General features: G+C 40.7%; 4 protein-coding genes across 7 annotated transcripts in view; all 4 read left to right on the top strand.

The window, feature by feature from the left end:
- Positions 1 to 14,234, top strand: part of LOC134564578 (transmembrane protease serine 11E-like) — a 23,919-nt gene extending 9,685 nt beyond the window's left edge. The window contains exons 3-11 of the mRNA XM_063423468.1: positions 3,239 to 3,362; positions 4,616 to 4,731; positions 5,154 to 5,221; positions 6,724 to 6,887; positions 7,838 to 7,876; positions 8,946 to 9,126; positions 9,347 to 9,612; positions 10,487 to 10,629; positions 11,040 to 14,234. Of these exons, the coding sequence (XP_063279538.1) occupies positions 3,239 to 3,362; positions 4,616 to 4,731; positions 5,154 to 5,221; positions 6,724 to 6,887; positions 7,838 to 7,876; positions 8,946 to 9,126; positions 9,347 to 9,612; positions 10,487 to 10,629; positions 11,040 to 11,201 (1,263 nt within the window). The 3' untranslated portion in view covers positions 11,202 to 14,234. The remainder of the gene's footprint in view (positions 1 to 3,238; positions 3,363 to 4,615; positions 4,732 to 5,153; positions 5,222 to 6,723; positions 6,888 to 7,837; positions 7,877 to 8,945; positions 9,127 to 9,346; positions 9,613 to 10,486; positions 10,630 to 11,039) is intronic.
- Positions 14,235 to 21,252: 7,018 nt separating this feature from the next.
- Positions 21,253 to 61,183, top strand: LOC134564261 (transmembrane protease serine 11E-like). The gene is made up of 10 exons (XM_063423013.1): positions 21,253 to 21,416; positions 29,994 to 30,115; positions 30,825 to 30,943; positions 43,395 to 43,462; positions 46,654 to 46,817; positions 55,423 to 55,461; positions 57,468 to 57,663; positions 58,431 to 58,690; positions 59,471 to 59,613; positions 60,955 to 61,183. Exons 1-10 carry the CDS (start codon positions 21,253 to 21,255, stop codon positions 61,114 to 61,116), a joined length of 1,437 nt encoding a protein of 478 aa, XP_063279083.1. The 3' UTR covers positions 61,117 to 61,183.
- Positions 61,184 to 67,443: 6,260 nt separating this feature from the next.
- Positions 67,444 to 94,794, top strand: UBA6 (ubiquitin like modifier activating enzyme 6). Of its 3 annotated transcripts, XM_063422604.1 has the most exons (34): positions 67,444 to 67,587; positions 67,918 to 67,957; positions 70,270 to 70,332; positions 71,213 to 71,307; positions 72,158 to 72,186; positions 73,001 to 73,095; positions 73,587 to 73,698; positions 74,755 to 74,835; positions 75,390 to 75,512; positions 77,327 to 77,450; positions 78,237 to 78,340; positions 78,757 to 78,819; positions 79,271 to 79,347; positions 80,006 to 80,072; positions 80,476 to 80,619; positions 81,298 to 81,365; positions 81,629 to 81,707; positions 81,900 to 81,980; positions 82,340 to 82,417; positions 83,665 to 83,846; positions 84,203 to 84,308; positions 85,044 to 85,133; positions 85,242 to 85,322; positions 85,884 to 86,012; positions 86,820 to 86,871; positions 86,980 to 87,043; positions 87,891 to 87,960; positions 88,602 to 88,673; positions 89,379 to 89,496; positions 90,457 to 90,650; positions 91,733 to 91,860; positions 92,649 to 92,736; positions 93,127 to 93,221; positions 94,517 to 94,794. In XM_063422604.1, exons 3-34 carry the CDS (start codon positions 70,292 to 70,294, stop codon positions 94,650 to 94,652), a joined length of 3,066 nt encoding a protein of 1,021 aa, XP_063278674.1. In that variant the 5' UTR covers positions 67,444 to 67,587; positions 67,918 to 67,957; positions 70,270 to 70,291; the 3' UTR covers positions 94,653 to 94,794. The 3 variants fall into 3 exon arrangements, with proteins under 3 accessions (XP_063278674.1, XP_063278675.1, XP_063278676.1); XM_063422605.1 differs by lacking the exon at positions 67,918 to 67,957; XM_063422606.1 differs by lacking the exon at positions 67,444 to 67,587 and having other exon boundaries at positions 67,945 to 68,083.
- Positions 94,795 to 98,620: 3,826 nt separating this feature from the next.
- CENPC (centromere protein C) lies at positions 98,621 to 128,446 on the top strand. Of its 2 annotated transcripts, XM_063423332.1 has the most exons (19): positions 98,621 to 98,724; positions 100,136 to 100,182; positions 101,331 to 101,392; positions 101,722 to 101,807; positions 102,847 to 102,937; positions 103,041 to 103,260; positions 104,119 to 104,322; positions 104,486 to 104,865; positions 105,590 to 106,436; positions 106,984 to 107,022; positions 108,225 to 108,298; positions 109,403 to 109,471; positions 112,501 to 112,605; positions 113,392 to 113,490; positions 116,051 to 116,149; positions 116,430 to 116,584; positions 116,989 to 117,079; positions 118,523 to 118,592; positions 128,138 to 128,446. In XM_063423332.1, the coding sequence occupies exons 1-19, from the start codon at positions 98,710 to 98,712 to the stop codon at positions 128,175 to 128,177; spliced, it is 2,793 nt and encodes a 930-aa protein (XP_063279402.1). In that variant the 5' UTR covers positions 98,621 to 98,709; the 3' UTR covers positions 128,178 to 128,446. The 2 variants fall into 2 exon arrangements, with proteins under 2 accessions (XP_063279402.1, XP_063279403.1); XM_063423333.1 differs by lacking the exon at positions 112,501 to 112,605.
- Positions 128,447 to 142,866: the final 14,420 nt, after the last annotated feature.

The raw sequence follows: 142,866 nt of genomic DNA, 5'->3' as shown, positions 1-142,866 counted from the left end.
ACAGGTTGCTCAGAAAAGTTGTGGATGCCCCATTCCTGGCTGGAAGTGTTCATGGCCATGTCGGGTGGGGCTCTAAACAATCTTGTCAAGTGCATGGTGTCCCTGCCTATGGCAAGAGTGTTGGAACTAGATGATTTTAAGAGTTCATCCCAACCCAAACCATTCTAATGCTGCTAATGAATAATGAATAATGCTAATGAATAATGAATAATAATGAATGCTTTAAACTTTTTTCTTAAAAAAAATCCATATGAGAAGTGGCATAGGATTTTATTCCTTATCTCCCATGTTTCCATTTCCCTCAGCACTACAGCACTTCCTAAGGTTTCTGTTTCCCTTTGCAAGTCTGTCTGACCTGTGGAGAATGAGCTGTTCTGAAATTCTGGGGGAGAAGGGAATCTGTGCTGCCAGTGTTTGTGGCTGTAGCTGGTATTTGCACAAAAAGGAAATAGAGACACATGGCTGGAAGGACAGTGCTGCCTGTGAGAGCATGAGTCTCACAGGCAAGGAGATGCTCAGTTTTTTTAATCTTAAGTTTTGTAGCTTTGGCATAAGGCTGTGTTTTGAGGAAATCTATCTGGATACAGTTCACAAAATGCAGCAGTTGTGACCCAAGAGTACAGTTGCCTCAATATCTGCAGAGTCAGCCATACGCTGCTAGGGCTGTGCTGTGCTCTCTGTGCTGAGAGACATGGAGGGGTGGTGCTCCAATTGCCATTCAGGTGGAAGTCCACTGGAGTGGGGACAGCTGCAGGACAGGGAACTAGTCTGATTGAGATGGATGGGAGGGGCTCAGGCTGGAAGCAAAAGCTCTCCAGTGAGGAGAGCAAAGTGAGAGGCAAAAGCCTCTTTCAAGCATGAGATGTGGCTACTAAGGAGGGGCAGAGGCATGTTGCCATAGTGGGCTGTTCTGATTAGCCAAGAGGCTTGCCCTCAAGGGTAATAATTGACTGTCCATGGGGTATGTTGCAATTCCCTGGGCCTGGGAAAGGTTATGAGATGAGTATGGGAGAGTTCCATGAAAGGCTGCAGCATATTGAAGAAACTGAGGCAGAACAGTTCCACTGGTTTTTATCTGAATCTCTTCCTCTGCTAAACCCTCAGAGAGGACAGATAGTGTATACAGTGAAGGTCTAGATGGTGAAAAGTCAAGGCCTCAGTGGAGCCAGTTGAGTTCTAGTGGGTGTTATGAATGTGTGTATTGCAACTTGCAGTTTGCAAAGAAACTTGGCCAGCTTGGATTTTCAGACTCCTGTCAACTGCCCTACAGCCTTGACATCAGGAAACTGAGCCAGTCTGGTGGGGGAAAACTTGGGCTGTGCATTGCAAGAGCAGAACTTGCCCCAGGAAAGTAGGAACAACAGAAAGAAAGGTACGGGGTTTCTCCATACCACGTGATTCTGAAACAGAAGACTTGATCTTGGTCACCTGTCCTGTATATTTTGGTAACACTATGCTGCTGCTTGTGACTTCCTGCAATTGTGATGCTGGCTGAAGCTCCTCTATTTTAACATTTTCTTTCCAGTATGCCACCTGTTTGAATAGGTAAAAAAATTGCCCATTTGGCTAGAACTCTCATTAGCCAAAACCAAGATTTTATAGGAGGAGATAAATCTTTAAATTCCTTCCAGCTTCCCTGTCTCTTGCTGAATACACCCTTGCCTGTCTGCAGATCTCTCATCACCTTCCTCTGTAGTGCTGTCTGGTCAGTTGGTTCTTTTTTTTGGTTTTGTTTTTGTTTTGGGGCTTTTTCCCCCATTTGTTTTTCTTGCCATTTCTTGCTTGTGGCTTTCCTTGGTTTTCTTCCTGTCAGAGCAGAGGGTATAACACCCTCTCTCACCACTTCATTGCCTTTTGCTGTCTTGGATTTGTGCACCAGACCCTTACCTTTACTGCTCATCTGCCCACTCAGCTCGTTTCCTGATTTGGAGTCTCTGCTGGTAACCTTCACTGCTTTCACTGTGATTTTTTCTTTTCCGCCATGTAGTCTGAAAACTTGCAAACACTTATTCCCTCTGTGTGCCTTTTGTCCTTTTAGATATTGCTCAGAGATGGCTGTGCCATAGGTCTGAAAAGGGCAAAACAGCATTCATTATGCCTGATTCACTGCAATAAAAGCATGGATCGGGGGCTGTAAAGCAGCATGGTGAGTAGCCAACCCTCCTCTTGAGGGCTGGCTGCTGCCATTTGTCACTCCAGGATGTATGAGAGATTATCTCAGGTGTTTTTGTGATACCTGGTACTAATGCAGACCCTGTTGCGGAGATTCACTATGTGGCATGACAATGATCACAGGATGTGCTGTGGAATTACTGGGGTCTTTAATAATTGTGCTTAAGGTTGTGCATCGTTCTACAATAAAGCTATTAAGGGCATATGCAAAAATGCAGTTTTCCCAATGCTTTGTTGCTTTATGGATGACACTGGAGGACATAAGTGTAGGAAAAAGTCTTCTGTGCCTTTGTCCAATTGTGAGTCATGTTCTTAACCATTTTGCACATCTGCTCTTGGCTTTCAGAGAATTACTACTATATCTTGTTGCCATGTCACATTTACACACAAGTACCTCTTTCTCTATAGATCGTCTGGCAGGAGACAGGATGTGGTCTCTTTCAATATATGTGTGGCTTTGGAGAAGTAAGCCCCAAAACCTCTAGGGACTCAATAAATGTTCCTACTCATACTAATTAACTATAACCAAAGCTATGTATTATATCTGACTCTAGGTATCTCTGGATGCCTAGAGTCTCCTTGGGGCAGAGGTTATTTCATCAGTCATGAATTATTACGTTTATGTTCCATTTTAAGTGCCTGTGTGGGCAGTCGGCTGCTTCTCAAGTCTGTGTAGTATTTCTTGAAGTGAAATTGTCTCTACCAGCATTACCTGCACAACTTTTTCCAGGGTGTATGTGAGGCAACAGAGGCAAGTTAGAATATAGGAAATTCTAAATAAATATAAAGGAAAAGCTTTTGCCATGAGGAGGAGCAGTGACTGGACCACAGATCTTGAGAGACTGAGTTATCTTTCTCCCTGGAGATACTAAAATCTTGACTGGACAACCTGGAGCAACCTACTTTAATGGGGCTTAGTCACACCCTCAGAGTCCAGAGGTCCTTCCCAACCTACCTCATTGTGTGGGGTTTTTCAGCTAAGCTGTGCCCATATGATTAGACTCTGGATGAACTATTGTCTTTTGTACTAGAGTTGAATTTCTCCATGTTGTTTTCTTCAATACAGGCAGTGATCCAGATGGACAGAGGAATAAGGCGTCTAGAGCCATGGAAGATTGCAGTCATTGTTGTGTCGGTGATAGTAGGCTTAGCCCTCATCATTGGCTTGATTACATTTCTTCTGTGCCATGGTAAGTGCCCCGCTATTTTATTGTTACAAGTTTTCAGGAATCTGTTGTGTTACACTTGCTACTGTGGCCCTATCAGAAGATTAAGGCATGAAATTCAGCCCTGGTATAAAACTCACATGAGAACTTTCTAAATGCTATTTGAGAACTGGATTGATCTGAAAACCTCTAAGAATACTTGAAATGTGCTTTACTTGAAGCAGGGATTTCAATTTTAACCCTTTTTATGTTTCTTGCCCTGGTGTTTCCATTGGTATCCAGTGTCTCCACTGACTGACCAAAGGATATCAGTCTTCTGTATAAGCTTCTGTATAAGCCATATCTTATAATATGCTCAGCCTATGCATAGTAAGCTTAGTCTTGAAGGGGGTTTTTACAGCTCAACCTGGCCCCTCTAGCTGAGAATATTCCAGATAGAGAGAGGGCAGAGCTTTGGGCTTTTCAGGACTCAGTTCTGGTCACCGAGAGCCCAGTTTCAGTAGCAGATCATAGAATCATTAAAGTTGGAAAAGATCTTTGAGATCACCAAGTCCAAATATCTTGGCTCATGACTTGAAGACAATTAATTCCATTCCCAGTCACTTGCCTCATGAATGAAGTTGAGTCATTCCATTCCCAGTCTCTGAGATACCAGTGTGAGTTTTTTGAAATGCTCTCTTGCTGGAATGGAATTAGTCATGTGGCCATCTCAGCTCACCAACAGTTGATGAGGCTGTGGCTTGCACTAGGACACCAGAGGGAGAAGTGGCAGAGCTACAGCTCAGCTTTGCTTTTCGCCAGCTCTGTGTTACAGGAGCCCTCTCTGCCATACACCCGAGAATCAGATTTTAAAATTAACCCAATCACTGAATGGATGCAAACAGTTCTGCCCCACATGCCTTTCAGAGGGGCAGGGATGTGCCAGGGTGCAGCTGGGTAGGAGTGGATGTGTCTGAGTCAGAAGGGCTCCTTTGTCTCGTGCTGTGCTCACCTCAGGCCAACAAGAAGATGGATCCCAGGGAAATGTTGTAGTGGGTATATTTGGAGCTCCTTGAGATGGACCTCAAAGAAGAAATGAGCCTCTAGATGGTCCATGGAGCAACAGGATGGTCAAGAACCCCTTTTCCTAAAGTGCTGCTAAAGCTGTAATTTCACAGTTGACAGGATCACTGCCAGGGCCAGGGACCCTTGCTTGTGCCATGTTCTGTGAGATACTGTGCATCTTGGAATTGTACTAAAGATGATCAGCTACCTTTCCTTCTTTTTCTCCTCTGTAGATCAAGATAGATACTACAATGCATCTTTCCTAATCACCAATGTTGACTACAATCCTCAGTATGAAAGGCAAACTACAGATGAGTTCAGGAACCTAAGTGAAGATATTGAAACTATGGTAAATTAAAAGCTTCTCTGTTTACATTTGGCCTGTGGTGAAGAGTTCTGCAAATGTGTGATTGCAAATTGAGTCAGAAGTGATTGTGCCTCATCCCTACATGGCTGGCCTTACCTTTCACACCTTGCTGTTGTGGGTTAAAGATGCATAGCTGACTTTGCACATGCAGATGGTAAGCTCAGCTGCTGTCTGTTCCAGAAGCCCTGTGGTGGAACTGGCAACCACAGAGCAGAATGGACAGTGAAATCAGCCAACTCATCTGCTTATTTTGGATCTGCATCCTCTGATGGAAATTTAAGGGTAGCTTTGGTGTAGAGATGGAGATCTGAAGGCATTTTCATGTGTTTCAGAGGCTTATGAGACTGTTATACTGTAAAAGCATTTTTGCAGATGTATTTTAACAAATTCTTTTCTTTTAACAGATATCTGAAGTATTCAGGGGATCCTTTCTGAGCAAAAGATACATCAGGTCCCACGTAGTCAGTCTAAGGTAAGTAATGTGAAGGCCAGGAATAATCAGGGATATGTTAAATACCTTTTCTTCCTACCTATTGATGATATGGAGCATTCCTGGTTGCTTATGCTTTGGTTACACCAGCAGGGTGGCTAAGCCTTGTCTGGTTGTTGCTGTCCTCCAGTGCTCACCACACAGAGGACTCAGTTACCCTTAGAGGTCAGCAAGGAGGAGAAGTTTGGCCTTACACTTCTGCAGATTGATTACACTGGTTGTTTGTGCCCATATATATAACTGGATTATTGGATGATCCTCATCTTCACTACTAGTTAGCAGCCTGAGAGATGCAGAATAAGCTCTTTTTCTGTTTCAAAACACCAGCTTGAGCTGGTGTTTACCCCTCTGCATGAGGTACCGTAGGAGGTGATTATTCTCCTCCCTCTGTGAAAAGGCCTGAAGCAATAAATTATTCCACTGTGTGATAGAGGGATATAGATGAGAGAACATAGACATGGATACAGTAGAGGGTCCTGTGTCAGAGATTTTACTGTTTCCAGTACAGTAATTATATATCACTCTCACTGGTAAGAGCTATTGCTTCCCTCTCTTTCATGTTACTTTGTTCTGGAATTGTACTTCTATAAGGCTCAATTCTGCTGTGGAATTTTTTTTCCCTAGGTAGCAAAAAATGCCAGACTTCCCACAAATGTCCTCTACAGCACTTGTGGGATTTTTTTTGCTTTACCTGTCTCTAGATGGAATGAGTAATTTCTTAAACTGTTCTACATCATTTTCTGATGCTGGTTTCTTCCACAAGCCTCCCACAGTGTATGTCAGGAGAAATTGCAGACCTTGGGAGCTACAGTCCAAGTCACTTCTTTACAGCTTTTAGGTTGATCTCTTCCAAACTTGTTTTTGCTACAGATACCTTGTACTACTAGGCACTGGGGCAACTTAGCTGCCTCTCTGCTCTCTTTCCCTCAAAACTTCAGTTGGTTTTCCTTTAGCTGGTTAGTTTAAGATATTGGGCCCAATATTTTTTAGTGTCAGTAAGTAACCTCAAACTACCGAGAGTGTTGAATCTAAACACAAGGGATCTAAATGGCTAATAAATGGAAAGAAATGCCAAAAGACCTTTTTAACTTCTGTTGTAACTGGATCTTTTGAGTGGCTGTTAGGAACGGCCTGTTGGATATCTGTTGAAGAGTTTTAATTTGCTGTAGTGTTCTCTCTGTCATTTGTGTCCTACTAATAAGGACCTGTGTGGAGGCCAAAGAGACTGATCCCTTCTTTGCTTCTCAGCTCCACTGCTTATAACTGTTCCCAGAAAATTCCTTCTGATCACTGTCATAGCAAGAAGTATTGCTGCCTGCTGACATGTCATCATCTTCCTTTACTTGAGCACAGCCATGCTAATTGTTCTGGACATCTGTGCAGGCCAGATCTGTTCTCATACAAAGAAGGCAGGCAGTACAAAGCAGAACCAGAAGCACTAGTAGGCAAAGAGAACGACACCATTTGTTTTTGTTGGTTTGTAGCCCAGATCCTGTTGGAGTGCTTGCATCTGTTGTTCTGGTATTTAAATTTCCCTCTGCTGACAGTGAAGCAGCGACCTGGGGTCAAGTCAACCGTGTGTTACTCAGAAGGCTGAAAGCAACCTCGACATACCTGAAAGTTGACCAGTCTACCATTAGACTCACAGGCAAGTGCCTTAGATTTGTGTTTTCAGCTTGGAATTTGTTCCTACACTTTGCTGTTCTTAGTGTAATACGTTTCATCTTAGTATTCAAATATGGGCTATTCTTGTTTTCTTTTTTTGCCTTCTCAAAATTGTCTGTTAGGCTGACAGCCTGGGAAGTTGGGAGACAGAGCATGGAAAGAACTAAAACATATCGGCACTGATTTGTGAGTGTGAGCTCTTCTCCATGCATCAGAGGCTTTCTCTGTGTGATCTAGTTGTGTTGAATGGTATAGTCCCCCTCAATTCATCAAAAAAGGCTCAACTTGGTGACCATGGATTTACGAACAACTTTAAACCAGTAAATTGAACAAGAATCTTTATAACCAGGCACTAAAATGCAGAGTTCTCAAGCTATTAAACAATTCAAGGCTGAGGTGGTTCCCTTCTCTAACCCTCTGCCATTTCCTTTGTTATTGGACAGATTTCTGTAGCAAGTGTCCATAACAAGATCCTGAGGATCCCTGGGCAGTAATCCTCTCCCATGAATCTGTCATGGATTGCCATCTGACTCTGACAAAGCGGTTTTTGCAGGAAAGAAATTAGAAATGTGGCAGTTTACCTTCAAACAATCCTAGCACTGAGGATTTGTGAAGATTCGACTACCTTGCTACACTAAACCTAAGCAAACACCTGTAGACATTTGGTGGTGGCTATGCACTTAGACCCACTTGCGGTCATTTGCTGCTTTTGTTAGCTCTGAGCTAAGGCAAGAAAGGTGCATCCTGTGGCCTTTCAGTGAGGAACAGAGTTTTAACTGAACTTCAACAAAGTGAAATACTGCTTCTTGTACTGTCACTCCAGGCAGCAATGCAAGCCATTTAATTTTTGTTTCCTGGGTACAGGGAGAGAGTCTGGGCTAGATCATGTAGCATATGAGATAAACTTACTGTTGTCTTTGCTTTTCATTCCAGAGTTGAACAAGGAAAAGGGAGATAATCTTTTAAACAACTGTAAGTACAAATGCTTTGTAGTAAAGTTCTAGGGACATAGTGCTGGAGGTTCTGTGTACAAAATCCTTATACTTTTATGATATAAGCTGAAAATAGAATTTGTTGCAGATATTAGAGCAGTAGACAGTGCATGAGCCAGGGAAGGCTTCAGCTCATTTCCTTGCAGTCTTGCTGGCTCTATACATTTAGAGAATCAAGCAAGCTTGGTGGTGGGAAGCACTTGCTTTAAAGTTGGTTGTTGGACATAGGGGCATGTAGTGAGCTGCTGTTAGCAAGTTTATAGAAGGATTACAGTTTTGTTGTGGGCCATGATTCTTGCTGGAATGCTTCAAAAAACATTTTCCCTCCTTTGTCCTCCTCCCTGAATAAAGGTTTGGCAACCAATGTCTGTGAGATTTGAACTAAACTTTAAGGAAAGGCCAGAGGGTGGGAGAGGGCGAAGAGCTGTCTGCACTCAGAGCAAGGCAGTGGCACCACCCCAGAGAGTGGAATGGCAGGTTCTCAGTCCTCCTGCTGTGCTCCCCCTTGAGGTCTTAGAGCTCCCCTGGAAGCTGGAAGACAGCATAAGTACTCCCCCAGGGCAGTCCATCAGTCCACTGCGTGCCCTTGAAGATTTTGCACGTTAGCTTTCCATCTTCAAATGGCCTCTGAGAGTTAACTGGTTTGAATATAACTTTTTTCAGCTGGGTAATACCTGATTGTTGGCACAATGCCTGTAAGTAAATTGTTGGGAAGAGGACACTATTTTTTTGTTGCTACGGCCAAGGCTAATCTGGAGGTGATCTGACAAAAATCGCTTTTTTTCAGTGTCTCAGATACACAGGCTTCAGGTCCCATGGGAGTTCATATGGGCTTGTGTGTCTGAAAACTGGCTTAGAAAAAAGCACTGACTACTCTACAAACTTCTTTGTTTACCCTGCAGCTATCCTGAGACACTTGTGACCATGGCACTTGGTTTCCGTGCTTTAGGTGAAGTCTGTCTCTTGACAGACTCCTGCCTTGTTACACCTGTGCCTGCAGCTATGAAGGCTTTCAATCAGCTAATGCAGAGCTCTCTTTTCTTTGGCAGGCTGTGGAATACGAAGACAGGCGTTCTCCTTCACAGGAGTGGAAAGAATAACTGGTGGGCAGCGTGCACGGGAGGGAGAATGGCCATGGCAGGCGAGTATCCAGCTGGATGGGACCCATCGCTGTGGTGCGTCAATCATCAGTAACACCTGGCTGGTGACTGCAGCCCACTGCTTTAGAGGGTAAGTCATCAGCACCTCTCTGATCCTACAGGCCTTAGGACTCCTGAGTGCTCTGACCTTTTGTGACCCTCTAATACCTGTATCTGCTGAAAGATAATGAAGTTTTACTCTTCCTCATTGGAAACCTGGTCACATTGCTTTTTGATGCTTAAATGGAGACTTAAGCTCCCTTAGGGATGTTGTTTTTTGTGGCTCTGGCATAACCTCAAACTTCTTACAGAGTAAGAGATCCTCGGAGATGGACTGCCAGCTTTGGAATTCTGCTGAGACCTCCAAAACAGAAAAAATTTGTCCGGAGAATTATTGTTCATGAGAGATATGGTGACCATCTCCTTGATCATGAATATGACGTGGCTGTTGTGGAACTTGCCTCTGCTATTGAGTTCACAAGTGACGTGCACAGTGTCTGCCTTCCTGAAGCATCTCACATTTTCCCAGACAATGCTTCCTGTTTTGTCACTGGCTGGGGAGCTTTGGAGAATGATGGTGAGTGTGTTGCCTCCCTGTGCCCTGTCACGCATGTGCCCGAGAAGACTGATATTAGCTTTTTGGGGTTTTTGTGTTGATTTTGAGTTCCTTAGACTTGTTGTTTAATAGGCGCATGTCCCAATGAGACCTTTGGACATAGTTTGCTGCTTTTTTTTCTGGCTTGGTCAGTGGATTGGAAATGGGGGGAGGACCCTGAAGGTTAGTCTTACAGGATTTAAGAGCAGCTTTTCTTAGTTCCTACACACACAGCACTAGTTGAATACATTCTTTTCTACAGTCCCTCTGGATTGAGTTCTGACATGAGTTATTTTGCTGTTCAGATTTTTTGTAGATGCACCATGACAATTTTCATCAGTTATTCTCTCTTTGGTCATATATGAGGCCTCATCCAGTGATTTGAATGAGCTTCTTTCAAATTAGTCTGTGTCATTGAGGTTGGAGAAGATGGGACAATAAATCAGTGAGAGCCACTGAACTATACAGGTTGTGTTTCCTGGGAGACCCTCGTGGTGTGTAGTGATTGCCCAAAGCTATGCTGCAGTTAACCAAATGGGTCTTTACAATGACAGCAGGAACATGCCATGTAGCCTACAGTTGAATGCAGCACTGAAATATGTACAAAAATCCTTTTGTCCATTATGCTAAAGAGCATCTGGTGATGATGAAAGATGGATAGGAGTTATGCTTGGGAACAAGTGAAGGAACTTCGGTACTGGGGGGGAACTTTCTTAATCCTGAGACATTTTCTGAGTAGCTCCTTTAATTGCCTGTGATGGCATAAAAGTGGCAGGAAAATTTGGCTATTCCTAATCTTTGAGTTTTTTATGTTGCTTACCCTGTCTGCAAATTCTAATGCCACTTCTCCTTGTAGGCTATAGTGTTAATCAGCTCCGACAAGCAGAAGTGAGAATTATAAGTACAGAGGTTTGTAATAGGAGACAAGTGTACGGTGGAGCGATAACACCTGGAATGTTGTGTGCTGGATACTTGGAGGGGCAGGTGGATGCTTGCCAGGTAAGTGTCTTTATTGGTAGTAGTTAAAAGGAAATAGGTGGGATGGAAGGTGATGTTTTCTAGAAATAAATTATACTTTGGACAATCTTAAGTTTATGAGTTTCAATATCTCGATAGATACAAAGGAAGAGCTTCGAGGCTCATGCACTGAAGTCTGCACTTCAGTTTGCATGAGGTTTAAATACCAGGCAGAGAGAATGCGGATGTGAGGGTGTGGACTGGAAGAGACTGAATTAGACATAGGCTGTGAGCCTCCCTCTTGTCAGTAAACTGTGTGAAACTTGAATTATAACTGAGGTCTACAGAAAAATATCTGTCAGTTGTAACAGAAGAATTTGAGAATTTGAGTCTGTGAGTGAGGTGAACACTGTTCACTTTTTTTTTCTATCTGTTGACATTTTTCTCCTTAGGGTGACTCTGGTGGGCCACTGGTGCATGCAAATTCCAGAGGAATCTGGTATCTTGTGGGAATAGTGAGCTGGGGAGATGAATGTGGCAAGCCAAATAAACCAGGAGTATACACACGAGTGACTTACTATCGAAACTGGATCCACTCCAAAACGGGCATCTGAAACCTGGAGCAAGTTAAGTTTTGTGGGCTGTGTACAGCTATTCTTCTGACACATCCTGCTCTGTGGTCACCCTCTAAGCAGCCACTGGCTTAGCTTGTGGTCATGTATAAAGTACCTGTAAGCTTGGAGCAGTCTTGGACTTGAAATTGGTTTGGCCTACAGCCAGACAGGAATGGACTGGATCCATGTGACATTTGTTTGTTCGGGAAGCAGTCTGTCAGAGGCACAACTGCCTTCATCTATATGCAATACATTGCCCCTTTTTTTTCTCCATGGCCACATGTCTTGGCCCCAGCTTTTATACCCAAGCAAAGTGTTTGAGCCCAAACAATCATCTACCAGTATCCAAGAGAAGCTATAACAGAAAACCTGGCCCGTCCATTTGCTGTGTGCTCACAAAGCCCTATTTATCCATAGACAAGCTACAATCCAGGCCCTGACTCCAAAGGCTGCTGTACTTCTGAATTCTTGAGCTTTCTCCTGCATCATTCCAGGGAGTGCACTATAATGAAGAATGGAAGATGGCTTAGAGAAGTCCTGGTTCCTAATATCACATTGAACTGTTACTTAACTGAATAGAGAACTTTTCCTTGCCTGAGAACAACAGGAAAACAACAGCTGGTGTCCACCTTCTTTGAACAAGTGAACGTATGCCTGCTTATCACTTCATATAAGCAGTCTCTACCCCAGCAGTTGCCAGGGGAGCAATTGCTTAACTTTAGACCAAAAACCACTTTATGCTCATACCAGTCTGCCATCATAACACAATATTTGGCTGAATTAATTTCCATTTTTATCTTTCCAGAATGTATTTTTCTGAATAAAAATCCTTTGTCTTTTGTGCAGGACGGACAATTGTAACAATCTTAATATGCCAAAAAAAGTCTCAAACTTCCTATTCTTGTGAATCCTCACATCTTCACAGTTTTATATGTGAATCTTTAGCTGTATCCTGTAAAAAAAAAAAAAGAAAGAAAAAAAAAAAGAAAAAAGAAAAAAAAAAAAAAGCTTTTGCATTACAGTGGAAATGCCCCTCTCTTTCAGAGCAGGACAGAACTTCTGACAGCCCCAGAAATCCTATCTGCATATCTCTCTCATCTCGTAGAAAGTAAGAATTGCCTGTGTTGCATTGCCAGACTGTAGCTGACTCATTTGATCTCAGCCACACAAACCTCATATTCTCTTTGGCTTCAGGAGCCCATGTTTCTGTCAGCCAGATAGACATCCAATGCTTTCTACAACCCAGCAGCAGAACAGACTTATTCTTGGTGGGGATACTCTGTTTGGTGTGTCTGCAAGCTTTCCAACACTTTATGTGGATCCTGATCCTAACAACAGCAAGAGCTCTGGACTTAATTGCTGGTTAATGAGCCACTCAACTGCTCTCTTCTCCCTCTGTGGTCAGAAGAGAAAGAACTCAGGAGAGGAGATATTGGCCACATTGCCAAGACTCAGAGTTGGCCCAGCATGGCAAGCAAGCAAGACCCTTCTGCCAGGCTAGAAAAGGCAAACAGGAGGCTTTCAGCATGCCCTCAGTTAGAAGGGCTAAGGGAAACAGGCTCTCAGTGGTTATAGTCTTAGGATCAGAGTGTTCAAGTTGAGCACCAGTCAGCTGGCAAAGTCAATGGCAGTTCAGGGATCCCCTCTGGACTGTGCAGCTCACTGCCAGTGCTGTCAAACAGAGCAGCGATCCCTCCAGAGCAGTGATAACAGAAGTATTTTGATTACATGTCCTGTGAACATGTCAGTCATGTCAGTCAGTCATTTGTCAGTCCAGAGAACAGTACTTTTCTAGAGCCTTATTGGGGATACTGGAATAGTTGGAAGCCCACAGAGGGTCTGCAGCTATTGTATGCTCTATACTTGCATACCTGGCACTTGATTTTTTTTTTTTTCCCTCCAGGAACTTTTTTGTAGAATGTTGTGAGCTTCAGAAACAAACTTGGTGGTTTAATTTCTATATAGAAAATAAACACTGTCAGACTGGTTCCATAGGTCTGAGCCCAACAATTTCATTTCAGCCTCTTCATCCAAACATGTCTTTGACATATATTGCTTGTTAGAGGAAGCTTAAAACTGATATATGACAAATATATATGAAATCTTTTTCTTGTAACAATGGTCTTGCCAGGATGGTGAATAAAATTTTATACTTTTCTTCATGAATATCATTACAAAATATTATGGAATTTCAGTTCTCAAAGCACTTTATGTTTGGGTTTTCAAAGGGCATAATGGTTTCCCCATCTGCTGGATTTCATTGTAACTTGCACACTTCGCATTTTTAGGGTTGCAAATACCAACTTTCTCACTGATTCCCCAAAACAGATAAGTCAAAAAAATTAATCTTGAATCTGTGAACTTTTTAATTCGCTTCTTTTGGGTACTATATCAGAAAGCCTTAAGCATTTAGCTCAGTCTCAAGGGCTGGAGTAAATCTCATTCTCGAAAGTAGTGCAAACAAAACTTAAAATCTCAACTAGTCATTTGTTTAAGGAACTGCCATTTCTGGGGGTTTACTTGTAGAGATACAGTACTTGATCTCCCTTATTGCTGAGTGCCAGCACAGTACAGCCAGGAGTGGGGATGAAGAGGACCTGGCATCTACTTGGTGGATGTTTTGGAAGCGTTTATTTTGGACTACCTTGTGGAGATTCTCCTTATAGCACCTGGAAATTTCTGTTCCAGTTCCTTCTGGAAGCAACAAGGCCCCTTTCTGATGCAAAGCAGTACAAATTGTGACTATGAAGAAGAGCATTTGAAAGAACAGACTTCATCCAAAGGAGTATTGGTATGGTTGGACATGATGGGCCTGAATGACTTAACTTGTGGCAAAACTACACTGATGTCAACCTTGTCTGGCTTTTCATGAGGGAAATTGAGGAAACCTGAAGCCAAAACTTTTTGTTTGGTTTAGATGGTCTAGCAGACCTGTATTTATTTTAAGCTGCATTTTCACCTATTTGTGAGGCTACAAGCTGCAGTCTCTCTCATATGTGTTTTTAGAGGAGTTAACATCTTCACTCAAGGTGGTAGGGGATATATCTAAATATACAATTATGCATAACACACAAGAATGTACTTTATATGTAAATTTAATAAAATCTGTTAAATTTACCTTCTGTTTCATGTACTTTCTAATTTCCTGCATCACAGTAAGCAACTTACAGTTGGAGACTCCTCTGTTTTAGAACATTACACTGATCCTATACCATGGATTTTTGTGCTGGCTTTTATGTACGCTTAATCATCTGGCTTTGTTGATGGTTAAAAGCTGTTAGAAGAGCAAAATGACATCCAGGCTAGGACAGAATTTACCCACCTGGTCAGCAGTTACCCAAATTTATGTTCAGATAAACAGGTCCTGTGTCAACCACTAGAGGGTGAATCGTATTGTACAAGAGCCTTACGCCCGTGATAGTTGGTGGTGCTCTGCTTCAACTCACTAGAGAAGAGGACAAGATGTTCCTGTTGCCTTGAAGATGCAGAGATGCTACACAGTTTGCTTGGAAAATCTGGGGAGGCTGCAGCTGCTTAAAGCTGGAGGCTTTAAACACAGGCATCTGCAGCACTGTGTGAGTTTCAGGCTTCTCCCATCCGAAAGCTTGGCATCTTTCTCTCCCCTCTGTGTATGTTAAATACAGTAGTGGGAGCAAGGTATGGCTGTGAGCACATACAGCAAGAGCACAGTATGGCTGTGAGAGCAAGGGCTGAGTAGGTTTTGTCTGTTCATCTGCAACAACAAAGCCAGAGCTTTGTTCTCTGGAGAAGTAGACTGGAAAGACATGTGGTCAGGTATTTTTGGCATCATGGGTCAGTTTTCTGAGCTTGTCAGCCTTTTTGCAAACAAGATAGCAGAGCAGCAGTGATTTTGAGAACTTGATAGGATAAAGATAGCGAGGTTTGCAGTGGCATGCTTTGGTCTCCCATATTGAAAATTCCTGATGATTCTTCCTGATTGAAAACACTGATCAGAATTCTTCTTATCTATTTCCTGTCATAATGGGAAACTTGGTACAAATTGTACTGTATTCTGAGTGGTAACAGAACAACCAACAGGATGAATTTGGAATTTGAAGTTATTTAAGAGGATAAAAGGGAGTGCAACAGCTTTATTGCAGGATTACAGGACATGCCATGTTGGCTATAGATGGGGAGGTGGCCCTTTTGTTTCAAAGAATAGTAGCCCTCTTGTCACGTTTTACTGGGCCTAGTGCAAGAAAGGGAGTGTTAGAGACAGGCCTCTTAAAGAACATAATTTTAACAAATATTTTTTATGGCTTAGAAAACAGCTTTGTGCCGAGTTTCTGACAGAGCCTGTGTTGCGTATGTAACACTTAAAGCATTTATGAGCATTCAGTTATGTTGGTAACTGTGCCATGACCCAAAGGTATGCTCTGCTGGTGTGGCTGTATTTGTCTGTGTGGGTGGAGTTTCTGTCAAAGGGTTTGAAGGGAAGAACTGAAGAGAGGAATAATTCTTGTGATCTTTTATATGTGTGGCTAGACAGCATCCTTCTATAAAACAAAGCCATCAGTATTTCAGTTTGCTGGGTGTCTGATCTATTACTGCTGCAAAGAAAACTTTTCAAAACTCATCTGGTTAGAGGAGTTCAGAATCAAATAGAGCAAATGACAGTTAATCTGCGTTATCTTTAATATTATTTCTAACCGAACCCTTTCTTAAATCACACTTCCTTTGAAGAATATTTTATTTGCCATTCATTGTGGCTTTTTCTCAGGTGCCGAAAATTGTTTCAATTCAGAAAGAGAAAAAGCTTTGAGGAACTTGTCACTTAAAAAATACAACTCTTTCTTTTATATAAGCATGCATAGGTCTGAGAAATACATAGCATATCTCCAATTCACTCAATTAGCTACTGAATTCTTTTCTCCCTGCAGAAACCAGAGTTGTGCTTGCTATGTGATATTTGTCCCTTCTGTGCCTGTGCTTTCCACCTTCCAGTTGTGCCATGGGGCTGTCCCTCACTTGAGGAAGGATATGCCATCAGGCTGGCATGCAGAGCCTGTTTTAACCACAGACTGTTCTTTGCAGATCAGTACAAACAAACAGCAATTGTTACACATCTCTGACCTTCAGCAGGCTCTTGGGATCACCTGCAGCCTTTGGAGCTGTGACTCAGACAGTCTGGCACTGTTCTCCAGGCCAGCAAGTGACCCGCATACCAAAGGGGGCTGTTGATGGCAACATTTCTCCTCCAGTGGACAGATGAGATGGAGGGACTGAGCTAGGAAGTAATGTCTTCTATGCTAGAGCATGATGAAAACGGAAGAAAAAACTTAACTACGGTGAGAATACTTGAACTTTGGACTGGGTTGTCAGGAGAAGTTATGGAGTCTCCATCCTCACAGATACTCAAAACACAATTGGATATGATCCTGAGCACTCTCATCCACCTATTGAGCAGAGATTTTGGGCTAGATGATCTCCAGAGTTCCCTTTCTGCTTCAGCTGCTCTGTATTCTGTTCCCTCCAAGTGCCTTAGCAGTTTCAGGGAAAGGCACATGACCATGGCTGAGGGGTGGGTACAGCCTCAGTGAGTTGACTGCCCCCCTCAGCTGTGTCTGACAGCTGAGTGCTCTGGTAGCCAGCCTAAAGAAGCCTGACACCAAGTCCTTTTCATGCTTGACCCTTACATACTATAAGAGTGCTTTTGTCCCAAACTTTCCTGCCACTGTTGCCTTTGAATAATCAATGGAAACAGCAGGACACAGAAGGGAAAACTATCCATTCTGTGCAACCCAAGCAGAAAGAAGTCACCTGAGAGAGAGCTCAGACAGAAGGTCTCACAGGAGGCAGCTAACCAAGTGAGACCTTCAGTTGGTACTCTGCATGTTTCTATCAGAGTGACTGATCTCTTGAACTGTGGCTGAAAATACAGGCAGAGTCAAAACAGCGGCAGGATGGAGGCCTTGGACATGATTTTCATTATGTCAAATTTAGTCTATGAAGCCTTGATGGCTAATGCAGTTTATGATAAATCAGGTGACCACTGACAAGAATGCTATGTAGGATCTTGCATGCTGCTGCAGAGTAAACTGGAGCAGGTAATATCTGTGGCAGAAAGCATCTCAGACTCTGTTTGGCTTCTATCAAACAGCAACTTAGCTGCTAATAAATAATATGAGATCAAATCCAAACTACTTATTTTCTGGGGATGTAGAGATGTAGGAAAAGCCTTGTTTTGCGTGTGCTGCAATCCACAGAGCTTGGTCTAAGTACTCCCAGTAAGTCCCTCTAGCACTTCAGATGTGTGAAACAATGCTGCACTTCCTTTGTTCAATTGGAGTTGTGTCTGTAAAAGATTTATTTGTATTTTAAAGTGCTCTGTTTCTTTTTAGGCCTAGTCTAAGTAATGTGAAGATCCCCTATCTCTTTGGAGATGCTCTGTCCCTTAACAGGGAGAGGAGGATTCATGCACTGGATGTAGAGAGAGGCTTGTTAGCCTGACAAAAGAACAGGTAGGCTGGCCTGTTTCACTGCACCAAGCAGCAGCTCTGTGTGAGCAGCTGCAGAGGACAGGCACACGTGTGCCACCTTTTTGTCTCAAAGAGGGTGATGGGCTAGGAATTCTATTTTAATGACTCTGGCACAGGGGGACTTCTGTTGTTGAAGGGCGTTCCTGGTATTCTGGGCTGGCCTCCCTGGCTGCAACTCAGGCGGGTGTAGCAGTTTCTGTTATGAGGGCCTGGAAAGAGGGACTGTTTGGAAACCAGCCAGGGCAGGATCTAGCATACTTCAGAGCTTGAGGCCATTGCTGTAGCATCTGAAAGTCTCCACGCATTCAGTATCTCAAAGCCACATGGGCATGTAATAAAATCTTGCCCCAAGTGACTTTTCAAGGCTCAAGATAAAGGCCTTGGCTTCTCTCCTAGCCCTCACATTGGCTCTGGAGAATAAGTCTATTTTTAATGGATTTTCTACTTTTGTTTTTTACTTGTCAGTTCTTAACTGCCATCAGTTATTAAAAGCCATGGCTGGCATTTAATGCAGCATAGGAAAGCATGGCATAATAAACCGGTGACCTTTTTTGGTCAAAAGAGTAAAGTTGTGTAGCATGTCCACAGCTGAAATTAAAAACTATAATGAAATGTAGCTCCTTTAGATCTTCTGCTGATTTTAGAAGACCAAATGCAAGATGTTTCTGTGTTTTTCAGGAGGGGGAGGCCTGAAGCCATAACTGAGCTGTCCAGGTGTACTGACGGAAAAAAGAGTGGACTTGTCCAAGGGAAGGATTTCCTTTCAGTGTACCAGTTTGGTCTTGTCAGATGGTCATGAAGAATCATAGAGTAATTTAGATTGGGAGGGATGTACAGAGGTCATCTTGTCAAACCCCCTGCTCAGAGCAGCTCTAATTAATTCAGCTTGTTTAACATTCAGGCTGTTTAACAGAGTTTCTGTCAGTTCTGTTAAACATCACTGATGGGAACACTCACTTCTCAGTTTACAAGTAATGGTTGATTGCTGTCTTAGGTCTGAAATTCACGGCCTGGCTTGAGCAACTGGTAGACAGTTATGCAAAACATCTTTGCTTGTAAATTCCGAAGATGTTATTGCTACAGGACTGGCCAGTGGTCTTCTCTAAAGGTGTTCTTTGTCTCTAGAGCCCGTGAGCCTGTGTGAGTATGCAAACACAAAACCAGGTAGTCTGTTATTACCACTCTTAGGCAAGCAGTCTGTCCGACCGGCTGGGCTGACTTTGCAGGGTTAAACGGAGAGAATGGTCATTACATCTTTTTACACTTTCATTCACAAAATCCTGTGCACCCACATTCTTGGATTTCCACCCCATGCTTTGACAGCTAGCTTCCGTACTGCTTCCCTAGTATTAACCAAAAAAGGTTCCTAATTGCCTAGCTTACTAAATGACACCCTAATACCAAGCACTTTGCAACTTGATAATTTATTGTGAGGAAAATGATTTGTTAATTATTGTCTTTTCTTGGTCTGTCTGTACCATTGTTTCTGGGGCACAGGTATGTGTAAATTGATTTTGCATCATCTGAAAGAAGGAAGTGTATTTCCTTATTTCACACTGTTTTGCAGGACAGTTCATTTTAATGTTTAATTAATTTGCAAACAAAGGCAACCTCCCTAAGGTTTTATTAGGCAGGTTGCAAAGTATACTTGATTGTAAGAAAATAGAATAATTTTTAAGAATATCTTTGTTATTCGTACTCTGGAGTAACAACAGGAATAGTTGTCGTAGTGTGATCTGAAAGTTACCAGAAGTTCATTCATCTGTTATCCAATTCCTTTCCTCTGGCACTTCTTCCTGAGAACCTTTGCAGTTCTAAGGAATGTTTTTCATTCTTGTTTTGGGACTCAAGATTTCAGGTAAATGATGTCTCGAAATCTAGCTGTTTGCTAAAACCTACTTCTCCTGTGATACGTTTTTCATCTGATCCAGGTGGTCAGAGTTTGCCACTGAACTTCTGCACACATCAGGGAGAATTCTCCACATCTCACAGGGTAAGCACTTCAATGGCCACTTTTTCCCAGCATAAAAAAGAAAAAAGCCCACAAAAACCCACCACCACCACCACCACCAAAAACCCCAAACAAAAATGGGAAAAGAAGAGGAAAAAAGCCCCAACAAGGAACTCTAAGGTATTTTCTTGACTCCTGCATTGAATTGGTTTGTAGTCAATCTCCACCACTGCATCAAGTGCTTGAGTTCCTGTGGGGATATGTGTGTTTCTGGGTGGAGCAGGGAATCCTTTGTGCACAATCTTTTTTGAGTTTTACTAATTTTGAAAAAGGAAAACAACAGGGTGAGTGGTGAGGAATGGAAGGTACAGCCCAGGGAGGATATTAGTACTGGACAGGTACCTATGTACTCAGTCAGTAAAGCCTCAGGTAAGGCAGGCAACTGTGGCAATGACCTTTCCATAGGGAGCTCAGAGAAGCCAAAAAACCCAATTGATTTGATCAAAGCACATGAAGAAATCAATGTTATGGAAACAGCAGATGCTATTCAGCAGTGATCGGAATCCTGTTCCTACTGTCCTCAAAATGGTCTGGCCAGTCACTCCTACAATTGCATTGAAATTCCAGCAAATGGAATTTGGGGAAACTTTGGGGAAAGATGGAAAATTACTTGGTATGTTTAGGTAAAATTTTCCTCAGATTTTCCTCTTGTCTTTTTTTTTCTCCCCTCCCTCTGTGCTGAGGCTGTTTCTAGAAGATAATGAAAGTTCCAACAAAAATGACTGAAATCTTGGGACTTCATGTGAAAACCAAACGCTTCAAGCTTTTTGGCACAAATGCAAGTGCATCAAACAGCAGAAAACAGATTTGCTTTCTCGTAATTTTACTTTTTGGTTTGTGATTTTCTATGTAAATGCATATTTTCTCACTAGTGAATCTTCATTTTTCCCCTTCCCAGCTGGCTCTGAAGAATCACGTTTGTGCTGGAGAAGGGAATTCCTAGGAGATTGGTGGCCCTTTTCACAGAGTAAGCATTTTCCACAGGCGGGGTTATGCCAACCATTAAATGACTAACATATAATTAGGAGGCTGGATACTTATAGTTGTCTTGTCCCTGATGCCAAGGGAGTCCAGGACAGCTGTGGATGAGTGAGCACCGAGGTAGATCAGGCTTGGCTGACCAAGCCATTTATGTCCATATTTGTTTTTGTTCAGAAAGACTCAGAAGACAAGTGACCTAGCGTTGTGGACAGTGTGGTGCCTCTCCGCTGTGGGTTTTACAGCGAGCGTGTGGTAAAAGGTGCAGCCACTCAGGACAAGGCCTGCTGTCGGGATAAAAGCTGGACAGAAAGGGAGTGCTGGAAAAGGCAAACCTCACACACTTCCTGTTTCGCTGTAGTGAAGAACAAGTCTTCTTGCTTGGGCCGGTTTATCTGCTCACTCCATCTCTGCCTGGGGAGCTCTTTGATGCGGAGCTGATCGGAAGGTTGCAGTCTCCTTATCAACTCCATGCTTACCTCTGTTTGTTTTTATTCTGAAGTTCGTTCCCTCATTTTGCAATAACCCACAGGGTGCTGGGTGTTGCGCCAGCTGTGCCTCAATGAAGGATCTTCATTCAACACCTTTCCCTTCCCATCACACCAGTCAATGCGACTCCTGCATTTTCCAGCACCATTCTCTGCGCAGTCCAGACTTTAGTCAAGCCTTTGTTGGTGGGCAGAAAGGCTACCAGGCCTACCGGGACCTACCATGGGATCTTCAAAAGTAGGTGGCATGTTTTAGTCTGGCAAGCTTGATTTGGAAGCATAATGGTGGTAAAGGGTGCTGTCTATGGGAAAGACCTAGGGCTTCAAGGCCATAAATCCAGAGGAGAAATCTGGTTTTTCTCTTACCTTTGGTGCTCAATGCTCTATCTATGCCACTTTCATGCTTTTGGACCTGGGGTACATCGTGGATCTGTTTGAAATGTGCAGCCTAAAAAGGCATGACAAGCAGAGAGAAAGCTGAACAGGAAATTGCAGGATGAAAGGGTGGTTTTGGAGGTTGTGGTCTGGATAAGAAGAGTAACATGGCTGGAGTGAGAAATGCAGAAAGAAATCCTTCTCTAGCACAGCCAGCAGCACAATGATTTGCTGTATGTTTAGAAAGATGATGTCAGGTTGACACTCATATTTTCTTCTTTCTGATCTCTTATTCTGCCTGCAGCAGGCTTTTATTGCAGCAGTGCAGAAACCAAGAAACTCTTTTGTGTCACAATCAAGAGCTTGTGATGCGATTTTTGAAAAATATGGGATTCGGTCAGGTGGAGTTGCAATATTATTTCCCCCAAATCCTGCAAAAAATCCTGGTTAAACAAGCGATGTCAGCATGACTACATAAGGGGAACACTATAGGTGTTCATCATTCTGTTTTTAACCCTTGTATTTTAATGAAGAAGCCATGATTTCTAGGGAGTAATGAGTAGGTGGTTACCATCAGAAAGTATTTCATGCAGTCAGAGATCCTGGATATTCTTAGTTTTATTTTACCATAACAATGTTTCAGACAGCACTGGAAAATTCAGAGTATTTTTACAAAAATAAGTCTTCCAGGTGCATTCAACTTGGGTCAGAACAGAGATTGGGTTCTAGATGTACAGGAAACCTCTTGGAATTTGTAATTTCTGTTTAACTCATTGGATTCTGGATTAATGTGGCAAGAGGAGGATGCTCAGTCCCCTATGAGTTTGTTGTTTTGTTGTTGTCTCAGTAGCTGATGAAGCTTAAAAGTATGACCTCAGGAATAATATTCTGAAGAAATTGAATTATCTTTTAACATCCTAATGATTTGGCTGGATGGTTGAATTTTCATGTGTGATTGTTAAAGATTACAACATTAAACTTCTCTCCTTGTTGCTTCGGGCAAATGGCTGTGGATGATTGCAAGATACTACTTATTTTTTCCATACTCAGTATTTTTAAAAATTGGGGTTTTGAAATAATTTCAGAGTATGTTGAAATAGAAACATTGTTTCTGGATGGACAAAACTTATTCTTAGTACTCACTGAGGCATTGTTCTCATTTTGTGGAAACAATATAATTTTGGTCAATAGTCCTGACTTTGCCAGGAGAGAATGAAGTTCATCTTTGTGTTCTGTGCTGCTAAGTAGTACTCTGCTCTATACCAAAACATTTTCTGCCCTGTTTAATATCCATAACTTAAAAGATATGCTACTCTAACTGTCAGGTAAAGAAGAAATCCCCATCAGTTGTAATTACCAATTTGTGTTTGTTATACAGAGGAAACTAAAAGAGATTTCTCTACCTAACAAAATTGAAAAGCCTTTTTTTTTTCTAGTTAGATGTTAGTTTTGTCTAGTTAGCCATGTCCTTGTGATATCAACAGTGGCGTAAATAATTTTAATGACAGTGTGCTAGAGGGTAGTTAACCTCTGAGTACAGTTTGGTTGCTTCCTACTTAGGAAAGTATTTAATTGTTTAAATGGTTGTTTAAATTATTATAAAGTCCAAAGTACATAAGGGGAAATCTTTGTTGGATAGTTCAATATTTATGTGTTTGGGAAGGGATGGTAACTGCCTAGTCCTAATCAAAGCCCTTGTGCAGCCTGTTAGATGTCCAGAGTTCTTTGCTGGGCAGGGATGTGGAGCTGAGTGTGGAGCTGTAAGCTTTGCTGGTTTTGCTCATCCTTCTCCACCTTAGTCCCTTATGGAGTTTCACTGTTATCTTTGTCCAGTTCTAAGATGCCTCTTTTCAAAGCATTTCATGATAAGTTGGAACGTGTGCTCTGTAAAATCCTTCAGGAAGCAAACTTGCTGAGGAAAACTGGGTGGAGTAGACAGCCTTGCTGGTCTTGTCCCGCTGTTTGCTGTGTCCTGCACTCTGGGAAGCAGGTGCAGTGTCCTATCTGCAGCTTCCTTGTGAAGATCTCATGCCCTGGCAGGGTGAGCTACAAAGTACCTGGTGTTGACTATGGCAGTCTAAAAGTGAATATGCAGGTGGAAATGCAGTGCCACTTGCACCAATTTGTCATGCAGTAGGTGGGCAAAATGAATGCAAATTATAGACTGCTGAGGTGTAGCCGGAAATAGATACCAGCCCTGGTGCAAGGACACTCATGTGCCACTGGCATTAGTGGGAGTTTACCTTGATTATTGCAGCAGGCAGATGTGGTTCCTGCATGGTGCTGAAGGGAAACCTATTCTGCTCAGTGTGCCCCAGAGCAGATCCTGAATTCAGGAAACCCTAGTGAAATACTTTTGCTTCTGGTACACACCACACCTGATCTGACTCATATGCAATTGGAATCTTTGATGTTTCCTTGCTGATTTCCCTCAGTTTCTGGCCATTTTAGACAGGAAATCTAGAATAAGACAAGACCTCCTCCTGGAGCCTTAAAATCTTGTCATCGTCATTGCCTGAGCAAGCCCCAGTGTAATCTCAGCAGCTTTTCTGGCCTCTGCTGTTCTTTTTAGAGGGTGTTTCAGAAGTGTTTCCCTTTCTTGTTTTTTTCCCACGCAGTTTTATGATTTGGCATTTAGGGTCAGCAGAAGCTTTGCAAATCGAGGCATTCTGCTTCCACCACATACTCCTTCCATGTTTGTGTTTTTTATTACATACTCCTTTTGAACAAAGCCAAACTTGGGATGGCTTGATTTGACATGTTCTGATATGAGAGAATCTGAAAGCTTTGTGTAGTCATGTATTGGACAGATTTGGTGATAACAAGGGGACAGATTTTATTCAGAATGGAACATGGGAATTATCAGATTTCTCTGCCACTGGAGAGTTGCCTGGGCTTTCAGTATCAGCTGAACCACCTGTCTAGGGAGCTTTCTCTAATTTCAGCAGCATTTTTCCCATGAAGAAATTTGTCCATCTCTATTCAGTGAAAATACATTGCTAGATTACAGCATTTCACTGTTTATCTACCCAGCCTAGCAACTGTTTATTATATATTGTGGTTTAACCTCAAACAGCAGCTAAATGCCATGCAGCCACTCACACCCCACACACACCATCCCCATCAGTGGGATGGGGAGGATATTTAGGGAAAAAAAAGGTAAAACCCAATAGGTTGAGATAAGAGAAGTCTAATAATTGTAATTTTTATTGTTATCATTATTAATATTATTAATAATATTAATGATGATAATAATAATAATAATAGAAAGGCAGCAAAAAAAAATCCCAAGAAAGACAATTGATGTACAATATAATTGCTCACCCACTGACCAATGCCCAGCCCATGCTGCAGCGAGGAATGGCCCCTTCCAGCCAAGTTTCCCCCCATTTACATACTGAGCATGAGGCTCTGTAGTACGGAATAGCCCCGTGGCCAGTTCAGGTCACCTGACCTGGCCATGCTCCATCTCAGCTCCTTTCACATCTACTCACTGCCAGTGTGAGAAACTGAAAAGTCCTTGACTGACAGTGAGCACTACTGAGCAACAACTAAATCATCGCTGTGTTACCCACATTATTCTCATTATTATTGACATTAAGCCTAAATTATTCACATTAAGCCTAAAACACAGCTCTGTACCAGCTACTAAGAAGAAAATTACCTGTATCCCAGTCAAAACCAGGACATAAAGCATAAAGTACAGAAATGTATTATTATCCAGAAATAGAAGTTTTTAAATTGCAGAAGAAGATGGATACTGTGGGTCAGATTCTGAGTTGACATAAGCTGTCACAGATGCACACCAGCAGAAGAGCTATATCAGACTTGCAGAACTCCTTGGGAGTGATGATAAGTGTGGTTTCCATGTGCTAGTAAAGAGATTTATTTATTTATTAGTAAACAAATTGAAGCCCATCACTGTCCTACCATTTGTGTATTTTTTATATTACATTACATCATAATGTAATATTAGAACCATTGCTATAGTGATTGTTATAATTTTTTTTCTCAAAGCACTTTAAGAGATAGGTACTATACGTATCCTAAAACAGTGGAGAAATTTTGTCAATCTAAGCATGCCTCTCTTATAGGAAGGACTAAAAGCAAAGGACGTGTAATAGCCCACAAGAGATCATCTCCAGGTGACTGTTTTGGGTTTGGCTTTTCAGCAGTCTGTCCTGTCAGCACCTTTCTTGAGCAGCCACTGCCAGTGGGTGCGTGCCAAAGCAAAGCCTGTGCTCTCTTTCCTGGTGCACGCTGACTTAGCTGGATACTGCCTCTGATACAAAGCTCACTGCAGGTAAAGGAAGTCTTCCACTGGTGTCCGAGCGTGCTTCCAGCCCTGGTGAGGAAAACCTTTCAGGCTTTTCCTCTGAAACACACAGTTTGACTCATAGATGGCAGTTTTAATTCTGCTTCTTTGCAAAAAGTGAATCTAAATGTCCGTAGGCAAAAGACACTAATTTTTTCTATAAACCAAGAGTTCCAGGTTGCATTGAAGCAAGTGCATTTATGATTTATTTAATGCAATGGTTTTAATTTGTTTATTAAACACTCTTAAAAACCCAAGTTAGGATATTAGGCAATATTTTTAATTTTCCTTTGAGAATAACATTTTTCTCCTGATGTTCTCCTCTTACTAAAAGTCAGACATAATTAACCGTGTCCTTCTCCTGCCTTCTAAAATGCATAACAAGAGGGATCCCTCTGGCTCTGTATTCACTGGTGTGAGCTCCTTGTTGAGTAAAAGGTTCATGGAAGGTTTCTTTGTGTATGATGTGAAGGAGCCCAAGTATGGAAAGTAAGGCTCCAAATCACATACCACCGTTCAGGAAAGGTCTCAGTGGGTATTTCTGGGAAAATGTCAGCTAAATGTTAGTTGAAAAAGCTGAGACAATGTTGGAAATTGCTAGGAAACCAAGAGAGAACAAAGAAGTAAAATCGTTATGTCAGTGCAAACAATTCTATGTCAGTTTTTGTTGTTTCTCTTTGCCAGCAAGTATTTCACTCCTCTTCCTCAGTGGAAAAGTGATAGTCTGAGACTTGGCAGTCTTCTGTCAAGAGATGAAATCCAGTTCTTGTTTGCAGTGTGCTTAAGATTACTGCACAGGCATGTTTTCCTGGGGAAGAGGGAAGGAAAGGCCACTTAAGCTGCAAGCAGAAGAGACCTTGTCAGAAAGCCCTCTGAGTTTGATGGGGAGATTTCATCTTCAGGTATTTTGTTCAGGCATAAAATTTTCACTTCTACTCTGGAGGACTTCAGTGACTTTCCTAGCTGGAGTGTTTTTAACCTTAGCATGATTTTCTAGGCTTCAGTCCCTGTTCCCTCACTTTGAGCACATAGCTCCTGTGGAGTAAGAAAAGACTGCTTGATTCTTGGTCCGAAAAAAATAAATTCAAAGAGCTGAACTTTTATCAGCTCTCCCCAGAGTGTTCAAGCCCTGACAAGTCATCACATGGATCACAGTTGTTTCAGTTCTGGCATAGTTCTTTCTCTTGTGTGTACTGAATCCTTGTAAGTACTGGTCAAGTTTACAAAGTGGGACATGTCAGGTAAAATAATTCATTTTTGAGGAATGAACCTTAGAAGGTACAGCAAAGCAGTAATAAAGTTCAAAGTAAATGGGAATAAAAAAATATCAGTTCAGTAATCTTTGTGGGTTTGTCTCACAGATATCTTTGAAAACCTGGATTAAAAATCCTCTTAGTCTGCAGCTTATCTATTCAAGATGTTTATCCAGATGGTACAGCCTAACCAAGGATATTTTGCTCAAAAATACCTTTTGTTTTTAAAACAAATTTTCATTTTAAAAAGAAATTGGGAGTGGAGGATAAAATTTAACAGCTGTTCTTGTTTATGTATAAAAGGAAGGGGGAAAGATTAAGATAAATCAAGAAAAAAGACATCCAAGTCCCAAGCAGCACCTCCTCCCCTCCTCAGAAAGTTAAGTGACTTTCTAAGATGAATTTATCAAACAGCTTCTTGTTTGAGGAAATTCAGTTTAGAAACTGGTGCTGAGACCCCTGTGCACCTCTTTGAAATGATGTTCTCAAACGGGTTTCATGAATTAGGTGAAAGTCATATATTTGAGTAGAATTACATGTGTGAGTAACTGTTGTGGACTGGGGCTTCTGTTTATTAATGATGGAACATGGAACTTGAAATAGAAGAAATAAAGAATAAGTGTTACAAAAAAATTTTTACACTATATACAAGAGAATGCTGAAAAGGTTCCAAATTTATAGTACTCTATTTAACTGTGTTCCAGCCATGATACTTCTGGTCTGAAACTGCTGTTTCACTGATATGATAGGCAGTAACTTCTTCAGGCTCACCTACTGCGGTGCAGAGGTGGCATTCAGCCTTTCAAATGGGCTTCTCCAACCCAGCATTTTGGTTTGAGGTTATGCCAGGATCATTACAGCTGAAAGACCTTCCGAATGTTTTCCTTCTGTGCAGCCTAATCAAGATAACTGCTTTTTAAATGAGAGTATCTACAAGAATACAAGAATAGGTTGTCTTGTGTTTGTTTTGTTGGCTTTTCTTGTAACTCAGTCTCATTTTGATCATAATAGACATATTTGCAAAGCATGTAAGCCATAGAAAACATTATTACTTGGAGTGAGGGAAATAACCCCCAACAAACTATAAACCAACAAATACACGTTGAACTCACCACTGACTTTATGGTTTCACCTAAAAGCTACAACTTTGAAATATTCTTGTTAGTGGAGTCCTGACTGTTTATACTTCCATATTTTTCATTTCTCCAGCTGAAGTTTAAAGGCAATGTTCATGCAATAGTCTCAGAAACAATTTTGGAGGTGCTCATCTCGGAACTGTAAACAGAACTATTTGATTTCAGTCTTTGTTTTTTGGGGGTCTGGTTGGTTGGTTGATTGGTTGTTGGTTTTCGTTTGTTTGGGTTTTTTGTTGTTTTTTTTTTGCTATGGAGTCACACATGGGTTTTGACGCAAACTTGATGAGAGGTTAATGGCTGTTGTACAGGATAGCAAGAGGGAAGGAAACACTGAATAGGACATACAGAACAAGTCAGAACAGATCCAAGTGACAAATTATTACTCCCATTTTCATTCAATCATATATCATGATATTTGGCCCGAGTCAGTTGTTTTCCAAGCCAAAGTAATAAGATTGTAATTGTAAGGCATCACAATAGAATTAGAACAAAATATCAGGATCTGCTTTGGTATTTACGAGCCATGGACAATTGCTTGCTGTCCCTTTCCCGCACACAGCTGCAGGGATCACTTGCAATTATTTCAACTTATTTGAATGTACTTAAACTTCTGGCTCATGAGATGTGTAGTTGGGGAGTGAGCTGTGTGTACTTTGTACGTTGGAACTCACGAGGTGCCTCACACCCTCAGGAGAGGATCCCTGCAGCCTGCTTTTCTGAGGCAGGCTGTACCTTAACCTGCAGGTGTGCATGTCTGGATGAGTAAGGTATCTGAAATAGAGCGAAGGACTCTTTATCAAAAATAGTGGCTTCTTGTTCTGTGTTGTGTTATGGTTGATAATGTATAGAAAAATGGCTTTAATGTTCTTAAGGAGTCTTTGAGTTTATAGACAAAGACAGAATTTGCTGTAACCAACTTGTTTTTCAGGGAGGGTTTTTTTAAAATAATACTGACTGTCCATTGTCTTTCCATGAGTTAATTTAGATTAGTACCCATGTAATTAAGAGCACAGCAGAGAGAAGCATCTGGTGATGTTCCTACTCACATGTCCTTACCCTTCCCTGTCATTCTATCTCATTCTATCACTTAAGCAAATACTGCTTAAAGCAGTACTTGCCTTTGTGTTTGGATCTAATCTGAGAAAGACAGGAAACACAGGCTGGCCCTCTGAAATCTCTTTCTCTTTTTTGTTCATCTCTGTTTTCAAGGCTGAAATGGACTGAGCAGCTGGAATAATGTATAGATTATTAATGTATTAATGTATTAGACAAAGCATGTGGTGCTTTTTATCAATTTTACCGCACAAAGCAGTTTTGGGAGCAAAGGTGCCAGAGTGTCTGATAACTGATTTGCTTAAGCAATAGAAAGCTGTATACATTGCTGTGTGAAAGTTCACCTAGATGAAAAATAAATTTTATTCTTGCAAATTTCTAGTCAGGAGTCACATAACAATCTTAGTCGGACTCCTATTTGTTTTGGCCCTAATAATACCTAAACCCCTCAAACCAGTCTGTGTTCTTTGACTTCTAGCACATCTCAACACCTATTTCAAAATTGTCTTGTGTCATGGTTTCATTTTCAAGGCTGTTGGGTGAGAAGTCAATTAATATTGCTGGGAAGAATCAACTAATGTTGAGGGAGAAAACTTGAGCTTAATTTTTTTGGGAGGTGAGATGGGGGCCTTAAATAGAAAATGATCTCCTAATAATCTCCCTTTGTTCTTATTTTTGCCCAGAATTCATCAGTCAACCATCAAAATAAGACATCTTGAGCCCTGGAAAATTGCTGTAATCGTTATTGGAACAGCAGTGGCAGCAGCTATTGCCATTGGTCTCCTGGTTTATTTTCTGGCATATGGTAAGTTTTGCGTAATGTATCACTATTCCTGTGCTTAGTGAATTTCCTCTGTGCCTGTTGTGCCAGATGATGCTGGGAGTTTTCACCAGTCTGTCTCAAGCTCATCTGGGGAAAAAACACTGGCCTCTCTAGAGCTCTCTTTCCTTCCTCATTTAGCATCTTTGCAGATCTCCTAGGAATATTTCTGGCCGTGCTGGGTGATTTAGGGCTGTGGTTTCTGTTGGTTTTCATTTACTTTCACTTGTTTCACATTTTTCTCATGATCTACTTCTGGGATGAAGTCAACATGCAAGTGTCTGGTCTCCCTTACATGAGTGGCAAAGAGAGCCTTCTGCATGTCTCTCTGGGGTGTTTCTCTGTTCCCTTTCTCTGACCACTAGCAGATTCCTGCCAGGGCTTGGTGTTGAGTGGACAGGCCAGGAAGGAAGGTAATTAAGCAGCAAGGTGCAGTTTGTGATTCTGTGTGAGCCTCAAGTGCTGTTGGTTGGCCAGAAATGTAACTGCTGGGAAAACTTGGATTAGATCACCTAACTAAATCGGGTGCTTGCTGCTAGCTTTTGGAAGCTGTATTTGAATGGGTTGGATACAGGTGAAGGCTCATCCACTCCCTAGATGTCAGGATAGGATATCAGTCAGCACCAGGTGTTTCTCTAAAGCTCATCCATCTTGGTACTTTGAGTATTGCCTGTTCCTCTTCTTTCCCTTACAGATCAGAAGCTGTTCTATTACAGTGCCAATGTAAAAATCACCAACATCCGGTACAATAATGAATTTTCCAGACAGTCCTCAGGAAGGTTTAGAGACCTGAGCGAGAGGGTTGAGAGACTGGTAAGTTTGGATCATTGTGCCTTTCCATTAAGGACTGTGTGATAATACAAGAGTCATTAATGTGAACAGCACACTCGGAGACCACAGGGTCTGGTGTACCTCTGTTCCCCAGTGGGCAGGCCTGGGAAATGGATAGCAGGAAAGGCATGATCATACCTGCCAGACTAGGTGCTTGCCACTTGGCATCTTCTAGCTTGTCACTTCTCTCTATCTCTGCTGTGGTGAAGTAGATATTTAAAATAATCTCGTCTTCCTCCTGTATCACTGATCATAGAATCACAGAGTACTCTCAGCTGAAAGGGTCTCACAAGGACCATAAACTCTCTTAAGTGAAATGCCCATACAGTGATTGAACCCACAACCCTGGTGTTTTTAGCAGCAGGCTCTAATCAGCTGATCTAATCTCATCCTTTGTATGTGTTCTCTTTCCATGCCCTGAGCCTGGCTTTGTGATTTCTGTCCCATTGTCTCTAAGGAAAGCATTCTCTTACACCCTCTCCTTTCAGGCTGGGCAGCTCTACCTGTTGGGTTGTTACTGTGTGTTGAGAAAACAATACACAAGCCCTTTTCCTGAGTCTTTGGTATGTTTTGTTGGGAAACCCTCCTACAAATAGCAGAGGTTGCTGAATGGCTCTCAGTCATACAGTAGCTATGGAAATAAATAGACACATTGCAATTGCCTTTCTTGTTTTCTCTTTGAGACACTGCCCCAGAGATGCTAATTACAGAGTTCATCTCTATACAACAATACGCATATGATTGTGCTTGTATCTTTTTGTGTTTCATTCATCAGAATCCGATGCATATCTCTTACCTCCTGTTTGGCAATCATGCACAGATACCCAGTTAATAGGACAATGCTTTGCTCCCCACTGTCATTTAATTTAGGGCAATGTCATTTGCCCACAACAAAATGTGAGCTGTGCTGGACATTGCTCTAGAGAAGTAGGGTGCTGTTTAAGGGCTTGGCAGTGCTACCATCTCTTTACAGCTCCACTGCTGAGGGCTTCAGTGACCTTAGTCAAGTTGTCCTCTTCTCTTAATGTGTCTCTTCTCTTTCTGCCCTCTGTCCACTGGGACCCATAGCAGATTTCCCAGATATGCTTCTGGTGCATATCTGTATGTACGGAGTCTTACACAAGCTGCATTTGCTTAGGTGCTACCACTTTACACCTATTACCTAATAATTGCAGGCTTTTCACCTTGTAATATAGGACCTTGGAGAGGGAATGTTCTCCCTGGCCAAGAAGACATTGTGTATTGCTGAGGGGGAAGGAAGACAAGGACTTAGAAGGAGTCTGAGGAATAACACATCATTGAGTACAGTTGTATCTCTTCCTCCCATTCCATTCCTTTTTCTTTTTTTTTTTAAAAAAGTATGCCTCCTTTGGCAAAGAAACACTTTTTAGCTCAGGAGTCCTTTCAGATAGTGTCCAATGCAGTCAGATTTCCTCTGAACGTGGCTATCAATTTAGATGCTTGAATGGAAGCCAATGCTTTAGAAACCTCATCTCCTCTCTGGGTGTTGAGCAGTTCTGACAGTAGTGACAGTAAATACCAGTGCAGCTTGAGCAGTGAGAACCATTATACAAGGGCATGTTAATTGTACCTGATAAGTAACACCATAACAAACATACACAGAACTGTGTTGTTTCCTTCATGTAACTTTTCTTAAGAGCTATCCTTAATTCAGCCATTAAATTCTATTTCCCTCTCTCAAATTTTGTGAATTCTTTGCTTATATAAATGATTCCCACCATAAGTTTGACTTTTTGTGGTTTTAGTTCCAGGTGTTCCATTTAACAAGGATGTATAAGATTGAGAATTGTTCGTAACCTTATTGAAAGCAACTCCACACAGTAATGAAACTGTGTGTTCCTTGTAAGTCTGATTTTATAACCGCAAAATCATCTTGCGGTGATAAAAATCAGAGCAATCTTCCCAGACACATGTATCCTCTTGATACCATGACAGACAGCTGTCTCAGAAAATTTGCATTTTTATTCTCAGCATCTTCACAGCAACTCTATGATGGAGAAGGAGGGAGTTGAGTTCTTTTTCCAATTTGTCTGGATTTACTAAAACCCTTTGCAGTCTTTTCATGGCCGGTGTCAGGGTTTGGATGTCCAAGCCTCCCCATTGTCATAGCAGGATACTTAAAGCTCATGTTGTGAAACAGTGAGTCAATGCAGATAAATGCAATGTCTTTCTCAACACTTAGTGTAAAGTGAACAGAAGTGAATCATCTCTGATAATCAGAAGCATTCAAATTACCTGAGTTAGAGCAACTCCCTGCCAAGTGTTCCCTTCTCTGACTCCTTCCTGATGAAGCCCTCCTTCATTTGTCTCCAGAAAGACCCAGAAAAGAGGTCTTTTCAGAGCTGGTGTTTCACTAGGAAAAATGGCTGTGCTTCCATATATAAGTCATATGTGACTTGGGACCTGCAGCAAATGCCTGATGTTTGCTTTGGTTTCCAGATTTGAATAGTAACACCCATTGTGTGCGCAACATTCCTGACTCTTATCTCATTGAAGGTGGGAGGGAATGCAGCCAGATCATGCCAGAGAGCTGATGAAGCTGGTGCATCAGTCAACATCTCAGGGCTGACTGGAAAGTCTGGAAAATGTCTTCTGGGGTGGAGCTGGGGGGACTGAGGAACAGATGATGAAAGGTCTTTGCTCCTTGACTGGCTTCCTGTGAGTGTCTGTGAGTGTTCCCTTTGTGCTGTCTTGAAAAATCAGACTTGACTGAATGCCACTAGGGAAAGAGAGATCCCAGCTCACCAGAGCCTCCTCGTTTTGCTAGTTGGACTAGTACCTCTTCCCTTGCCATGCTAAAATGTTCTGTGCCAGACTGTCCTCTTATACTGGATAAAAAAGGCTCAGTCACAGCCTCCTTCTCCAAGGATCCTCTGTTTTACAGTGGGTTCACTTATTGTGTGGCTCATCTGCACAACTTTTACCCTCTGTTTTTTTCCAGCTCCTTCACCAGACTTGGATTTCTTTTTCTTCTCCCACAAAATGTATTAATTCTTTTGGATTTCCCAAGAATGCCTTGGAGATGCTAACTACCCTCTTACTAACAGTATCCTGGGGGAGACTTCCAAGGTTCTTCTTTAAGCTTTACTTCTCCAGCCTCTCTGGCATGCCAAAGAGTGGAGGGAGCTGTGACAATCAGACAGACCTGGGTGACTGGGATGATCCCAGTTGCCTACTGTGAGCAGCTGCAGTAACTGTCCTGTGCTGGAAGAAAGTTGGAGGGATGTTGTGTCTTGTGTAGAAAGTCATCTTTGACCCCAAGGGAAGTGCAGTCAGGAGAGCTTGAAATGAGTATATCAGTCTCAGTGGAATTTGTCTCAGCTGAAGGCTGGCAAGTTTCTAGCTGTGAGAGAGAGGTGGATATCAAGCAGCTACAGCAGGTGACCCCTTCAGTATATGGCTTGTTGTTCAATAGAAACATCAGACATCAGCCTTTACCCTGGATTTTACCACCACGGATTTGTAAATGTACCTGTTGGCCCTTTTTTGCCACTATGATAGATTTCTGATACTTCCTCCTAGAAGTGGTGGGCTTTCCCATCTTTGAGGAGAGCCTATGCAACCCTTCTCCTTTCTCAGGCACCTTGTTATCTCCCTGTCTCCTTCTCAGGCCAGAGCAGGCCTGTTCCCAGCCCTGCTGTGTGGCTACTTCTCCCTGTCAGAGTCCATGTGTCTCTGTGGAACCTTGTGCTGGACACTGTACCCTTCCCAGCTTCTGGGGCTTTGTCCTGTCATTCCCTACTCACTCCTGCTCCCACAGGCTGTGAGCTGGGTGGATGTTCCTCAGTTATGAGTGTAGCATGGCTCCCTCCTTGGCTGGTTGGGTGGCTGGGGGAGAGTTGAGGTGTTTGTTTTCCCTCCTGGAGTGCCTTGAGCCACAGAATGAACTGACTTGGGTCTCCTCTTTTGTCTCATAATCCAGAAAGCACCTGGGCTACTCCATTGTCCTTTCACCATTTGAAACCAGCACAGAACAAACTGGTTGGGTCTGGTAAGAGGGGTTGGGATTATATTAAAACAATACCTGGACACTTCCCCTGGGAAACTACTGCTTATCCAAATATTTCTATTGAATTAATGGAATTTCAGCAAGTAATTTTCACCTCAGAACTCAGCATTGTGTGTCAGGACATCTCTTTTAGAAACAGACATCTTGCATCAGCTACTTCAAGTGACAAGAGAACCATCTATGTCCTTAAGTACATGTGTTGGGAAAAAGTTTTTAATTAAAACAGCTCTTGAAGTTTGTTCTGTCTGATAGAGCTGAATTAGTGTGGGTTTAATTTAATACCTCTGCTAGGTATTGCAGAGGCACTTGAGATTCCACAGGAAAACACTGCACAACAGTTCTAAAAATGGTACCTGTTCTTGGTAGGTTGAAGGGTTCACTGCTGAGTCCTTGTACTGGAACTGGTTAGGAAAGAGGCAGTTTCCTCCCTTGGCAGATGATGATTTTAGAGATTATTAAGACACATATCTCACTATGAACTGGGTGGAGAAGAAACAGAGGAACAACCAGGCATCATGCACCTCTTTCCCTGCGCCCTAGCTCTGACACGTGATAACCCTGTTTGGTGCAAGGGTTAGCCTTCAACAGGATGCTTGTAACTGAAATACTCTCTGCTTTATACCCAGGGATAAGCTTGCATCATCCCAATATCAGGAAGTATTTTGTATCCTATAAGTTGTGAGCAGATTACTGTCACATCTGCGGGGCCAAAGGGCCAATCAAAGTTCTCATTAGGGTTTGCATCTGAGCTGAACTCCAAGGAAGCCTATCTGAAAACACCAGGAACACCAGAGAGTGAGCAGATGAGGCTGCTGTTTTATGGCACTTGGCCTTTTAGGGTCACGTGTGACTCAAGTCTTCCTGGGGAGCAGAAGTGTGTGGATTTGGGAGAGAGACGATGGTGAAATACAAATCTCTTCAGAGCACAAAGCTGCAAAGCCAGGTGAAACTGTGCATGAGGTGTGTTTGTCACACCTTCCATGTGGGTGTTTAGATAAAGCTCAAATGTCTGTGGCTTGCTCCATCAGTGCCTTATGATCCTTGGGTCGGGAGGTTAATTCAGTAGGAGCAGATCCCCAAGGCAGCAGGTTTTTGAAACACTCCTAAAGAATATTTGTTCTGGGAGACCAGACTGTGAGGATCATTTTAGAGATGATAAGTAAACATGCCCTGAGAAAAGGGAGTATGCTGAAGATCAAGGAAGTCTAACATGACTCTCATTTTTACAGCAAATGGAAGAATGCAGGTATCTACAAGTATCATGTAGCTTCATTTGCTGAGTAAAACCCCCCACTTATTTTTCCCTCTTAGCCCCTAAAACAAAAGAAAATTTAATGTAAGATAGCCAAATCAGAAATTATGGTATCTGCAGCAGCCAGATCTTTCCAAGAACTTTAGAGTCTTGCAGCCCCCAGACCAAACTGAGTAAGAATGTTCTGACTGTAATAAATTTCAAAAGAGATTTGGTAGTGTTTACAGATAAAGATCCCAAAATCTAAAGCCTAAGTCTCAATTCAAACTCAAGCATTCCTAGGCTTTATATGTGCTCCCTCAAGTAATTCTACACTATCAATATGAGGTGAAAAAAGCAGAACTTTTATTGAAAGATTTTCTTGTTCATCACTTAAGGCAATTTTATTTATAAATGAATCTGTAGTACAAAAGCCAGAATAATTAAGATTTTTAAATTTAGCTTTTTAGAGACTTTTAAAATAACAGTCTCCATTTTTTTTTCTTCTGAAAAACAATATCGTAACATCGGGAAAAAATCATTTATCTATGTAAAAAAAGTTGTTTAAGGAACATGTTGAGAAGAAAAAAAACCCAAATAGATTTAGGGGATTTGATAACTTCTACTTTATAAGCTTAATTTTAAGGGAATGATTCTCACAAATAGGAAGCATTCCCCTTGGAATAGCGAGGTACAATCGGGGTGCCCTCTATGGGTGGCTATGGCTAGAAACAAAGCAGAAAGGATTTTCCACTGTAATTCAGCCAAGAGAGAAACAGCAGTGGATCAGTGGCCAAGATGACAGCCTGGCAGCTTGTTTATTTAGCTCTGGAATTAGAGGTTGATAGCACACTTGACTCTCAGTATGTATATGTACAGGTGTGGCCCTAAAGAGATAGAAATGCTCTACTCTGACAGAGGAAATAATTCAGAGAAAACACCCGAATCTCATTTGTGATACTGTTCTCAGAAGTTCCTATTGAAATTAAAAGAAGAAAAAGACCATTGGCATAGGCATATACTGCATAGATTTAAAAACTGGCATGCTTTCTTGATTTTAATTTTGTTTCCACAAAATATGGAAATAGGAAAAACAGGTCACATGGAAATAGGAAAAACTAGCACAGGAAACTACATATTGAAGAAAATATGAAGCACTTTTAAATGCTGGTGTGAGCTGATGCAGTGTAGCATATGAAGTGGTGGCTTAGTGCTTTTTATCACCTCGGAGAGCTCAAACTTTCAGTGAGCTTTACCTAAATTTCATGAATTTTCAGAATGAAATTGTTAATTATCAAAAATGTGCCTAATATCCAACTTTTTTTCTCATGTAAAGTCAGTGATCCTTCAGCTTGTTTGATTTTTGACTTACTAATGCAATACTATTTTCTCAAGAAATAGACATGCATGTTGATTTTTCTTCTTCATTTTTCTCTTAGTTTGTCAAAGCAGAAGTTGTAATATGCATGTACAAATCCAGAAAATCATAAGACACCTCACCCCTAATAAACAAGTAACTCTAATACTGATCCAGTGTGCATCATGAAAAGGCCTAAAGTATGCATAAGGAGAACGGATGTGAACCTCAGGTGGAAAAAGGAATTCAAAATGAAGTAAAGCACAGCTATTGATAGTGTGTGTGATTAAGGGTAGAACCTTATCTTAATTATAGACTCACAATCCAGAATTACTGCATTGTTTGCAAGTAATTATATCAATAAAGTGATTCAAGATGCAAACCAGTGATCAAAATCTGGCTGGTCAAGAGAATGGCTACTTAGATCCTGGTGTTGTCCAAAGGGAATCCAAATTCAATACTGAAGTTGTGTGGTTGGTGGTATTTAGGCACTTGCAAGCTGAATACATAACTAACAATCTTCCTTAGATTTCACAAAACTTTTATATTCCTAAGAGGTATTGGTTCTTGTATTTCAGCTCTTTACTGCTAAATATTGTTTAAAAAAACCCCATAATACACACAGTAACTTTCCTGGGGAAAGTTTGTTATTTTGGGAAGAAGAACAACCCCAACAACAAAGCCTTTCTCTGGATATTGGCACAGATGCTTTTCTCACCAAATCTGATTTTCTCTCCAAAAGTTGGACCTCCCCTCCCGGCCCCCTCCTCTGTCCCATGACCAAGAGAACAAAATTTTAATAGCAGTGTGAAAGTTTTAGGAGGCTAATTATGGATAATTGAAAGCAGGGAGTAGGAATGAGAATACTTAGGTGACCTTAATTCCAGCTGTCACTAATACACATAACTATAATGAAACACTCATGTCATTACATGCCTTTGAAATTGGTTGCACCAAGCATAAGCATGGTACTTTAAATCCTGACGTTATCCCATATATTAGTCGTCTTAATTTCTTTTATCCGAAAGACCAATCTTTTTAGGAACTACTGTACAAGGACAATTATTCCTCTTTTGCAGATGTGGCCTCCGGGAACCATCTAGCTGAGCTCCTTATTTCAGTGCAGTTCAGGCAGTGCTTACTCAACCCTCAGCTTCAGCAGCCCTGTTAGCTTAAACTCTGTGAGAACTTTGTGATGCCATTTGCTGGTGTTTGGGATCACACAGCTCTTCCCCACTGTGAGACCTGCTGTCTTTGTGTGTGTCGTTTCTGACGGGAAGGTTTTTGATCCTGTGATTTTCTGGAGGCACAGGGACCTTTGCACTTGCTCTCCTTCAGGTACATTTTCTTCACCTCAGGCAAGGACTGTGGCTGTAGGGCTGTGGTAGTAATTGGAATGTCTGTTTCCAAGGAGAGGGTGATGTCCACATCCTGCTTTGGAACAGTGCCACCTTTTTCTTTTTTGCTGTCCCTGTCAATCTTTCTCCTTGTGTCCTCTCTCAACCCCTTAGTTGAAATCAGAGCAGGAAAAATGTCAGGTTCTCAAAGAAGCAGCTACTGGATTTGTATTATGGTCAGCTCTAGGGGTCTCAGCATTTTGAGCTGTAAATTGGGGAGAGTCACTGAATAAAGTGGTATGTTGCAATTAATATTTATGGTCAAAAAGCTTTAAAAATCAATAATAATAGGCTTTACATGCTAACTAGCTACTGAGGTAAGGGGAAGAATGTAATATGAGAATAGTTGTTGAAGGACTAAACTGGCAGCAGGCAAAAAAGCAATACTATTGAGCAGCAAGAGGCTTTGTGTTCCCAAGCCTGAACGCTTTTGAACATCCCATGCAAGTAACTCAGTGCATTCAGCAAATATTCCTGAGAAGAGAGTTCTGTCAAACTAGATTTAAGATAACGTTTTGATAAACCTTGTGACCCAGTGTGTGGTGGCAGAGTAGTGTGTGGTGGGAGAGGGCAAGGGCTTGACACAGCCAGCCTTGCCAGTCACTTCCAGACACAGCCACACATCTGGGCAAGCCCAGTTCATTTCAGTTCTGTACTACCCTGGAGTGATGAGATCCCTGTATGACCTATTTCCAGAGCTTCAGTATTTTTTGGGTCCCAGGGAGGAAGGACATTTTGTGACTCTGAAATCACAAAGATTTTTACAAAAAGAATCACAAAGATTTCAGTAGGTTGCTCATGGGCCTCAGAAGGTTGAGCATGGTGCAACACAAAAAAAAGAGTATGATGGTGAGATCTGGAGTTTTTTGAGACAGAATAGGAATAGAAGTTTTGTTCATCAAAGTATAAAAATTTCTGGCTACAAGGAACAAGGAAGAATTTCCTTTTTGTCTGGGTTCGTAGAGGTGGGAATGTTTTGCCTTCTTACTGCATCTTTGGGGCTAGCCATTATTAGTTACTCTATTGAATGGACCAGCACTCAGGAACAAAGTCCAGTTTGTCTAAGAAAATTGCTCTGCATAGAGAGAAGTGTAATAAAAAGTATAAAGAATATGAAATCAAATTGAGGAAATTAGAAATGTCATTAAGCCTAGCTAGCCAGCAAACATCAGCTAAAAGAAAATCTTGTTTGGACAAATGCAAAAACAAAGGCTGTCAGGAAATTTCTTCTCACTTGAAAGAAGAAGGACTTTGCATTTGGTTCAGAATGCTCATAGACTTTGTCTGCAGCAACAGCTGTCACAGTTGAGCTGTTGCTAGAAAAGGGCCAGGAAAAACAGTGAGATGCGCTTAAACAGTGGCAAATTTAAGGGATGTGGTCATGACAGTGTCACTATTGAGGGGCTGTAATCAAAGCAAAACATTTAAAATTAGTGTAAATACTTCTCCCAAGCAGGACCAGGTCACACCTAGTCATTGGAGAAAGTCTTAGTTGCTTTTGCTCCCACCGTTGTAACTCAAGAGGAAAGACACATGTAACTGAAAAGAAAGCTATAAGCAGGCTGGAGAGAAATGTTTGGTGTGTGGAAGGCTTCATCAAAAAAAAAAACAAACCCACAAAAAGCTGTAAAAATATAAGGCAGAACATTAATCTATGAAAGTTTTTATCTGAAGGCATCTTCCTACATACTCTTCTCTTACATAAATTCTGTATGAATGTAAAGATTACTCTTAATAATTCAAGTTATCAAAATCTTGGTTGGAGGAAAGAACAGATTTGGGTCATATTTGCCAAATTAATTCATCAGCAAGTGAGCGGTAGGCCACAGTGCAGAGGTTTGGCTAGTCTTTCTTTCATGATAAGACACAGTAGATTGCAAAACTAAAAAAATGTTATCTCACATTTGAAGGTGTTAAAGGACCTGCTATTCACTGAAAAAACCCCACCCTTCAGTTACTTTTTTGTCTGTGGGTGATGTAGTGCTAAGGCAACTCTTGAGGATGGGAAAGCTAGTGACAGTGTGTAATGGGAAAAGTTCAGATATGAAAGTGTGAAAGAGAATGGAAGTAACAAAAACTTGGTATAATTTTAAATCATATGCTTCCTGTTCTCCTCATGAGAATAACTAACATGCCTTCTGGATTGAATGTTCTGAAAACAGTGTCTGTTGCTGATAGTTTAGTTGCATTTGGACTCCATAGATTCTTTTTGTTAAAAGCATTGTGTGTAGCTGTGTTTTGTGAGACACCACTGGAAGTCTTTGTCTCTGCTGCAGTACACAGTGTTCCTAATCAGACTGTATGGAACATCTGATTAGTGGTCCAGACTGAGGAGAAAAGGAGAAAGCTGAATATGTTTGGAGTACAAAAACCACCATCACAGCTACTTAGGCTGTAACAAAGATATACACAAGAGAGTAGGTGCTAGAAGTAAGGACCCCTGTATCTGCTGCAGAAGTACAGGTGGAAAGAGTAGCCAAAACACTTGACCTCTGAGACACTAAGGTGTCTTGTAAACACAACTGTCAGAAGGAGATAAAGGATTTGGGAATGTGAAATAGACACAACCCTCTCTTGCAAGGGATTGCGAATTCCTGCCCTCTTCACTCCCAAGCTGAAAGTCACTCTGCTTTCACTGTACTTCTTAGCAATGCAGCAGCTTGAGGTGTAGCTCATCCCAGCTCAAGGCTGTCTTTTGATTGCAAAGCACTCTGCAAGGAAGTCCATGTCCCAAAGATCTCAAAAGGTCTCAAAGACAATGCAGCCGAAGACAGCACATGCCACTGCATGCCACAAAGCTGGCAGTGCTGCTTCGCCATATGCTTCTGCTTACACAATCACTGGTGAAGCAGTTAACACTGCGACAGGAACAATAAGCAAATGTCATAATTAAAAAAGGCAAAGCAAAATCCCTCCTTTTTGTCTAAGGGCAACTGCTTTAAATAACCAAGGGAGGTTCTGGTGGAACAGGATGCAAAGTTATGGGAAATAAAACTCTTTTTAACTGGATGCATCATAAAATGCCGTGGTAGTAGCTGGCAATCTGCAAAGTGAGAGGATAAAATGTGTTCTGCATATCTACAGTAGTTTGTTGCAGTTGGGATATTTTGTTCCATAGAATTTTGTCTGTTCCAAATGCCAAACTAATTGCACATAACTGCCAGTAAGAGCAAGGTAAAACATCAGCTAAATGCATGACCATTAAAAATGTTTCTTTTTTTTCTTACTAATGCATGCTTAAAATCACCTTAAAATAATCATTGTGCAGTTTTCATCTTGAAATTATTCTGCTTGAATATCCCTGTGTAATGCCACGAAGCTTCATCTTGTGACAGTCAAGGCTGGAAAGGGGGGGGTTTGTGTTCCTTGGGAGGAATCACCCCCAGATTTCATGCTTACATGCTTGTTTCTGTATCTGACGTATTTCAACATAATAGTAGTTTGAGAACCATTATTTTTTCCTTTCCTTTGGAAAATAGAACATCTTGGGACTTGGCTAAAATAGACTGCCTTTAAGGGCTAAAACTAAAAAAAGAAAAAAAAAAGACAGCTTACATGATGTTGTAAAGCATTTCTGTGCAGTTTTTCCTGTAATGCATTTGATGTTTACAGGATATGTTCAATTTACTGGGTCTTGTTGGTAGGAGGAGTTGCTGTATAACTCACCAGTGACTCTGCTATTTCTCAATCCTTCAGTGATCCCAAGCCATTCCTGTCAGAATTTCATGCCATGTTATATCACACTGAGCTGTCTCAGACTGATCATGCAATCTTGAGATGACATCTTGACAGGATGTGGTTAAGCAGGAACCAGTAAAGATGTTATTTGGGGATCGATTCCTTAGGAGTCCTAGATTTCCAGTTTCTGATGAGAATTGCTTGACGATTGTCCAAGCACGTGGAAAATCACAAGGATGATAGGGGAACATGATAACTGAACAACAATTTGAAATTATCGGTGGCTTTGCTACAGATTTCTATAAGACCAAGGTTAAACGCTGTGTCAGAAAGGACCCCTACCAGAGAGGCTGAGTGCACCACAGAGCACAGTGTGCTGTATCCATTCTGTGGGCAGTCTTTAGGAAGCTGTGCTTTGGCAGACTGCAGCAGCGTGTTCCAAGGATGCTTATGTATATCTCATTATGCCTGGGGGTGGACAGCATTGCAGTGGCACACTGATGTAGCCATAGGACATTTAGAAAAATGAGCTTGATTTTTATGACGTGCCTTTTAGGTCAAACGGGAAATGCTTAGAAAGGTCTGTGACAAATGTTACCTAGAGGCTGGGCTGCATTAAGTTTCTTGGCTCTTTCAACTGTGAGTTTGTAACTGAATGCTGTTTTCTGAATGCTCCTTCCAGCAATATGTCCACTTCCATCCTTTTGTGTTGTTATCTTGTATTTTTCTTTTTTCAACAGATCGACAAGACATTTTACAATTCCATTTTAAGGAAAAAATACATCCGTTCACGCTTAATCAGAGTGAGGTATGTGAGATTATAATAAATGCACAGAGCTGAGATAAAATTAAATGTACACCAAGCCCAGCTTGATCTGATTCAGTAAAATGTATTGTGTGTAAAACCAGAGCATAATCCCTAACTGAGCACAATCTGGTTCTGAAGCTTGCTCTCCTTTGGATCTTAATGCAGAAAATACCCTTCAGTCAGTCCAAATTCCAACAAGTTTATGTTCAGATCTTGAGCAAGCTTTAGGTATTAAAGCAGAGATAACTAAAGCTATCTAAAAGCAGAAAGGGTTTTCAAAACTATTTCTTACACTGTAATACAGATGCCATTTCTAGCACTGCTATTGTGCTGGGCTTGTCAAGTAAAACCAGGCTGTGCTGGCTCAGAAAGTCCCACTTATCATTGTGGCTCTAAGAATGGGCATAAATAGGTGCCCAGGGAACAATAGCAGCACAACAGACATGTGAAAACTGCTTCTTGGTATGCTCCCTGCCTCCAGGTATTTACTACTTGGGAGTTCTAGAAGTGGCTGAGGTTTGTTTAGCAGCCCTCAGTGGCGTTATTTCCCAAGGACTTGTCTATTGTCTCCTGGACTCTTGAAATCCTTGCACCTCGGGCCTTTAGGAAGGAGATACTTGTGAAGAACCAGATTCTTTGGATTCAATAACCCATAGGTCTTATGCTGAAAAAGATGGTGAAAAGTTGATCACTACCCCTCCTCTCTGTGAAATTACTGATAACGGACACTCCCGTCATATCCCTTTTCTCTCTTGTATTCAGTAAGATCCACTCTTTTTTTTTTTTTTTCTTTCTTTTTTCTTTTCAGTTGGAAATCCTAGTCTACTCAGTATTCTTTGCATTCAAACTGTTTCCTATCATCTTGTTCCATACATATCTCAGATCTGTTCCTGCTTTTTTGAGCTGAAGGGGTCTGACCCATAGTTGAGATTATCACTGAGCAATGTGGAGCTTTTTTTCATCTTTACTCTCTATTCAACTGCCAATAATACAGAATGCTTGATTTGAATTTTTTAACCACTGTTAAGTGCTGAAAATGATCTTTTTATATAACTGTCTATTGTAGTAGTAAGATCTTGTTCCTGAGTGACATGCCCATTACTCTGCAAATAAACCTTGAATGTCTTCATAATCGTAGACTAAAGCTGCAAGACTAAGATCTAAAGATCTAATCCTTGTGAATGTGTTCCTCCTTGTTCTTACATGGTTTGTGCCATCCTGCCTCTTCCTCTACCTTAGCTTAATCCCTAGTTACACACAAGTCAGTATCAGAATGTAGCTTTAAAGATGTTTTTGGTTCTGACTAGAGTGCTGCAAGCATAGGCAGGGTGATTTAGGGATCTGAGAGGCCAATATGTAGGGATAGGTGGTATTCTTCACTACTTCTTGTTCCCAAGGACAGACTGAAATACTTGTGATGTTTGCTGTGTTGGATGCAAGATTTGTATGTGCCAAAGCTTCTTTGTTTTTTCAGATATACATTCTTTATGCCTCTTCGAGGGCTCAGACTGCAAGTTCTTTTGAGTAGGGTCGTGGCTGTGAATTTACTTGGAAAGGACAATGTGTATCTTTTGGCTCAGTATAAGCAATGCATTAATAATAATGCCCACAGCTCACTGAGAAAGACAGTACTAATCTTGACTAGGTGTCTTTGGCTCTGGATCTCTGCTATATAATAAGTGAATCAAGGTGGGCAGTACTTACCCGAGGGTTTCGAGAGGTGTGGTGTACTTGCAAGAGTTGATACGGTAATTCCAGTGTGGCATAGCACAGGAAGAGGAGTGGGGGGAGAGGTGAGGGAACACCTCAGAAATGCAGAGCAACACCCACAGTTGGATCAGATAATATCTGGAAAATAAACAAACTGGCAATCACACTGAAGTTGGAACAAATAGAAAAAACAAACTGTTGAAAAGTTCACAAATGACTTCTCAGTCTCAATTATGAGATCCTTGAGGCAAGGAGTGCATCTTTCCGCTCACCTAGTAACCACTTGGCATGCCTTGATGGGCTTAAAACACATGGCCTTTTCTTTCCCTTCACTGACTATATCAAGAATGTCTGTTTCAATTTGGTATGTGTTCATTTCAAAGATCAAAGCCTAATTGCATGAGTTCTGTATGAGCTGCCTGTCTTCTATTTTTCCTTTATGTAATTACAGATTTCCAAGACAGTGAGATATAACTAGGAGATCTTCTCTTTTCCTTTCCTATCTAAAGACAGAGCAACCTGCTTTTAGCTCCCCTTTTATGAAGTAACTGTGATTTCATCTGTAATGGCTGGTGTCTCATCGCTTCTTGCTTCAGGTGGGAGGAGGCACAGGAGAGAAGGTTCCTGGTGCAAGTTCTTACCTTTGTGATGACTAGGGATAAGCAATCTGCAAGTACAGAGCAAGATTTACTATGCCAGATTAGTTAGTTTGATGTTTGTAGTCTATCATTCCATCTATTGCAGTATCTGATGCTTTAAGGGAAAAGAAATACTACTACCAGGTGAATTCAACCGGTTACAAGAGTTTTTCTCCCTTTTCTTTCCTCTTATCTTACATTGAAACTGTGGAATTGTGTGTCTCAATGTGTGCGCTGCTTGCACTTTTCAATGAGGTGTTAAAGGCCCCTTTTGTGATCCATCCCTTTGACTTTAATAAATAGACTGGGTATGCTGCCAAGTTTCATTTATTGTTTCACAACATGAGGTTATTAGGAACATTCTCCAAGAGGTTGCCGTGGTAGAATTAGGTTGTGTGGTTTCTCCCCATCTTCCAAAAAGGTCCAAGTACCTTTTTGTTGGTGATTGTAAATTTTTATTCTGTGTATGTACAGTATGGAAAGGTCTGTGGAGATACCATTAATCATCTACCTCATGTTTCTGAAGTGTTGTTTATCCAGCTTTTAATTGCAATCAAATCAGTTCATTCCTTCCTCTCTTCTGTCTCAGGCATGTAGTCAGTGACTGCTTTTCAGACTCTGTTATTGGTCTGGCCATTTGTTCACAGAAAGCATCATGCCACCTTCTAGCCTATGATTTGACTATTCAGTGTTCTTGGATTTCTTTAGGAAATTCCTTCTCACAAATGTTTGAAAATGTATCTAATCTTTCATGTTACATTGCCGCTGCTAGAAAAGCTAAGATGAAAGCTAAGAAATGCAGAAATGGGCCGAAGGTAATGAGATTCTTTCATTGGTTTGTAGCCCAGATACTGATGGTGTGATGGCAGAGGCTTTGCTCACATTCTGGTTCTCCTCTACGGATTCTAGAGAAGCATTGCGGGAAAGAGTGGGAAAGATCTTACGGAGGGGCCTGAAAAGATACACAGGACCTCTGCGAATAAATGTCCGATCTTCTTCCATCTCGAGTAAGTATATTACGTTTCTTTTAAAAGTAATTCTTTCCATTTTCTGATTGATGGGACTTGGGTTTTCCCTTCTGATTATAGCTTTTGGTGTTACTGTGTCTGAATGACAGTCTTTCATGTTCCTTAAGTTAGACCAAAATCAGTGGCAACCCCCCCTAAATCTTTAAAAATTATCTTAAATATGGATAAATGGGACCAGTTACTTTGTGGTTTTGCAGTACAGCCTCAGCCTTCCTCCAAACTGCAGTACCTTTATGTTACTGTCATGGAGCTTGAAAGTGCAGGAAGTAGACTTGGACGACAGTGGGAAAGAACCAATGCACAGAAAAAATAACATTTGTTGGGAGGATCAAAATCCTTGCAAATTCTCCAGAGGAAAGGGAAAGAAAGGCATAATGTTCTTATCTACATGACTTCTCAGCTAGGGAGTCTAACCCCTTCTTCACAAAGCAGACATGAATCTGCAGGACATGAACATTAACTTCACTATCTTCTACACTTCAGTTCTGCTACAGAATTTTTGTGCAGGCTTAGAATCTTTTCTCTGTCTTGGCTCCAGTTATATATAGTCAGCAATTTTTCTGGGTGTCAGACTTTTCAAGAATGAGTTGCTGGTTGACAGGTAGGGACAGATATTTACTCCATTTGTTTTTGCAGAACTGCTTAAACCTAAGTGCAAGGGTGACAATACAGTAATAGGATGGGTGCTTGCTGCTTGCTATTCCACACTAGACTACTTGAACCAGCAGAAATCTGCAGAGGTTAGACAGCTGTATTTAGAGAACAAGAAACCTGGGCCAGATTCCATGCTGGATGGATCCAGATTTCCTCCCACTCAGAAATGAGCAGATGCAACTTCTTGTTCCTCCTCTTAGTACTCGAACTGGGCACATATTTGCATTGTGATAATGCAATGAAACTCAAATATGAGCTGTCACACCCCCATTGTTTCTTGATGGGCCAACCAGCCTTCCCCTTTGGAATGGCTCAGGATGATAGGTGGCATCCCTCTGGGCAAATAATCACCATTTCCCTGCAGTGTTATTTATGTGCCAGTAGTTCCTGTTCAACAAAGTGCACATGTAAATTCTCCCAGATAAAAATAGTGTGTGGGCATCAGAGAGATTCAAAGGGTTTTGTTTTGTGTTTACACAGTTGGGTGATGGGTTAGTGAATTTTGAATCTTTGGTTTAATTTGATGCTTTAAATAAAGGATAAAATTGGAAAGAGTACAAAAATTATTGTTGAAAAAGGACTGTGATCTTATCAAGTCAAGCTGCTTTTATTTAGTCTGGTAAATGTGGGAAGCGACTCAAAACTGTTTTATTTGACCTTGAACTGCACCAGGATTATTACAGTAATACACTAATAGCTAATTAAAAAATTGGCTAATACAATTGAATTGCAATGTTTTCATTATATAGTCTCACTAAGAGATGGCATCTGTATTACTTATCAAAGTTGTGTGACAAACTTTGTGTTGCTTTTCTTGGCTCTCCCAGCCTAACCATAAAACACTGACTACACAGGTCAGCTACTCATTACAGGACTAGCATTGTGCAAGTGCTACGAGTGACACAAAGGAACATAAATGATACCTTGGCATTTCTAAGAGACAACAATAAAAAGCTGTTCAAAAAATTTTTTTTTTAAAAATCTTTCTTTGCTAATAGGATTTCAGCAGTATGAAACTTAGGCCAGCTCCTGAATGCTGTTGCCATTTCAGGTCAACTCAGGAGAAGAGTACAGAATGTAGAGCTCCTGTGCTTTTAGAGGAGGTGCTAGCCTCAGTTTATAAAACTTATTACTCACACCAGGGAGAAGTGACAATTTTCAACAGGTCGTAGATATCCAAAGAAGAATTTAGGTTTTGCATTTTCTATTTTTCTTTCCCCGCCTGAAATATCTTGTCCGCCATTAGTATTTAAACCATGGAAACTAAGAAGCCCTAGATTTTTTCCATGCTCTACAGGCACCTTTCTAAATCTTGCTTCATTGTACCTTTCTGCCAACTCAAATCCTTATTCATCCTAAGGCATTTTCAGAATGACACTTTCATAATGGCTTGTAAAAAGTAATTAACCTGTTCTTTGTAACCACCTTATCAAAAGATTCTAATTTAGGGGCCACAATATAGCTCAGTTGAGCTGAGCATAGCTCATTAGTTGAACAAATCCAGGTCAGGCACTTACTTATATCGCATGCTAGGGGGAGTCTGATAAAGGGAACCTCCTAAAGTCTTCCTCCCCTGAAATAATCACCTTGTTGTTCAACACCATGTCTCAACTTGTGCTTCACTCACAAGTATTTGCCTTGAGAATCAGCTCCAACAAACTGCTCCAAACTGGGTGCTACACTTTGGACCTTCAAGCTGCAGTTCAGGGCAGCACTACAACACTAAGGAGTCTGCCAGACCAGGGGTAGAACTTGCTTTGCCTCTGCATTCCTGAGGATTGGGAATAAAGAGGGGATGAAGTCTAAACTGACAGTATTTTCTTACTTAAGTTTTTTTTCTAAAACAGAGAGAAGCTTGATCATACATATGTGAGAAAAAATAAAATGTACAAAACTTCAAGGAAAACAACATAATACTGTCTCTGGTTTGTCTGTCACTAAACTGTAGATGTTCTTTACATAGGACTGCAAAAATACATTTTTGTCAGGGTACCTTCTAATGTATTATTACTGAAGCTCCCTCTTTCCTATTTAGCTAGATATCAGAGTCCCCTGGTCAAGGACAGTTTACAGCCGGGCATTCCCTCTGATTTTGATAGAAAATAAGAACTGATAGAATTCTCTGCACTTGTGTGCAAACCCCACTAGAAGCCCAAATATTTTTCAGTGAACAATTAAGCAATATAATTCCTACCTTCCCTGAAGAGCAGTGCAAGGGCAATCAAAGTGAGATATCAAAGTGTCAGATGGCTTGGAAACACCCATGTTAGGACTTGCTCTTCCACTGGCACTGAAAGAAGGTGTTGCAGTTTGCCTTCTGTGTAGTTCTGGCAACAAAGAGCTCTCCTACAAGACTGATTTATTTTCCTGAGGGTTTCTTCATTAGAAGTAGAGTGATCTGGCAGTCTGGATCCGTATTAAGTAAAGCATAGATCAGCTTGCCAGACTATTTCCCTTTGTCAGGTACGTTGGAGGTATCCCAAAATGTATTTTTGGGAATGTACTTCTGACGTCAGAAAGCAGCTGGTTGCAAGATCACTGGCACTGTTCAAAACGAGTAGGAAGTATTCCCACCTGTTGCACAGCCAAAGGTTTTGACCATGCATGAGTCATGAATTGGTTTTGATCAACAGGCCACCTGTTTTTGTTTCTGTTTATCTGGAATCTGGGGCTTGCTAAAGCTCGTAACAACTACAAAGTACAGAACCTGGCAGACAGATTCTTATTTCTTTATTGAGCTTTGTGTGGGAGTCATACAGATGAGTGTCTGAAAGGGTTGATGAGGAATGTTCCATGTCAAATAATGTATGTAGCAGTCTGTATATTTGCTCTTTATCAGCCACAATAGTATCTCTGGGGAACGGAACTGAACGTGCATCTGTACACTGGGAAGTAGAGATCTGATATTCCTCCACTTTGAGGTCACTAGTTTGGCAAGAGGTGGTACATTTCAGTAAGAGTCTGGAGAGAATGATTAAAACGGGAGGGACTGAAATGTATTTTAAAATTAGTATTTTGCAAAGATATGCTTTGTGATAAAGGAACTAAGCAGAAAGTCATCTTGACGTCACTTCTTGTGACCCAGATACATTAATTTAATTGATTTTCTCAAACCTTGGTTTTTCCATGCTTTACCTGCAGAGGCTGAGAGTAGTTTGGGCTGCCTTTACTGTAGTAAGACACTGACTGCAGCTGGGGCATGACTGTAGGTCAGGAAGAAAAGTAATGCTAGAAATTGTATCTGTTTTGATACTTGCTACAGAAAGGGTATGAAGCAGATCCCTCCTCTGGCTGCAGGACAACCAGATGGAGTTGAAAGCAGGCTGTGAGGTATGGATCTGTGTCTGCCTCGTGGACAGCATTAAGATGTTGATGGGGGACACTGGAGGGAGTCATAGATGTGAGAACAGGAGAAGTGAGCAGCAGCAGGGAGAGAACAGCTGGGTGACAGGGACAAGAGAGGCACAAAGCAGTTGTCATGTGTCTGTCAGGCTACTCTACTCTGTTGAAGGAATGAGAAATGCATCACCTATATCTAAGCCATGTTTTGCTGCTTCTGCAAGGGTGTATAAATCTGGAGAGGTAATTCCTGTTGAGAGAGTAGTGAGAATACTGGGATGTTAGTGGAGAGACATTTTAGGACATATGAAGTATGCAACCGCACAAGAACATGCCTTTCCTGCTGAACTCATGTTTTGCCACCTTTCAGGAAATTCCTTTGGTTCCTTTTGGGTGCAGTTTTTGGAATACGACTGACTCTGCTACTCACTGCTCTCATTCCCATTTCCCCCAGTACTTCAGACCTTTGTGGTCTTTACTGTAATTAAAGAGCATTAGGGTAGAGCTATTATCCCCACATCTGTCTGCACCGCAGGACATGCACTCTGTGACATTCCTCTCAGCTGCCCAGTTTGGTGACCTACTGAATCTCACCAGTGATCCTCTTTTTGTCTGCATGCGCAGTTGTTGCCCTGCATAACGCTGGGTGAAGTCCCTGTTTCAGATGTAGCTGAGAATTTTGTAATTATCTCTCCTTTCAAGAAAGTTGTTGCTAAAATGTGGCAAAGGACGTGGGAAAAAAATTTTCTCTGCTCCCTGGTGTATTTCCCAAAGCTGTGCTTTGAATGCATTTTCAATAATGTGTTATGAGTAGCATTGAAGCACATACTCTTTCTTATTTTTGTTTACAATCCTTTCCTCCATTTATATCTCTTTTAAGACAATCTCTATCTTACCTTCTCTGTGTAGGTAACATCTTAGACAAGCAAGACGTGGGAACTTGATATAATACAGGATGGAACATGCAGTTGATTTTGAGACTAGGAGTTATGTTTTCACATCTAGAAAATCTATAGGTGTAGAAACCTATAAAGAAATTCAAGATTCTTTTACGAATCAACACCTCTGAAAAATTATGTAATTGGGTAAAACTGCATCTGATTTTTAAAGCATTTATCATCTTCAATTTTGCAGCCATCTCTGGCCCTTTCTATGATGAAAATGCATAGTATCCTCTAATAATTCATTTGCTTGCCTTGTTTGCACTATGTCAATATAATGTCTGATACACTTACGTCACAGAGTTCTGTCTGATCTTTTCCTTTTAACATAAACAATGAACTCTGTGGATAAAATGAAATGAGGCATTGGACACACGGCTGATTCCCCTGATGCAGTGACACTGATACTATTTAGAGATGTAGCAAACTGAGCACATTTTTCCACAGGAACCTCTGAACCCCTCACAGATAAGATGTCCCATTCACACTGCAGTTAACTATGAGCATTTCCTTCCATGTTTGCTCAAACACATATGTTGATGAGTAAAAAAGTTCTTTACTGAAAATTTATTATCCTTAAATATAAATGCAAGTTAATCAGAAATTGAGTCTAAGTGTGTTTTAGAGTTATTTTGTTTAATAACTCTAAAAATAACTGTATTAACAAAATTGCTTGGCCAGTTGGAGAACAGAGCCTTCTTCTGTGAGATGGAATCCCTAAGCTGCATTTCAACAGATTGCTGAGACTTTAATTTAAACATTCGATTTCTCATTAAAGTTAAGCAAGATTGAATTAATTAGCAAGCTCTATTTTACAGGTATTCAATGCAGGTTCAAGTCAAACTTGTTTACAGTAGCAGCTTGAACACTGCTTCCCTAAATGTGGCACAAACAACTACTTTTGAAGCCATATGTGGTTGGGACAAGATATGACACTTTAATTGTTACTAATTGATGCTTTTTCTTGGTAGTGCAAACAACTAGGGCAAACAGTAAATGAGCAGGGCAGAAAAATTGTCTCTCGTGCCTTACAAGTGATTGCTTCAAGACAGGGCTTGCAACACGTTGGCTGGCACAATATGAACATCTGTGCTCTTGAACAGGCCAAAATGTGAAGCTGGTAACAAATGAAGGCAAGCCCCTAGCAAGGTAAACCAGTAAGCAACCTGATTTTCAGTGGTATCATGTAACCCAAAGTGCTCCCTGCTTTTGATGGGATCTACTGTGGGCTCAGATATCTGAAAATAGAGTCAGTTTCTTCAGTTTTCCAAACACAATGTGTGTGCTCTGCATTTGGGACCCTACCCTAGTGAATACAGCACTGAATTTGCTGACAGGGTATCACTCAAAAAGGCCACTTTTTCCTTCAACAGTGGATGAGTAGCAGAGTGCAGCAGTTGCATAGTAGTGATCCAAGAGATGCTGACATTCAAAGCTGTACAGACTGGCAGTGTGCGTGTGGAAGGCTTGTTTCTCCAATTACACAGAAGTTGATCCAACTGGAAGCAATGGGTACAATTTTGCCCCTGTGAGGTTTGTACTTTTTTCTAGGTGCCTCATAAAAAGGCAAACAGAGAAATAGACAAGGGCCTTGCAGAGCAGCTGTGACGCACAGCAAAATGCAATGCAATGAGAACATGCCAATTGAATTGCTTCCGGCACTGCACTTGAACAAGCTGGTTGCTCCTTTTGTCTTCTTGATGAGCTTTGCAACATAATGTAAGTGATAATAATTGGCTGCAGGCTTTATAATTATGAATTATGAGGCAAATATCTCTCCACCCAGAGAAAAAGCTAAAAAACATTGTTGTCAATATTGCATTTAAAGGCAAAAGGTCCTATTTCATTGAGAACATTTGTTGGTTTCTTACCAGTTTCCAGATATAAAGTGTTGGTGTGATTCAAATGATGAATTAGTTCTGAAGGCTGTATGAATTTCCAGGAAAACACTGGCTGCTCATCATAGTTGAAAAAAATGAATAGGGCTAGATTTTTCAAAACACTTCTGGCCAATATAAATATACAGGGGAAGGGTCCAAATCCTTAGTACGTGTTTACACCACTGCTGAATCCCTCTGCTGACCTAGCTGTTGCTCTGTGGTATTATTCCATTTTGCTGTAAGGGTTCTAGGAGACAACCAACCATATTATCCATGGAAATTCACAGAATACAACTAGTGTTACTGAAATGCAAAAGTATGTGTCCTTTGGTGTTCTCCTCCTTTTTTTCATATGAATTAAGAAAGTACAAGTGAGCATTTTTATTTGGAAGAGGACCTTGGACGTTGTGTCTTGCCCACCAGTGAAACATAATTATCTTCATCATGTGAACAGTTCCTGTTTATAGTGAATAAGACTTCAGTTCCCTTTATAGTGAATAGACTGTGTTGCCATATAAATGTCCAAATTTAACTCCTATCCTTATAAAATAAAGTGGTGGTTGCATGCACACATGGCAGCCCTAGCACTGCCTTTGGTCTGTAACATTCCCTGCAGACAAGCTGTACATGTGCTGGAGTTCTGCTTGTTTCCTTTCTTCTGTCATAATCTGCTTACTGTCACATTAAGAAATGAGTGAGCACACGTCTGGTACTGGTGGATTGCAAACAGACAATTCGCCCTGCATACCTGAGGAAGTGTCAAGCCTGCAAGCAAAACACGTGATACAAACCCAACAGGTGAGGAGTGTGAGCCAGAGCCCTTTGCATTCAAAAGAGACTCCTCCTGATGTGGGTTTGGTTCAAAACCAGGATATTATTCTGTACAGCAGCAAAGAGAAATGAAGAAAGTGGATAAGGATAGGGATCTGCTGAGAAAGCCTATCCAAACACAAAATATGAAGTTGTTGACACTAATATAGAATCACTATACAATTAAAAAACTGTGAAATCGTGATTTAAAAGAAAAAAATATTATTTTAAAAATTGTTTTGAATGCTGGAAGCTACAGTGGTAGCTCAAGTGAAAAACAGCATTCTGGAAGAAAAGGGTTTCGACCTTGAGCCAATGCTTGTTATTGTCAGCATGAGCATGTCATATTTTCAGTAAACATACAGCATGCATGTTAAAGGAGGGAATGTATTGCTAGAACCTGCTGTGCCATGCAATAAATTGCTATGAAATATCTATTTTAGTATTAATAGTGTATCAATAAGACAGGATAAAGGAGAGTGAGCCACTGCTATTGGAAGCTTCCATTGCTGCAGTGAAGTGAGTGCCTTCTGATCTTGAAGAGAGCACAGAGTACCAGAGCTCCTCTGGCCCTCTCTTGGATGCAATATGTGAACGGTTGATTTTTTTTTCAAAAAAGAGGAGCTTCAAAAATTTCTACCATAAAAATGTCTCCCCAACAAAATTGTAGGTCTCGAGTAATACAAGACTTGTTTTGTCCATACTCTCTCCTCCAGAAACACCCAGAGCCAACAGGATGGGCAGGATGAGTGCCTGGTCCTCACACAATACTGACTGCAGAGGAGGGCAACAGCCAGCACATGAACCTGATCATGTATGAGCTACCCTGGTTTTTCTAGCAGCCTCCTCAGCCATGCCTCCTGTGTGTCCTGTACTCAAATAGCTGTCAGGGAGTGACCATGAGGATGGGGAACCTTGTCTGTGCTGGGCTGGCCTTAACCTGACTGTTTTGTGTTTCAGGTGTGGAGCCAGTAAGAGCAGAAGCTATCTTCAATGACAGTAAGTGAGGCTTTTTTTAAACATCAGAAATCTCATCTCCATTCTTTAAAATTAGCATTAAGAGTCCCTGAGCACTTTTCCTGGCCCTTAAGAGCCTTTTCTCATCCTTCTGTGTAATAAATGTGACCTTGTACTCTCAGAAATTGGGACTGTGTAATTTTCTTTAGCATGCATTGAAAGGACAGAGGTACCATGAGGAAATGTATAGAAGTTACATCAGCCTGTGATTAAAATCAAAATGTTCTGGAATTTGGAGTGGCTGACAGCACAAAATTGTTCCTCATGGAAATATATGGAAATATGACTGGTCTTCTCAAAGCATGCTGTAAGGGTTAGATAGAGACACCTTGTTTTGTAGAGATGTTTTTAAATTTTCAGAGAAAGAAGTCAGCTTGCTTGGAGATAAAATAGTCATAAAAGCTATCTTTGCTTACAAGTTACGTTTCTTTTAACTCTGAGAAGGTTTGATGAGTTCCTTAGCAATAAGTTGTTAAACAATGATAGACCAAATTACATCACTTTTTGGGTGTGATGTAGGCGCTGGTGTTCTGGGACACTGATGGAACTGGTTTTTTTTCCCTGTGGTTTGAACATTGACTGCTTGGGTGGTTGATATGATTGTACAGTTTTAGAACCATTTACTGAAGATTACAAAGAGCTTTCAGGAGCGAAAAATGTTCGTTCATACAGTCTTATGAGCTATGGTATATTGTGAAGTTTGTCTTTGACACAAAACTTCTGTACAGGTAGATTTAGATTTCACTGTTTTCCTTCATTGTGGTTTTAAATCTCAGAAGAGGGCAGACTCTGCATTGAGCCCATGAACTTTTTAATGTGATGTAACTTTTCTTTCTTTTTCTAAATTTATTAATAGCCTTCTGTCTGCTGTGGTATTCCTGCCACTTTTGACCCTGAAGTACTGTTAACATAATATTGTGCAGATCCCAGCAGGAAAGGGATGAGTTAACACTCTCTGTGGCTCCAGTTTTTCACTTATGAGGACTTCAAGGGCTCTGGGGCTGCCAGCTCGTCAGTGACGAATTAACAATTTCTGCTTTGGCCCTCTCCGGGATCAATGTCTGGGAGACGAGCTGTGCAGTAATGGTTTGGATTGTGTGGTCACTCTGCAAATAATTTTAATCTCTGTCTCTTTTTCAATGAATTGGGATAGTCCTGTGTATCAACTTTCCTAATGTCTAGCTGAAATTGGGACCTGGATGAAAACTAGTGGGTCTTGGTCCAGGTAGGATGGATTTGATGCTGTTTGGATGGAAGAAGATGGCTGAAGTAGGTCTATTCATTGAGGAATTTTCTAAAGCTATGCAGAAGCTTCAGCTGCTCCTGAATATCCTGAGTTTAATAGCTGAAACTATGGATATTTTGATTTCTCTCTGGGTTTGGATAAAATTGCTTATATTGTGTCATGGATGCATACTAAGCATAGTATGCAGTATGAATTATCCATGCCTTTTGTCATCTCTGGTTGAAGCAGTGTGATGTTCTTTGCTTGAAGTGCCTCTCCAGGTCCACTTGCAGACTGCAGTGATCAGTTGCTTATCTCCAGGTGACACCTTCCTGATGTAATCTGCATGTGTGCATGGTAAAACCTATGACTTGGATTATTCCCATATTAGGTTTTGCCTTTTTCATATTTTATCTTAATGAGAAATTACCTGGGACATTAAAGTTGGCAATGCCTCTGGGAATTGTCTTGGGTGCGTGGTGGAGATTTTGATTCGTGAGTCGGGCTGCTTACAGAGCCAAGCCTGAATGTTTGACCATCATGACCTTCCATGATAGTCAGTTGTTCATTCAGGCTCTAACACATGGGTTGTGCATGAGGAGCTCTGCTCTGGGGGAGCTGGTGAAAGGTATATTTTCTTGTTGATGCCAATACATTTTCACAGAACATAGGTGGTGTGTAATGTTACATATGCTTCCCACAGCCATTTGCAGGATTTACTAAACAGAAGACTAGCTTGTACTCTCTTTTTCCTTTCTGACAGTCTGTGGGTTACGGCAGAATAGATCAGTCAAGTCGATGGCAAAATCCTCATCGCTGCGGATCGTTGGCGGACTGTCTTCGGCAGAGACCGGGGATTGGCCGTGGCAGGCCAGTTTGCAGTACAATAACATCCATCGCTGTGGTGCAACACTCATCAGCAACACATGGCTGGTATCTGCAGCTCACTGCTTCAGAGAGTAAGTTGTCACCTTAGACTCTGCAGCAGAATATGCCCCTCCTGTATCAAGTTATGTGGCTTTCCAGATTTGCACCACACCCCTGACTCTTTCCCAGAGAAACGATTTTGGAAAAGTCAGGGTTAAGTAGGCCCATCAACTGGATGTTTCAATGAGAAAGACTGGCCCTCGGGAGCAGAACTGGCAATTTTATGAGTGAAAGTCAATAGTCACTTGGCATGCTGACCAAAGAAGTGCAGAAAAGGTAAGGTGAGTGAAATGGTGGAGTATTTGTTTCCTGTTATATACATTTCTTAAACGTATGCCTTCGTGTTACAATGGGCCACTGCAGACTGCTACCAGCAGTTACCATCTCTTTCTCCCATCCCTTTGTTCAGCCATGCACTCCCAGCATTTTTTGTTTAAAGTGTGGCAATTGTGAAGCTGCAAGGTATTTTAAGATGGAACAGTTGATTGGACAGATTATTAATGTGCAAAAAGAGTAAGGGAAATGAAGAGTTTACAGCAGAAGAGCTTTTGGATTTGATGACAATGGTTAGATCAGGGACAAGGAGCAGGGGAGGAGTACAAGACCATGGCAGAGGAGGGAACGCAGGAGTGTCCTCTTCTAGAAGCAGCCCACAGTTCTGTTATAGGAAGTGATGGATGCTCCAACTGTCTAGTAGGGAGCTGGTTTGAAGGAGTTTTACAGTACAGGTACTCTGCAAATTTAAAATCCCCAACTCATATTTACAACAAAATACTTACAGCACTCTTACCCTTTTCAGCATGACTCACCCTCAGAAGTGGACTGCTACTTTTGGAGCTCTTTTGAAGCCACCAAGCCTGAAGCGATCAGTCAAGACAATTATTATCCATGAGAAGTACCTCTACCCAGAACATGACTATGACATTGCGCTTGTGCAGCTCTCTACACGAGTTGAGTTCACAAGCAGCATACACCGTGTCTGTCTGCCAGAGCCATCTCAGACTTTTCCCTACAATATTTACGCTGTCATCACAGGCTGGGGAGCTCTCACCAATGATGGTGAGTCCTGAGTCTGCCAGGTGACCTGCAAGGTCCATAAGCAGCAGCTCTGAGTGAACTGATATAACTTCTGTAGCCATATGTGATACAACAGCAAGCCTAATGTTTGCAATAGGTTTGCTTCGTTGTAGGCATCAGTTTCTTGTTCTAAAACTGGAGTGGATAAAGACAAAACTACAGTCCACTGAAGCAAAAAAAATAGAAGACTCTTCTGTTTTTCCAGCTTTTCCATTTCATATTGTAAAGTCTTATGACAGGTAGTCGAGCCATGCACATGTTTATATAGCTAAAAATTATTTTGCCAGCACTAGTCAGAAGCTACAGATAACTCTGTGCGCTTTCAGGTAAAGGTGCAGAGTGAGCTGTGAATTACTCAAGCTCACTTTCTTACCAGACCACATAAGAGTAGATTTAGCAATGGAATCAAGATGTCTTCAAGATGTCTTTTGTGTCATCTGCTCAAATTGCTAGGTAATTTGTGTTCCATGGAACATGGAGTTTGTGTTATATGGAATATGTGAAAAATATATAGCTTTACACTTACAGCACTATGTACCATGCCATCATTACTTCAGTCTTAATGGTACAGTTCCTAAGAGAGTCTGTGATTCTCTGTATGCTCCCCTTAAGGGTCTGATCTAGGCAGACCAACAAGCAAAGCCTCCACAATAAACCAAGTCAAGCTGGTCCTCCATAAGAGGACATTAAACACTCTTACTAGTATATTAACTACTCCAAAGTTATTTTGTTGACAAATGCCCAAATTGTATTTTCTCTCAGGTCCGGCCCCAAATGCTCTTCAGGAGGCAACAGTGAAACTTATTGACTCAGACACTTGCAACAGAGAGGAAGTGTATGATGGGGACATAACACCCAGGATGCTGTGTGCGGGATACTTGGAAGGAGGAGTAGATGCTTGTCAGGTAATTGTAGCTGAAAATGAGAAAGGAAAAGTATTTTAATGCTGACTGCAGTATCTGGTTGACCAAATCTTAATGAACAGTGTACTAATCCTTTAAATAGGCTCCATTCAAACAGCAATTTAGTTGTAAAGTGAAATAGCATTCAGTACACATTATTTAGCACTACACTTAATATGAGCTAAAAATTAAATGTCTCAAGTAGCTAACATCAGATATCTGTAGAGCTAAGAAGGAAGAAGGTTAAGAACGATAATTTAACAGCAAAAATCCACTGTCACTCACTGAGATTAAATTCTGGACTGGATCATATCAAAACAGATCTGTTACAATGTGATCTTTGGTTACAGACCTGCCTTAGTGAAAGGAAAACTGTCTGAAACCAAAATGACTATAAGGAAGATAGGTGTAAAAGAATGAGAAGGAAACATCCATGCTGCAGGTTTGCAAATGTTGCAAGGAAATGCTTATGTTCAAAGAAAAATATTTCCATAGTGATAACTCTTTAAAACATAATTTCTATTTATGTTATTTTTAAAGATTGTACTCTTAAAGTGCTGGTTCAATACAGACTCCTCCTTTAATCCCAGTCCTGCAGATTTTTGCACAAAGACAAACTCCTTGCAGAATAAACCCAGGAAGTTCATTCCTCTGTTCCTGGCTTGGCACTGAAAAGACCTAAGCAGAAGAGTGCAACTGCTGTTTAGTTCAGTAAATAATTTTGTTGAAAATTGGGGAATTTGGTCCATTGTGCGAAGATTGCCTCTCAGTCTGTAAGGTTCCCAATTTAACTATTGTTACCACATCATGCTATTAACAGTGTCAGAATTGAGCCTGAGAAAGTGAATAATATCTTATGGAGACATCATCTAACTAGATGACCAAGTTCTTGATGAAAGCTCCAAGCAAAAAGGATCTCTAAGCTCCTTTTTGAAACATTATTGCTGAAAGTGACTAAAATTATTTATTTTAAGAATAGCAATTATTATTAAAACCTGTTAGAAAAAAGGTTCCTCTGTCTTAGATTGCAGCCTATACTGGTGTTCCTGTACTCTGTACAGGAGGAAGAAGACAAGGCAGGTGGGAATCAGTGTATCACAAAACAGAACAGAAGCTTTTTGTTAGATATTTTACTGAAGCAGTAGTCAGAAGGTGCCCTGGCAAACAGGAAAATGACACAGACTTCTGACTCAAGTTTCAAAACCAGCCTGGATTCTGCACAAGTGGCTGCTCTTGAAATACTACATATTAACTTCTCTGATAGGATAGACCTTCTTGTCTATGGAGAAAATTTTATTTTCTCTTCTGATCAATCAAATATTTTTTCCCCTCCTCTTTTTCTAGGGGGACTCTGGGGGACCACTGGTTACTCCAGACTCTAGACTGATGTGGTACCTCGTGGGAATAGTGAGCTGGGGAGATGAATGTGCCAAGCCAAATAAACCTGGAGTTTACACACGAGTGACTTATTTCCGTGACTGGATTACCACAAAAACAGGCATCTAATTCCAAAGTTAAAAGTGGATTTAACTACATAGACTACATGTAACTCATATTTGTCTGTAATTCTGAAAGGTTATTTTTTTAAGTATATATATTCCTATGTAATTTTGGTTGAAGCAACCTTAGTCCACAGCAAGTGCTATCTTTGCTGTCAGAGATCCTCACCCCTTCTGAATCCATGCTAAATGTATGAAATTGTCTGCTTCATCTTTGAGCTGTGAAACTTTCTCCCTTACCAGAAATTATGAACTGACATAATTAAAATTACATTTTAAAGCTACCAATTTACCTGCTTTATAAATGCACACATTTTCCAGGGGATAAAAAAAGAAAAAAGAATTTTTTCTTCAGCCACGGGCAAGGTCCTCCTCCAGTGAAGCAAACACTGTTTCAGCTGTGTTTCTAGCAAAGTGGACCCTTGACAATCATTCTTGTTAGAGACTATCATCTGCGCTGACTCCAGCTGAGAATCTGGATGCTCACCTTGCTCCTTGGCCTTGGTAACTAAAAGTGGATCAGCAGGACTGAGGTTAGGTCCTAGCTTAGGAAAAGTGGGATTTCTGTGCTTGCAGTAGGCTGGAAGGAGAAAGAGAAAAGCTTGATGTTCTTATTGCAAAGTACATTCTAAACAGGAAGGTTTTTGTGGATTCTGTGAAGTTCAAGTTGCTTGAAGTTGCTATTGTGGAAGTGTTTCATCACAACACTGGGCTGCTACATCTGTACTTGTTGTCTTCTAGATCTACTCTGTTCAACACACAGTATGCTTAAGATGCAGAAACACAAGCTCTACCCAACTGTTTTCTTTAAAAAAAATTGCCCCCATGAACAATCTCCCTAGAAAGGAATATGGCATTTAAACTTGTTCTAAAGGAAAAATAAATATTCGCCACAAATGAACTGGGAACTACATTTTTTTTGGTCAAGAAACAGCATGCTTTTCCAAGGGCATGCCAGCCAGTGGAAACCATCTCACTGCAAAAAAAAGTGATTACTGATGTTTCACTGATGGATTCATCTCTTCCATGAATGAATATGATCCTGAATATGAATATGTCTTAGGAGGATGAAGAGTAATTTCATACTAAAGAACAGTCCCAATAAGAACTTCAGAGTAAATGTAATCCTTACACATTGATTAAGTACTTTTCCTACCTCTGTGCACAACCTCTCATGGATTGTTGGTGGAAGGTGGTCCTCTGTTGCCAAGGCCTTCACTATGGGGATCCAAACTATCACTCTAGTACTGTTACCTGTAGTCTTCAAATGACCACTGGACTGCTTAGGCTCTCAATACAGGACTCACAGGAGTCTGTACAAGACATGAATGAAACTGCAAGTCCCACAGCTGCACCTACTACAGCTGGAAGTTCTGCTGAAGCATCCTGCCTCCCCCATGCTCAGGACTGGATCTCTCTTCAGCCTTCCTACTGTGTAAGCTCTCCAATAACCAGCATCCCTGGGAATAAGATATTTGGCATTTCTTGAAAACTCACACCTTGAATTACAAGTCTACATATGAATGGAAAAACCTGTGTTTAAGACTTGGTGGTGTAGGAGGGGTTGTCTTGTTATTGGGCTACTTCCAGTCATTCTGTATATCTTTTGAATTTTGGTGAAATGCAAGTTGCCTTATCTCAGAAAGAAATCTACTGAGGATTTTAGATTAGTTTTAGTTTCAAAATAGTAGTACCTTTATTCTGATTTTCCATGGCATTGTCATTGTAAAAATAAAAGGATCTTGGGACAGTTTGGAGGACAGTTAGATGCAGCAAATTCATTTCCTTAATTTATTGATGAAGTTCATAATTTATGCACTTTTGAGTTGCTGCTATTTTTCAATTAAGAATTTACTCCAGGCTGGGTTCAGTTACAAAACAGAAACTTCGTGGAGCTTTGAATTAGATAACCTGAGCACAATGTTTTCTTCTAGTGCTCAAGTCCCCTTTTTTCAAAGGTATCCTTTGGGGAAAAAAATCCAGTTTTTGTGCCTCTTATTGCTTTGAAGATGGAAATAATGAGAAGTGTCCTTTACAATCAGCTGATGAATTGTGACTGAAAATAAACACTAGTTCACTTTCATAGACAGGTAAAGCTTTGTTTTGCACTTAAATCTCTTTTTGCATAGCAAATGGAGGGGCAACAATAAGGAGGTGAGGCCCAGATACAGCCCCTAGAAACTGGTTCCTACCTCACACAGCAAGTGACATGTAAATGCAATACCTTTAAAACGAGAAAGGCAGATATTCAGATTTTCTCATGAGTGGCTAAGTAGCCAAGAGGTGTGTGGGCTAATGTATACCTTACTCAGGGAGTCCTGAGCCAGCCAGATGCACTTTTCATACACTTTTAAGCAAACTGTCTGGCCTGGGTTGGTCTTATATTCCATGTCAGTGTTTTATTTATGATGACTCTGTTTGTTTTCTGCCTTAGAGTAAAACAATGAGGCTACTGTGTGAATAAAGAAAAGGTTTTTAAAAGCCTTTTATTATTGTTGATGTTAAGATTTGGCAAGGATTTAAACAAAATAAAGGCAATATGTTTCATAACATTAAATGTATTTAAAAACAACTGATCTTTTTCTGTCTGTAATTTTTCTTTGCATAATAATAATCAAGCTAAAATTTAAATATGCTACAAAATGGACTAATCTTCCTTATTTTATACAAAACTATTCTAAAACTACAGCTTTCTGTCCATTCCCTGTCCTAGGAGTTGTTTTGTTATTAACAGTGGTTGAACTTTACAGGTGTTTGAGCAAAGACAAGATAAGACATATAGTTTTCTAAAATAGTCAAAGGTGAATTTCAGTTAATATAGTTCTGTGCAAATTGGAGAACGGATCTGAAGCTTCATTCAAGAATTCACCCCCTTGCTTCTGCCTCTGTGAAAAAGCCTGTGTGTGATGTTGCATCCCTGCAAACTGGCTATAAGGAGCTCTTTGCAGCTGGTACCTGTTCTTCTGAGATTTCCCAGGCAGATTTAAGCATCAAGAGATGTGTTCCAAACCTATGGTTATTCAAACTGAGTTGTCTGGGGCTTTCCCAATGCTAATTTTCAGCTTGGAGCTGAAGTAGAAAAGAAAGAAGAGGCTGATTGCACAAGGCCTAATCATGTGAAGGAGGTCTGCTTGAATGACATCAATCTGTCATCAGGATTCCTTATGTAAGTAAAGCTTCTAGAAAATCCCATTCTGTATCTGCTATTCCTGTTAACAAATTAGATGAGCTGAGAGCCAAAAGTCATTATTTAACCCAATGAATGTTTATCTGGCAACTTGCAGCTTGTGATGCAGATTCACAGGCATGGAAAAGCTGGCTCTTCCTTTTGGAAATGCATTCATACACATCTCAGTGTGAAATCTGCTTAGGTAATTGGTGCCCTTGTTTATCTGGATTTATCAACATTATTAACATGGTTTCTAGGAAGGTGTCACTTCCTAGAGCAGCTTTAAGTGACAAGATCCTTTGGCCCACCCTTCTGGGAAGCTGGAATCCTTTTAAATATGCCATCAAAACATTCCTACACTGCATGGGTCGCCAAAAAGAGAAAACAAAGCCTCGCCAGTCATCACCTTGTACTTGCAAGAGCTGAGGGCAAGCCATAGCCTAAGGCAGAATATTTGAAAACCCATGAAAGATGTTGATGTAGATTTATGGTAACTTCTGGACTGGCCTGTGCACTAAACGGAACTGCATTTGGCTTAGTATTTTCAAATAACACATTTTTAGGGAAAAAACTACAAGACTTTTGTCTGCTAATTTGCTTATTAACTAAATCAATCAGGGAAACAAACGTACATCCCCAAATCTCTACTATGAAGTCCTCAGTTAGAATGTGAAATTGCATCTGTAAACCAGGAAATTCAAGACTAAAAATACCCAAGTGGCTTGGATATTGCCAGCAGATGGAAAGGAGATCTACAGCTATTCCAACTTCAGCTCTATTTGGAAATTCTGTCTCTAAAGAGGTATTTAATACCTGGATGCAGAATGAATCTACAGTGGTGCACATAAACTGAAATTGCAGAGATTTGGGACATGAATAGGTTCAAGTCTGGAGGTGGTGATGTTCTCCTGGCCACAGCCTCATCCCACGCAATTGCTTCAGCGAGTCTGTAAACTGACAGCTCTGCTTCCTACCTCAAAAGCTATAGCTCACTTTAACATGATGCAAATATGGAGCTGGGTTTTCCTTTAAAATTATTTTATTTAACCAATTTTACTAAGATTTGAATGTCATATGTAGTTTTTAAGAAGAAGGCTATGGGGGAAAACTCAAATGACTCCAGATATTTCAAATTTTGCAGTCCTAGAAAGGCAGGGGAAACCCTCTATGTTTTTTGATTTGGTACCATCAGCCTAGAGAGTTCCTAAGTGAGTACACCTGCTAACTGATGCATTTGGGAACTTGTTTCTTTGGTTTCTGGGGTAAACAGAATTTGTCCATTTCTTCGTGGCATTTAATCTTAGAAGGCCCATATTCATGGTTTCACCGATGGTTAGTGTTTGCCTCGTTACTGTTAAAGGGTTAGGTGAGAATTAACTGGATGTTGCTGCTTCTCCACTTGGGCAGTATTTGCTGTGACTATGCAAAATCTGTTTCATGTGAGAGGACTGTATCAAAATGGACTGGGTCTTGAAAAATGTAAAGACCTGGACACAAAGATGGTAGGTAGCAGATTTTAAAAAATTATTATTATTTTTCATAACACATTTGATGGGTACATGCTTGAAAATAAGAATGGTTAGGTTAACCTTGAAAAAAAAGGTTAATTTTTAAGGAAAGGAACCACAAAAATAACGGCAAAAATCACCGACAAGACTAAAAGTTATGCAAGTGACAAAACTGAAGCTGACTTTTTTGGGCATATTTTAACTCTTCTTCATCACCCCACTCCCCGTTTGTCACTGGAAGTCTGATTAATTCTGTTCATTAGATACACGCACGGCTCTTTGAAATTATTGTGTTGAAATAATGAAGGCAATTCTTCCATGTTCTGATTGTTATGCATTATGTGAAAAAGCTACGAAGCAAATACCGCCTTTGCATCAATTCCTTTTCTGGTAAGGGTTGCAGTCGACTTCCCGAACGGTTTTCTCCGATTATCCCATCCCTGAGCTCGGCATTCCAGACTTCGAGTGGCCTCTAGTGGTTGTCCGAAATTTGCCCACATCTTCTCCAATTATTTCTGCGAGTGTAAACAGCAGTGTGGCAGACAAGAACCTTCACCCTGATCCTGTCAAAGCACAGCCCAAGTGTGAACGAACACGAGTTGTCCAGCTGCTCTTAGTCCTTGTTACTAATTGAGTACAAAGGCTGTGTGCGCTCTTGGACTGAGGCGTAAATCTTGAGGGTTACTAGAACTCTGTTAAAGGAAATGCCAAAATAACGTTCTGGATGCTCACAAAGAGAACAAAACTTAGGTCATTTTGCCCTTACAAATTCCCCAAACCTCAACCAAGACAGACCAAAAGCTTGCCTCCCCAACTCCCCCCGCCCCCCTCCGTGTACCGTAGGATGCAGCTTGTTGGTTGGTCTGTTTAAAGTTATAAATATTTTTAAATACAAAGTGACTATTCTAGATTCACTGTATGCAGGGACACTTTTGAATGCTTGAATCCCTCCCATTCTAGACTAGACATGTGCTAATGGTATCATGAACGATTTCAGCTCGTCTCACCTACTCCAGTGATCGGCATGACTAAGGAAAGGCAGGGTTCAAGGTGAAGGGAGGTTAACCTGGATGATGGGAAGGTGGGCTGTGCTGGGATCTTAATCAAGAGTTTGGGAAATGGGATAGAAAATATTGATAGGAGGACATGTTGGGTTTACGGGGCTGGTGTGGAGCTGGTGGTGGAGGCAGTGCAGTGGCTGCCACGGCTTGCTCTCTCCTGCTTAATCACCACCAAAACAAGAAGAGAAAAGGTTTCCTATATACCACCTGGCATGGGCTGTACTTCGGTTTTGATAACTCTTTGCCAAATCTCCTCTACGGCCTTGGCTATCTAATATTTCGCAGTTGGCTCTCTAGACCCTTTGAATGAAATCCCTCCTGTTTGTGTGGTCGGTGACATCCTGCTGGTGCTCTCCTGCGAGATACAGAGGCAGGTATCGCAGGAGCAGGGCCCAGAAGCGCTCTTCATCGTCTAAACTGGTCATGCTTGAACCTAAGGAGGATTTATGAATTTCATTATTTTTAACAGCACGGTGTGTCACTTTTCGGGCAGAAAATGGCGGGGATTTCCGTGCTTTAAGCGGCTCCGGCCCGGCAGTGTCTGCGCATCCCCTTCCGTTGCCGAGTCGCGCCGGACGCGCCTCCTCAGGGCGGCACCGGCCGGGCCCGGCCCCTCTTGTCGGCGCAGGCGGAGAAGCGCGGCGGCACCGGCGCTGCCGCTTCCCACCCCTTTCCTGCTGCTTCCCCCGCCGCCGCCGGCTGTGCTCGGGCCTGGATCGCCACGCCAAGGCCGCCGCGGGGTGAGGAGAGCGGGCGGCGGCGGGGCCGGGGCCGCGGAGGCGGGCGGGGCGCGGCCAGCCCGGGTAGCCCGGGTGGCCCGGCCGGGCGGGCGGGCGGCAGCGCCCAGCGCTCCGAGAGCGGCGAGTGCGGGCTGCAGCGCCAGGCTCGGCTGGGGTCGGCGTGTTCCGAGGCAGCCGTGAGCTCTGTCGGGGTTCCCCGCTGCAGATCCGAGGTGCCGGTGTTCCTGCATTAGCCCGGCTGGGCAGGAACTGGGTTTGAGCTCCTCTCTCCCTCTCTCTCTCTCTCTCTCTCTCTCGCTCGCTCGCTCTCTCTCTCCGCCGACTGAACAGGGAGCCTGCATCGACTGGGATCAGCCGCTGGAAGCTCCGGGTAGGTGGGATGAGTCCAGGCCTCGGTGCCATCCCAGCGTGCTAAACAGCGAGTAGTTAACGCTGCTTTAGCCTGCGCTGACCGGAGGCAAGAACACCGTGAAAACAGCACACCGCTACAGCTCCTGTGCGTTTACTGCTCTTCAGAGCATCTTAGTCCTTCTTGGTAACACGTAGCTTCTCGGTTTGTCCCTGGGTTATGTCGTGCAAGCAGCTGAGGCTTTAAAAAATGAAGAACATCACTTAAACAGTGAAATACAAGGCTGACATTAAACTGAAAGTGTTGGCTTTTAAAAGGAAACAGACAAGCATATAAATGTTGAGCCTCTGGTAAGAACTAGGGCATAGTGTTAGAATGACTTTTTTTACATGCATTTCTTTGAAGCAGATTCAATTCTGGTGGAATAAGAATGCCAAATAACTTGGATGCAGAAATACATTGACCAAGTTTGTCCTACAGTCGCTTGACCATAGTGTCATTAAATCCTCCTTGTAAAAGGGGGTATTTTGCTCTACCTGATGGGTGCACTGGCAGCATCTCAGTGCTGTAACTATGACTGCAGAATGGGGAATATATTCAAGAATATTGAAAGAGCCGCTGTCAAATGAGTCTGTGTGAAACAGGTGGCTGACTTTCTCTTGCCAGTGGATCACACGTCCTAGTTGTTTACAAAACTTGTTTGGAGGGCACAGAGATTGAGATGGTTGTCAGCAACCACAGCAGTGGAAGCTGAGCATTTTTATCCAGGGCTGGATCACTATTCCCATCTTAGTACCACAATCCTTTTATGTTTTGTAGTCCCAGAGTGCCAGTGCTGTTTGTGGAGGGTGATTGTGGAGGAACAGAACAGCTCCAGTTTGTTAAGAGATGATGCTGGCTTGCTTTGAGGGGAACTTCCAGTCTTGTGTCTCAGGCAGTGGCTGAAATGAAAGCCCTCATTTGAGCAGGGACTGAAGCCTGTGACTGCAAGATGTGTTGTGTTGCACTCTGGCTTGAGATCTGGCTCTAGTAGAATGGTCATTGCTTGTCCTCAGCCCATGTGGTGTCAAGGGCATGGGAGCTGCATGGAAGTGGCTGGTGGCATGGTCTGTGGTGGAGCTGCATTGTGCTGACTGCCTTGAGTGCTAGCTGAAGTGTAGGAGTTAATGTGCACACTGTGGAAGAGCTTTGTGGATGAGATTTATGGCCTGTGTCCAGTGTAAATCTGTCCCTTGCTGTGCTATTTCAGTGCTTCGTAAAAAACCAAAAGGATGAATTTTGGGTCAGAATGTTGCAGTCTCCATGTTGTGACAGACTGCAGGTGCCATACCGCAGAAATGTTAAAATGTTTGCCAAAGTCATCTGAACAGTGAATAGAAATTAGATTTTGGGCAGGTTTGAAAGCTGTGTTAGGGTATATCTGTGCTCTCCAAAGAAAAAGTCCTTAGTATGTCTGGGCCCTTATTTTTCAGTCTCAGGAGAGAGAGTTGTCAGCTATGTGTAATTTCCAAGGCAGTTTGTAGAAAGCTGAAATAAGATATGTGACCCAGAACATCAGTTCCTATCAGTACTACAAAAATACACACAGGGTCTGTTTTGGTCATCCTGTCACCTGCCAGTTTCAGGAAGCACCAGTTCCCAGTGTGCATAAGTAAGAAACAAGGTGCCCAGGGGCTTGTTCCTAATCCTGGTGCTTAGTTATCACAGACTTAAAAATGAAAACATCCTTGTTAATGGCTGAAGGGCTTAATAGCATAAATTACATTTTTTCTTACAATCTTATCAAACTGTCTAACTGTATGTCTTAGTTAAATGTTGCAATAATGCAGATCTTTGGGTGTTGGTTTCTTGAGTTAGCTGAAACACTTGTTTCTTAAGGGTTTTCAATTACCATAGAAATAATGCAGTATAAATGCTTGTTTCTAGCCATTCGGTGATTTTTTATCTTCCCAAAAAAACCCACTGATTGGATAAAAGCAAGTTGATCAGCTTGGAGCTCTTTATATAAAAGGAAGTTGCTTTTTCTGTAAATCTAACTGTGGCAAATATAAGAAGTGAATCTTGAAGTTCCTCAGTAGGGAAATTAATGTCTGTTTGTATTTTGAAAGCATTTATTGAAGATTTGGGGGTTCTTGTCTTCCGGTCGGTATGTGTTTTCCTTACCCAGGTGCTGTGGTGTTACACAGGTTGCTTAATGTTCAAAGTGATTCCTGCATAACATAATTTTTTTATTTTTCAGTTCCTTTAATGAAGACTGAATGGGGCAGGGAGGGGGTGCCAGCTGTGAAATTGCATCTGAATAACCAGCTCATTTCTTTTTGTAACCCTTCTAGTGTAAACAAATCACATTGAATCATGGCAGCAGACTCTATGGAAATTGATGATTCTTTGTATAGGTAAGATTGTCTGATTTTTAAGTGTTGCTCCTAACTTTTCAGGAACAATTACATTTACATTCAGTAATGATATAATTTCATTCATCCCTCAGCTTTTCCTGTGCTTCTCAGTCTTCAACACCAGTATCTCTGTTACCCTCCAGACTTCAGAGTGTTGTATTTCAAGGGGTTTTTGTAGATTTCAAAAGAAAATATTTATTTCTTTTGGTTTAGTTTTGGTTTGTTAGCTGGGAGTGTCTTGAGATCACTCGGGATGGTAATTGTTCAGAAGGTCTCTACTGGGACAAATGGTATCCCTGTAAAAGCATGGTGGGATGAAAAGCTTCTTTGTATATCACAAAATAAAAATAATTTTAAAAATACTGGTATGCAGAACAAATAAGGTTTCTTTTTAATTCAGTGCAATACTTCTGGTGTTGTGTCACTTTTTGTCAGTAGCCTCATTAAAGTTGTTCTTTTCCTTGGTGAAAAAGGTGATGTTTAGAATGGTATAAGTTTAATTGTACAGTTGGAAGTTAGGACTCTTCCAGATTTCAGGATCTGACTACAAAAGCTGTGTCACCTTCTGTTTTGAAGACTTCTGATAACAAATTTTTATGCATGCTTGTGTCTTCAGTAGTTAATTCCAAAAACTTTGTTTATCCTGAAGAAGTTGTGTACTGATTTAAAATTATAACTTGATTTATCTTCTCTAAAACCCGGCACTGGCAAGGTCTGTACAAAGTGCATTTCGCTGTATGCATTGTGAGTGCAAATCTTACGTTTGATTGATAAACATTTGAATTTTTATGAAGTTTTTTAATGATTGGGAATTCTTGACTTGCTTTAATATGCTCTTGACTTTGTATCTTGTTTTGATCTGAATTTGCCTTTGCTGTAGTCGCCAGAGGTATGTTCTTGGAGACACAGCAATGCAGAAGATGGCTCAGTCCCATGTGTTCCTGAGTGGTATAGGTGGCCTTGGTGTGGAGATTGGTAAGTTAGGTAACATTTATTTAAGAAGAGACGAGTGTGTATAAACATACTGTCCCAGGATACCTGTAAACCTTAAATTTAAATATGTTAAGTATGTCTGAACTATCTGAATGGATTTATGATGCATAATGCATGATGCATATTACTAACATTGCAGATGCAGGAAAGATCCTGGACTTAAATTCTCATTTGACTGGAACAACATTTCAAATTTTACTTTAAAATGTGCTTCCATGAGCCAGATTGCTTTACCTAAATCCTGTGTGCTGCATGAAGGTTTAGGTAATGTAAATTACTCATTTATGCATCACTATCAATGAATGTATTATAGGAATAGCTATAGCCTAGATTTTTTCCATGTGAGAAGCGGGAGGATGTGTAGGAGAACAGAACTATTTGGTGAAAATGCATAACTGCCCTGGTACAAGAGACTCCTTAACCATTTCCCTTACTCCTCATAAGCAAGACTTGTTTTGGCTGGTTTGTGCCTGGGGTATTCCTCCTTCAGTTGGCTCTAGTGATTCTCTGCACCAGATGCCAGAGCAGAATCCTGGGGTTTTGCAGTTTATTGTCATTGCTATCTCTGTAATCACAATTGTGGGATGAACAGCTGACAACTGACAAATGTAGAGAGTCTTTTTAACCTTGCTTATGTTATTTTGCTTTCAGGAGTGCTGTAGAATGCTTGAGCCAAATGTAAGAGAGAAAAAACCCTTAAGCTATGAAGTTCTTAACTATGAAATACTGTGAAATACTGTCATTGTCCGAGTGAATAACTATCCAATTACAGATTTGCAAGTAACCTGCAATAATCCTTCTCACTATTCTTGCTTTGTTTTTGTTTTTTCAGCCAAAAACATAATTCTGGCTGGGGTAAAGGTATGTAAAACAATTCTGTTGTTGGGTATTCTTGGGTAAGCATTAGAAAAAGGCAAAACACTGCTAGCTAATTGATCTAAAGTTTCTCTAAAACTCTAAAAGAGTTTTCTACTCTTTTTCAGTAGAAGGGTTGCAAAATGTTTGAGAAGCTAGGGGTGAAAACTTTCAATAATCTGGATGTTCTACTGGTATAGTCAGACTCTCATGATAATGTCCACTGCATTCTGAAATAGCTCATAAAGTATTTTAGCCAGCTGCTGATTAGATACTGAATCCCTTTGTACAAAGTGGCTTCTCCTAAATGGAGTGGTCCAAATTTGAAAGCCAAACTATTCAAAATATGTTATCTTATTTTTTCATCCATTAGAATCCTTTTGTGTAGACATTAGAATGATTGGATGTTTTAATCCAATAACTGCTTTTGTGCTGCTGGGATTAATTTTATTAGCAAGAAGCCTTTTAAAACTCTTCTTTCCAATAGAAAAAAATCAAATTACTCTATTAATTTTCAGATCACAATTGCCCCTGTATCACAGTCTGGCAAAAAGCATCCTTGATATTTAAATGCTGTCTGTTATCACTGCCAACTGGGAGGAAAATGCTGAATGAATTGCATGTTGCAGATGTTTTGCTCTCTCAAACAGTGAGAGTTTTCTTGGGAAAGAGGATGGAAGAGCTTGTTCTTCTATGTGCTACAGCTAAATCTTCTGCAGTGTTAGTCCTCCAACATTTTATGTGGGGCTTAATCCATGCTATTGGGTGCTGTGACCTTGTATATTTCTTCCCGCAAATGCTTTTTGACAAACTTTCTTAGGCTCTTACAGTTCATGACACCAAGCACTGCACAAAGTGGGATTTGGGGATCAACTTCTTCATCCATGAAGATGATGTTACGAGTCAAAAGAACAGGTTAGTGAAGTCTTTGGAGTGAGAGAGGACTGAGCTTGACAGTCTCATTGTCATCAAAAATAGCAGTTTGTTGTCCAAGAGCTGGTAGTACATATCAAATACCTGTTAAACCTTTTCTCTGGAGTTGCTGGCTGTGAGTACAGTGCCCAGGTAGATATTAGAGGAAGTCTAGACTAGGACTGAGGTTCAGAGTCACAAGTGTCACTGCTTGTAATGCAAATTTAATAGCAGGGGCCAGCATGCATTTCTGCCTCGGGCTTTCTCAGCCACCTGTACAAGACTGGACAACAGCCATGACAGCAGACCATCTGTGAGTCCTGTGGGATATTGGACACAGCAATTTTCCTCAGACTTGCTGGGAATTGAAGTGTGAACAAATTAGTTGTTGGTTGTTGCCAGAAGACATTGTGAGGACATGTGTAGTATGTAATTCTGTATTGAAAATACAATTTTGTAGATACATAAAAAATTGAAAATTGCTTTTCTTTCAGGGCTGAGGCCACACTTCCTCGTATTGCAGAACTCAATCCATATGTCCATGTAGCAGCATCAACTGTGCCACTAGATGAAACCACAGATCTGTCTTTCCTAAAGCACTACCAGGTATGCCACTCTTAAAGCAGTTGTATGTGTATTCATGTATTTTGCTCTGAGCACACAACTTGGATTTTTTATGTAAGTAAATAGAATGAAGAACCTTGAAGTATATTTTGAGATGGTGTCAAGAAAACAGTAGGTCTTGTATTTGGACTGATGAAGTGTTGTGCTTGTTTTTTTCAAGACTGAAACAGTGAGTTTGTGTTCCCACCACTTCCTTAATACACTTACTATGGAATTTGCTATGATGGTAAATAGCTAAGTGGGGTCACCATACAAATCTTTTTCTTTGAAGGTGAAACTGTGACCTTTCTTTGCAGCTATGTAGCACAGATGTTCTACATATATTCTTTGTGCTGTACTCCAGGCAGCAGAAGCTCAGGCTACATAATTAGGTCATTCATGTGTGTATGTAACAAAATGTAAATACCTCTGTGGTGGAGTGAGGGCACTTGCAGTTGTTCAGTCAGCTGTCTCCTGCCTGTGTGAATGGCTCAGTCTGAGTGGGGAACCTTTACCTGTGAGGCTTACATACAGGCACACCAAGTTCCTGAATGTCCCAGCTACAGCAGGCCGTGTGTAACTGAATGGGTTGCAGCCAATACTGTCCTAGGCATTAAAGAAATGCATGTAGAAATTCCGTGTCTGCAATTTTATGACCAGAAATACCGGCAGCCTATGCAGGCTTCTTGGTGTACACTGATGAGTATTATTTGTGTGTACTAGCTTTAATCCTAAAATTCAAAATCTGCATTTTTGCTGAGAATATGCATAACTGTTTTGGTACATATTCTTAATATTTTAGAGTTTCACATCTGCAGTTAAAAAAAAAATAAACCAAACAAACTTAAACCTGGGAATTTGCTGTTCCTGCTGTTTCTCAGACCTTGTGCAGTGGTAACCAATCTGCTTTAATGAGAAAACTTCCTCAAGACTGCTTTCTCTTAAATGTGGAGGACAGGAGTTAGGACACCTGACCTACCCTAGGTGCTAAGTTTTCCCATAGCCTGAAGATACTGATTACTTTCAGTGTCTTAGAAGTATTTCTGTTCTTGTTCACAGTGTGTCATACTGACTGAAGTAAGTCTGTTGCTGCAGAAGAAGATTAATGACTTCTGTCATGCTCAGCAGCCACCTATTAAGGTAATAGAAAAAAAATGCAACACATGAATAATCTGTGGGCATTCTGGACTTCCAGGGTGTTCTTTCCAAAAATGGAGAAAGCTGATAATGGGGTATATAATTCAATGCAGATGGCATGTTGATGAAGCAGCAGGAGTTTTGGGAATATAGTGCTGCTACTGGTATTATCCAAATACAACCACAGGTAACCATGGCTTTGTCCTTAATTAAAAAGCAGTTGTGTTAAAGAAGTAGTTTTCGCTGTTAACTCAAAATGGTTCTGAAAGAATGTGCTGAGACTGAAGGACATGCTGAGGCTGGATGTAAGAGAAGGAGAAATGGCAACATTTCACTGTGTAGTGATGTTACTCCTGTGTTGTGAATGGGCTCAGAAATGCTCCTGCAGGGTCAAGGTCTGTTGTCACTGCTGTGCTGTGTAGACAGTGGCCTGAGTACACAACAGGTTTTCACTGTAGAATTAAACCTGCTGGCCTTCGACTAGGTCCAATGTGAGGCATCATATCATTGGCTTGTGCTATTCTGCGGATACTCATGATTTTTACTTTCTCTTGTAGTTCATCAGTGCAGATGTGTATGGAGTATGTTCACGTCTGTTTTGTGACTTTGGGGATGAATTTGAAGTGCTGGATACAACAGGAGAGGAGCCAAAGGAGATATTCATTTCAAATATAACACAGGTAAGGGATAAAAGTTATTGTGTTGCTTTAACTGTTTTTTAAAGGATTTATTATTGGCTTGAAAAGGGGAGTGCCACAGTGCTTCACTTGAGCAGCCTGCTAAGCACTTTAAAACTGGCACAATAGGAGAAGCACAGCTACTTTGGTTACTTTGTTCTTACCCTTGCCTCCTGGTTGTTACTTACCATGTAACCTACAATACTTATTTTTTTTTCCTCGACTGGAAAGAGCGAGAGAAAGAAAATGAGGAGCTATAGACAGAAGAGGATGTAACTTTGGAGTGGGATTAGGATAAGTCTTCTAAGGAAGTGAAAACAGGTGCGAAAAGAGCCCTTTTTATAAGAAGCCGCTGCACTTACAGGGGGGCTACTGGTATAATTAAGGGGATTGAGAGCATATTTTGAAAAGAAATTTAAAGGTTTATTTCAACCTACCAAAGCAATAAGGTAATGAGAAGGGAATATCATTGCTAGTACTTCCAGTGCAGAATGTTAGGATGTCCATCCAATCTTGTATTATTGTTTTATAGAGGGAAATCACTTCAGATTTTTTTTTCAGTTCTGAAAGCCCAGACAGTAAGCTCAGTCATCCAGCAGCAAGTCTTTTGTCCTGTCTCCAGTCTAGATTAATAATAACCAATCTAGGAGGGGTTGTACAGCAAGTTGGGTTTGGTCTGGATTAAAGCTTATGCTGTGATGATTTGGGTAGCCTGTTCCTTGGTGCCTTTGAAAGGGAATGGATGACTTGACTGTTCTCTTTAATTACATAAGGAGTACATACCTGAGTTTCATGACTTGTGCTGATTACCTGCCAAATCAAGAAATGAACATCTATTGGTATATATGTTCTGTGTTTAACAATCTGATACTTAAATTTCATTGTATCTTCTTCCACTCTGAAGTGTAAAACTGATGAGAATTAAAACATAATGCCATCAAGTGGCTGTTCTTGTCCCATAGACAGGATCAGGGTGGCACTGTGTCCCTAAATGAGAGCAGAATTTTCTCCAGTCAACTCCTTTGCTGTTGTTCATTGTCCACAGAGAATGTGGTCCACTGTAATTAAGTTCTGTGCTATTTAACTGAAAACTTTTTTATGCTGAGGACTCAGGAAGGGATGAGAGGAGACTTTACAGGCCAGGCTTGCTTGTAGATCCGCCAGCTTACGGCCTGAGGTGCAGCACAAGATCTTGATGAGCTGTGTTCAGACTGCAGTGAGGTCTCTGTCTGCATGGCAGGTTGGCATCACATCCCATAACAGAATGAGGTGTTTTCTGAGATTCCTGCAAGTGTAAGCTTGTCTTGTGACCTGCTGAAGCTGTGTCTCTCCTCTATGCTGTCCAGCTTTTTAAGCTTCCAAACCTTCAAGAACGAGTTTGGATATCCTTTCTAAGGATATCAGCGAGAAAGGAAGCTGGAGTAAAAAGGACTATTCACAAGACTATTTTTTAATGCCTCTGAAAATTTCTTTGCACATAAGGGCTATTTTTAGTTTGGAAAAAGGGGATAAATCTGCTACTATTTCAGAACATAACAATGGATCTGACTGCTGAGAACTAGCAAATGCAGTTTGCTAACATACTGAGAACTGGAAACAGTGAAAATGGGAAAGTTTGTGTTATAGAAACATTGTTAAATTGAAAATCATAGGACTTAAAAAGCTGTCATAGGTAACTCTCTTGCTTTGACAGAAATGAGGTGTTACAAGTATTAGAGACTGCAGTTTCAGTAGAGAAGAACTATGTGCCTGCAATATAACATGACCCCTTTGCACTAGACACTTTCTTCCTTGCTAACTGTTATTTTTTATTTCAGTCAAATCCTGGTATTGTCACTTGCCTTGAAAATCATCCACACAGGCTTGAAACAGGACAGTTCTTAACCTTTCGGGAAGTTAATGGAATGGCGTGCTTGAATGGATCCACACACCAAATAACAGGTAAACTGCTGCTGACTCATTTGCAAGGTACTTGTTTTCTGGCCTGATTTAGCCACAAAAGTGTTGGTTCCTTTTGGATGCTGGGGAATTCTCCAGTTCCCAGATCTGAATGTCTGTTTATTCGGAGCAAAAGAGAGAGCAAGTGGGTGGGGATTGTTTGTTTTAACTATTTTATGGTCTGAGACAAAAAACAGTACCCTTGAAACACGTGCTTGAATGTTTCCTCTGGGACCTTGCATTTTGCTGGAACTGATGCTGTAGTCAGTTCCTTCCTCTTATTCATGGCTTACTTTTAGTTTCAGTTTTCCATGAATTAACAGTTTTTCTGTCTTTTTGCCTTGCCTGAATGATGCTTCTTGTGTATGAGAGTGCAAATGTGGCAAATGCTCTAGCTGCCTTTTTTGATTGCCTGTAGTTCTCATCACAGGGCTAAAATCCTACTCAGAGCAGTTAATACTTTCACTGCTGTGGATAGTCTAAAGAAAATTAAATGTGATTTCATTTTTGTTACAGAGCTGTGGTCATCAGAATTCTTGTTAAATCTGCCGCCACTTAAAAAAGCTCATTTCATAATAGATCATGTGAAACTAATACTTTGTCCCTCTGCCAGTTTCTGGGTTAATCCTGTTAGGAGGATCAGCTGTGCTTTTGCTTTCAAAACAAGGTTGCCCACTGCAAAGCTGCAGCACAAAAGCCACTGGCACCCCCCACTTCATTGTGTACAGAACTGTAGCATCCAATGACATTTTGAATTGTCCGTCACTGTTTATTCCCTTCCCTTTTCAGTGGTGTCACCTTATTCCTTCAGCATTGGTGACACATCAGAGATGGAGCCTTACCTGCACGGAGGCATAGCTGTGCAAGTGAAGACGCCCAAGATGTGTTACTTTGTAAGTGTGTGCTTGACAGAGCTGGGTTCTCGGGCATTAATGCTCTGAGCACTGGAAGCAGAGTTCAGCACGTACATGTTTCCTGGAACTGTATAATGGGCTTTGTTTGGAAGGGACCCACAAGGATCATGGACTGTAGCTCCTGGCTCTGCTCAGGACAGCCCCAAAAATCACACGTGTTTAAAGATGAGTCTTGCCAGTAGGATGTGAAACATCTCTGACCATTTTTGGTAGAATTTGCAGTAGATAATTATTTTTAGCATTAGTGTGGTATGAATAATGAAGAGCGCAATGACAATGCTAATCAGAAAGGATATTTATTTCTTAATCTCTATAGGAAGAGTATGGTTTTGTCAGGTAGCAGTGCTGTTGTGTTCTTAAGTAGTGTGTTGTTGTCATGAATTCTGTTTTTCCAGGAACGGCTGGAGAAGCAGATAACAAATCCATTATGCCTTGTAGCAGATTTTAGCAAGCCTGAGGTAATTTGCATGTGGGGATTTTGGCATAAGTGCTCTAACAGTAAAAATACATGGATTGTAATCTGTAGCTTTATGTTTAGAATAATATAATTTCTACTTTTTGCCTTTAATGCTTGGTTTTGTTATTGATGTTTGGCAAAATGCAATGCATTATAATGTCTAGTTAAAAGAAGATTACTGAACTTTCCAATTTCAGCTCTAAATTCTTTTGGGGACTCTTCAGTTGGACTTAGTTGAAGGGGGTGCTGAATGTATGCGAAAGGTGTTACATTACTGAGCAATAAAAAACATTAATAAAAGATATTTCAAATTCACTTTTTAATGTTATTTTAAAACTTTTTTTGAGCATTATACTCAAGAGACAAGAAATGAAAGAATTCAGACAATTGTTTTTGTGCAGTTCATGTCTCTCTAGTTTGTAACTGATCAACAGTCATTGTTGTCTTGACAGGCACCTTTGCAGATCCATGTTGCCATGCTTGCCTTGAACCACTTCCAGGAGAACTTTGGTCGCAGACCAAACATTGGGTAAAACAGCAATTCTGTGTTTGTCAAGCCTTGAAATCAGACAGATCTCTTCTTTTTGTGTAGATACTGGCTGGCTGTGCAGCATGGTACCTTGGTGTCTGGTACCTGATACAACAGATAGAAATGGAAAGATGAAAAATGTTACCTGATGTGTCTGGGTGTGTAACAATGTGCTGTATTTGCCAATACAGCAATGACACTTCCTGGGCCCAGGTAGACAGAAGATATTTCTGGAGGAAGGCCTTCTCTGTTCTAGTTTTTTCACATTGTGGGATTGATACAGAACAGTTGTTTCAGTGATCCTGAATTATCTTGCAGTTCATGGATTTAAAGAAAAATTATCTGAATGATTTGGGTTTAATTTTCAATGTTTTTCATTCTGCTGTAGTACTTGATATGCGTAATTTTGAGTTAAATGAGGCAAGATGACTTAAAAAGTATAAATCTTAAGGCTGTACTTGCACATGGGTTTTTCCACTGGGACTACTGTTCTTGAGCTAACCCTAACATTTAGAAGTACACCTTGAATGCTTGCTATTAAGGATAATGTGCGATTTCAAACTTCCTGTATCCATTGCTTTTTTCTTCCATTGATAATGTTTCCAGAAGAACTCTGGAATGTTTAAATCATCATTATTGTTTCTGCCTTGGTGTCTAGATGCCTTCAGGATGCTGAGGAAATGCTGAAAATAGCCATGTCTATAAATGAAACACTGGAAAACAAAGTGAGTAAGGAATCATTGTCATTATGAGTCACTTTTTCGTGTGCTCATTTACTTGCCTAAAGGTCATGCTTTAGTTGTTGGTCCTTGTTCTGGCCTTTGAATCCATCTTTAGATGCATCAGCTGGCTGTTTGAAGGCCATGTGAGGAAACAGAATTGGATTTCAGCATGGATTCAACTGAATGTTAATCCTGATATGAAGGCTGATCCTGTGGTGATGTGAATCCAGTTTTTAGACAAATGCGTATGATAAATACAGGGTATATGGTGGATCTCTTTTGGCTGGAAACCCTTTTTCTAGTCAGAGTGAAATAATCTTTTAGTGAAGAATAATGATTTGTGAAACTGTCCAACACTGACTTGTTCACTGAGGGGGTAAACCTGTTCCTGTGTCTTACTTTTCAGCCTCAGGTGAATGGGGATTTGGTGAAATGGCTGTCTAGGACTGCTCAGGGATTTCTGCCTCCTTTGGCTGCAGCAGTGGGTGGTGTTGCTAGTCAGGAAATCCTGAAAGCTGTAACAGGAAAATTTTCTCCATTGCAGCAGTGGGTAAGGCTCTCTTGGTTTTTGGATGGTTATTTTGACATCTTATGAATGGATAGTTGTTTGTAAATGCTGTATGATCAGAGTAACCTGAGCAACTTCTACAATATGGAACTACAAAAAAAATATTTGAGACTATATTTAGAAAAAGTAGTGGTTTTATGTGTACAATAAAAGCACAGACAGTTTTAGTTAAAATTTTTGTATGTGGGGTTCAGACAGTACATTGTTTTTCCACACTAGCAAAAAGAGCATTGGCTTGTCACTGCATGGATGCAAAGGTGTGATATAGTGCAGATACCAGCTTAAGCTGCTGTACGTAAGTGCAGGGCTTTCAGACTCTCAGAATAAATGTCAGAGTACAGTTGGATTAAAAAATGTCACAATCTTCAGAGTTACCTATGGAGGGGTACCATGCCTGTCAGAAGTCAAAAACTTGCAGCAAACTCACCTGTTTGAGTGAATGTTTTTTTCCCTCTGTGTCCAAGGGCTTTCTCCTGTCCACTAAAATTGTGAAGTAGGGTACCAGACGCTTTGTAGTCTTCCACTGACAGTAAAAACTTAGTGCTTCTAAATTTCTAGACTCTGTTGTTCATACAAAGTAGTTAGTTTTTAAATTAAAATAACATGAATGTTTTTCACAGGTTTTTATTGATTTTTTCTTTTTTTTCATTTATTTTACAGCTATATATAGATGTGTTAGACATTGTAACACCTCTAGAGAAGGTGGGCTCTGAGGAGTTTCTCCCACGGTAAATATAACTACAGTCTGCTGGCTTATGTGCTGTTCACATCTGAATCTCAAGCAGGCACAGATGTCTTTTAAATTTTAAATTCAGTGCTGTTTGCTGGAGGGACAGGTTTGGGGTTAAGAATGTGTGTCCTGTTTCAGCATGGGATATCAGACTCTGTCTGACTTTCTTAGTTCATGTCAAAGCGCAGTTTGGCATCAGTGGTACTACCATGATAAATAGCAGCCTGAAGTCTCCTGTTTTTGTCTCCTGTGCCTGCATAGGGGAGATAGATACGATGCCTTGAGGGCTTGTATTGGAGACTCTCTGTGCCAGAAGCTCCATGATTTGAATGTTTTCTTGGTGAGTATGACTGACACTGTTACACTGTTTGCAAATCCTTTGTTGGTAGCGCTAATGCCCACTATCCTCAAAGTACATGAGAGCAGCTCTGATATGTACCCCACTGCAGAATAAACAGTCCAGAATTGCAGTGGGACTGGTCTTTGTGGTTTCCACTTATATTTCTGATTCTACAAACGTAATCTTTTTTAGGTTGGGTGTGGAGCGATAGGCTGTGAAATGCTGAAAAACTTTGCACTTCTTGGTGTTGGTACTGGGCAAGACAAAGGATTGGTAAGTCACCTGTTAACCTTACTTCTCATTAGAAGTACTGTGACAGGGAAGAATTAAATGATTAGACTACTAAAGTTGTTGAAAGCCTAAGACTTGTTTCAAGTTGATCTCTGCACAGAGGATACAGTGGCCTTGGCATATAACGGTGTGCAATTAGAAGCAGAATACACCTGGAGCAGTCTTGCTGTATTTTGATTTTAAAACGAAATTTAGTTAGTATAAGCAGAGCTTTGGCCACAGTGGATGCCAATAGCAGTGTTTTGTTTTGACAAGTGTCTATAGAAGTTTGATCAAGATCCTTGCTCAGTGTTACACTTAAATTGTAACTTCAGCTGTTGCTTTTGCCTCTTCTGACTTAGGTTACAATTACAGATCCAGATTTGATAGAGAAATCCAACCTGAACAGGCAGTTTCTTTTTCGACCTCATCACATTCAGGTAGGCTTTCTTATTCAATCAATTTTCTGGACTACTGTGTTTCCCTGTCCTGTGTCCCCTCAGAGAGCTGAACTTGTGAATTTCTGTACTTTTGTCCAGAAAAGACTTGAAGGCTGTAATGAAATCTAGGGTTTTTTAAACAGTACCTAGAATTCCAATGGCATTCAACTCTTCACTAGTATCAGTTGAGTAAAATTGGCTTTTCTAATTTGTACTGGTGTTTTTGACTAATGAAATCTCTCGAATTTGACAGCTATATAAGTACTGTATTGCATAAGAGCCTGTCATGGGTTACTATGTCAGAAATGCTCTACTATGCCATTGAAATTTGGGGAAAATAAAACAACAAAAAAATAAACAGTGCTGGCAGATGTGTTCATGATAAAGCTCAGTAGTGCTGCTGCTGCTGGAACTTGACCAAAGTTGGTGTCTTCTGACTTGATTCAGTTTTCACTAAGATGGTAGATAGTTTTGAAATGCCCAACATGTATGTTCAGTAAATAACACAGAAGCTGTTAATTCCTTAGAAGCAGAGAGAACAACCCCTTAACTCACAAACGCAGCACAAAATAAAAAAGGTGGCTTAGATCTTGACAGCAATGCGGAAAAAAGTTTCACCTACCCAAACCCCAACAGTTGAATTTTCTGCCTCCTGTTTATGTGTAGTAAATCTGGGAACAGATTGTACTTTGTGTGATGGGTAGATAAATGGAAGATGAACCCTGCAAGCTTTTAGAAGCCACAGGCTTGAGTGCTGATCCTGAGGTAATTGTGGTATGGCTAGAAGTGTCGGGTAGGTCAAGAATTCAATTTCAGTTTAGCTTCTGAAATTGATTTTGTGTGGAATACCTTGAACTAATGTGATTATTCACAGGTGCTTGATGTCTGTGCTGCATAGATACAGAGTTACTAATGGGTTTATCCTGAGACAGTCATGAACTGCTCCCTTCTTTTGAAGAAATTCTCATGAGAGCCAGCATGTGACATCAGTTTCAGTTACTTGATAAACTGTTTAAGCACTTCTACCACATGGTCTCTGAAACACTAAATAAAACAAGAAATAAAACTAGATTAATAAGATGTTTATCAGTGAGGGGGAATATGATTAAAAAATGTCATTTATTATATGTTTTGCGTACTAACATTTCTGTCAGTGGATCTTGTCTGATGAGTAAATGAAGTTGGTATTTCTGTGTCCCTGATGTTCTTCATCTGCATATTGCTGATCTCTGTATTTATGCTTTCAGAAACCTAAGAGCTACACTGCAGCAGAAGCAACTCTGAACATCAATCCTTACATAAAGATTGATTCAGATATTAATAAAGTTTGTCCAGCCACTGAGAACACTTACAGTGATGAATTCTACACCAAGCAAGATGTGATTGTGACTGCTTTGGACAATGTTGAAGCCAGGAGATACATTGACAGGTAGGGGATGGAAGGGAAGCAAGGACAACTGTTAACTTCTGATGAGGGTGAGAGTACTCTGGCAGTTTTAAGGTTGAATTATTTAAGCATAAAAATATGTATTTAAGTTTAAAAGTAGAGGTATTGACATTTACAAATAATTTCTAATGCTCATAATCCACACATGCTGAGGTGTACAGTATCCTGATCTAACCTGAATAGTTCTTATTTAATCTCTTTTTTTCCTGAGTTTGGTGTAAGTTTTCCACTCTTCTGAAAGTGCCTAGAGACAACTCTGGTTGCGTTTCAGTAATGTTTGCAAGGCAAGAACATAGAGATTTTTCTGTACTCTGATAGTCTGTGTCTTTCCATGTCAGTCGTTGTGTAGCAAACCTGCGTCCTCTTATAGACTCTGGAACTATGGGAACAAAAGGACACACAGAAGTTATTGTGCCCCATCTGACAGAGTCCTACAATAGTCATGTAAGTCTTCCAAGACGGTTGCTCACCTTCTTTAGCTTGTCCCATGATGCCCTGTGATTCTCTGATCATTTTTATGTGTCTTTCTAAAATAGGTGGTGTATTTGAGCTGCTGAAGAGCAGTACTGTTAGGAAATAATTACTCCCTTTATTTCTGAAGAAGAACTCACAGGAAATAAAATTTGAGCATTTCTTTACAAGCATACATAACAGCTCTGTTTGAATGGGAAAGGGGAAAATGAACCTTCAGGCACTATTGCTGATAGACACTGCCTGCAGTATCCCTCTGTTTAAAGTTCTTGTGGAGAAATTCACTGATTGAGGACACCATGAAATAGTGCCATGTGGACACAGAAACAGGACTTTGAGCATCCTAGTTGCCTTGTTAGGGTCCATAAAGAAATCTTTCTGGTCTTGGGTGACACAACATGTTTCATGTTGGAAGTGTATGTGCATGCCAGCTGCACATCTTGCAGAAAAGCTGGCTGGCAATTTCACCTGTTGTTTATGTTTCACAGTTCAGTTTTGCTTTCCAGTGCTGAATTTAGACTACTCCTCATAAAGAAGCATTGACAATGCTAGCTAGTGTTCATAGAACAGATTTCTAAGCATAAAAAGCCACTTTGTATTTTACAAGAACAGAGTTTTTAACTTTATGTAGTGTTCAAGTTCTTGGTGCTAATACCAGCAATTACCCTGGATAAGCCTGCATTGACATGCAACCCTTCCTAATTACAGCGAGATCCACCAGAGGAAGAAATACCTTTTTGCACCTTGAAGTCTTTCCCAGCTGCTATTGAGCATACGATACAGTGGGCAAGAGATAAGGTAATGGATTAACCTTTTTGGCATTTAGCACAACTCCACGTGTGTTTGGAAAGGTGGACATCTGATATACTTCTTGCATAATGCCACATTGTTCTTTTTATTTTACAGTTTGAAAGTTCATTTTCTCACAAGCCTTCATTGTTTAACAAGTTCTGGCAAACCTACCCATCAGCAGAAGAAGTTTTACAGGTAAGGGAATGTTGCCAGGGTAAAGTAGAGGGCTTAAACTTCTGCTTTATGGATTTTGTTTGTATTTAAGGCATTTGAGATTAGGGTTAGTTTCTGACTTTTTTCAAAAAACCTGAAGACTTACTTGGCCAAGTCATATGAACAGTATTTCTGGTGTGTCTCACGATTAAAAGCTTTTCCAGCTCATGGGCTCTGTACATGATGTAGAAATACCTGAAAGACTGAGGCAGTGCTAGCATGTGATTAGTATGTATCACACTAATGTGTAACTAGCTGGGGAAAATGAAAGCAAGACTGAGTTTGAAATAAGTTCAAGTAGTAATGAATTAGATTGAAATGATTTACTATCTTTTTCTTGCGAGTCTGTAATAGACTTGGTCCACAGGGCTGGTGGAAGTAAATGGGGAAAAAAATCCAGTGGAGAGGAGTACATAAAGGATCATATTCCACTAAGAGAATCTCGGTTTTCTCTTGCCTATGGATTACTAAAAACATATTTACTGTTTGACTGGATTAGAAGGAATCCTGTGTATTATAACATTTTCATGTTTCTTTATCTAGAGAATAAAATCAGGAGAGAGCTTAGAAGGCTGTTTTCATGTTATTAAAACTCTGAGTAGAAGACCCCGAAGTTGGACTCAATGTGTCGAACTAGCAAGAGTAAAATTTGAGAAGTATTTTAGCCATAAGGTAGGTAAGATCTATAAATGAGGTAGCACTAGACTCATGAGGATTTTAGAAAACTTGGTGGCCCTCGTAACAAGGTGTCCAAGTCTTTGCACTCACTTCCATCTCTTCATAAATAACAAACTATATTTGAAACCTAAAATGCTGCATCCCATTCTACTGTAACACTTCTAGGTCTGGTTTATGAACTCACTCTTGGTACTCTGTTCAGTAGTCTCCATGCAGTTTTCTTGGCATTTTTCTGGTGTTTTCCAAAGTATCAGGATTATCAGATATCTTTTATTATGCAGTAGGTAACTCCAGTTACTAAACTCACCTTTGTACCCTGATTTTCTCAAAGATTTTTCTGAAATAAGAGCCAGTTATTCTGACAGTCTGGTTGACACTATCACTTATAGTATGTGTGTAATTCTGTAGGAAAGATAGGATTGGGATGTGGTGGATTAATAAATATTCCTATGCATACAGAATCCCTGGTGGTAGTTGTCACATTGAGAAAATACTGCATTCCAAGTTGTGAATCCATAAGCAAGAATCCTAAAGTGACAGTAAGGTGGGGGAGAATGCTTTTCTTCTTGGATTAAATGCCTTGCTTGAGCTTCATACGGATGAGGTGACATTGTCATCTCTGTTCTGTGAGTGAAATGGGCAAGCACTCTGTCTAGTAGTACTTGTCTTTAAGCTGTCCATCTTGACAAAGGTGTTTCATAATTTTCTTAAGTCTTTAAATTACTTCAGCTAGGCTTGATTTAGTGTGGTCATGTCAATCTATGTGACAAATTCCTAAAGCTTCTCTGGCTTTTCCTCTAGGCTCTTCAGCTCCTTCATTCATTTCCCCTTGATACACGATTAAAAGATGGAAGTAAGTACAAATGGCCCTTTATTCCTGATGAAAATTCATGGCATATGTCATGTTGTTGCTGCTTCTGGTTCCATAGGATTTCATCTTAAGTCTGTTTTCTTTTACCAGGTTTGTTTTGGCAATCACCAAAGAGGCCTCCTTTCCCAGTGAAGTTTGAATTTAATGATCCTTTGTAAGTATGGTAGTGTCCCAGATGCATGGTATGGCATGCTATAAAGCTCACAGCAGGAAGTGTAAGGCAGTGGCTTTATAGAGCCCTGGAAGTTGGACGGGAATCAACAGATGTTACTGCACAGTCTTATCCTGTGGCAGATTTGGTGAGCTGTCAAATAATTTGGTGAGCTGCAGGTAATCAAACTTTACCTGACATGGGATTGAAGGGTGCTGTTCTGACTTCATCTAATGTGAAATGGCTTAGAACAACCCCTTTCATATCGTATATGGGTGCAGAATTACTGAGGTCTTGCTGTCACACCTCCCTGCCCCCAGTGTCCACATCATAAAATGCAGAATGTGCCAAATAACCTAGTGAAGGGACTACTTCTCTTGTTCATCTCAGTTTGGGTCTGATCTGGATGGCTTGGGTATTACAGATAATTTTAAAAATTGATGTGGTTGATGGATTAAACAGCTTTTATCTGCTGTGTATCTATAGTTGCTTTGAGAAACTGGATCACAGTTTTTAGTTTGAGTGAAAACTGACGTCATGGTAAATATCAAAGTAATTTTGAGATTAAGCTTTTTATCATATTGATGTCATGTGAGCATTTGTAATTGTTTGCTTGACTCAAAGGTTAAGAAGATACAGTTTTCATTGAATAACTCTTCACCCATCAAGATTTGCTTAGTTTTTGAGACAACTTCTGAGTCACTCAAAATGTGCTTTTTTGTAGTGTGTACACTGAAGGATGGAAATTCTGTTTCTCAGTATGTTTGTTCAAGATCTTGAGCATGATTGCAAATCTTTGGGCAACTGAAGTAGGAAAAAAAACAAATAAAAAGAATTATTTTTTCTTTAGGCACTATGGCTTCATTGTGAGCGCAGCAAAACTCTTCGCAACAGTGTACTGTGTCCCTTTCACAGAAAAGGTAATCCAGACTGTAACAGTGTTCCCTTAACTAATTTGGTGTTCAATTTTGTCCTGATGTCCAGCTGCCAGCTGTTTAAGAGCTGATTAAAGTGATTCTTGAAGTAATCTATCTTTCAGCACTGGCTGTTTGGCAGCGGCTTACACTTATTTTTTTATTTAAATCCCTAACCTGGAGAAGAAATGAGTAGTGTATTGGGTATTTTCAGTAAGCACTGAATTTGAAAGTTATTATTTTGATGCAATATAACAACTGAACTGAAAGGAAATCTCTTTAAGGTTTTTTTAAAAATTAAGTGCCTTAGGTAAGCCATGGGAGTTTTACTTTTTACTGCTTACAGCCTCTGCATTGCTTATCCTTTGTTTTTTCTTGTTTGTTTTCTAATTGGACCTTCCTGTAAATCAGGTTTGCACTTCTGTTTAGTTTTCAAGTGCTAAGCACTTCACATTGCTGTGGTTTGCTGTGGCAAATGAATTGTCACTTGGTGTTTTAATGGTGATGTTTGGCTGAAACATCACTGAATATCTGTGAGACTTTTTGGGTCTAGTAGTCATTGAAATTGTATTATATTTACAATCTTTTTGTGGAGGCTTTTTTGAGTTGATGTGAATTTAAGTTGTTTTTCTTCAAAACCATAACAGGACTTGTCAGAGGAAACCATTTTGGGGATTATTTCATCTGTGAAGGTACCAGAGTTTAGACCTTCAAACAAAGTAAGTTTGTTATTTAATTTAAAGAAAAAAAACATTCCAGAAGCAGTGTCCCACATCTCTAACTACTGCATTAATGCTAATGAGAAATTAACACAAATTATAATGTGTTTTAGGGAAATAAGAGCATGTTAAGGTTAGAGGGAATCTCTGAAGACCACCTAGTTCAATCCTCTTGCAGGGGCAGCTAGAGCAGATCCTCAAGGACTGTCCCATTGGGTTATGAATATCTCTGAGAACAGACACTCCACAACCTCTCTCTGCTACCTGTGTCAGTGTTCAACCATCCTCAAAGTCTGGGATGTTTTTGTTTATTTCTCTTTCTTTAAAGTGTTTTTGTATGTTTCTTAGGGAATCTTATGTGCTTCAGTTGGTGCCCTTGTGCTGCCAGTGGGCACAGTGAAAAGAGTTTGGCTGTGCTCTCCATACTTCCCCCCATGACATACTTGTACACATTGATAAGATCCCACTGACCCTTGTCTTCTCTCCTCTGAACCATCACAGCTCTCTCAGCTTCTCCTTGTATGAGAGATGCTCCTGTCCTTTAATGTTCTTAGAAGCTGTTGGCTGGACTTGATCCAGTAAATCCATGTGTCTCTTGAGCTGGAGAGGAAAGCCTGCAAGGAAGACAGGGAATTTAGTACACTTGACACTTGTGCTGTATGAAGTTCATGTATTTCATTACTCAAGAACTGTGCACACTTGCAGGTTGTACAGACTGATGAAACTGCAAGAAAACCAGATCATATTCCCGTCAGCAGTGAGGATGAAAGAAATGCTATTTTCCAGCTGGAAAAGTCTATACTGTCCAATGAAGCTCTGGAAAGTGAGTAGTGCAAACCAGCTTCATAGTTTAGTAATATCCTGCATGTGCATTTGCCACTAGTTACATTCACGTCTTTGGATGAAGCTGTTCTGGAATTCTGCAAGAAGTGGATCTGATACCTGAAGCTATCTGAAGTGCCATGCAGATACCTGTCCTGTTGCTTGACATTACCCTATGGTTCTGTATTTCTGAGATTCCTGGAAGTTTTAGGGCTTTCTGTTACGCTTGCTTGTAACAGAAACATGAATGACAGCAAGTAGACAGCAGCAGGGAATTGAACTCTTAAGGAGGGGAAGGGTGCTGGCTGGATCCCAGATGGACTGCAAGTGATTTGGGCATGAGAAGGCTGAGAGTCACTACTTACAGCACTCAATCTGAAATGACCCTAAATTGTAAAGACTGTTAAGAGTCTTCCTCAGCATCTTCTAGATTTAAAATGAGCATGCTCACATCCCATTATGGTGCCTGGCCACATGAAGGGGTCACTGGGCAACAATTACATGCAAGCTTTTTTAGCCCATGAATCAAGAGAAAGATTAGCTTATCCTTAACTCATCCCATGGAGTGTCAACCCAAACCTCTGACTCCAGTGCCACTCCAGTGCTATTGAAATTTTGGCAGATAAACTAAGCTTTAAAAGGGAATTATCACAGGATGGAGCTTTATTGAGGTGGGGTGTATGAGAAACATCCATAGGAATATTCAAAGCCTATTCTTGGTAGTGCAAGGAGAGTAAAATTACAGTGCTCTGTTGCTGTTTATTTCATTATTCACTTTTAGCAAGTGGTATTGAGAAGGGCATTTCCTAGCATAGGAAAGCAAGTAAGGCAGGACATAAGGCAAGCTCCAGGATGTGAAATTTTTAATTTGTTAAAGTTCTAGTTCCTTTAAATTATGTTTAGGACATCTTCAGTTTTCTAATAATAATTTTTGCTCTTTTTTTTCTTTCTTTATGAGCAGCTGACTTGCAAATGAAGCCCATCTCCTTTGAGAAAGATGATGATAGTAATGGGCACATAGATTTTGTAACAGCAGCATCAAACCTGCGAGCCAAGATGTACAACATTGAGCCAGCAGATCGGTTCAAAACAAAGCGCATTGCTGGAAAGATTATTCCTGCCATTGCAACTGCTACTGCTGCAGTATCAGGGCTGGTGAGATTGATTTTTTAAATGCATATTTCTTTCTCTTACTGTTTCTTGCCTAGAACTGTCTGGGTATTGATTACTACTACCCTGACAGAGGCTCATTTAAAGACATGGATTTATTTCTTATGTACCAATAGCAAAGGTCATGCTTGGTTCTAGATGTGGTTGTTGAGGAGTACATGTAGTGCAGGTAGCTCAGTGTGGAGCTGCAGTGCCAGCTGAAAATTGAGCTCTGGGCGGGAGCCTCAGGCAAGAGGTCATGAACTGATGCTGACCCTTTGCACAACAAAGGAGGAACCAAGCAGGAACCAAGGACTGAGCTGGAAGACCCTGGACTATTGAGCAGACAGACTGTGAAGGAACAAAAGCCCAGGCTGTCCTTGGTCAGGGCCCCTTCTCCAAGGCACCAGCTTGAGTTGTTACTCTGTTGCTACGCCATGATAAGAATACTTAAGGAAACCAGATGTCTGAGACTCTGGTAAGGGAAACCCAGGATCCAGCCAACAAGGAAGCTTTGTCTGGGGTGAGCAGTGAGGCAGTGATTGAGAAGCCGCCCACTGTGAAGGGGATTCAGTCCCAGCAGTGAGAGTCTTTGGTGGTGTGAGTGTGGCTGCTAGAGTGGTTCCTGAATGGTCAAAAAGGGAAGTTGCCTCAACATTGTGAGCCTTTGGTGCTTTTATTTTTGATTTGCAGAACAGAAAGATGGCTTGGAATTCAGCGTTTTGGTTTCTTTACAGCCAGTAATACTAACTTCCAACAGAATGCCGCTGCCAAGAGTGGAAAGGATCTGTTCTGTAGTAGTTCACGTTCATGCATCCCAACAGAACCTCATGCTTTGTGAAGATTGCATGAACCAAAAAGTTTTGGAAGAGTACTACATTAAGAACAGTTTTGAATGTTTTAAGTATTTCCCTTCACTGCAACAGAATTTTATTTCTGTGGCATAGTGGGTTGCATTTCCATGTTACTTATTCTGCCGATTGGACAAAGATGATCTCATTAACAACTCGCTTGGTAGTTGCTGGCCTCTTAACTACACTAGAGTTGATAACACTAAAACCTATTAAGTAAATTCTAATTTATTGCAGGTTGCACTGGAACTCATCAAAGTTGTGGGTGGCTACTCAGCTGATGCATATAAGAACTGTTTTCTGAACCTAGCCATTCCCATAATGGTCTTTACAGAAACTGCTGAAGTAAGAAGAACGGAAATCAGGTAGGAAGGACAATGTCAGAAGGGCAAGGACAATACCTGGAAATGTACTAATTGATGCTTAGAACTTGCTGAACCATTCCAACAAGTGTGAAATTTGAATAGTTATTAAATCCAGATAGCCACATTAAAGCATTACATGCTCACATAGCAGAGCTATGATGGAACCACAGCTCATGGCCATACTCCAGTTAAGTATTCTAGATATTCAAGGGTATTTTTTGTTGTGTAATCTTGGAAGATGATGAATTCCTTCATGCTTGCTATCAAACTCTGCTATCCACTTACTGTGTACTGATAGAGGTGCAAGTGATCCTTGTAATACTGCCAAAGGTGTCCCATAATGCATTGACCAACAATTTCCTGTTTGGAAAATGCAGTCCATCTGTCCTAGTTTAAAAAATAGTGGGTTTAAAGGCTTAGTTTGGTTTTCAGTGGAAGCTGTTACTTGTGAGACTTTAAAAATCTAGAGAAGGTAGATGTGTAGTATTGTTCTTAGGAAACATCCTGGACACGCTTTTGCGCCTTGTTCAATACAAGAGCTATTTTTCAGTAGGTCTGAAAACTCAGTAACTTCATTGTCAGATACCACATTTACTTGGAGATCTTACTGTGTCTTGTGCTTAGCAAGGTCAGAGGGCTGGAGAAATGGCAGCAGAGAGGGAAGAGATTTTTGCTCGTGATTAAACACCAGCACATCACCAGGAAGACATGTCAGTTCTTCAATATGCTTTTAAAGGGAGTGACTGAATTCACATTCTAAAGTAACAACCTTTCACTTTTTAAAACAGGAATGGGATATCATTTACCATCTGGGACAGGTGGACAATTTATGGGAAAGAGGATTTTACTCTGTTGGACTTCATAAATGCTGTCAGAGTAAGTTTTCTACTGTCCTGGGTGATTACAAGACAAGAGGAAAGGAGTTTTCTTGTTTTGGGTTGTTCAACTGTTCGATCAAACTGTTCTGTTTTTTTTTTTTTGTATTTCCATCAAGTTACTGTTCAAACCAGAATAATTTTAGTAAGAGCTAATGTCAATGAGGATGTCTCTAAGTAAAGGCATCCAAGCCTGTTTTCAAATTCCTTGTTAATTCAGTTGGCTCAAATGTATCTTAATAAAACTTTCTGTAAGCATCCATGCATTAGCAGGTTTTCTGGTTTGGATCATATGGATTTGAATAATTAGCTGTAGTATTAGCAGCAGTAGTATCTGCTGGTTTGGGCTGCTGTTCTAGTCTTCTAACAAGCTTCAATTTGTGAATTCCAGGAGAAATATGGAATTGAACCAACTATGGTTGTACAAGGAGTCAAAATGCTCTATGTTCCTGTGATGCCAGGCCATATTAAAAGATTAAAGTTGACGTAAGTATAACTGGAAAGTTGATTTAGGGATGCAATGCACATACAAATTATATTCATTGTTCATATCAAAAGGACATGTGTCTGACAGCAGCATTTTCTTTCAAAGTGGTTTCTAGCCATTAATACTTTGGACAGAAAAAAGACACTGGAAAGAAAAAAGATACTGGGGAAAAAAAGATAATTTCTTACTTTTTATAAAAGAACAAGAAAAGAAAGAAAGAGGAAGTAAATTAACTTCTGTCATGAGGAAAGGAAACTACTTTCAAAGTGCTGCTTTAACTGTTGAATACCAGAATGAGAAAGCTAAAAAAGTCTGACAGTAATTTTTTGGGGGGAAAGAATGTACCATGGTTCAAGCAGAGCAAGATTACTAGAACCTATTGAAACTGGCTTAAAACTAATGCTGATGTTTAGCAGCTTAGCTCTGAATGAATAATGTATTGCTTGCAGTTTAAGATTTCTGGGAGTCTGTTCAATTATAGTAATTGCTTGAGATTCTACATCACTTTAGCCCTTTTAAAAATGATGACATTCACAAAGGCTTTGCAATACTGCTTACAGACAGGAAATGGAGGTATTTCACCCTTATAGTTTGGCAGGATGTGAAGGCAGAGCATTGGCTTTTGACTGAAGGCCTTTGCAAAATAACAGCCAGGTCTCATCCAGGTTTAGTTCTGCCTTACACCTGTGGATTGAACTACTTTAGCTCAAAATGGATTGAACTACTTTAGCTCACTGTTCCTTACCGCTCCTGTGAAGCGTGTGCTAGTCAGTGCTCACAGGCTTTGCTGAAGCAAGTGGATGCATGGATCAGTACTGTTTTAAAGGCCTGCCAGTAGGTATCAGGCAAAAAAGTAAGCTACTTCAAACTCCCGCGGTGAGAAGAGCTGCTAAGCTATAGAGTGCCTGGCATACTAAGATGAGAATTTACAGCCTGTCTTCAAAAACGTTGCTTATATGCTTTCTCTTACAGCTACATAAATAATATTGAATGAGTGGGGTATGTAATGAAGTCAAGTCATGGTATGAAGCTGCCTTCTTGTGAATATCAGGATTTTTTACTACTCTGAGACTTTATTGGGCTGTTAGGAAAATGGAATATGATTTGCTGAAGCTCAGGTAGAGGAACAGCTTTTGTGTGCAGTTTAGAGGAGGCTTATTCTCTCTTTTAATTTGGTTTGTAGTATGCTGGGCCAGTACATATTGCTGGCAGTGAAATGCCTCCTAGTCTGGCCCTAAATTCCCACTGCCAATCCTCTTGCTACATTTATGAACTGTTCTTCATTTCTTTATAGGATGCAAAAGCTTGTGAAACCATCAGCTGATAAGAAGTATGTGGATTTGACAGTATCATTTGCTCCAGAGACTGATGGGGAGGAAGACTTGCCAGGGCCACCTGTAAGATACTACTTTGTTCAGGAAGACAATTGATGGTAGAGACACAAAAGTCACTCATGGACCATTTGTTCTGGGAGTGTGCTAATTTTCAGCTATTAAAGATGGTACTATATATTTCTTTTTGGTGAAGCCTTAATTAAATGGTGAATATCAGTGGCTTTGCACTGAAGACAAACTGGATTTGTTTCTTTTGCTCCTGTATTCTTCAAGCCTGTTTGCTCAAAGGGGCAATGGTCACTCCATGATGGAATGTCCAGTACCTTACCTTAAAGGCAAGATTTGTATTGAGGAAAGCAAGAAGAATGGTGAACCTAAGAAATGGTCCCCATGTGCAAATTAGATGATTTGCATTTGCTTAGGGAAGACTGCAAAAAATAGGAAAAGCACCATTTTATGATACTCCTGGTGTTCTAAGAACATCTCAAATTCATTTCATATGTTACTTCACTCTTAAACAAGAATTCCATTCTTGCCATCTACACATGAGATTTAATCCCTCTGAAAGGCTTAAACTCCCATTTGTGTGGCTGGTTAGTGGTGCCGTGGTCAGCACAGCTATCTTGTGTCAGTCTCAGCATGGAAACATAGGGAGGGGGTGTAAATTGTCAAAACTCCCCTGAAGTCCAGAGAGCTGGAATTGTTGATTATCTGCACTAAGACTGTTCTTTGTGGAATACTACAGTATGGGAAAAGGGAAAACCTATCGGGGATCCGAATTAGCACTTTCAACAATAAAACCTGGTCTTCAACAAAGAGAAAATGTGGTTGAGCCTTTCTGCCCTCACCAAATTAAAATCACTGTAGCACTTGATGATGTTAAAGGGAGGAAAAGACAAATACCTCTTGCATGGTATTTGGTCATATGCATGGATGGTCATAGCAAATTGTTACCTCAGCTGCTTCTTTTGGTACCATTTCCCTATAGTAACTTGTTGTGCTGTACACCTGTCCTCAGAACTAGTCTGAACTGCAGTGAACAGTGAGGTTTTTACCCTCATTGGTCAGTTATTGGGATATCTAATTATAACATTTCTGCTTAATTGGAAATCATTATGGACTAGTTTTGCTGCTGTGGTAAGGCAGAGGTGTGTTATTGTTGTCATTTAACTCATTTAAACACTGGATCCTTGAGGTAGTACTTCTTTTCTTCTTGCCATCATAGTAGAGCAAGGCAAGATTAGAATAAAAACTTACAAACTGAAATACCGTCTCATGTGTTTCAGCTTTAGAGATTGTTATTGAACATTATGTCCTGCAGCTCTTGCAAAAGCTACTAACAACTTAGCTGTTTATCCTCAATCATAATTTATTAAGCTTTAGGGATGTCTCCACATTTAATTTAGTGATGTCACTAATTAGTGCTAAGGTCACTAATCACTTAAAGGTTTAGCTCCAGTTAAAAACACTGTCATCTCTCACAGCTGGAGGCTGCGAAACAAATGAAAAACTTTGAGTAAGTACACTGTTACGTTTGTGTGGTGTTAACATCATGCTTATACTTTTGAAATAAGCAGCATTTTAAAATAGTAAAGTCTCTGAACCATTCTAGAATGCCATATGACTGTTCTCAGGGTTTAAAGTAAACTCAAATAAAATTCATGCAATGGCTTTTACTAACCTCAACATGTACACCTTTGAGAGCCTTGTAAAAAGACCAGGTCAAGGCTGGCAGGGATCACAGCCAGAATTTACAGATATGGCTGTATCTTTATGCTGCTCTTACTGTGTGTGTCTGCTGGACAGATGGATGCTTTGTGGATGGGTTCTGCTCAGTTAAAAAGTTGGTTATGGAAAAACTAAAAATTCACAATGGCTCTAGATATTTATTAGCACACCTTTAACATTTTTGGATATAAATGAATCTAGATGAAATCTCACAACTAGTAACTTTGAGAGGACTTTCTGTAGAAGAACTTGGCATGTCAAGTGGCTTGTTAAAACTGTTCTTTGTGCTTTAAACCTTTTTGCATTGCTGATACGGAGAGTGAAGGTGCTTATATGGAAGATTGTGGATTGCAGTGATTCAGTGTGAATTTGTGTTAGATAGAGCCTGTTTCTCAATCTGTCCCTGATTTTTATCCAAAGTCTCTGCAGGTGTTCAGCATGATCACACTGAAAAGGCTGTGTCAGACTGGGCAAGTGAATTTTGGGGTGCTGATCTTCCAGATGTCCAATGTTGTCACAGTGCTACAGCGCTAACATGCTAGAGGCTTGTAGCATTATCTGGAATCTGAGAGAGAACTGCATTTTCTCTTTCTCTTTTCTTTTTTTTTTTTTTTTTTTTTTGTTCATTGCAGTGAAAGCTTGAGTTTGTCTAGGTCTGTTTGATGCACAATTCCTGTGGAGCAGCTAAAGCTTGCTGTCTTCCTGCAACAATGAAGAACTGTCGTTCCATTAGAGCACTTCAAATAGCTTTCTTTCAAAATGTTATTCTTTGAGAGAGCAGTTGATTTGCAGCAATGAAATTTTGTATCAGCAATGAAGACCCTTCTCACTCAAATGCTTTCTTGAAGGGTTTCTCATATTTGCACCAGCTTTCTATCACTCTTAATAGATGCAGTTAATTAATTTGTGCATGCAAAGCATTAAGCAGCCAGATCAACTCTTCTCTGGTTAGTCAACATGTTTCTTTAACGTTAGGAGTAGTTAGGATTCTGTGTGAGAATCTCAATACTATTAACAAGACTGCTTTGATAGATCAGATGGATTTAAGCTTTTATTATCTATACCACAAGTAAAAAGTAGATGTTTCCATATTATTTTCCTACTCTTTTCTTATGTATGGTGAAATATGTGACTGCTTATTAAAAAGACAAAGCTATTCAAGAATAGTTGTACATAGGAAGAACAACTCTGGCACCGGCTGGGCTGTCACCTCTTCATGGCTTCTCAGATTGTGAAATAATATGGGTTTGAACTAGGCAGAGAGTTCATACATCTGTCAGACTTGTCATCAAACACAAGTAAAGATTTTAGATAAGTTCATGATCTTAATTTTTGTAATTTTTCCTTATGTCTTTGAAACAATGTGTATGTAGGCCAGTTGTTTTAAGAAAGGAGCTGAATTTCAGCCAAAAGCTGAAATTAACTTGAAAGTTTATCAATCCCTGTGCAGTTACAGAAAGCAAACGGGCAGCACGGTGCAGCAATTTAAACTTTTGTCCAAAGATTGATACATTTGACCATTTTTTGAATATTTATTTTAGTAAAGGTATCGTGTGCGGCTGATGAAGTAGCTGGTGCAGGTGCTTATCCATGGTCCACAAAGCTTATTGAGGCTTGAGCTTAAAGGTGCCATTAAGTTCCAGCATTGCTAACAGCAGAACTGTGTTGCTGAAGTGTATCCTTTTGTATGGCACAGGTGAGAGAGAGGGAAGAAGTGTTGAGTTACCGCTTCTGCCAGCAACATACAAATTTCAGTTTAATAGGGGAAAAGCTGCAACTCTGGTCCCATGCATACTGAGCAGCACCGTCTTCACAAAATGATCTGAACTATTTTCATGGAAAGGAAGTTCTAACTTCTCACTTTGCAATGTACTTTTAAAATATAATGGGCCTTTCCCTTAGTGGTCAGAAAGGAATAAGGAGACCTGATGTTCCGGTCACAAGCATGTGATAAATAGCATCACTTAAAACTGTATTTTTCGGCAGTGTTTTGCTGGCAATGTAAGGTGCTGCGGCCTTAAGTTCTCCAGCAGTTGTTTTCTGCTCGTTGTTGAGTTCTTCAGTAGAATTTTAAAGAAAATTTGAAACGCCCCGTGATGACAAAAGATGTTTTGTAGCGCTTGGAAACCCGAATATTTGAACTGGCATTTCCCACGGGGGAAATAAAACAACGAGAAGCTTTCACCGCCCGTCCCTTCAGACAAAACTGCGCACAAAGGGGAAGGGCGCAGCCGCTGCTTCTGCGCAGGCGCGATAGCCGCGCGCGCCTAAATCAGCGTCCCTGCGTGGCGCGCGGCGGCCGCTGACCAATGGGACGGGGCCAGGGAGGCGTGGCCGGGGCGCTGCCGCCCTCCGGCCGTGCGCGCGCGCCCACCGGGAAAGGCGCGCGAGGTTTGAAGGCGGCGCGCGCCGGCCCTGGTCCGGGATGGCGCAGGACTTGGTGAGAGCGCGGGAGCGGCCGGTCTGTGCGTGTCTGCGTGTGTCTGCGTGTGTCTGCGTGTGTCTGCGTGTGTCTGCGTGTGTCTGCGTGTGTCTGCGTGTGTCTGCGTGTGTCTGCGTGTGTCTGCGTGTCTGCGTGTCTGTGTGTGTCTGTCTGTCTGTCTGTCTGTCTGTTTGGTTTGTTGTGGGCGGCGGCCGGGCCCGTCCGTAGCGCGGAGGCGCGGCCCTCTGCGCGCTCCTGAGGGGAGGAACGGGGCCAGTCTTCCACTTCCTTCTGAAGAAAGCGAGGCTGGAATTGGGGTTCCGCGCTCCCTTCCGGGTCCGGGCTGTTGGCACAGACATTTGTGCTTTGAGGGCTGGTCTATCGGGAGCCCCGTTCCCCTCAGCGCACATGTGTCTGTGCCAGATCCCGTCCCCTCAGGCTACCTCTGGAGAGCCGGCTTCCACGGGCAAGCGAGCACATCAAGGGCAGGACACTCGTGCAGGCACGCTAGAATCGTGCTTAAGTTTTAAAATTCTTCCTGTGTAGCGCGACACGAACACAATAATAAATGATTGGTTAAAGCCTCTTTTAGGTCCGTGACAGGAATTTTTAATTTCTTTAATGCACAAGGTCAGTTGCCAGCGCATTATGCTGCGCTCTGCTGCGAGCAGAGGAGAAGGGGGTTTAATTAAAGCTCGAGTGCCGGATTGACTGCGGAGTGTGGTTATGCATAGTTTCTGAAGTGGTGACTTTTGGTCAGGTGTTTTCCCGCGTCACCTGTAACTTCCTTATGCCACTTTAAACCTATGTTGAAAATTCGCGGTGAAATTAATCCATATGGAATTTGGTTATTTTTGATACCATAAGTAAGATCCAAAGGGGCATCACAAAGAAGTGCAAAATACTGTGAGTACTGCAAACTTCAGAAAAACGTGCTGAATTCTCTTGTGTCAGGATTAGATAATCTCCACGCTGAATATACTCTTTAAATTTACACGAATTAGGAAGAGCTTATAGTTGTTTTTCAGCTAAACATTTACATTTTTTCGAGATGCTTTCCTGTCACATTTGTGAAGAACTGCACTCTGCTTTGCTGTTAAATTTTTCTTTCTTGCCCTTTCTTCCCATTTTATCCTCTACAACCTTTGCTGGTTCCCAGATCAGCAGCTTTATTTGATTACACAGAGAATTTGCTGCTTGAATTATTACTGTTCTAGTTGTGGAAAATGAATGGAGTCCTGTCTGCTGTTTGAATGACTTTGGTTATACTTGGGTTTCAAGTGTATGAAGAGGTACTGTGGCAAGAAAAACAATGCTGCAATAACTCCCACTCTCCCACTACTTTAAGACGTCTCAAGAATCCTCAAGATCTTGTTTTTCTGTCAGGTGTCATCGTGCTTACTAAAAATTGATTCTTATTTCTTCACAGAATCATTTAAAAAAAAGCTACAGAGCGAGATTCTGCCATGGAGGAGGGTAATTTGCATTTAAACACCTATTCTGATATTCTGAAAAGCTTACCTTGATTTTTATCTGAGAGCTAGATGTCAAAACTACATGATGTACCTTATTAAACTGATCATATGGTGTTGCTCAAATTTCTTGTATTTCTTAGTAGTAAGAGGAACAAGCTTGGTGGGGGGGATAAGGCTCCAAGGTTTTCCTTTGCTGAGGCAGCAGATTGTGGTGTAGCTGTACCTAAGGTACCCCTAACTGGGCTGGCTGAGTAGGGAAACAGTAGCCTGTGCAAACATGTTGCCTTTCAAGGACTAGAGAAATGAAGCCCATGCAGAGTTCCAGCATATTTGGACCTTGCTGGTAAACATTAGAGATGAGTTTGAGCACTTGCAGTGCTGTGACATTCTTTACATGCATGTTAGGAGTCTGTGAAGATTTTGTTACTGAAATCCATTTTTGGGCATGAGTTTCATGAGCTTGCCACATTTACACAATTAGTTATTTTTAAAGGTATATAATGATTATTATGGGAGTAGTACTCCATGACATTTCTAGTGTTACTTTGGTTTTAATCAATACTGTCTGGCTGATGAATCACTCACTTCCCTTTTTATTTATGCTGGTTTGAAATAATAACCCAACCAGCTGAGCTGTTCACTTGCTTATGGATTGGATACCTCAAGCCAGTCCTTGCTGCTGAAACTTCTGTATAAGCACGGAAACAGCTTGTTTTACAGGGTGACTCTGTGTATGTGGGGATAGATGTGCAGCAGCACATTTCATTTCTAGGTCTGCTGTGACTGCATCATTGTGCAGGCAACGTAGCTCAAGGTCTGATTTATAAAAAAATTATTTATTTCCAGTGAGACCCTAGTCAGCCTAAAGGTCATTTATCACAGGGCTGTTGCAGTAGTTGCATGCTTTCTTTTATGTAGAGAGAATTCTTCATTCTTATTATAATCTGTGGCAGTGAGGCCTTTATTCTTGGAATTCTTAGACAAATTTCTTTGCAGATATCTATGCGTGGAAATGGTAGGTAAAAATATGTTGAAGTATAGGGAAAATAATAACCTAAAATATTAAGAAGTAAAACTTTGCTACTTTAACATGTGGGATAAGAGCATTTGGCATTTTTGATTGAAAATATTTTTCCTTCTTCTTTCTAGAAATAAGATTGACCTACAGCCAGGTCAAAACGTACTGAAACTCATACAGGATTGTTTTGGAAGTAAGTTCTTGTTTGGTATTTTGCTTGATTCACTGATAAAAGAAAAAGGTATTTTCTTCCTTGTTTTATACTTAGTAGTAAGTAGATAGAAATAAAGAATGGGGATAAAATGGATAAAAGTAGTATTTCTCCGGGTGCTTTAAGAACAGACCCTGTTAACAGACCCTTTAAGAACAGACTGTGTCTTAGCTGTTTTATAATCTCTTTCTCAAGCAGCTGATTCCTTTCTTGTTTGGATTTACATTACCTTAATAAGCCACAGAACTTGTTAAAATAAATGAAACCTGGACAATTCCAAGATTCCCATATTTACTGTTTTTTCTTTATAGGTTGCAGCAGTGATCCAATGAACTCTCCAAATTGCTCCACCTTACTTTTGGAAAAAAAGAAGAGGACTTCAGTGCAGAGACAAAGGGTAAGTTCTGTCAGTGTCATAGGGTAGCACTGGGTACAGTTTCATGTGGGTACAAGTTCAATTCTGTAGCATTTAGTTCTGGATGAACACCTTTAAAAAAGAATATAGGCTGTAATTTAATGATCTATAATAGTTGTTGAAAATGTGGCATTTGTTGTGCTCTAATAGTAAATATTCTATAAGTAGAATTATTTAATAGCTTTTTTCTTGGGTTTTTACTTATGAAAGTTTCTTCAGCTTTTTGTCCAGGATAGCTAAATTTCTCATAGTCTCAGACTGAAGCATGCTGCCTTATTGCTGATGGTGGGTATGGCTGTCTTGGACTCCACTGGAGTTGGTTGTGGTCACTTAGCTAGATATATGGACACAGTTCTTAGCTATCAGATGGACAGTTAAATTTAAAGGTGATTCAGGTAGAAAAGCAGATGGTTAACTCCTGATAGTTATCTGTACAATAACTTCATATGTCTGTAACTTTGTTGATGAGTGGAAGCAAGTTGAAGGCCTTGTTAATGTGCTGCCTGAGAGGATGATGCCAATAACCTAGACTGTATATTTAATTTTAATGTTTTGATTTTACTTTTTTCTTTTAAGTAGGATATTCTGTTAATGGCAGGGTTTAGAACAGGGAACCTTATCATGATGTTTGTTTAATTTAGTCTGATGTTAGACTATAATGTCAAATCAACTCTTGCTAAGCCTCAGCCTGGCTTAGTAAAGGGTAATTAAATAGTTTAAATGAATTAATTGTAATGACAATAATAGGTAGTTGACCTCGAGATTAGCAGGATGTCTAGTTAAAGCTGCATATGGATTTTTACTCAGCTTTACCTGTTGTTTGAAATTTACAGTTACTTTTAGAAAGTTTTACACTTTCTACACAGAAAGTGTTTAGGTAAAATAGAACTGTGATTGGAATGAGTATGAATTAAGGGAAGGAGATTATATCATGTTCTGTAGAAATGTATATTCCTGTTAAAATACTGTTGCTTTATCAAATATTTTACTTTGTCTCATCATTTGTTACCAACTATGACAGCCCGAGGCAGGGTCACCCAACTCTGTAAAAAGAGCCTGTAAGTCTGCAGAACCTTCACCTGCATCACCACTAAAAGCAGTCAACAGCAGAGGTTGGTCACACTATTACTGAATTAAGGTTTCCAAAGTAACTATTTCTTGGAATTTTGTAACGTTTTAAGTAAAAGAATGAAACCTGTTCTATATGTATTGCAGGACAGTTGTGTGGATCACACCTGAAGCCTGCAACACACGATTACGTAGCTGCTTCTAAAAACACAGAGTCTCCTGTGTCTAAAAGTGAAAAAGAAAATACATTAAAAGACGTTGAAGCACTGTGCCAGCATCCAGCCGAGCCTTTGGACTCTGAGAATAATCGTGGGTCTGTTGCATCACCTTTTCCTGTGGAGAAAGCCAAAAGTTCTCCTGTAGTTAAGTAAGTAGAGCTGAACATAGTTGTGTGAACATAGAGCTGAACATTTGTGTCCTCCACCTCAAGGTAAATCGAGTTTGGATTGTGAACTCATAAAAAATAATTCCGAGCTTTTTAGGAAGTTTCTTCTGGGTTTAGAAAGGGCAGAATTATTTTTTATTTAATATTCTGGTGATAAGTGGGGTACTCAAGTGAAGGAAGCCTGTCAAAATAGATTTAAACTCTTTTATTTCCAGCAATGTGCACTGAAGTATCGGCTTCTCAGATTGTCTAGACTTCTTAAGTGAATCATATTGACAGTGTTGACTTTAAAAGTTAACGAGGATTTGTTAAAGCAGAAATGAGCAGTCATTGTTCCTCTTGCTCTGAATATACAAATACTTTATACAAAGTAAAATAGCTTCAGTTGTGATTATTATCTCCTTGCTGGAAGATCTGAAGCTGAACTGCAGCACTGGCCAGTGTCTTGGCCACTGTTCTGCTTTTGTAGAGAACTGAATCTCTGGGGTAGATCATAAAGATGGACTGACATTGATCCCATTGATGGAATGAGATTGGAAAGACGGTGCACCTACTGTATAGGACAGCTGATAATTTCTCAAGTGCCTTCTCCTAAAATTAGGAATTTGTCTTTCTGAGCAGTCAGATCAAGAGTCACATGCTGACTCCATGTTGCCTGTGGACTCTTGCTACTATGCTGGAAAGTACTACTGCTAACCTATGTTGCAGCAAGTTTCCAAAGGGAAGTTCATTCATAGAAAGGGAGATGCTGTCAGCAGGAGCATCTGTTCATCCTCACAATACTTTATTGTGAACTCAGGATTTATAGCAACATGTTTGAATGCTGTTTCTGATTCATAGATTACGATTTGATAGCTGGAATACACCAGCTGCAGCAAAGAGTGGTGGAGAAGTTGAAAATTTGAAAGGACCTCAGCCTGGGAGAGATGAACAGATTGTTCCTGTGCAAGGAACAGAACATGTCACTGCATCATCTGCCCGGACAGTGAAGACTTTCTCTTCAGCTATCTTAGCAGCTGTAGCACCAAGAACATTTGGACAGAGGTTTGTTTGGAGGCTTAATATGGAACATACAATGAATGAACTTTATAATAATTCTTCCAAGGAATGTTCTGTGCTGTGTCAGATGTTGGGAGATTTGGAAGACTGAAAGTCAATTTCTCCCAACCCTGAATGATATGAATGTTTTCTTCTCTCCATTCCCTAGATATTCAACCTCCATATCACCACCATCACCTTGTCCTGTGAAACATCAAGATATAAAAATAGAAAATGAATGTGAATTTTTAATTGATGAATCAGGTGATGCGTCTTCTACTTCTTGGATTTCGATACCCACTAAGAACAAAAAATCAAAAAAAGATGGCTCTGCAGCTCTCATTTCTAAACCTCAGCCCTCTGAAAAGAAGAAGACACAGAATAAGAAAGTCAAGAACAGAAAAGTACAGGTTAAAGCACTTTCTAAACAGAAACTGGATCATTTGGATGTTGGAGCTTTTGACTTCAAAGAAACATCAGAGTCAGATTCAATCCGTAATAGTGAAGAAAACGTCCTTACATCTCAAAGCCAAAAGAGTACTCATATGGGTAAGTTATTTAACAGCTCTTCAGACTTTTACTTCCAGGTCACATTACTGGATTTTTTTCTGGTGGTTTATAAGGAAATTATTATAAAGCAGATGATAGACATCAGTGGATTCCCTTTTGGTGTTTCAGTTGCACAGTTAGATTTGGGTGAGACAGAGAGGCAGTGAGACTGTCTTCACTTTTTTTACCACACTCTTTCCTGTTAGGATATTAAAAATTAAATCAGCAATATTAGCTTTTCTTATGAAGAGTCATAGAAGGTAGGTACTCAACAAGCTTTTGTTCCTCTCGCCATAGAAAGGTGGTTATGTGCTTTGAACAGAAAGGGAATTGAGTTTTAGGAATGATTTATGAAGGATTTTGTAGCACAAAACACTGAAAACTGGAAAGCAGACTGAATGTAACATTTCTGCCACTCTTTTTTTATTAGGAAATAGTGGAAATACACCAAAAAGTTTTTTATAGACTATAGTTTAGTAAAAACCTTCTTTTAGCCAGTAGTGATAAAACCAGTTTTGTGATACCTTATTTTTTCTTCCCCATTTTGATTCTTTGAGGTTTTTTTGTGGGGTTTTTTGTTTGTTTGTTTTGTTTTTGTGGGGTTTTTTGTTTTGGTGTGTGTGGGGTTTTTTTGTTGTTTTTTTTTTTTTTCATTCAGATGTCACCACATATCTTCAGATTTAGTGGGAAAAGGTATTAATGTCCAAATATTTTGTGTCTTCAGGGAAGACTGAAGAGGATGCACTTAGACAAGGCTCTCCAAAACAGAAAAAGAACACATTCTGGAAACCAGAAGCTGAAGAACTGATGTCGTGGTCTGGATTGGAAACAAAACCATCTGATGAAGAGCAGTGTAAAACAAAGATGCTGCCAAGTGAGGATTTGCCTATACTCTCATCTGGGCATCAGGAAGAGCAGACTGTGTCACTAAGGAAGTCTCTCAAGTCTTCCGAGAATCTGCAGTTGACTTCTAAAGCTTCTCAGTATTCAGTTAAGAAGAAACAAACTGCTAAGCAGAAACTTCGAAAAGTCAAAGCAGCTATGAGAGGGACACTAAATCCAAGGAAGAAGTGTAAAAATTTTGTCCAGAAAAGTAGTAATAAAAAGCTTCAGTTACAAAGAGAGGAGAGTTCTGACAGTGAACCTGGTGAAGAAGAGCTTGAAAGAGAGCCTATGGAATTGAATGAAGTGTGCACCACACCCTTGCATCAGGAGTTAGAGACTCCTGTGATTAAGAAGTTGACTAAGTCTGAAAAGTGTAGAAATGTATTGCACACATCAGAGTCACCTGGTGGTGCAAATAACAGAACTCCTCTAAAAGCACTCCAGCATCCCATGGGGAGTGTGAAGAATCCTGAAAAGAAATGGTTGTCTGCCAAGTCTTCAGGGAAGACACCCAAAAAGATTCCACGTAGAACCAACAAAGCTCTCTGCTCAAGCCCTGAAGACACTGAGTCTGAAACAAATTCTGACAGCTCTTCTGTACAAGACGTGGCAAGGAAAAAACAGAAGTTATCAGATGTGAAAACAAAAAGTAATAAAAGAAAATATGACAGCCAGCATGGATCACTGTAAGCTTTCTAAGTGATTCCTTACAAATGTGGTGCAAAACTTGGTAGATAATGAAGCACATCTTGTCAACTTTTTAAGCTGTGATGACCCAGTTAAAGTATGTGATAGTTTGAGGCTGGTTGAATAGTTAATAGAGAGCCAAGCAGTTTAATCAACATTCTTTTCTCAAAGCTGGGTGCCATATTTAGTGTCTCCTACATGAGGAAACTTGTTCTAGTTAAAGTGATCTTGTGAGACTTGCATAGTAGATCCAGTTTGACAGAACCCCACCATTCACAAAATAACCAGTCAAGTTTGTTCCTTTTTAAGAATAAATTTGGAAAATAGAGCATTTAATTCTTCAGCTATATTTATTTTTGTGAATGTAAAGACTAAGTTCAAGTGGTCTAAAACCTGGTTTATAATCATTAGACTTTGCATTGCTTTTTAATTTTTTTAATGTCTTTATTATAGTTTTGTTCAGGACATAAAATTATTGACCTACAGGTTACTTTGATTAAGTTTGCTTAATACCAAATGTAATAAGAATAGTTTTTTCTTTTCTAGGGATTCCCTTGTAGCTGAGAAGGTTGGGAGTTGTGAAAGGTAATTTCCTGAGTTGTATGAAAAACGTTAATTTAATCCTACTTCTCCCCCACTGAGACCCCCTGAGACTGGGCAGCTGGTACAGCTGCTGTGTTCTGTGCCCTGCTGGTGAAACACAGAGTAGAACAGTGTTGTGATTCTGCTTGAGGGCTTTAAATACTGTGCTAGTACAAATAATAAAGTCATACAGATTTTCTTCCTGTTGTGAATAAAGGGTCACAATAAGCTTCGTGCCTTTGGAGATTTCTTTCCTTTGAGGGTTGCTTCCATGTTAGTGTGTAATTTTTGAACAGAAAGACCAGTGCTCCTACAACTGATGACAGCAGCACTAATAAAATTGATGTCAAGTAGGGTATAGAACTCTATCTACAATCCAAAGTCTTTGTACATAGGCGTGTATCTTAATGAGAACTTAATAACAAAGCAAACAGGAGTGGCAGTCTGTGAATTTATTAAATTCTTATGCAGTCATTCTACTGAAGATGTTGAGGGCTTTAATTCTAAGGGAACCTTCTGCAGGCTGACTTAGAAAAATTTGTATTGTAGGTTTGCTAACCTAGGTGATTGAAATACATCTTTTGGAGTTGAGGTGGATAACACCTGAATTTCACAGGCACAGCAAAAGCAGTAAAGCACAGCCTCATATGGGGGAAGAAGGAAGGTCAAGGGTACAGATTCTAAGGCTGTAGAAGTTCTGTTACAAGTGGCTTGATTGCTATTGAGAATCTCTGTTGGAGGTATATGTGTAAATTGTTGTCATTTTGTGGGGGAGATTTCATGACAGACTACATATTAAAAGCTATTTTACTGTCCTTCCTTAGAGTATGCAAAACAACTGTTAAAAGCACTTCTATAATTATGGTATATGGAAAATTATAAGATAATGCTACAGAGGCAAGGAGAAGGTCTGTTCTGGAATGGAGGAAAAAGCAAAAGTTTAGGAAACTTCTTTAGAGGGGAGATGTCAACACTAATTGTTTGCCTGATGACTGAGTAGAGGAGTAATTCATTAACGTCTGACCTGTAATTTCTAAGGAGTAGTCATTTACTTCAGTGTCTAATTGGTATAGACTTGTTTAAAAGCAAAGTAAAATCCAGCCCACTTGATCTGGAAAAAATTTAAATTTGCTGTTCTTGGTAGTGCTGTAATGTTCCTTTGACGCTTAACATGTTCAAGCAGGTATATTTTTTTTCCTTTGCAGTGGGCCTGTTCTAGCAGATTGTGATAAATTTTCTTCTGCCACTAAGTGTTCTGAACAAGATGATATATCTTCAGGTAATGTTTAAACTTGGTATTTCCTTGCATTTTATGTATAAGCTTCTTAAAAATTGTAATTGACAGTTCAGTAATTTCTGTTGTATTCAGCTTGTCCAGCACAAGAAATGCAGACTTTATTGGCTGTGGTTACATTTCTGGCCAAGTGTGCAGTACAGCATGCCAGCTTTATGCTGTTAGCTTTTGGAGAACACAGCCCTCCATGGTTTGGCATCTTGCCTACCAGGATAAAGTTATTCTTACCAAAATACTTTGAACAAAATTTTCAGGCTCAGTTTGCACCAGTTTGTTGTGTTGCCATGTGATGGTTCTGTATGCAGTCACTTCAGGCAAACCTGAGCCAAATTACAGCATTGAGAGAACCATGGCTTGTTCACCAAAGAATACTTTGGTTTAGTGGATTTTGGGAAGGGTTGTTTATTTGCTTTGTTTGGTTTTTTTGTGTTAGTGGGGTTGTTTGTTTGTTTGCTTTGTTGTGTTAGGGTGTTTTTTGTTAGTTGTTTGGTTTGGTTGTGTGTTTGGGGGTTTTGTGTGGGAAGGGTTATTACTATTTGGTTGGTTTCAGTGGTAAATTTTACTGCACAAGTTCCACATGTTGTTGTAATGAACGTGAGCCCTGGAGATATGAAGTCTTTTCATTAGTGTTTCAGAGCCAGACATGAATGTTATTAGTCCATGCAACACTTTCTTCAGATATCTATTTTTGTGTATGTTTTGGTAAAAAATTTGTTCTAAAATTATGTTTGAGTGATACAAATGATACAAATGATACAAGGTCATTTGAATGACCTTGCACTTTGATCAATAAAATTATATAGTTTATAATTTGTTAATGTTCACTTTATCAAGAGGGATAGGTCTGAGGAGTATTTACTTGAATGTATAGTTTTGAAGTAATTTTTAAGTTTACTCTGTTTAAAACTAATTACAGATACTGTTTATCTACATTGAGTTTCATATATGTTTGTAGCAAAAGGTGTTAGTGGAAGCACTATCCTTGGGACTTCTAGTTGTGCTACTTTTGGTTGCTTCTAGTTGGCATATTGAATAAAAGTCAGGAATAATAAATGCCTTTGATGGTGGGGTTTTTGAATGTGTTTTCAGATAATTCTGAAGACTTGAATCCCAAATTAAGGCATCTGTTGTCAGACGAAATGGCAAGGCATAAAATAGGTAAGAGTATTTTAAAATATAATGCAAGTGTGTAAACGCAAATACATTTTCAACTTGATGTAAACATTGCTGAGGGACACGCAGGCAAACACCTAGAAATGGGTTTGTTATTTCTTCAGGTACAGCCCTTCTCTTAATTTTAAAGTTATTTTTTAAAACTTTTGGTGTTTCTTTTTTTATTGCACTGTTCAGCAATTGTCTTTTTAGCTGCCACACTTTTGTTTTTCATGATCCTGTGTTAAGGAAACTTTCAGGTCTGACCATCCAGGAGCCACTCTGGCAGTAACACTCCCACCACCACGGTGTTTAAGTCATGGGACTGATCCCCCTTTACAGTGGGTGGCTCCAGTGCCCTGACAGGTGCCTCGTTTGACTCCCTTCACGACCAGACAAGGTTTCCTTGCTGGCTTGACCCTGGGTTTCCCATAGCAGAATCTCAGACCTCTGGTTCCTTTAAATAATTTTATGGTGTAGCAACAGAATAACAGCTTAAACTGGAACAAAGGACTGTCTGGGCTTTTGTACCCTCACATTCTGTGTTCTTGACAGTCTGAGGTCCTGCTGGCCCTTCCACCTCAGTCCTTGGTTCCTGCTGTGTCCCTGAGTGTCCGGTCACTGGGCTGGGCCATCAGTACCCATGCCTGTTGCTGTGCAAAGGGTCAGCATCAGTTCATAAAAGCTTGCCTGAGGCTCCCACCCAGAGCTCAACAGCTGGCACTGCAGCTCCACACCCAGCTACATGCCCTGAACGTATTCCTAAAAAACTGAATTAGGACAAACACTTAGTGTTCAGTGAGAACAGTAAGAGTTTGAATTGGTTTTATACAGTAAAACTGAGGGTGCAAATAACCTGTCTTCTGTGGTGGTCTGAGTCTGGATAGGATGGAACAATGGGCATGTAGTCAGTTGCAGTCCTGTACTTGTCTGTTTTACATTGTGGATGTTTTTTATTGGCTTCATGGTTATTTTATGCACTACACTTTAGTTGTCTACCTTCAAAAACTGTTTCAGCAACTGTTTTGTATTTAGCATTTTTAACATTTAAATATTTGTGATTAATTTGCTTTGAGATCTGTAAAAGCTTCTCCGTGACTGCGGAGTCGGCAACAAAGTATCTCTATAAGCAAAATAACTGGCAGAGCACGTGGTTTTTTGTGAGGGCCTTGCTTGTAGCTGCTAGGCACAGCTAAAGCAGGCCAGGAGAGACGGAAAACAGGAAAAAAGGGGGGAAAGAGAGGGAAAGGAAAAGAGATGGAAAAGAGAGGGAAAAGAGAGAAGGGCAAAAGAGAGGGAGGTTCTGGATACTGTACAATAAATATCTTTCCAAGTTGAATAGTCTGTGTTAGACCAACCAATCTAATACAAGATAACAACATTCACATACAGCCAATAGAAATGTCCCATTACCTAAGGCAAGCAGAAGGGTATTGTTTAATCAAGGGAGATGGCCCTCAGCTTGGCACACCATTATTCACTATCTGATAGCCGGTACCCCACACCCTAAATCTCAAAGCTTGCTTTTGTTATAAATGCCAATACAGTATTCCAATTAAAATTATGATTTTTGGTTTATTAACAAAACAATCGAATTACAGAATTTCGGCAAAACCACCCACAGTGGAGATACTTGACTATTTTTACCTGGGAAATGTCAAGGGTGAACCGGGACGCAGTACCTGGCCGACTGCCGTCCCCCCTAGGTTCACGAATTGGCCTTGTTTGGGGCTTAGTTTTTATACACTTTATTCCGCCTCTTGCAAAAATTTCCTCATAGCCCCTTTGTGTCCAAGCTAGTTATTCAAATTCATAGTTGTCTCCGGCTTACCTGAAAAGAGTTCCTCCTCTCTTGTGAGGTGTCAATTTTTGGTTTCCCGTGAGGGTATAGATGTCCTAGCTGATGAATGGTAAAAGTCCATCTCCGGAGACGTGGATGATGATGCTCCTCTCCGATGCTGGGATGAGGGTGTTGGCTGACGACAATGATCTGATGATTCTGCCATCCAGGGAGGAGAAGACTGATAGCTTATCTTAATGTGTCTTCTCCTGGTGCTGCAGAGACAGCCTTTTTTCCCGTAAATCCTTTGTCCCTTTTCTGAATGTTAAATTCCAGGGTGGTGCCTGCTTTTTTTGTCTTAACAAATGTTCAAGGCGGACTGAAACTTATATTCTCATATAACACATATATACAGTGATTTTCATAGTTTTAATATGTCATAACCTATAAGAACATGAATTAACATCCCATATTTTTCACACTTTCATTTCTATCTCACTTGTTGATCTCACACTCCCAGAATCTAAACCATCATATTTACAAGGTCTTTCTACTTCATCCTTCCCAACAAAAGATCTTTTGTCTTTGGGGCAAGTAAAAGGGGCTTTTACTCTTTCTTAAAAAAACTAAAATATCATACTGTATTCATATATGGCAGTTTACGCAACTTGAAGTTGAGACTATGTGATTAGTACGTCTAAAGATAAATATCTAAGAAATCATGGAAATGTGTGTAGTTTCTTTTTGCAAAAGTCCTGCTCTTCTGGACCCTGGAAACAGGACTTGTGAATATGGAAGAGAAGGATGTACTTATGCAGTCTCTGTTACCCTCCCCCTTCCCATAACTGAGGCAGTGGCTTTTCATGGTTACTAATGAAATCCCCCAGATTCAGGCAGGGTTCTTAGTCTGTCCAGAGCTTTGTCTTCACAGATGTAGCATGTTTGCTGTCCTTGAGCTTGAGCTCCTAATGTCTGTGTATCAGTGGTTCACTAAGATGGATAGAATGAAATCTAATGTCAGTTCAAGGTGGTGACTGCTTAAGAAAGAGGAGAATGAAATACTGATATATGGAAAAGAAGGCATTTGGCAATACTTGAATCCTTTTTTCTTGTCATGATAACAATGTGATAAAAATATCAGCTGGGAAGTACAGGCCTTCTTGTGGTACAGAACAAGAGGAAGAAATACTTAATATTTTCTGTCTCTGAATTTTGCTTTCATACATAATGTAAATGACTTCATCCTTCAAATCAGTAATGCCTTCCAACACACCTAATGTTCGTCGGACAAAAAGGATACGGCTGAGACCTCTGGAATACTGGAGAGGCAAGCGTGTAAACTATACTATGAAGCCTTCAGGTATTAGTTCCAAAATACTTATTTGCTTCCTTCTGATAGAGCAGAAAAGAGAAATCTGTGAGTTGATCATGTGCTGTGCAAGCTTTGAGATGCTTATTATTGGGTAACTTTTTTAAAAAAGGTTATTTGTGGTCTCCAGTTACTTAGCCATCTCTCCACAGAGTCCTCTTCTGACATTCCTGTGGCAGCTGAAAGTAATACCAGCAGCGCACTCTGAGTACTTTTGCCTTCACTGTTAAAGGAAGAACTGAACAGTTTCCCTGTATTAGTGGGTTTTTAACGTCAGAGATTGTGTATAATACTGGAAAAAGAGACAATCTACTGGGTCATTCATTGGAGCATTTCTTTTTGTGTGAGAATTGTTTTCCAGAGCAGATACTGTAACATTTTATCATCTCAGTGTTAAATACCCTAAGTGAGAAAATAGATCTTGTTCAATTCAACCTAGTTTAGTCCTTACATAATTAGTTCATTCACTTAAAAATAGTATTTTTTTGTGTCCCTAAAAGTGATATTTTGTCTTAAAAATTAATTGCAAGTCATAGCTTTCTGAAATGTCCTTTGACTGAAATTTGATCAAATAATTTTCAAAATGTCTGAAGTTGCATTGTGGTCCAAAGTACTTAATGTTGAAAAGCTTTTTTATTCTAGCTTTCTAAAGTGATCTGAAAAGATCAGCATCGAGGAAGTGTATTCTCAATCGAAATGCTGGTTGGTTGTGCAAGTTTATATTCTTTTAAATTTACTGTGAGTTAGTGGACTTTATTTAACTTCCTTTTGTTTCAGGAGGGCATGTGATTAGTGGACTAGTGCATCCAGAAACAGAATCTCCCAGGAAGAGTAAAAGGAGGAAGGATTCTCCCAAGCAGAAAAGAAATAAAACAAGTAGGAACACAGACTTTTTTCCTTTGGATACTTATAAAAGTCTCTTTAGTCAAATGCTCTACCGTTCTAAGATTTTTCTCCTGTAAACACTCAGTTCTCTCTCTGGGTGAAAATAGTTTTATGACATAATCTATTAATATGATCTGATGAGGGAAAACCAGTTCCTACTGGATCTATAGCAATACTGTACATTCTTCCTGTAAAATTGTTCACTTAGCGTAAGAAAGAAAGAAATGCTGGACATACCCAGAAAGCAGGGGCTGCAGAGACTGAACTGTACTTATTTTGTATTCAGATCATGATGCTAGTTTTCACAGTTAAGGTTTAAAGACTTGTAGCCATTTTGCTGATACCTGTAATAACACATCTGAAAATGCAGCGAAAGGTTTTAGTGGGGCTTCAAGCTGTTGTAGTTTAAATACAAAACCACAACATGGTAGATGAAGAGAGAGCTTTGAGAACAATGCATATTAAAAGTGGGCAATAGATCTACGTTTAAACAAACAGAGACTCTCTGGCCAGTAGATAATAAATATATACGTAGTTCTCAGGAAAGAATCAAAATCCAAAAGCTAAATTATTTTTGCTATGCTCTTTGGCAGATGTTTTAATGCAACAGAGCCTTTCTTTATGGGGACTGTCTAGAGCTTTTATTTGAAGCTGAAACATTTCTCTGTGAAGTTACAGAACTAGTAAAACAAATGCTAACAAACAGATAAAGTGCCATATGGTTCTAACACTAAACTAATCAGAACTGACATAATCATTGGAGAAATAAGGAAGAAAACAGTCACTGTTGGTACCAATTACTGATTTTACATTTGTTTCATGTAAGTTGTATTCCTTAACTCAAAAAAAGAAGTGGTAGGACTAGTGAAGGTTTAGGAAAAGCTCATCAAAAGCCTAGAAGGACTTCTGTAGTGAAGACTTCTCGGCCGTGAAGAGAATACTATGGAGGCCTCTAAAGAAGAGGTCTGAAAACACCTCTGAAATCATGAGCAATGTGGAGAAGGGAAATAGAAGTAAATGATCTTATTGGAGTTTTCTGCTTGTTCTATTAAACACAAGAACTAGAAGGTGTGGAGGGAAGACAGTGAGAGCTGGGTTATTCAGCAAAATAAGGTGGTCATCCTCACTGTGTGCTTCCTGCCCAGAGTATTGTGCATAAAAATATTTATGTATTTTCAAGGGAAGAACCAGATACTTTAACAGGAAACTTAACAGGAGAGTTAATAGCTCTGAATAAAGTGTGTGAGCTCCAGGATAAAGATAGAAAGTATTCCACTGAAATGTCAGTATATTATTATGGCATTTGGAGGAATGGAAGGAATACCTGCTTTAGGCCACTGATGGGAGACAGGACCCTGGTCTACATCAGTATTTGATCTAAGTATAGTTTATATTGTAATATAAATCGTTTGCAGCCCATGAGAACCTGACCTGATAGCGACTGTTCATACTGTATCTTACAAGAACTATTGGTTGCTTCAAGTGCCTTTGAACTGTGTTCCAGAAGTGATTGATTTCCCCTGTGACAGACATTCATCCTCACAGATAGTCTTTCACTCACATCCTTGAGTCTTAGTGATGCATGTATGGGCTGTCAGCCAAGTAAAATTTCTAGCAGAAATTCTTAAATAAAAATTCTGTTTTTATAGAATATAGCTATAGAGTTACACCTGTTGCTGCTTCTTTTTATAGAGACATGGTTATGTTGGAACAAAGCTGTTAAACTTTCTTCCTCCCCCTGATTGTCTTGCCGTAAGAGTATTTAAGCTGCCATGAGTGCCTACAAAGTGCTATAGCTTGCCTTTAGCATGCTTCTTCTGTCTGTGTTTAAAGAAATTTCCTGTGCACTGTAGAGCCAAAATTGTCTGCTTAAGAGAATTCTGCAAGAGAGCTTTGGGATATTTATTCTGCCATGAACATTCTAAAGCATTTCTTTTATGTTTGAAAAGCATAGTGTTTTCATCAGTTCTTAGGGTATTTCTTTCTCTGGAAAAACCCTTTTTATTATAGCAATAGTTCTCAGATTTACAACTTACAGTGAGATTCCTATAATGTTATTTCTTGAGAAAAGGAAAATTGAACGTTTTTATCTTTTCAACGCTTTCTTTTTTAAGTCTCTGGATGCCAATCTACAATAGATTGAGCAAAAACTCTTGTTCTTTACACTTCACCATGTATTTCATATTCTGTCAGCATCTGTTGCTAGAAAAACGCTTCTCTCCAAACGGAGAATTTAGTTTTGAGTAAATACTGCTGTTAATAGCATAGGATAAATAGCTGGCATTTCCCTAAGAAATTCCTTAGGATTTAGAGAGTGTTCATCTCTTACGCACAGAAATTATTTCAAGGAAAAAGACATTTTCAAAGAATTGTTATGGATGGTTTTCTTTGTTTGAAGGAAGAGTATTCAGTCTATTTAGTCACTTATTAAAGGAAGTGTGAGTACTTAATGTGTGACATTAGAATTGTGGAAAAGTGGTTAAATGATTAACTTTTTAAAATCTGTCTTGATTACTTTTCTGGTTTTGTTTTGGTTTCTTTGTATCCTCAGATAGAAAAGAGGTACCTGCAAGTTTGGACAACAGCCTAGCTGATGTGTGTAAGCCAGCCATTGTAGTGGACCCAGTAACAAAAAAGGAAGTGCATCTGGGTGAGTTGAATGGATGTGGCCAAGGGAGTTCCTGAATTATGTAGATTTATGAGGAAAAAAAAATGTTCATGCCACACTGGACATGAAAAGGTGAGATTTTGAAATATTCGTTGCTCTTCTGGACAAAGTTCTGAGGGAAATACAAGAAGTGTCCTGATTTTTCAGCTAAGTATTGAGTCTAGCTTTTGTTATGAAACAATATGTACAATATTACACTGAGCATGTAACAAGAGTAATTATGTGGTAGCATTAATGTTAATCTCCTGGACATTTTTTGTAGATTGTATAAACACTGCAAGCGGTCACTCTTACTTCTTCAAAGATGAAGCAGTAGAAATATACAAAAATTTGAATACATCTCTTTTTGCAACTGGTAGATTAGTTCTGAAACCATATAAAGAAAAAGGGCACCAGTTTGTCCACATGGATACAATAGTAAGTGTGCTTTTTAAAAATTTTTATAAAATAGACTTTGTAGGGGTGGTTGGAAATAGTATATGAAGTTGAGAGGTCCCCCCCACCCCCCAAAACAAACATTAATGAATAGTTTGCTGAAGGTACTTTGCATGCACATTGCCCTGCTTTGCTTTGTATTAAATCCGTATGTCCCTGTGCTCCCACTTTCCGGATCTTGCAGGCAAGATAGAAATATCAGAAAAATAAAACTGGACCCCATCCCCCTTTTGAGTTGTGCATCTTACTTTTCATCAGTATGGGGAAAAAGGATTGTAGCTCTGCTGATTGATTTGGGTTTTTATCTTTGTTATGTGTATGCAAGTGTTTCCTTGGATATCTTTCTTAAACGTTGCTAACCTTAGAACCCTTTGGCTTCCATTAAGGCTTTCCATATTATCCATGGCAAGGTTATGGTAACATTACACAAGACATCGTATCACCTAGCTGCAGGGGACAGCTTCTATGTTCCAGCAGGTTAGTGCATGTGTCTGAAACCCATTTGTTGGGAGGTGCAGGAGAATAAATTAGCAGGCTAGGAATCAAAACCAAACAGAGAATGATTGAATAGAGAATGGGACAGTACAAGGTGATGAAGAATGGAATGTAGCACGACACTGGACATTGATGATCTAATGGTTGAATGCTGGGATGCACATACTGCTTGTTTATGTGAGTTGACTTCAAAGTTTTGATGACAATACCAAGTTCTAGGAGTAAATTTCTCTTGGTTTAAATTTCTTAGAGTAAATTTCTCTTCTGGTTCTGTCACTAGGTGTAATGTTGAGGAAACGTCACAGACAGGCTAATGTTACTAGTAATTAATATAATTGTTTCCAGCACCATATGCTTGCTGGTTTTTTCCTATGTAAAATTATGAAAATCCATTTGGATCAGTTTGCCATATTTTGTGCTTGTATGTAGAAGATTCGAACAACCTTGTTGAATCATATGAGGCTGTAACTTGATATGATTTTTTGAGAATTTAAGGACCTGATTTTGTCCTTCTGATATAAAAGTGGCATGAATTCCATATGGGAGGCTGTTCTTCAGTGGGTTAAGATACTAGTCCAGAGATTTCATAGTAGTGTTAAAGCAGGCTGTTCATGAAGCTGTTGGGCTTTTGTATAGCTTTCTTGCGAAGAGGCTTATCTTTAAGAAATAAGGAATTAGCACTTTTTTCTTGTTAACTTTTCAGCACAGTGTGCTGACTGAACAGTCATTGCTCAGTTAATGCTTGGTGCTTCGAAGCTGTTTTTTGGTGTTTTGATCTTAAAAGTCTCGTGGGTCTGCAGAGACAGTTTTGTCATTTGCATTTTGGGAAAGCCGATTATATAAAATGCTGAAAGTTTTATGTGACCGTAAGAAACTACACTGCGTTCTTCCCTGCTTCCTGATGGCTAGTCTCAGTACGGATGGATGGGCAATGCTGTGCTTGTGGCAGGTGATCCCTGTAATTCATCGTGTGACTGTATGAGCGTGAGGATGTTGCTCATTCTCAGTGTTCAGAACCTATTAGATAATTCTATTTGGTGGTCATGTTAGTGTGCAAATTTCAAGTGAAGATCTGCAGATAAATTTCCTTTGCAGTTTTTATTGATAGTTTCTGTAGGAATAAATTAAAGTAAATTCAGTCACCTTAAAGTTTTATTGTGGGTTTTGAGAGCAGAGAGCTCATACCTGTTAGATTCTTCTCAGTAAAAATCTTCTAAGCAAAGATCAAAGTAAATGACACTAGCTGTATTCCTTGTCATCTCTTTGAAATGCACTGACCTGCCTGTAAGAGTGACATCCTAGATTAAGAGCTAATATTCCTTCTGTGAAAATATATAAAATTAACTATACTTGGCTGAAGACAGGAAAAGATTTCAAAAATTGCCAGTGGCTCCTAAAGAAAATTTACTCTGTTTTTATTTGCAGGAAATGGATACAACATACGTAATCTTCTGAATGAGGAAAGTGTTCTTGTCTTCACACAACTCAAAGACAGGTGAAGAACTTTCTGCAAAGAAATTTGCTTAAACACCTGTCAAATTTTTGTATGTTCTGAAGTTCTTTTTGTGTACAAAAATATTTGAGTGGGCCCAGCCTAACATTAAAAATGAATACAGAGCGGCTGAAATCAACATAAGAAGATTTGAGGAAAAAATCCCAGAAGAATGCTGGTAGTTTGCTGTCAAACTGAAATGACATACTGAAGGCCCTTGCTCTGCATCAGTTACTGTTCTTGTGCCATCCAGTGACAGAAAGATATAAGTATGAAATGTATGGGTGTATTTGTTCCAAATTGTATCAATATGCTTAATCTCCCTAAAGACGTTTAGCACTTGAAAAAACCCTGGCATCTTCAGCTGACATCTGATAGATAGTCTTAATGACTACCTGGTATAACCTGCGTAGAATAATCCCTGTTTAAATGACAAACCTGCTGTTTGCATTCCAGTAATTGTTGTCTAGGAGATGGGCTGCTGCAAGGCTGCTGTGCTAGGGTCCAGCTGCCTTCTCATATGTTAACAACAGGCACCCCTTCCTTGTCTGGCAGCTGGATGATTAGTGCCTCCAATCTGAATAGGAAAACAGGAGCTCTTAAGTAGGAGCTTATCAGTTGTGTCTTTTGTGTAGAAGCTATGGCCTGATTAGCTCTGAACATTGTTGATAGCTTTATTTTGTGTAACAGTGATAGGTCATTGCCAAATGTATTACTTTAATATCTCCTTTTGATTTGCTTGCTGTGTTCCTGGATAATAATGAGGACCTTTGGGAAAGCTGTAATTATACTGTATACTCCAGAAACGAAGTCTAGACAGCAGATGGTATACATAGCTTTTGTCTCCCAAGCTCTTCGAGGTTCCTTCTGGCTGAAGATAAGCATAAACTACAGCTATTCTTATATGCTGCTTTCTCTCTGGTCAGTGCTATCATAATATAAGGAATATTAATAATATAAGGAAAATTGAATTGGAATCACAAACTTTTAAGGACTTGAGGATTGAGCACTAACCTTGTAACCTGTCTTGGCCATGATCTTTGTGCTAAATCTGGAGTATACATTAAAGTAGGAAAGAGGAGTTGGCTTTTAGCTGTCAGCTAACTTCCTTTGTTTGTGAAAGGGCTTGGACACCAAGATTACCATGTCTCTGTGAAAGATCCTTTGGACTGGGGAGTTTGAGCTAACAGGTTCTGTCATTCTCTTTCAAGCAGTAGTTCCTATGGTTAGTGCATATATAGACTGACAGTGGAAATACTTGGTAGAAGTTGTGTGCTGTCTTTTCATTCATGGCTGAGTCACATATAACTCTGAGAAGATGAAACAGGAACATGTCTATTGCCATTTAGTTCTTTCTTGAAATCAACTATTTACTGTCAGAGTTCAGACTACACCTAAAGTCCTTTTTTTTCCCAGCCTCAACTTTTTTAACCAGTTTAAGAGTTAAAAAAGAAAAAAGTCGTTTAGTTTCTAGATATAAATTTGATGTTGGCAGCTTTGTAAATTTTGGGCTTGGGTTTGTCTCTTCAAGGTCAGCAAGTTTCAAATAATGTCCTTCTCGTGCTGGAGACATACCAGCTACCAGATGGGCACACATGCTGTCTCACTGCTTGAAGGGATCCCACCCACTAAAACGTTTAGTTTTTAAGTCTTTCAACTCCTCAGGCCTACAGAGATCTGGAACTTTGCCACTTGGAAAAAGTACAGGGTTAGGATTAAACCAAAGACTCTGCTTCTAACCTAAGGAGGTCTCCCAGCAGTCAGGCCATGGATGTGATGTCTCTGATCCCAGCAGCAAATTGGTACCAGTTGAAAATCAGAACAGAAAGCTTTTCAGTTGTGTTAATGGCTAGGGAGTTCTGAACAAAAATACCCTTGAAAATTCTTTTCTGTGTTACCTCTCCGCAGATTGGGCAGCAGAAGGATGGATACTTGAAAGGTTAGCGTAGGTAACTTACGTGGATGGACTACAGGGCTTGTGATCCTGAAGGAGAGTGTGGGTGGATGCTGTGGCAGAGCTCAGCAGGCTGCTGCTTGCCAGGGATGCGTTTTCATTTGGTGGGCTGGGATGAGAAGTGATGACATTACCCATGTCATATCAGGTGCTGATGTGTCTTTGCCCACTGCAACTTGGCAGCAAGGTCATGAGCGGGTTTTTGTTTGGGTCAAGAGAAATGAGTCCTTCAGGATGCCTTCTTAAGCAGAATGAATGTGTGCAGACCTTTTCTTGACACAGAAAGTGGAGATTTTCAAGTGCAGGTTTCAGGTCAGCATGCATGTTTGTGTTTCGCTAATTCTGTAGCTGGGAGTGTCAAGAGAACAGGGCAGATTTGGTAAAGTATGTCACTTTTTTGGCTGGCTGGTTTTGTTGCTCTCTGGCTGGTTGGTTTCTTGAGAGAAATGTCCTGTGTAGTTTGCAGAGAACATTTTGTAACAGGACTACATCTGAATATGTTTGTGGTTTGCTTCTTTTTTTTTAAGAAGCAATACCAGGTTTACCACGGAGTGTTCTCTGGAATATTGCGCTGGTTTCACAACAATTCTATTATTTGTCAGTAGATGGGGCTTCAAGCACAACTCTTAGTCCTTTGCAGGCTTCTGTGTTCATGAGGGTCTGGTTTCTGAAAGGCAGGAACAACAGTGTGTTACAGGTGGAGATAAATTTAGTTGAATTCTCTTGCAAGGAGATGTAGATCAGTTGCTACTCACAGTAGGACTTAACTACTGAACGTTGCTAAGTTCATTCAGTTACATGGATGTTGTACTTGTTGAAGCCACTTGCATAAAATTGTTCTTTAAAACATTAGTGCACAGCAGGGCTTGGGTTTTTTGCTGTTGGTCTGGATTGCATTTCAAATATTTTTCTTCAACTTGGCACTTGTTAGAAATTTGCTGCTGCGTCATTAGCCTAAATATAGTGTGAGGAGGTACAGGAGAATGTTCTGAGTGCCAGGCCCCTCTGGCTGCTGAGTTGTGCAGTGTGTCAATCAATAATCAGTTGTTAGTCAGAAGCAGCAGCTGATGTTTCACCTCTGCCTGGTCTCGTTTTGGTTCCTCTTTCCTTCATTTTTGTATGCAGCAGGCCAAGTAGGATATTGCAAAGAAATAAGTATTTTCTGAAATTTGAGAGGTTAGCATTCTTTCTGCATATGTTTGATTCTTTTTGCAAGCCTATTTTCTGCACTGCTGAGTAATCTCACTTCCACTGGCTACTGTGGTTTAGCCAGGTGCTTGTGGAGCTAGGCTGAAGTTGGTTAATCAGTGTTACCTGTTGTGAAGTTGGAATCTTTGTCTTGAAAGGGACATGGCCTTTTCTGTTGTTTGTGAGATACACTTACTGTTCCTGGAAGATACATACTGATATCCTGGTCGATATCAGTTTCAGTATTTTTATTAAATAATAAAATAATAAATGAATTATTGAATTACTGAATAATAAATATTCATTGCATTCTATCAACAGTATTCGAGAGAGCTGGAAACAAAAGCCAAGTCACATTTCAGCTTCATGTTAGAAGGTTCATGTGTTCTATATCAGATACTAAGGTAACATCCAGGGGCTTGTTTTAAGAGGCTTAACTGAGAAGCCATACCACAATAAAAAGTCAGAGTTTTGAAAGCTTTGGCTCCCTTCAAAAAAATTAAATGTTAGTAAGTTCTTTTGCAAATCTATCTTTTTGTAGTTTCATTTATTTAGAAAGCTGTTCCTGTTTTACTAAACAAAGCTTTTTGAAGCAGAATGATTGAAGAACAGTCAGATATGTGTGCACATTCATATTTGTACAACTCTGTAAACATAAAATAGGAGATTGTGAGCTGAGTAATTACAGACAAAATAAACAGGACCAATAAAACAAACTGTTCAGGCAAATCTACAGCCTCGTCTATTTTTCAAGTGCACAACTAAATTGTTTATCTGCAGATGATTTTAAATTAACTTTTGGGGAATGCAATAAACCTAAAGAGCTATTTCCTCATTTCATAACAGCTGAAAAGACATTTCAGCATGAAGGAATATTTCTTGTATTTCTACTACTGTATAGACTCTGCATGATGTCTTTTGTAATACAGGATTTACTTTAAGTGGTGCTTGATTGCAGGTGATATATCTAACTGAAGAGCATGGACCGTGCCTCTTTAATGGTATTGACAGCTGTTGTAAGTGAATAACTTAGTTTTAAAAGCTGGTACATTTCCTGGGAAGAATCCTGTCACTTCACAGATGTTCACAAATATGGTCAGAAGAGATCTCAAAGGCAAACTTTTGGGTTGCATGAATGAGCTTCAGTTAGGATTTGACAACCACAGTGAGTCCTGCGGTCCAGTTCTAAGACAAAAACATGGTTGATCATCAGCCAGAACAGTAGGCTGCAGATTATTAGGAAACATATGTTGAAAGGTTTGTTTGCAGAGCTGTTTGTGTTTTTAAGCCCTCTCACAAAGCTTCTGTTCTGATCTGCTTCATTTGAGCTTCCTTGGCCAAGTAAAGGTACAACATAAAAAGCTGTAAAACCAGAGGTACTTTGCACTCCTTCTGCAGAATTGTTTGGAGCACAAGAGCAACAGTGATTGGAACAAGGAGCTGGAAGAAACAAAGTGCTTACTTCGTTAGCCTAGCTGTTGAGATGTAAGTCTGAAAGTATTCACAGAAAAAAATAGTAATGTCTAGAATAAAATATTTAGTTTCTCTTTGCAGCTTGATAGGTAAGGACTTTTAAATTTGAAAACTGAAGAACTCCAGTACTCTTTGCAAATATTTAGGAAGTCTATTAAATGGGTATGATAGCTATTAACACACATTATTTCATTTAGCTTATTAAGTTTTTGCCCTATGATGGCATTTGAAGATGCCTTTTCCTATGTTTTCAGTAGCAATATCTGAAATGAGAATTGATCGAGATGGCAGGTGCATGGTAATGCTGTCAGGGTGTCTTCTGGAGTCAACATGCTGTAAAGAGGGAGGGGAAAGGAGTGATAGGAGAGATGTAAGCATAATGAAGAGCTCTATGTTTGTACACAAAGGTGTTACAAACTGATTGGTCTAGATTATACAAAGCATTTTCAATGAAGCTCAATAACTTTGAAAAGATTGATATGGGAAAGGTTTTCTGGTGTTGGTGCCAAAAGGGCAAAGCTGTCTCTGCTGGTAACCCACACTCCTGGTTTGGGATTCTAGTAGTGGTCTGATCACTTGCATTTAAGAGCATTATGTCATCTTCTCTAAAACTATGGCATTCAGCATGACGTATAACCCACTGAAGAAGTAGCCTGATTTTTACCCGTTATTTATGTTAGCAACATTTTCGTGTTGTAGTACTGTGGGGGTAATTACAAGAATTGAAAGTTAATTACAAAAAAGTTTTTTTTCAAACATTATCTGAACTTGAAGTTTTATTGCTGACAAAGAGGGGGCTCCCATAGGATGCAGTAGCCTATACACTAAAGAAACTGAGCACTTCTCCTGTATTTCAGTTACTGCCAAGTGAGCTCTGAGGCTAATTAATCAAAATAAATTCACAATTAAGCCCGGGAAGGAAGACTAATTAAGTAGACAGTTAAGAAAAGTGCTGAAGAAGGGAGCAACCTTAAGGGGAAAGTATGAGACTCCCAGTACTGGCCCATGAAGGACAATTAAGTGATAATTGCAGAGGCCTTTTTGCATCCAGCAAATGTTGTCTGCCTTTTATTATGGCTGATTTTCCTAGTAGAAGCAGACATTTGCCTGCTGAGTAACTAAGCTTTACTGTGCACTCTTAAGGTAATTCACAGGTAAAGCAGAGGGGTTGCTACAGCTTTAAATGAGAACACAGCTCCCATACTTGAACAGTATTTTTGATAGTGAAAAAGCCCCATTGTATTTTAAAGATAAACTAAGTTTGAATGTTTGCTTTATTTCCCTCTTCATTTTGTAGCGTACACAGTCTATGTTAGCATCATATTTAACCTCTCAAACAAATTACATGGAGTGAACTATCAGAATTTAGAATAGCTTTATTTTGTTCAGTTGCTCATCCCACTGAAATTCACACAGTCATTACCTTGTCATGAGATGGTTTCTGCTGCTTATGGTTTATATGGGCAGGTTTTGATAGTGGTGGAGGGTGGTTGCTGGGATGACTCGGGTGGGAAGCCAGTAGCAGCTTCCCTGGGTCTAACAGAGCCAATGCCAAACAGCTCCAGTGGCAACCTGCCACTGGCCAAGGCTGAGCCCACCAGAGTTGGTGGTAACCATTCTGTGGTAACATTTAAGAATGAAAAAGTGTTACTGTGCAGAAGTAATTATTGCCAGAGAAGAGAGGTGTGAGGATATGTGAGAGAAACAGCCCTGCCCACACCCAGATGAGTGTGGAAGGAGCAGGGATGAGGTCCTCCAGGCACTGGAGCTGAAATTCCCCTGCAGCCTGTGATGATAATGGGTGAGTGATCTCTCCCTGTCCTCATCTCAACCCAGGAGCTTTTCCTTATATTTACTCTGCCTGTACAGCTGAGCAATGAGAGTGATAGAGTGGATTTGGTGGGCACCTGGCATCCAGCCAGGGTCAGCCCACAGTCCTGCACTCATATATCATCCTACTGCGTGATATATTTGTGGGTTTTGGTGGAAAAAAAAAGAGGGGGAACCTACAACTCTAGTATTGTTTTTACTGAAAATATTTTAAATTTTCTTCTGAAGAATTTTTTAAATTAGCAAAGCTAATCTCTGATGAGATGCTGAGGCTTTTAGATGAGGTGCAAGCCACAGATTTCCTGCATCCCTCGGTGCTCATTTCCATTGAACTGTGATGCTAATGAAGTACAAAACCTCTCTTAATTTATTTGACTTAGCATGGGCTAGAAATTTGCATAAGTGTTCCTTTTTTTTTTCCCTCATATCTGGAACTTGAATTATTGCAGAAATTACTGTGGAGAGGTCTCCTCAAGTATTTATTAAAATGTTGATAATAATTTCCTTTTCTTCATGAAATTCCATGTGAACATTCTGCCACTGTGATGTACTGTGTCTTTATATGCAAGTTGCCAGTTGTCTTCTTGAAGTATCCATCCAAGGTGCGCTTTTCTCTCTTTTTTTCTTCCTTCTCTTGGAACAGGCTACAGGATGAGGTGTTCACTGCTGCTGTTTCAGCTCAGCTCTTCCATCGAGTTTCAGTCTGCTCCTTCATTTTTTGTCTTGCTGCCTAAACTAATTTCCTGCCCTATTTGGATGCATTTTCATTACCAAAGGTTCCTTTTCTGTCATTTTGCCACTTGCAAGGATTGAATAATTTTTTAGCTCAGTTCCAGGTGTTTGAGTTATTTCAGAGGTGTTCTTGTGCCTGAAGTTTTCTTTGCTACCTCTCCTGCAAGTTTTATACAGGGCTCCCAATTTTCACCCTCAGTGAAGTGATGCAAAGCTTTCTTTGGTCTCTGTTCTTTAAAAGACTTTGTAGTTTTAATCCCAAGAAGGTTGGCTTAGGATGTCACTGGCAAACTGTTTGTTCTTGTCATCTGCCATTTACCTGGCTGCAGAAGCAGAACTGAGATTACTTTAACCCCACTTGGTTGCCCTTGAACCTCATCCATCTGTTGAGGCTGGCTCTGCAGTGCTGAAAGAATCCATCCTAGCATCCTAGCACCATTCCTCATGGCCAGACTTAGCCTGGAGCACTGTAGCATTGTGCTTATTGCTCCTCTTAGAGCATTAATTCAGTGTGCTGGTGACTTCCTTTGGCTTGGCACAACCTTGATGTGTGTCTGCCATCACTTGGGCACATGTTGCCATACCCTAATTTTGTGTTGGCAGGCTAGTCCAGGCATCCACCTGCTCTTACATCTTCATTCCTCTTGCCAGTAGCTGCCTGGCACCAGCTGGTTTTGGCACAGAGGTGTGCCACTACTGCACCTGTAGGTGTGGATCTCTCATGTGCCCTCTCACACCCTATTGCTGCTTAACTTTTCTGGTAAATTCCAGGAGAAAGTAATCTTCCTGGTTTTTAGTGTTTCTGTGGTGTCTAAGGAGTCTAGACTGAAAAAGCTGTGAAGGTTGGGTGTCCCCTCAGGATCAGCTTCATACATTTCTCTTGGAGATGGAACTGATCAAGCTGGCCAAGCACGTGTGACATAGCCTTCATGTGGAACAGTCCTGTCATCTCTGTTTCACCATTCATAGTGCCATGGGTGGGAGTGTGTATTTGCAAAGCACATCAGAGTGTTGGTGTACACACTTGGCATCATCATCCTCATTGCTGTGGTTACTGCAGAGAGGTCAAGAGGTACAGCAGAGATCAGGAAATGGAAGCTCATATGAGGGGAAAGAGTTTATTTGAATCTGGGACAGCCAGCTCTCCGTGGTCATGCTTGAGCAGAAGTGTTGGATCAAATGACTTCCAGAGGTCCCCTCTGACTTCAGACATCCTCTGAAGTTGCAGCCTGTGCTATGGAAGCTGCTCTTTTATAAGTTTAGTTCATGCTTTTTTAGGAAGACCCTTATTTCTGTATCCCTCAAGTGGAGAGCAATCTTTGTCATGTCACATAGCAGCCCACCAGTATTGCCACCGGAGTGTGGGGTGTGCCTGAGCCCCAGCCACTGCCATCCCTTTCTCCACAGTTAAGGACAAAACCTGCATACGAAGTAGAGTCACAGGTGTCAGCTTTAACCTCACCTTTCTGGTCATGGCTTGGAAGAGTCCCTCTAGAGCAGACACATACCTGGGCTTGATGAGAAGCCCACTGCTCAGTTTGGGCAAATTAGCTTACAATTTTCTGCACATACACCCTGAAACATCTTACTGTATTGGGATAACGGCTTACTATTTTCACCTGTATGTCTTAACAGCAGTCTTTATTCTGTGCATGGGCTTTAAGCCAGTTGAAAATTCGGCATCTTGTGCAGTCCAGGCTATCAAGTATCTGCTTTTTTCCTACATGTGAAGTAGCAGTCCTCAGCTGTCACTTGATGTGGGGAATTGCATCAGATATTATTCTCTTAGCGAGCATTTTAGTTCCTGGTTATTTTCTCTACTGTCAACAGCTTTTCGTGACTTTTGGAATTGCGGACCAGAGACTGTGAACCATTTGTGTAAACCTGAGTTAAAGGGAATTAAAATACATGCAAGATCTTTATAAAAATAACATGAAACTCACATGTACGTTAACTACTGAGGCCTCTTGGTCCTTCACAAGATATATATCATATTCGAAATAGCTTAAGAAAATACATGGAGAGCAAGTGTCAGTGCCACAGCCAGGTGTGGCTTTGACAGCTCCAGATTTTGCACAGATGAACACATTTGTCAAAGACCACTATTAGTTAAATTAAATTAGGTTAATGTGCTCTTTTGAGCATAATTGAAATGATACTAATGTTTTTATTGATTTGCCTCTGGAGTATGTGGATGCTCTGATGTCCTTGCTGCTGTGAGTACAATTTGCAGTTGTTCCACTTTAATGTCTAGTAATTCCCCAACATTATGGCACAGATAGGCCTATTTTTAACTGTGTTAATTTGAACTAATTGCTGTTTTTAATGATTCAAAAAGGAAGAATTTCTAATGAATTTTTTTATAATTTAGATATGCAAGAGATGCGTTGTTGGACACCTCTTCCCCATAACTTTACCTGCAAACTGAAGATCATCTAATGCAGAGGAGTTCTAAAGAATGCTGAACATTTTCCTCTGACACCCCAGTTTTAGGGGCATGTTGTTTCATTGATCTTAAAGATCTTTCTCCAGTGTAAATGGTAAATACATAGTTTGTTATGAATTACCTTTTCTTTTGTATCAATAAATATTAAGTAATGCAAATCAGTTTTGATTTCTTTGATTTTATATAATTTTAGAATCAGTTTTCTAGCATTCCATGTGGTTTTGAAAGTGCAGGTAATTGCATGAGTTTGACTTGTAAATATTTATGAATAAATACGTTATCTTGAGTGGCTTTAAAGATGTCACAAACTGAAATGTTTTGCTGTTTCTTTAGAGTCGTTGAAACATTTAAAGGGAGTTTGAAGTTTTCAAAGGGTAGAGTGATAGAATCATTGAGTTTGGAAAAGACCTGTAAGACCATGCAGTTCAACCACGAACACAGCCCTGCCAAGTCCATCACTAAGCCATATCCCTAAGTGCCATGTCTTTTAAATACTTCCAGGGACAGTGATACCACTTCCCTGGACAGCCTGTTTCAGTGCCTGACCACCCTTGCAGTAAAGAAACTTTTGCTAATATCCAGTGTAAACCTCCCCTAGGGTAACTTGAGGTCATTTGCTCTCATCCTGTTACCTGGGAGAAGAGACCAATCCTCACCTGGCTACAGCCTCCTTCCAGGTGGTTGTAGAGAGTGAGAAGGTCACCCCTGAGCACTTGGCCTTGTTGAACCTCAGATGCCAATGGAGGTGAGATTTGAAAAACAGTGCTCCTAGTTGACAGTGGCTTTGGTTGCAGTTTGAATGCCCAGTGTTCTTGTCAAACATACACAGAAACTTCTGGTTGGAATGGTGCAGAATTATTTTGGTTTTCAAGTAAATCATAATCAGAGCTACATTCTGGTGCAGCATGTGATCATTCAGGGCTCTTCATATTTGGTATGTGATGACTTATGCTCTCCTCCACATTTCCTACAAAATTTTCAAGGTGTTTCCATTTACCTGGAGATGGTGGTTCCTGAGAACAAATCTTGCCTAGTCATCAGAGTGAAATAAAATAAAAACACCTCCCATCCCTTCAAGGAAAATACGGTCCATTAGTTTTTGATTTGCCAGGAGCATCAGTTTTTAATGTTTTTCCCTTTCCCTTTATCTCCTGGGAATATAAATCTGCCTAGATCTATTATTAATTCCACAGCAAAGAGTTCATTTTCCCAAAAATCTTTACAGTGGGTAGTAAAAGTAGGTCTCCCCAGAAATTATTTAATATCCAAATTGAACTCTAGTGTCCTATGCATAGTACTGGGTGACTATTGTATTTCTTTCTGGTAGTGGTGGCCGGTTGTTTTTTCCAAAACCATCTTTGCCTCATCTGAAGTCACTGTTTTCTATGATAAGGTAAGTGTTCCAGGTTTGTTCAGCATTTGAAACTTGGGAGTCTGGATGAACATTAAAAAAATTCTGTAACCAAAACAATTTTTGGAGGTGAAAGGGCAAGGAAAAATCCTCTTGAATACCAGCATACTACGCCATGAATGATAGTTTATTGTTGTATAAGAATTGCAGAGAAGGGAGGAAGAGAGGTTTTCTGCTCCTGGAAGGTTCTGGAAGCTCTGTTTGTAATGTTAATTCCTATCAGCTATGCCCCAGGAGCACCTCTGAGCATTTTGCTGGCAAGAGCCAGAGGGCAGCATTTCCATCTACAGTTCTTGTGGTTCTTGAAGCCCTGTCTCATTTCCAGTAAGTATTTTCCATTCACTAAAGCAGCAGAGAATCTGGCTCTACAGCTCAGCCTCCTGTGGCCTCGTCTGTGCACCCTCGTCTGGGGTAAGCCCACACCCATCCACAGTGCTTGTGTCCCTGGGCTGTGCAGGTCAGGAAGGGGAGGGTGGTGCTGGTGTTTTCCAGAGAGCCCAGACCTGATGTGGCCTGAGCACTGTTCTGCTCAGCAGCTGTGTAGGTCACTGTGGGATCCCCTCCAGGGCAGGAGCTGGATCTGGAGTCTCTCTTTCCTCACCCTGACTCACTCAGACAGGGCTCTTTTGCTTGTGTTTGGATGTGAGTGCTGTGGTGTGGATTTTCTGCTTTAAGTTTTCAAGCTAGCTTTCTATTTCATTTGTGTGTTATGATTTAAATTATACATGCCGTTATGTGCCAATTCTCTGTATCCCTGCCTCTGTTTCTAGAACCTTCCTTGCCAATCTTCCCTCACTTGATATATCATTTGCTGTTTTATATCATTACACTGCTTCTGCTATTCCCATTGGATCCAGTTCTGTATTCCCTGCCCTAGACTCCTCCCTGAGTGCATTCTCATTGGTTGTTTGCTTTGTATCGCCCTGTCTATAAAATCCACGGCAGGACATGTGCTCCCGGTCTTTGGGGTCCAGCTTTTAGTTGTTATGCTTCAGTTATACCTGTAATAAATCTCCTCAGTTTACCCCAAGACCCGTCTCGCCTCTGATACATCTCTGCACCCCAAAAGCAACTGCCGAGACCACCGAAGTCCAGAGCGGGGAGGAAAAGTCTCCCCGGGGGAAAATGTGTCGCACCCCAATGCTGCCTTGTGCATCCTGGGAAACGCACACCGCAACACGTGAGGAATGAGCAATCATTACTGCTTATCTTCTTTGCAGTGTTTAGAAGATGCTTTCATTCAGAAAAGTCTCTCAGTTTCGTGTTTATTGGCTCAAACCAATGCATTGAACAGAAACAGTAATAACCACATAGATCATGTGCTGTATTTTGATAGTCAAGAAGGTTGTCTTTTACTTGCCCTAACCTGGAAGAATCAGAACATTTGCCATTCCTATGCCAGTTAGACTCAGTCATAACTTCATAGAAGGAAGGCAGTTCGAGTAAAACCTGCACAGTGACCCAATATTAACTTTTTGTAAGCTAGGAGCATCTTCATCTGTTACATGGATGTATTGTTTGGAGTTTGTTGTGTCCCTGGAAGGTCAAAATTTGAGGAGCTGTAAGTGATAAACAGGTGAGGTGCAGAGTTTATGGAGGCACATTAGAAGATGAGGCTGATTTTTTTTTTTGCAAGTGAAGGAATTCAACTTAAAATCTTTTTATCTTAGGGGATAGAAAGCAAAGTGCAGGTCTTAAAAATTGCCCCAGTTATCCATCCTTCTCCAGTGCACAGCAGGAGAACGTAGGATATCGTGTGGCTCATACCAAGCTAAGGTGCTGGTGTTTATACAGTAGCCCAGTTTTGGGCATGGCACATGCCACAAGCCAGAGTCACTGCTTGGGAATTGCCAAGCCAGTTCTGAGCTTGTGTGTTTACTCATGCTGTAACACGTGGCAGGCATAAAGACACATGCTTTTACTCAGGACTTGGGAGCAGCCATGGAGCTTCACGTTCTGTGGCAGTGGAAGAAATTTTTTAAAGTCATATTTATTACACATCTTTGGCAGCTCAGTGTTGGTTTTACCATTTGAGTCTCTTGTGTATTTTCAGTATCTCAAGTTAAACAGTTTCTCTCCTGTAGGAAGCCACTTTGTCACGCTGGTTATGTGGTCTGCTGGTGCACATCTGTGACTGCTTTCTCATGGGTTTCAGCTGTTACTAAAAAAAGATTTTCGTTCCTCTGCAGATAAGCAGGTTTAACTTGTCTGTTAAGGATAGTGTGATTTTTATTTTTATTTTTATTTTTATTTTTATTTTTTCTTCTTTTCTGTTTTCAGCTGAGTGCTATCCATATGCATGCTTAACTGAAAGACTATGTAGCAAACCCGTGCCAAATGTTTTGCGGCCTAAGGAATAAAGATGAAAGTGAGTGAGGTGCAGGCAGCCCTCTTGGCTGCCTCTCTTCACACTGAGAGCTTTCCTGTGCCACAATAGCCTTGCTTTGCTTCAGGTGCTGCCCCAGCCTGGTGAAGCTCTGCCACACACCAGTGCTGCTGCCATCGTGTCTGCTTTCTACTACTCTGAGATTCCAGTCTGTGCAAGAGGCAGAGAGAAACCCATTTCCAGTTCAGGCTGATTGTATTTAATATTTTTTCTTTATTTTTTTCTTCACTCATGAAGGAAGTAAATAGAACTAATCTGTAGGATTTATAAATGGGAGTTCAGCCAGCCCTAAGGATTCATGGTCTTGAAGTCCTGTGCTTGATTATTTTATGTTTATGTCATTAAAATCAGGCTGCTTTAGGTTACTCTGCTAAATGTTGCAGAAAAAAAGGCACTCGGATCAGCACTAAGCCAAGGATACTTAAACAGAAGGTAGCCTGGTAGTTTCCCTGCTGGTGGTTGCATTTCTCCCTCACAGTTACACAAGGTAGTGGGTGTGAACACTTCTGAATTCACAAAAAGGAAGTAGTGGCTTTTGGATGTTGGTCTTTTCCCTTCTCTCCTTGAAGGGAAATTGAACCAATTTGAACAAAACAAATGAGTCAGGAGATTGCATGTGGCTTTCAAAAATGGGACTTTTTTCAGATTTTTTATGTAGCTCACATCACCTTACTCTGAATGCTGTGTTGTTTTAGCATGGGGTTTGTTTGCACTTTTTTTTGGCAGTTCAGCCTCCAGAGAAACCTCTAATAGCAACTGCCTGTAACCTTGGCAAGCACAGATACTGCTAAAATGAATGGAAGAGCAAGCGGACACAATACCCACTCAAAATACACTGAAAGCAAGTTTTGAAGACGTTTTTTCTCATGTTTGAGAATGCCTGTTGCTCTTTCCCTTTTTCCTGCATGCCGCGGCTCCCAAGGGCCAAGTCCTGGGAGCTGGCCGCAAGACTGTGTCTCTGCTGAAGGCCAGCCAAGCAGCCCGCTCTGCATGGAGGGTGGAGGTTCCATCTGCCTTCCACCATCTCCATCACCATCTCTCTGCTGTGACAGATGCTGTTTCTCAGGGAGCAGATCTTGCTGCTTTGCCCTGGGCTCCAGAAGGCAGACGTTGGAGGAGGGAGGAAACCAAGCCAAGCTTATGAAGATGTTAGAGGATGGATGCAGAGCCTGTACACAGCCAAAAGAGGATAGCACTTGCCAGCACCAGCACCCCTGCCCTGCTCAGGAGGTATCTGCGCATTGCTGGTGTGAGCAGTTCGGCTGGGGGCACTATCTGCTTTTTCAGCTGGCCCTGATTTTGAGGATGCCCAATAAGATATCTTGCTCCTGTCTGTTATCCACTAGCTCTGGCTAAGCCTTCTGCCCTCCATTCGCTCACCTTCTCAGAGGTTTATTCCTCTGATCCTGCATAGTGCTTTTTTTGATCATTGTTTGTGTTTTTAATGAGTTGAGGAGAGGTGTCATCTTTTTTATATCCATGGAAACTGGAGCCATGGGTTTTGAGTCATTAAATTTATACCTAGGCAGGACTGCTGTTGCAGTCACTGCCTGCTGCATACAGGCATATGTTTTCATTTTGAGAGCCTGTGTTCACAGAAGACAGCAACTGAAATCGTGGTTTAGATTGTTTTTACAGTCAAACTGCTGTGGTCTGAATGCTGCAAGGGTTAACTTTCATTGGAGCACATACCATGATATCAAGTTTCTAGCCCAAATGTAACAAACTTATTGCTTCTGCAGGTGAAATTTTATTTCTTTTATGGCAGACGACTTAGGAACTCATTAGAATGGGAACACGTGTAGGAAAAAATGAACACTTAACTCAATCTCTTGCCTGAATGATAGCAAAACAGAGACTCTGTATGTACTTGATGCAGAATAGTCATCCTTTTTCATCATATGCCTTGCATTCCTTCACCAGGTATGTATTCAAGCTCTGTGTGGGCAGTGGTGTATTTGTCTGTGCTCTGTAAATGAAGTTTTGTAATCACAAGACATAGCTTCTGTTTTCCACTAGAGGCCAATGAAGCACAGGACAAGGCTGCTGCAAGGCTTTCAGGAAAAACTCCAGCTTCTTTTCCCTTCCAGACCTGTTGCTGAGCAGTTGTACTTCCATCTTGATGTTTACCTCTTTTTTAGAAATGATTCTCCCTCTAATGAAGTGGAATTCGGTCGCTGTCTTCCTTGCAGCATTTAGTTCTCAAAACCTTCAGAAAGATAAAGAATTGGCATCTTGATTTGCTGATATGTATTCCTTCCATGTTTCCAATTCCTAGCTGTTAACTGTGTAGCAGTCCCCGTGAAAGGAAGGGCACATCGAAAAGGCAATGGAACCAGCAAGTAATGCCAGTGCTTGGAACTTTTAAGATTTTCAGGAAATAGTACATATTAAGCTACTACATTTTACTTCCTAAATTTTATGCTTACAAGTGATTGAGCCAATGACATCCCATTCCAGCTGAGGCACAGGGTCCTGTCCGTACTGTGACATCGTTCTGCCTGAGTGCCCTTGCCTCTTGACTCCTCAGATCATATAAGTCCTAAGTAATAACACTGGTCTTTGACAAAGTTTTTAAGAGGTCCAGAACACCAAAAGTCCTCAAATGTAAGGCTGGTGGTGCCAGCTGTGTCACAGACAGAAGAAGCCATCTGGAATAATGTTTCCTTGCCTGGGAGCCACCCCATGTTTTCTGTCTCAAGTAAGTGAAGAATAATGCTGCCTAATGTATTGTTTAAAGCCAGAAATGTTTACAGTAAAACAAAGGCACTGCTTGGGGCATTAGCCTGGAAGATAGTTTAGGATTTTGTTGCTGCCTGGCAGGGGTGTCACGTGGGTGGCACATATGTGTCCCTCTGGATGCCAAACTGCTGGGCCTGGTTAGAGCACTGTGCCTTGGCTGCAGAGCCTAAACCCGTGAGATTTCTCTGGGGGTTGTAGGAAACCTGACTTTAGAGGGAACTGGGCTTCTCCTTTGGAAAGATATACTGCTATGAATATGCTCCTGTGATAGGAAGCAGAACTAAAGTGGGATTGCAACTCAGAGGGTTGCCTGAGCCAGTTTTGATCATGTGGTGGCATGGCTCAATGTAGCCCTTCGTGCTAGGGCACACACACCCATGCCCCCCCTCCATTTATCAGCATCTGCAAGCCCCTGACCCGAACTATGAGCCAGAAGGGCTCTACTGCAGCCTTTCTGTGGTTAAAGAGGCAAGGTCAAGTGCAGGCAAATGCTGCATGAGTCAGGCTGTAACCCATGAGGTGTCTCATGCAACCTCATTCATCTGCTGTCTGCAAAGGATTTCCCAATGCAGCGGGATGTGCTGCTTTGAAGTTTACACCACAGAATATGGTAGCTGGCTCTTCCAGAATAAATGTTGTTTGCAGTATTGCACTGTTTGCTAGGCAGGGGCCTCTGGAAACTGCCTCCAAGTTGCCAGTGGCTTCAGCGAATATTGAACACCTTACTGTCAACTGCAGAAAGCTGATTTATTACTATTATTTACTCCTCATTAGCACTGATGTAACACAGCAGGGAATCGAGAGCAGCAGCAGCTTCCTGGCCGTTATCTGATGCTGCTGATGGCCGCGTGTGTGTGCCGTGCTATGGTGTTATGTTTGTGCAGGACCTGAGATCAGGGGGAGGTAGCAGCTGGCAAAAACGGGGGAAAAAAGGAAGAAAAGGGAATCTAGCTTAGCTTTATTTATCCCCTGGTGCAAGAAGTGTCAGAAAGACTCATACAGTATATCACATAAACTGAAAAATAAGTAGGAGGTGAGACTGACACATCAGTCTAAGAGTCTACAGCTATTTTTGAAAAATGAGCAGTTTTGTGTATTATCAGTCACATGTGCTGTTTAATTTCCCTTGTTTTCCTGCTGTGCATCTTCTCTTTTTCTCATAGGTGGATGTCAAATAAAGTGTCACTGGGAATCAATGTTAAGTGCTCAATACCTGTTTAAGAATAGAATTGCAGAATCATTAAGTTTGGAAAACACCTCCAAGATCATTGATGATCATAGACTTAGCAAACAGTGCACCTCTCCAAGCCATGACCATCCAGAAGAATGCTGTGGGAAACAATGTACAAGGTTTTACTTGGAGTCCAGGTAGACAACATTCACAGCTTTTTTCTCATCCACTAGTCAGGTTTCCTGGTCACAAAACGAGATCACGTTGGCCAAACAGGACCTGCCTCTCATAACCCTGTGCTGGCTGGGCCAGATCCCCTGGTTGTCCTGTCTCTACTGCGTGATGGCACTCAAGATGATGTCTGTAAATTTCCCCAGCATTGAGGTCAGGCTGACAGACCAGTAGTTCCTGGAATCCTCCTTCTTGCCCTTCTTATAGCTGGGTGTCTTATTTGCTCACCTCCTGTCAGCTGCGGCCTCCCCGATTAATCAGGACAGCAGGTAAATGATGAGAAGTGGCTTGGTTAGCCACTTTGTGTTCAGATGTACCTGAAAGGTTAGGACCTCGTGGTACAAGGTACTGTGCAAACAAAACTCCCAGAATCTCTTTATACAGGGTTCATATTCTAACTGACAAGGGGAAAATAATTACAAGTGTAGTTTTCCTGGTCTTGGTACGCTTCTTGAAACAGTGGGGCCACCCTTATAAACCAAGTTAATATTAATAGTTCTTAATTTTCTGAAGAATGGTGTTACAGAGTGTCTGCCTTGCTGTAACTGAAGCACTGTAAAGCAGGTGTGTAGACAAAAATGTGAGCTCCCAGTTTCTTGGTGGAGTTTCAAGACAAGCACATCTCTGTGCTGAGGTCTGCCACATCAGAAACTTTCAAATGAGAAAAGAGGCTTGGGGCATTTTCCTAGCTTTAATTCCAAGGTGCTATTTCCCTTGGCAAGTGACAGTACCTCCCTGCCCAGCTGTTTCACCCTCATATAAAATGGGTAATTTGGAAACCTGTACTTTAACAGCAGTGGAGGAGGAGCCTTGGGTAAGTACAAGTCTGACAGATGCTGAGCAGAGGCAGTGACTCTTGCATCATCTGTGATGCACAAATGAGGGCTACTATTAATGCTTCTTAATATGTTAAATTAGAGGGATGTTCAGTCCTGTTTTCTTGGTGCAGGTGTTAATTCTAGAGGTTGATTATGTCCAGGGAATAAGTTCCTGCTCCTTACAGCACTGGCTGACTTTGGGTGGAGGCTCAGGCTCTGGCACATGGAGATGGCAGTTCTGTGTTTGGCCAAGGCAGAGATGTTGGCATCGATCCTCAGCTACCATTCAATTCAAGCCAACAACTGCATCAGGGTGCATTTCCAGCTGCTCTGACTGGGAAAAGTACTATTAGATCAGTGCATGTAGTATTTTATAGTAAGCCTTTTATCCATCCCCAATATCACAAGTCAGCGGGATGCTTGCGAATGAGCAGGAATGTTTGATCTGGGCCTGTAATTTTGTTAACCGTTTCTCCTTATATTAATTTACATTTGGGTGATTCTGTGAGAAACTATAGTAGAATTTAATAACACTAATATTAAAAAACCAGTATAAGGTCTGCATATTTCAATCTGATTAGTAGTTTTTCTCTTGATTAAATTATGCATTTTTAATGGAAGCCCTTCATTTGTCTGCAATAACATGGCACTGTAACCCTCTGTGTAAAGCGAGCACAATTCAGTGCCCTTTTTGCTCCTGCTGGTCCTAGATGCAAATTTCCTTGTTTCTCAGTAATCTTTTCTCTGTATCCATCATAGTGCTTGCCATTGCTTGCCTAGAATAAAAGGTCATTGTAAATCCTGATTACTCTTGAAAGTTGCTCACACATTTATTTCCTAGACTCGATATATTTCATCCTCTTGCATGTTGGAAATAGATTTAATCAAAAACAAGAATTTGTCTGGGAGAAACAGTTCATGATTCTCTGTGTGGTTTTTTTTCTCCCCATATAAAAAGGTTTTGATAAATACAACCTCCCCCCTCTGAATTTAAACTGTTCTTCATTTTAGAATTTTTTTTTTCGGGGGATACAGACAAGAATTCATTCTTCACCTCACCATAACATTTCAGTGATTCTCCAAAGTCAACCCCAGCAAAGTGTGGTTAAAATGATAACAAGAGCACTCAGGATTGCATCACAGTCAATAGCTAAAGGAGTGTTGGGTTCAGTGATGCCAGGACATTGTGCTGCTGCAGTTATTTGGTAAATACATCTTGTTCCTGATGCCCTCAAGGTTTATTTGGTATATATTTTTTGTGTGAGGTTGATTGCAAGTTTTGCCTTTTCCATGTAAAGAAACAAAGATGGCACTTTTCACCCAGTTCAAAACCTTATACTGATCTGGTGAGCTGTGAAAAAGGGACAGCTGGGGTCTCGGAACCAACATGATCTGCTTTTTTCTTTATTTTTAAACTGTCTGAAAAGTTTTTTCTATAATTTTGCTACCTGCTAGGAGGCAACAGTCCTGTTTGCTACTACCCTCATCTATTTTTTACTACCCTGTGTCTGTGCAGAAATAAGCCAGCATGATGAGAATCAGCTACCATTTTTGTTTTAAAAACTTATAAGATAATGCTATTGTCACAGTGTAGTCTGACTATAATTTTCCAAACACCAGGCAAAGTCCTGGGCTGTGAGCTTAAACCAAAAGAGAGAGAGGAAAAAAAAGAAGAAGAATATGTTCCACCAGAAGATTCACAGCCTGCTTTAGTGTTATAATAATTTGATATCCTTTTTACCATGGATCTGTGATTTGTTTGCTTTTCCAAGCAAGACTGTTTCCCAACCTCTTTTCCCTTATATTCTCTCATATTCATGTTTATCAGTTACACACAGAAATAAAACTGCTTTATGGTGAATACCCTCATTAATGTGCTTAAACACTGTTGACTTTAAAATGATCCACTCCAAAGCTCCAAAGGCATTTTCGAGATTAAAAGTATCATTCCCCTTTTAGCACAAACAATGTGAAGGCACCAGGTAAAAGACAGAGATAGGGGAACCCATTTCCAAAGCTGAAAGGGATTCAGGAGATTTAGCTACAGCCTATCCAGCTTAAAATAAAGTTACAGCCCTGTCCTTTCCCGTGGCTCACATCTCTGACAGCAAACGTCATTAAAGCCGTGGAGAGAGGCATTGCTACTTGTTCTGAATCGCTGAAACTCGACTACTGAGAAAATAATGCCAACTAATGCATCCCCTCTGGGGCTCAGTCTTTTAGTGGATTTTTTTTTCTGCCTCCATTTGGGCAGGGAATACGGTGAAGGGGAACCTGGACATCAGGAAGAGATGTCTCTGGGTACTGGATATACATCTTGTCAAAATTTAGACCTTGCCCTTGCTCTGAGGATTCACACTAAGTGTCATTTAAGCTTTCAGATGTTTTAAATGAACTTCCCAACATGCACCAGCATGATCTCCTACCTCATTCACCTCCAATGAGCCTTAAACCTAATTCTGCACATGCAAATACCTGAACTGCCTTTGCTTTCATGTTCAGTTTCCCTCTTACTAAAAAAACAAAAAGTCAAATTATTCACTTTGATGTCAGACCACATTCAGGGACTTCCATAGTCAGCCCAGCTTCCCTTCTTTTTGTGTTTGTGGAGGAACTTGGCTCGTGGTCCTTTCTTCAAGCCACAGCTCCAGGCTCCCAAACCCTCACCTCTGCTTCTTTGCAGCTAGAATTCAGGTGCCCACCAAAGCCATTCTATCACTCCTCTCCTCAGCTGGACAGGGGAGAAGATGTATGTCAAAAGCCTGATGAATTGAGACGAGGACAGTGAGAGATCCACTCAGCTAATAACCATCACAGGCAAAACAGATGTAACTTGAAGAAAAATTTAACATTGCCAATCAAATCAGAGTAGGGTAATGAAGAAAAAACCTGAATCTTGCAAAACCTTTCCCCATCTTTCATTCTTCCTGGGCTTAACTTTACTCCCAGGTGTTCTACCTCCAACTGTGTGAAGGGATGGGATTGTGGTCAGTTCATCACATTCTTTCTGCTACTCCTTCCTCTTCAAGGGAAGTCATCCTCTCATTCTTCCCTTGCTCCAGAATGGGTCCCTCCTACAGGAGATAGTCTTTCATGGTCTTTTGGCAGCATGAATCTTTCCCATGGGCTGAAGTTCTTCATAAACTGCTCCAGTGTAGGTCTCTTCCCCCAGCGTCCTTCAGACACATTCTGTTCCAGTGTGGGCTCTCTCTGGGGTGACAAATCCTGCCAGAAAACCTGCTCCAACATGGGCTCCTCTTTCCACAGGGCTACAGGTCCTGCCTGCTCCAGCATGAGCTTCCCACAGGGTCATAGTCTCCTTTGTGCATCCACCTGCTTAGGCACGCTTCCTTCATGGGATCACTTCTCACCCATGGTCCTCCTACGGGCTTCAGGCACACAGCTGCCTCACCATGGGCTGCAGAGGAATCTTAGCTCTGGTGCCAGGGATACTTTCTGCCCCCTCTTTCTGACTGACCTGGGTATCTGCAGAGCTGTTCTTCTCACATATTTTTGCTCCACTCTCTGGTTGCAGTTGCTCTTGAGGTAAGTTTTTGCCCCTTCTTCCATCTGTCATCCCTGAAGCGCTACTGTCACTACTGATGGGCTCAGCCTTGGGCAGCAGTGGCTCTGTCTTGGAGCCGGCTGGGACAGACTCTATCGGACATGGGGGAAGCTTCTGGCATCTTCTCACAGAAGAAGCACACCTGTAGCACACTCTCCTACAGCACCCTGCCCAACCTGGCCACACAAACCCAACACATGCTATAATATTGCATTTTTACCGGTTCCCTACACAGGTGCTTCTGATTTTACCCCGAGCCCATGTAGGTGGCTGCAGAATCATTCCTGTGAATCAAAGCTGTCCATTCCCATGGCTGCTCCCTGCTCCCGGCCCGCGGTGCCTGCCATGCATCCTCAGAGCAATAACGAAGCTGTCAGTTGCAACCAGCCTTTGCCGATTACCCATATACATTTTGTTCCTGTAAAGCCTCTATTAAGGATGCCATTCCGTGATACATATTTAAGTCAGCAGCTCGGCACCACGGTTGCCTGCGTGAAAGAAGCCGAGGAACTATTACTGTGAAATTGCCTACAGCTCTTGAGCACAGGAGGTAGCAACTGGCTAATAGTTTCTTAGACAGCCCTGGCAGATGTGTCATGTTGCTTTGCCACTGCGCACCTCGTGGGAGAGCAGCGCGCGCGAAGCTCCCCGCTCCGAGTGTCCCCTCCTGTAATTACTCCATAGCATCATTTCTATAGTGTCAGCACCAACATATGGACCAAGCACTGTTTTGCAGGACAACCACAAAGGAGGAAGACAGCAATTATGTGTCTGATGATTTTCCAGGGTAGGCACGTGTTGTTTTGTGGAAGGCAAAAGAGTCTGAAAGAGGTTGGATTATGATGAGTGTGGCCATGGAAGATGAAACAGTGGATAAGATTACCTTTCACCTTGTGTAGCACTTCTGTCTTACATGACACTGCTTCCAGTCTTGCCTACAATGGGAATTCAAAAAGGGCAGCAGCAAAATAAAGCATTCATTTGACATTCAGCTTGCCAAGTTGTTCCAAGCATGGTACATGTTGAGTGAGCAGCTAAAGAAGGGTGCAAGGCCACATTACTTTGATACCAATAAAACAGCTTCCTCTTCCTGAAGGTTGTGAAGAGCTCCAGGGAGTTCCTAGTCAGAGCTGAGTGCCTGGACTTCTACAGATCTAGGTTTAGGTGGAAAACTCCTGTAATTGTCTTTTAAATCCTACCCTAGAAAGAGAGAAATATTTTTTAAAGACAGTCTAGCCTCTCTAACCCTGTATTAAAATAACTTCGGTAAATAGGGCTTTGGCACCAATTATCTACTTAATTTATATGTTTATATTAAATGCATAATCAGATTATATATAAGCTGATTTATTCAAGGAGACAACTGAAAAAGATGAAATACATTTTGCTGGTCATATGCACATTGCAACAGCAAAACTCACACCAGAACCCTACAGGAGAGGTCAGCAGTCCCTGTGCTGCCATCAATAACCCCAACCCTCCCAATTTCTCAGGGAGACACTGTGATGGCTGTGCACTGGACAAGTTGTGTCAGCTGCCTCCAAGGCTCCAATAAAGTCCTACCAATAAAACCCAAATGAGAGTCCTCCCTGCCTCCCTGCCTCCCTCCCTCTCTCCCTCCCTCCTCTTCCTTTTCCCCAGTTCCTTCCTCCCCCCCAATTTGATGTTTACCAGGAATGTTTTTGTCACCACTTCAAAGCAAGGGTAAAGAATTTATACTTAAAAATATAATATCAACTGCTTATATTTGATTTTGTCTTACAGAGATGGTGGAAATAAAGCTGTTATGATCTCTGTGACAGTCACTACTGCTAATGCCTATCATAAAAGCCAGTAAGGAGGCAGATACGTTGATTTATCATGCATTGCTGCTCCCATAGATCTACTCTCCAATAAAAATCTGTGGAATTATTGCTTTCACTGAGCTTCATGTGCCCAAATTTGTATAGCTAACTTCTCCTGGAAGATTTCAAAGCTTTATTTATGGGAGGCTTTTATCTAGCCATAAGAAAAGCGCTCGCAATGGGAGCATGCCTACCCTCGAGACTCAAACCTGTTAAGCGTACGGATTTATGCCACCCAAATTCCCCAGTGGAAAACATGCTCTTTATCTGCGCTCTTGATTAAAGCCTGGCTCCAACACATGCTTGCTGGCACTGAGGATACTGGTAACCAGGGATTTTTGTATGAGCTCCAGATAAGTCATCCAGCACCATCTCTTCAGGCAGGACCACATGTATTACCTAAGATCAAGCCTTCCTTCTAGAGCCCCTAAGGGTTGTTTCACAGCTGTGTTTTTTTTCCTCCCAGAAGAATTGCTTTCTTGCCTG

Source organism: Prinia subflava, chromosome Z (assembly GCF_021018805.1).
Source record: "Prinia subflava isolate CZ2003 ecotype Zambia chromosome Z, Cam_Psub_1.2, whole genome shotgun sequence".
Taxonomy (NCBI): Eukaryota; Metazoa; Chordata; class Aves; order Passeriformes; family Cisticolidae; genus Prinia; species Prinia subflava.
This window is presented reverse-complemented; position numbering and strand designations above follow the sequence as displayed.

Coding starts and splice junctions, on each gene's coding strand:
- LOC134564261 (XM_063423013.1), top strand. CDS start 21,253: ATGAAGGATCTTCATTCAACACCTTTCCCTTCCCATCACACCAGTCAA. Junction 30,116..30,824: donor GGTTTATTTTCTGGCATATG/GTAAGTTTTGCG, acceptor TTTCCCTTACAG/ATCAGAAGCTGTTCTATTAC. Junction 57,664..58,430: donor GCAGCTCACTGCTTCAGAGA/GTAAGTTGTCAC, acceptor TACCCTTTTCAG/CATGACTCACCCTCAGAAGT.
- UBA6 (XM_063422605.1), top strand. CDS start 70,292: ATGGCAGCAGACTCTATGGAAATTGATGATTCTTTGTATAG. Junction 81,708..81,899: donor ATGATTTGAATGTTTTCTTG/GTGAGTATGACT, acceptor AATCTTTTTTAG/GTTGGGTGTGGAGCGATAGG. Junction 82,418..83,664: donor TTCGACCTCATCACATTCAG/GTAGGCTTTCTT, acceptor TTATGCTTTCAG/AAACCTAAGAGCTACACTGC.
- CENPC (XM_063423332.1), top strand. Junction 104,866..105,589: donor CCAAAAGAGTACTCATATGG/GTAAGTTATTTA, acceptor TTGTGTCTTCAG/GGAAGACTGAAGAGGATGCA. Junction 113,491..116,050: donor GCAGAAAAGAAATAAAACAA/GTAGGAACACAG, acceptor TTGTATCCTCAG/ATAGAAAAGAGGTACCTGCA.